We start from the raw sequence: 121,896 nt of genomic DNA, 5'->3' as shown, positions 1-121,896 counted from the left end.
GCAGCACAACCTGCCTGCCCACAGCCCCAGGGCCAGGCACTTGCCCTGTGGCCCTTGCCTGCAATGCTGGGAGCCCCAGGTGGGGTGAGATGCCCAACCGGTACCCATGGACCTGGTGCCCCACTGTGGGGTGGGGGTGGCACCTCCCATCCTGCACTTGGCCCCTGAGAAGAAGCTCATTAGCAATGCTCCCGCCTCCTGCCCTGGTCTCTGGGGAGCGGGCAGCGAGTGAAGGAGGCTCTAATGGCTCCAAGCAGCTCTTGATGGGCCGCGATGGAGGCGGGAGCAGGAGGAGCTGTGGTTTCTGCCTCTGCTGTAGCCAGAGCTGCCTCTGCCCAGGGTCAGCTGGGAAGATGCAGGGTGGGCTCCTGCTCCGGCTGCTCCTTGCCACAGCTCTGTGCCCCGGCCTCCTTGGGACAGGTACAGCCCCGCTCCCACCCCTCCTGTTCCCTGACCCCATTCTCCCCATCCCTGCTGGGCCCTTGTCCCTTGTAGGCTGCTCCCCGACAGCCCATGATGGAGGCTGGGGGGTCTGCGCCGGGAGGCAGCTGTGCACACTTGGGGATGGTGGTCCAGGTGTGGTGGTGTCGGGGTTGGTCCTGCATGTCTGTGGGGTGAGGGTGCTGTCCCTGTGGGGCGGTGGGGAACAGGGAGGGGGTTCGGCACGGCAAGATGGGAGCTGGCCCACTGGCCCAGGGGCTTTCCCCTCCCATCTGCCACCATCACGCTCCTCGCTTGTGTTTGCCCTTGGGGCCGTGGCAAGTGCTGGAGGTCATGGTGCACACCACAGCAGGCACTGCCGTGTGGGGCTATGCTCAGCGGTGCTGCCCACCGGGCTGGAGCCCTGCTGCCACCTGAGCCCACCCCACGGGCTAAGCTGGGGGCTCCTGTGCTGAGGCCCCCTGGGGCCAGCATGCTCGAGCCCAGCCTGTCCCTGCCACAGCTTCGCAGGGCTCTGCTCCGCAGCACAGCATCCCTGCAAGGGCCACCACGCTGGAGCTGGTAGCCTGTCCCCGCGGCACCACACTGGCTGCTGGCCCCCCGGCCCGCCCTGCTGCAGGGGTGAAGCTCACAGACTCTGTGGCACCCTGCCGCAGGGGCTGAGCCCCGGTGCCCGCTGAGCTCTCGCGCCTTGCCGCAGCCTCGGTGCAGAACCTGCACCTCTGCGAGGGCTATGCAGGCCCCGACGGCCGCTACCACCCCGGCTTCTACTGCCCACGGCTGAGTGACCCGGCCGACTACCGCTACTGCTGCCGCCGCAGCCCCCTCACCCTCAAGACCTGCTGCTCCCAGCTGGCCCTGGAGGCCCTCACTGGGGTGAACCTCTCCAGCCTGGCCGGCCCCGGGCTCCTCCGGTGAGCCGCGGTGGCTGGGCTGGGGCTGCTGGTGCCCGGGAGGTGGGAGGGGGCGGCGGGGCTGGCCTGGCGGTGCTGGGGGCTTGCTGTGGCTGCGGGGGGCTGGGGTGTGCGGTGCCACCCTGCAGCCCAGAGCGGGGCTCTCGCCGGCGCAGGGTGCCTTGTGCTGGTGGGGGGCCGTGGCCACCCCTTCCTGAGATGTGTTCCCCCCCAACAGGAACCCGCTGGCCCTGCCCTTCGTGGGGCTCTACGGGCTCCTCATCCTCCTCCTTATGGCCGTCGACCTCTTCCACTTCTACCGGACCCGGCGCTGCCGCCTCGGCCGCCTCCTGCCCTGCGCCCGCTGCCTGCCCTGCGGCCTCCCAGGGGGGCCCCGCTCCCCGCTGCCCCCCAGCCGCGCCTGCTGAGGGGGGGGCCGCGGGCAGGGCAGGGTCCAAGGGGGGGGTCCGGGGCTCCCTGCCCGGGGGTGCGGCGGGGCGGGGGGGCAGGCGGGGACGCACACGGACGGACTGAGGGGCACACGAGGTCGCACGTGGCCGGTGGCGGCACCGCCGGGCCGCGGGGGGGCGCTAGAGGTCCCCGCCCGGCCCGGCCCCCGTCACGTGACACGGGCGGCGGCGTCCGCGTTCCCCGGGCGATCGGCGGTGACGCCACGGGAGCGGCGGGAGACGCGCGATGGGGGAGGCGGTGAGCGGCCGCGGGCCAGGAGCGGCGGGGCCGGGGAGGGCAGGGCAGGGCAGGGCAAGGCAAGGTGGCCGCCATGGCCTGGTTGGGCGGGTGGGCGCCGGGTGGGGCCTGGTGTGCTGGGCCCGGTGCCCAAGGCCCGTCCCGGGACAGCTGTGGCCACCGTGGCCGGGTTGGGCGGGTGGGGGCCCGGTGTGGGCCCGCTGCGCAGGGCCCGGTGGCCAAGGCCCGTCACGGGGCAGCCGGGGGCAGCGGGGTCCTGTCCTGGGCCTGTCCCCGGGGCTGTGGGGGCTCAGGGCCATGCCCGGGCCCCCTGACACGCGTGTCCCAGCCGGTGCCCGTTGGCAGGTGACGGCGGGGCAGCTGCGGGAGCAGGGCAATGAGCTCTTCCAGGCTGGGGACCACGCCGCCGCCCTCGCTGCCTACACCCAGGCACTGGACCTGTGCGACGCTGTGCCGGAGCGAGCCGTGCTGCACCGCAACCGGGCCGCCTGCTACCTGAAGCTGGTGAGTGCCGGGCGGGTGCGTCACCGCGGGCCCTGCAGGAACCTGCCCAGCCGCCCTGGCCTGCTGGGGCTGTGCTGCTGGCAGCTGCCCTGGCCTGGCCCCTTCGCCAGCTGCGCACTGGTGCTGAGAGGCCCTGTCGGTCCTTGGGCAGGGTGCTGTCACTCCTCAGACAGGATGGTGCCTGGTGTTTTCTCTCTGCTCACCTTTTCTCCTGGCCCTGCCTGCTGTGCCACCTCCTGGGTGGGCTGTCAGGGCCTGGGCAGGGCACCCTTGTCCATGCCTGAGCTGTGTGTCTGTGCTGGGGCTGTTTCCCAGGCAGTCACAGCTTCTCTGATCTCCCAGCGTGGAACTCTCTGAGGCAGGGTGGAACACAAGGAACCTAGGGTCTCGAGTAGACCGTGAGCACTTGAAAAGCACTGGGGGCCCTAGGGCTTCTTGGGGACCCAGTGAGGTTTGCATTCTAGGAAGGATGGGATGTCCTGCTATACTGGTTCAGTGTCCTCTGATGCTGTTCCCATCCTCAAACTCCACAGTCCTTTCCCTGCTCTGCTCTAAAGCAGCAGGTCCTGCCTCAGCCTGCAGCAGGCTGGGCTGAGTGAGGCCTGCACAGGCAGCACATCAGGCATTTCCCTCTTGCTTGACTCTTTCCTTCTCTCTGCAGGAGGACTATGCCAAGGCAGAGGCTGATGCATCTAAAGGTACTATCAGTGGTGGCTAGTGGGGGACCAGTCTCTGTGCACTGCCCGTGTGGGTGGACTGAAGCCGTTCAGGGGCTGTGCAATAGATTCCCTACTCATCCACAGCCATTGAAGCCGATGGCCGGGACATGAAGGCGCTGTTCCGCCGCAGCCAGGCACTGCAGAAGCTGGGCCGCCTGGACCAGGCTGTCAATGACCTGCAGCGGTGTGTGAGCCTGGAGCCCAAGAACAAGGCCTTCCAGGAGGCCCTGCGCGCCCTGGGGAGCAGCATGCACGAGAAGGTGAGTGGGGAGGCAGTGTGTGGTTTGAGGGCTCCTGTGCCTCTCTCTGTGGGTGGGTGTGGTGGGCTGATGGAGGCGGTGAGGGCTGAGATGCTCTTTCTGCTCTGTCTCAGATGAAGGCCATGTCCTGCACGGACTCAAAGGTAGAGCAGATGTTCCAGATCTTACTGGATCCTGAAGAGAAGGATGCGGACAAGAAGCAAAAGGTCTGAGCTCGGGGGGGGCGGAGGGCAACGCAGCTTGGCTGGAAGGCGAGGAGGGGAGGAACGGTATTCCCAGGTCAGCACTGCTGTCTGAATGGTGCTGCCTGGGTGAGGCCAGGCTTCCTGACAGTAAAACATGCTCCCCAGAGACTGGGGGTGGAAGGCGGGTGGGTGCCTGTGGCTTTGCTGGCTGCCCAGCCAGCTCCTGCTGCGGAGGTTCCCTGTGCACAGTGGGCTGCATCCTCGTGGGCAGATGACCCAGACACAACTCTCTTTTTTCCCAGGCTGCGCAGAACCTGATTGTGCTGGCACGAGAGGAGGCTGGAGCAGAGAAAATCTTCCAAAGTGATGGTGTGCGGCTGCTGACGCAGCTCCTCGACACAGCCAAGGCTGACCTGATGCTGGCGGCCCTGCGCACCTTGGTTGGACTGTGCTCTGGGCACCGCTCCCGGGTAGGTCCCACCATAGTCCAGGTCTCCTTTGTGGTGGGGCCTGGCCCAGGGGAAATCAATGTTGGGGAGGCTGCGAAGCGTGTCAGGCAGGGGAGCGTCACTAGTGTCTGCCTGCAGCTGGCTGCAGCTCTGCTGAGCAGGGGAGCTTTGAACTGTCACCTGCCAGACCTGAGGCTGTGAGAGCCTTGTTGCAGTGGGGAGCTATCCTGATAAGGTGCTGGGAGGTGCCAAGGCTTCCCCAAAGTCTCTAGCAGATGGCTGTGCTTGTATTTGCAGACCATGGCCATTCTGGCAGAGCTGGGGGCCCCTCGTCTCTCAGCGGTGCTGGGCGTGGAGCACGAGCAGGTTTCCCTGGCTGCCTGCAACCTTCTGCATGTAATGTTCGAGTCTCTGAAGGAGGGGCTGCAGAAGGACTTCCGTGGCAAGGAGGACGCGGTGGTGCTGGGTGAGTGCCTGCCGTGCTGGCTGCCCGGTGGGGGCTGGGGGGAGCACCCTGGGGAGGCACTGAGTTGCAGTGTGTTTTTCTCCCACTGCCCACCTTGTCACTGCTCCCTGCCGCAGCGCCGGGGCTCTGGCCTAGGGTTAATAAAAGGTTGAGCTGGGGGAGAGGAGCCCCTGGTCATGGCAGCATCTCCTGCCAGCCTTACCATGGTGGAGGTGAGGCCTGTGCCCATGGCACTGACTGCCGGGCACCATCTCTTCTGGAAGATTCTTCCAAGGACCTGAAACTGCTGATCAAGCACCTCCTGGAGCTGCTAGTGCTGGAAGGGGCCTCTGCGCACGGCCGTGACAATGCTCTCAACCTGCTCATCAAGGTGGTGCCCAGGAAGTCGCCAAAGAAGACCAATAACAGCATGAGCCTCTGGGTAATCGACCAGGGTGAGTAGAACAGCGTACCCCTCTGCCTTGGGGTGCTGCGTGCCTTGGCTCTGCCTGCCCACCCCATTTTGTCCCTCGCTGGGGTGACTGACCTCATGTTCTCCTAGGCCTGAAGAAGATCCTGGAGGTGGGCAGTACAGTGTGCGGCACCCCGGGCAGCCTGCCTGTGACGGAGAACAGTCGGATGAGTGCCTCAGTTCTGCTGAGCAAACTTTACGATGACCTGAAATGCGATGCTGAGAGGGAAAACTTCCACCACTTGTGCGAGGACTACGTGAGGTGAGCCCGGCATCCCTGGGGGTGGAGAGGGGGTTCGGTCTCATACAGCCAGCAGCCTTCTGGGGAAGTAGCAGCACCCCAGACCTATTTGCTCTTAGTGGTAAAAGCAGATCGCAGAGCTACCTGAGACCTGCTGTGTTGGGGTTCGGCGGGTGGGGCTGCGTGTGGCTGAAGGCAGTGGGGTGGGACCAGCTTTATCCTTCCTGGTGGTCTTCCCCTGCAGGAGCTGGTTCAAGGGGCCTGAGCTGGCTGGGAAGCTGCGGGCCATCCAGACGGTGTCATGCCTGCTGCAGGGCCCCTCAGATGCGGGGAACAGGGTGCTGGAGCTGGAGGGGATCATGGACAGCGTGCTGTCCCTCTGTGCCTCCGTCTGCGAGGCACACCAGCTGGTAGCAGTGGAGGCACTGATCCACGCTGCCGACAAGGCCAAGCGTGCCTCCTTCATCACTGCCAACGGCGTCAGCCTGCTCAAGGAGATCTACAAGCACAGCGAGAGGGACAGCATTCGCATCCGGGCACTGGTGGTGAGTGTGCCAGGAGTGTGGCGGGATGGGAGGAGTGGCTGTGCTGAGCGCTGTCCCCTCGCTGCTGGGGGATCTTGGAGACGCATTGGGGTGACCGTGAGACCGTTCCTGCTCTGAGTCTGCTCCTGGCTGCAGGGGCTCTGCAAGCTGGGATCTGCTGGAGGCACCGACTTCAGCATGAAGCAGTTTGCCGAGGGCTCCACAATGAAATTGGCCAAGCAGTGCCGCAAGTGAGTGCTGCTGGGTGGGGGCATGGTGGGGCAGCTGGGCAGGGTGCCCCGCAGCCTGGGCTCATGGGGCCCCTCTCCCAGGTGGCTCTGCAATGAGACGATCGACGCGGGCACACGGCGCTGGGTGGTGGAGGGCTTGGCCTACCTCACCTTCGATGCGGATGTCAAGGAGGAGTTTGTGGAGGACAAGGCAGCCATGCAGGCCATGTTCCACCTGGCCAAGGTGCGTGCTGAGTGCTGTGATGGAGGGCCCTGGGTGGGGGGCACCCTGGCGCTGTGCAAATGTGCCAGAGGGGGCTGTGGGTCTCACACTATGGGGCTGGGGTGTGGAAGGGCCCCATGGTGCTGGGTGGGCTCGAGCCCTTGTCTTGTCCTCTCCATCGTGGGTGTGATGGGGGCCCCGTTATCGCTGCAGTCAGAGGACAGGAGTGTGCTCTACGCCGTCGCCTCCACACTAGTGAACTGCACCAACAGCTATGATCACGAGGAGCCGGACCCGCAGATGCTGGAGCTGGCCAAGTATGCCAAGCAGCACATTCCGGAGCAGCACCCCAAGGTGAGCAGGGCACGGCTGCTCTGGGGAGCTGCCGGGAGCCCTGGCCCTGTAGGAGGGCGTGTGGGTGTGACCGAGTCCTGAGTCTCGAGTGAGGACAGGGCCTTCAGGGACGAGGGGGAACACCTCACAGCAGATGGCAGCAGGCGGCAGGCTAGTGCCACCGAGCCAAGTGGTGACTCTGCCTCTGGGATAGGACAAGCCAGACTTTGTGAAGCGCCGGGTGCGGAAGCTGCTGACGGCTGGTGTGGTGTCAGCTCTGACCTGCATGGTGAAGAGCGAGAACCCGGCGCTCACCAACTCCTGCCGGGAGCTGATCTCCAGGTATGGACATGCTGGGGATGGCAGGGAGGGAGGCTGCCGGTGTCCTGCCGGCAAGCTTTTGTGCCTGTGGTGAATGCAAGCTCCTAGGAGAACAAATGGGATGTCTGCGAGCCTGGTGCAGCATAGGCCTGCTGCGGGTGTCCGGGTGCTCCGGCTGCTCTCACTTTGTCCTTAGAGTGTTCCTGGCGCTGGTGGAGGAGGCGGAGGACCGGGGTGGTGTGGTTGCGCAAGGAGGAGGCAAGGTGAGGGGACAGGCCCCGCTGTGCTGCTGGCGTGTGCTGTGCAGTGGGGCTCTGGGGGGGTGGCTGTGGTTTAGCAGGGGACCGTACTGGCTCCCTCGTACATGAGACCAGCGGAAGCTGGGGCTGCTGTGACCTGGCTGCAGGACTGATCACTGTGTCTCTGCCTGCAGGCTCTCATCCCGCTGTCCCTGGAGGGCACTGAGGCGGGGCAGGCCAAGGCAGCTCAGGCCCTGGCAAAGATCACCATCACCTCCAACCCAGAGATGGCGTTCCCTGGAGAGCGGGTGAGTGTTGCCGCTGTGGGCTGCGGGGACGCAGCTGACAAGCAGGGGCCCTGCGTGGGCAGTCAGGGCTGCACAGGGGCTCACGTGGGGAGTAGCAGCGGGCACAGTCTTGGCTGTGCCCCACTGTCTATGCCTGGGCTGCTGCAGCCAGGTGTGTGTCGGCTCTGGGGAAGCATTGGGCTGAGCAGCACGAGGAGGGAGGAGGGACTGCCCTGGTCGGAACTGCCCTGGTCCCAGTGTGCAGCATCTGGGATAGGGTGGGCTTCGGCTCCTCCTTACCCACTGGGAACGGACTTGGCAGCCCTGGGGCTAAAGGCCACAGGGCTGGTGATCCGAGGTGGGATCTGCACCACAGGAACTGCTAGCATGGGTTTGCCCTTTCCTGGGGAGCGGGAGATGGCAAGACCTCTGGTGTTCCCCACTAAGGCCCGATGGCCCAGGCCTGACCATGGGAGCAGCTCTGCCTTTAGGCTGGGCTCAGGGCTCCATCCACGGGGTGCAGAGTCCCTGCCCCTCTCTGAGTTCGTGCCCTGCACTGCTGTCTCCACAGATCTACGAGGTAGTCCGGCCCTTGGTGAGCCTTCTGCGTCTTCAGCGCACAGGCCTGGAGAACTTTGAGGGGCTGATGGCATTAACCAACCTGGCTGGCATCAGTGAGAGGCTGCGGTAGGGGCTGGCCTGGGCCAGGGGGGAGGGGAGGGAGTGCGCTGTCCCTGTCTGGCCCAGAGGTGTGCTACCCTGGGCAGGGAGCGCTCACACACGCCCTGTCCCAGGCAGAAGATCCTGAAGGAGAAGGCTGTGCCCATGATTGAGGGGTACATGTTCGAGGAGCACGAGCTGATCCGGCTGGCTGCAACGGAGTGCATGTGCAACATGGCCATGAGCAAGGAGGTGAGGGCTGGGCCAGGGCCCGTGGGGCTTCTGCGCTGGGCTTCTGGCCCCCTGCACCCCCACTCACCCCCCTCCTCCTCCGCAGGTGCAGGAGCTGTTCCTGGCAGAGGGCAACGACCGGCTGAAGCTGATGGTCCTGTACAGCGGGGAGGAGGATGAGAAGCTGCGTCGGGCAGCCTCGGGGACCCTGGCCATGCTGACCGCCTTGCACCCCCCCATCTGCAAGCGGATCCCCCAGGTGGTGAGTGCCCAGCAGTGAAGCAGGGGGCACTCGGGTCCCCCTGGGACAGCACCCCGTGTTCCATGTTCCCTCCCCACAGTGTCCTGGAGCTGCGTCCCAGTGCTGGCCCCAGGAGACTGGCGCAACCTCTCCTGCCCTCAGCCTGACTCCCGGCTGGGGGTGCTGGGGGCCAGCAGGGCTGCGGGGGGGGGGGCAGCACTGAGCGTGGCTCCCCTCTTCCCCGCAGACGGTGCACTGGCTGGAGATCCTGCAGGCGCTGCTGCTGAGCCCCAGCACCGAGCTGCAGCACCGCGGGGCCGTGGTGGTGATGAACATGATGGCAGCCGAGCGGGAGGTGGCCGAGCAGCTCATTGCCAGCGAGATGCTGGAGATCCTCTCGGTGCTCGCCAAGGACAAGGATAAGCCGCGCGTGGCCCACGCGGCCAAGGAGAGCCTGGCACAGGCCGTGGCTTATGGCCTCATCAAACCCAGCGCCGGGCAGGAGTGAGGGCCCGGCTGGGGGCCGCCTGCACACGATGCTCTGCTCAGGGATGGCTGCCCCGGCCGGGGTCCTGCTGCCCGCGGGGGCTGCGCCCGCTGCCCCGGGGTGAGGGGGAGGATGGGGCTCACCGCTGCCACTGCACCGTCTGCCTTAACCGGGAGGGCCGGCCCGGGGTCCTGCACGCCGGGGCCCGGTACGGCGGCGGGCCCGCCCGGTGACACTGCACTAAAGCTGCTCTTGGACCACGGCCCCGCCTCTGTCCCTGCGTCCGCCGGCGCCGCCCCCTCCCGTCGGTACCGGCGCCGGCCCCGCCCCCTCCCGCCGGCCCCGCCCCGCCATGGCGGCCCCGCGCCGCGCCTGGTTCGTCTTCGGCTTCAGCCCGGAGGAGGCGGTGGGGGAGCCGGGCCCGGGCCCCGGCCCCTGGCGGCTGGAGTCGGGCCCCGAGGGGATCCGCCGTGTCTGGCCCGCCTGGAGCTACGTGGTCGTGGAGACCGGTGAGCGCCCCCCGGCCCGCCCGGTGCTGCCCCCGGTGCCCCGGGACAGCGGGTGCCCGCTCCCGCCCTTCCCCGCCGCGCCGCGATAGCCCGTTCGCCCCGGCCCCTGACGCCGGACCCCCGGGAGGGACCTCCCCACGCCCCCCACGGCGCCGGTTCCCTCGGGATGTCACCCGCTCCCGCAGTGCTGGTCCCGCCGGGATGTCCCGGGGACGGAGTCCTCCTCTTCCCCCGGCGGTGCCGCTCCCCCGAGATGCTCCATTCCCCTCCGGATGTCCCAGTGTCCCTCCCCGCTCCATTGGCCCCCGGGATGTCCCTCGTCCCTGCACCGGTCCCCCCAGAATGTCCCCGTCCCCTCAGGGATGCGCCATCCCCCTCCCAGCGCGGGTCCCCCCGGGATGCTGGCGTTCCCCACCGCGGGCTGTCCCCGTGCCGGTCTCCCCGGGGTGCTCCGTTGCCCCCCGGGCTGTCCCTGTCCCCCTCCCTGCGCCGCTCCCCCCGGGATATCCCCGTCCCTCCGGGACGCTCCGTTATCCCCCGGGATGTCTGCTCGTCTCGTCCGCCGCCCCGCGCCGGTCCCCCCGGGGTTGTCCGTCCCCCCCCGCGCCGGTCCCCCCGGGGTGCCCCCGTCCGTGTCCCACCCACCCACCCACCCCCCCCCCTCCCCGCGCCGGTGCCCCCGGTGCGGCGCCCCGCTGACGGCCCGGTGCGGCAGGCGCGGGGCTGGAGGTGCGGAGCGCGGGGCTGCGGCGGCCGCTGCCGGGCTGGGCCGAGGCGCTGCCCTCGGAGACGCACGTGGTGCTGCGGGGCCCGGCGGCGGCCCAGGCCTGGCCGCGGGCGGCGGCGCTGCGGGGCGCGGGGGAGGGCGCACCCGCCTGGAGCCGGGCGCTGCCCCCGGAGCCCCGCTGCCCCCCGCCGCTGCCGCTGCTGCCCGGCGGCTTCGCCACGCCGCGGCCGCCCTTCTTCACCGCGCTGCCCGGTGCGCTGCGGGCCCGCCGGCTGGCGCTGGGCCACGAGCACGTCCTGGTGCTGGGCGCCGCCGGGGAGGCCTACGCCTGGGGTGGGGGCAGGTGAGCGCGGGGGGGGGGGTCACGGGGCTGGGGAGGGGGGTGTGGGGATGTTACGGGGCTGGGGAGGGGGGTCACAGGGCTGGGGAGGGGAGTGTGGGACCGTGGAGGGGGCCATGGTGCTGGGGAGGGGGGTATGAGGCCATAGAGGGGAGCACAGGGCTGGGGAAGGGGGAATGAGGCCATGGGGGTGTTACAGGGCCATAGAGGGGAGGTATGGGAACATGGGGGGGGGCTGCAAGGCCATGGTGGGGGGGGGGGGGGAGGCTATGGGGGTGTTATGGGGATGTGGAGGAAGGTGTGGGGCCGTGGGAGGGGGTACAAGGCTGTGGGGCTGTGGAGGGGAGGTGTGAGGCCATAGGTGGTGGTGCAAGGCTGTGAGGGGAAGGTACGGGGCCGTGGGTGGGGGTAGGGGCCATGGGTGGGACAGCAGTGGGTTCCCGGGCGGCTAGGATGGAAGGCCGGAGGGCTGTGGCAGGTCGGTGTGGGATTAAGGATATGGGGCGGGGGGAGGGGCATGGAAGGCAGGTGATGCAGGGATGGACGCCAGGTGTGCTGGGGGGATGCAGAGGGAATATTGGGGGATGCAACAGGGAGGCTGGGGAGGACGTGGGGGATACAGGAGGGACTGCGCAGGATGCAGGTGAGAGGATGTCAGGGTGGGGGTCCCCTCAGGGTCTGAGCCCCCCGTTAGCTTGCAGGCTTGATGCAAACTGGTTCAGGTTTCCGTAGTGATGATGGATTAGTCAACACAGTAAAATAATCTAATGAAGTGAGTACATGATCAGTAAACTAATTGACTAATAAACACACCACTTATTACTTCATGATACTGTTGTTATTCATGGTGTTGCACATAATTATTGAGCTGCAATTAATAACTCTTAAGTCATTACATACAGCGCTGTTGAGTTACAGCGCCTTCTCCTTTCCCTGTTCAGCTTGCCAGCAGTTGTACTTGGGTGCAGTGAACAGCCAGAGGCATCGCTCAGTTTAATCTCTTAGAGGTGTTTTTGCACATCCTGCCCGGCTGCCACACAGCCAGTAATGCTTTCCCAGACGATGACTGAGGGCACAGCTCCGGGCCGTCCCTCCGTCCCTCCCTTGGATCTTGTGATTCCTACTGCCTGGCCGGGCGAGGGATTCCTGCTTCTCCCTTTGCCCCAAGGCTGAGGTGTGGTTAACACAAGGTGCCAGTTCCTACCTGTGCTGCCATCTGCGGCGCTTGTACACGGCGTTGCAGCCCCTCATCTATGACTGCTCTGGGTTCCTGCCCCATCCAGCCATCGGGTCCGGCACAGGGGGGTAAACCCCTGCCAGGGCCACAGCATGCAGCGGTGCAGCCTCTGGATCTCAGCGCCGCGAAGATCTGCTGGGAGCCATAGGCCACTAAGGCTCCGTTGCTCTAGGGCTTGTTACTGGGTGTAGCTGAGGCATCGCTGGGTCTTGCTGAGCCCCATAAATCCATTGGGTTGCAGCTGTACATCCCCAGTGCCACAGACACACACTGGCACTGGGTCAGGGTGCTGGTGTGCGATCAGTCCTGACGGCAGTAACCGTTAGTTGTTAATACCCGTAGGGTGGAAGGGATCAGTGTTCGTCTTAAACCACCAAAGGCTGTCGGTCGTAGTCAGCAGAGCTGTGTGACCTGGCCCATCACCCTCCCTTGATGTTTCTGATCGGCTCAGGAGTGCCTTGTTCCCCATTCTCTGTTGGCTGGTGGCTCTCATAGCCAATGTAAAACTCAGTTTAAATCAGCAGTTGTTGCATTTGCAGATACCACGTTATCTTATCCTTTGCTTTCCCTTTGGAGGAAAGGTTTCTGCACTTGTCAATGTGTATTTTAGGATTAACTGTTTTGGAAAAACTAAATGCCGTGGTTAAGCTTTGGTTGTTTAACAAGGCTGAGAATCCTCTAACGTGTCCCTGTGCCATGTCCTGCAGTGTTGCCGCTCTGCTGTATAACAGCTAGGTGGTGGCTCCACTCGAGCCTTTGTAGCCCCTTTCTTACTGCAGGCTGTGGTCACCTTCACTTGCTTGGGAGCCCCTTTCCGGCTGCTGCGAACCCTGCCTGTGGGCTGTCGGAGCTGCTGCTCGTGCCTGTGGCTGTGCTTGGGGCCCAGCCCTGCTCTCAGCCTCGCTGGGTGCATCTCTTTGCCCTGGTCTTCTGCTGATACCCCCATGAAGAAAAACGAAACATCTTTCCAACATCATTGCCTCAGCACAGTTTTTGGCATTCTGTTCTGACACTTTGATGATCCCCGGGATGCAACACTAGTTACCTGCTACATGCGCCTGAGCTGTTTATTTTACTTTTATAGCCCTTTGTAACTCCTGCTTTTGCAACAGCTTTCACAATTAAAGCCACTGGTGCTTTATATCCCGCTTGCTCACCACAGGCGTAACTGGGCTGTCAGTCTTGGCCCTGTGCATGGGGTGCCCTGTGCTGGGCTTCGCCCTCTCACCGGCGCTCGGCTTTTCCCTATTTCTGGTGTGAGCTCTTTCCCTCAGTTGTGGTTATTCCTTCAGCAGCTCAGGGTTGGCTGCCTGAACCCAGGCACTGTGTGTACCTCGTCACCTTCGCCTTCTCCCAGGCTGGGGCTGGCACTGCCTGGCCCCCCCTGCACTGGAGCCATTGGTGCTCAGCGCTGCTGTCAGCACCCGTGGAGGCACAGCTCGCCCAGGCAGGGAGGATTTTGCAGACCTCAGCATGTGGGTCCAGCTGGTGCCACCCTCTGGGATGAGCCCAAACTTGTCCCCTCGTGGGATCCCCCTGCTTTCACTTGTAGGCGTGGGGCTGCACTGATTGCTGACCGCACTGTTAATTCCTGGCTCAGCATGGGCCAGACGAGCTCAGCGACCGGTTAGATGATCAATGGACTAACTCGTAAACATGTTCCTCAGTTCAGAGCTGTGTCATTTGCCGCACTGTTGCACGACAACCCAGACTCTTGTCTCATGGCTGTTGTGCAGCTGCTGCTTGAATTACAGCCTTGCATGCCACAGCCTGCCTGCCCAGCCCGCCAGGCACCGGCGCAGCGAGCACCCACCGGCCTCCCACGTGGCTGGGCACAGGGGCACCCTCCTGCCTCCCCATTGGGGCCCAGCAGAGGGGGGTCCTGGGGGTCCGGGGGCTGGGTTGGGGGCAGGGGCAGCAGCAGGCAGGAAGGGGTTCAGTCAGGACTGTGGGCTCATGGTGGGGCAGAGAGGTGCAAGGGCTGGAGGGCAGTGGGGTATGAGAGGTGTCTGTCTGTCTGTGTCTCCCCACAGGCATGGGCAGCTTGGCCACGGGACCCTGGAGTCGGTGAAGGAGCCGCGGCTGGTGGAGGCGTTGGCCGGCGTGCCGATGCAGACTGTGGCAGCCGGCGGGTGGCATTCGGCCAGCGTTAGCGGTGAGGGGGCTGTGTCGGGTGGTCAGGGTGGCTGGTGGCAGCGTACAGCCCTGGCTGGACCTGGTCCCAGGGAGCCTGGTGCACGGTGCTGTGCCATGTGCACTGGGTGCCGGTGACCCTGGAGCAGCCAGCTGCTGCCGCTGAGCTTTGCTCTGGGGCCACCCCTGCTGCACTTCCCACACACAGAGGCAGGAGACCTGTACATGTGGGGCTGGAATGAGTCGGGCCAGCTAGCTCTGCCCTCCAAAGGGCTGGCTGAAGAGCAGGCACAGGATGAGGACACGGGTGCAGGTGAGGGTGCTGCTGGTGGTGGGTGCTGCCAGGTCCTGCAGGGCCACAGGCAGTTTGGTGTGGTTCAAGCCTGCAGATGATGCTGGTGGGGCCTGGTCGCTCCTGGGAACTGAGAGTTGGCTCTTCCCCAGGGAATGCTGAGCTGCCGCCCCGCCAGGAGCAGCCAGCTGCTGAGGGCACCGCGTTCATTTCCATCCAGGCGTTCCCAGCCTTGCTGGATCTGCCGCAGGACCTGGAGGTCAGCAAGGTCAGCTGCGGGTCCCGGCACACGGCTGTTATCACACGTGAGTTCCTGGCTCGGGGTGGCAGGCAGCACTGGAAGCAGGTTGCTGCCTGGGAGCGGGGTGGGGGTGGCTGGTGGGGGCCAGTGGCCCCCCGTGCTGCAGTGTGGGCGCTGGCTGATGGGTGCTGTCCCCTTTGCAGGAGGCGGCGAGCTGTACACCTGGGGCTGGGGTAAGTGATGCCTTTGCTCTGGGACAGCACAGCACCTCCCCAGGGCCAGCTTTTGTTTTCAGCTTCCTTACTGTTGGCCTCTTTTACTTGTATTTTATCTTTATATTTACTTTATATTATATATATTATTTATACATTTTTATATCTATAATGCACATATATATACACACATTGTATTATTTATATATACAAGTATCTTTATATTTACTTGTATTTTATCACTGTGAGGCTCCATAGCAGAACACTTTCATGGGTTCCTGGCTGGAGCTGTTTGTTATGGGGTGCTCTCACCTTCCTTCCCTCACATCATGGCACGCCTGTGGTGTCTGCAGGTAAATATGGGCAGCTGGGACACAGGGACAATGCCAGCTCTGACCAGCCACGCCGCGTCGAGCACCTGGTGGCCGAGGGGCTGCAGGCAGAGGAGGTGGTGTGTGGGCTCTGGACCACCTACGTCTGTGTGCTGGAGCCGGAGCCGTGAGGGCCCTGAAGCCCACCCCCCCCACCACTACAGCTGCCCGCAGTGAGGAAGACAGAGGCAAGCTCCACTCCTGCCAGGACCCTCAGAGCTGAGGCAGGCAGCCCCCCACACCTGGATCGGGCCAGGTTTAGCCCATGGTGAACTGAATTCACATGCCAGAGTCCAGGCTGCAATGGCACGAGTGCTCAAGGCAACTAAACAAAAGGCTGAACATATTTATTGTATCTATTTTTCCATAATGGCTGTGGTGGTACTTTGTGTTGCGTACAAAGGATGTTCCCAGCTTCCTCCAGCCCCCCTGGAGCCAGCCCCAGCTTAAAGCTGTGCCCAGCCCTCCTCCCCGGGGGCACCTTTGGTCACCCCACAGACACACAAACAGCAGCAGCTATATACACATAAAAGTATTATTTCCATTAACATATATACAGAACAGATTACAGAACAAGGGGAACGAACTGGTAGCATAACAGCAAGTGGGGGGGAGTGTAGTGATAACAAGGTGCAAATTAGCCATGACCAGGGACAAATAACATATATACAGAGCTTCTTTAACAAAGGTGCAAACAGGCCCCCCTAAACAGTGCCCAGGGCTGTATTGTACCGCCAATGCACTGGGCTCGCTGACCTCTGCCAGGGCGAAGGGTGAGGGAGGGCAGCGGTGGACGGCACAGAGCAGGTCCTGGGGGTAGGAGAAGCTGCCCCCCCTTCCCGATGGCAGGGAAGAAGATCTTGTCTCACTGTAGCTTGCTTCCTTGGTAGCACTGCTTGCTTTGGCACTCCCTGCTGCAGGCTCTGCCCCTCCACAGGGTACAGGCCATACCCCCCCGTCAGGCTTGCCTCGCCCCAGGTGCCCTGCTGCTGCCCCCCCAGCAGGGGCGAGGCCAGTGCTCTGGGGCCAAACAAAGCCTGCTAAGGGAATGCCAGGTAAAACAAGCCTGCTGTGATGTTGAGAAAGGAAGATGCTACGGAAATATGCAGGGGAAAAAAAGCCTGCAAGGAAAGGCACTGAGGCCAGCTCTGTGAAATGAAATGGGTCCTGTCTGTCCCCGAGCATGCTCAGCAAGGCAGAGGCCCCGCGTCCAAGCACCAATGGCTTCCCCCGGGGGCAGGAGCCAGCACCCACTGCTATGCTACTCTAATACAACATACTTAAATCTTTAATTACAATTTTTTAAAAACAAGTTTTTAAGAAGTCCCCTTTCACACCCTACCCCAGCAATCAGGAACCCCCCTTGCCCTGCCCCACAAAGAGCCCGGCTGGCTGGTTGCGGGGGGAGCTGTGTAACACTCGGCCTCAGCAGCAACTCACTACAGCTAGGAGAAGCTGGAGCGCCGCAGACAGCATCTCAGGAGAAGGCAGTGGTGGAGTTCAGAACGCGGGAGCTGCTGTCACACTTTGAAGCCTTTGAAAGTTCGCGCTGTGGAGACAAGAAGCAGGAGATGGGGATGAGTGGAGGGAGCGTGCGGCAGGGACAGAGCTGTTGCTTCATGGCTTTGTGAGAAAGCAGGGGTGGCTCCAGGCCAGGCTGCTCCTGCTTGTTTGGGGTTCCCCACCCAGCTCTTGCTTCAGAAGAGGGCAGGAAAGCATTGGCAGCCAGCAGCTGAGAAAGAACTCCGAGCCCTCAGCCTCCAGGAAGCAGGAGGAACCCGTAGCCCAAAGAGCTGCGGGCCAGGAACAGCACGGCTCCCTCCGGCACAGGCTGCCCCTCAGCCGGGGGGGAGCAGGGCAGGGACAGCCATGCCCAGCTGCTGGAGGAAGGGAACGCCGAGCAGGAATCCACCTCCGTGCCAAGCCAGCACCCTGTGCCAAGCCCGGGACCACAGCCTGGCTGCAGGGAAACCCTCGGCACACCCCCAGGGGCACGGCACACCAGCTTAGCTGCCACAGGGAAGAAAGGCGCCTGGCTTTCTGGTGTCAGAAGATGCTAAAGCTTGGGCTCAGCCCATCCTCGTGGAAGGGCAGAGGCTGCTGCAGGACCCCCAGACAGCAAAGCCCCGTCCATCAGTAGGGCACCTTCTTCAGCAGCCAGGGCAGCTTCCCAGCCTTGCTCACCCAGCACACCACAGAGAGAAAAGGTGGGACAACTGCTAGGGTCCCTGTGCAGGCTCAGCGCATGGGGGAACAGCGAGCAGGGTCCCACGCAAGCATTTGACAGATGAGTCTGTGCAGGCAGCAGGAAAAGGCTTGCCCCTGCCAGGGCGTCAGGAGACCCTCCCTCCCACCTCCCACTGACAGAGTTAGGGCAGCACCTGAGCTGTGTGCTGCCAGCCGCCCAGGCCACCACGCTGCAGCCCTGGGAGAGGCTGGGGAGCCACCACCCCCAGAAGGCACAGCATCGAGGGACTCGGACCTCAGGGGGGAGACTTTGCCCAAGCAGCTGGAGACATACCCACCTTATGAGAGCGGCTGCATCATTGCACAGGGCTGTTTTCCAGGGGGGCTGTGCTATATAGGGCTTTGCCCCTGCATGGGGCTGGGAGGTGTCCCCCCCAGCATCAGTGTTTTTCTTGTGTTTGTCTATTCCCCACTGGGCTGCTCAGGGCCTTTATGTGACATGAGCAGTAGTCAGCCTCAGCCACCAAACCTCAATGTTAAGTTCTCTGCGTAGAACTGGCAGGCACTGGCAGGAACAGCCATCCTGCGCGGGGACACCAGGTGCTCTAGGATGAGGGAGCACACCCTCAGTGCTGCCCAGTGAGGAGAGGTGGGTTAAAAGAGGTGAATTACCGCAAATTCAGAATAGCTGCTGGCAACAGAATTAACGCTCTGGTTACGCTGGGCAGGGGCTGTAGGGGTGCACCCACCGCTGAGGGTGGTTCCATTCAGGTGGGACATGTTCTCCTTGTTCTGCTCCCTGCGTCCAGGACGGGAAGGCTTCACAAGCATGCGGCTGGGGGTCCGAGCCTGGCCAGTCTACAGGAAGAAGTGACAGTTAGATGGGACACAAAAATCAAGTAGAGCTAAGAGAGCTGAGCTAGCTTCAATGTTGCTCTGCAGTGCCAGAATAGTTTTACACTCCAGGAGCCCTCCAGGGTCTAGGACCCTGTTCTGATCCCAGAAAAATACAGCACTACACCCACATTTGAAGGACCCCCCAAGCTGCAGGCTCAGCACAGAGGTACACTAGAAATCTGGGCTAGAGGAAGACTTCCCTGAACGCTGCTCCTACCCTCCTCCTCCCTCAGGTCCCAGAAACATCCTGCCAGGACCGCAGCAGCCCAGTGCAGTGGGCTACAGACAAAGAGGTGCTTTTGTACCCCAGGAGCTTGTCAGGGGAGTCAGTGAGACACAGCAGGACAGCAGTCGAGCTCACCCATCTCCTGCCCAGCCCACCCTGCCAGGCAGGGACTCCCTGGAAAGTTCCTTACCTTCCCTCCAGAAGGTGGCAACCGTGATGTTGGCGAGTGGTAGACGGCTCCTCCAAAAGCTAAACGGATGGTACTGTTGGGTGTGGCCCTGGAGTGGAAGGTGCTGTTGAGCTGAGGGGAAAAGCAGAGCACATGTCACACGGGGGGAAGCCACCAGGTGCACTGCGCTGGGGAAACTGAGGTGGAATTCCCGGCTGCACAGAGCCTCCTGCCTCCAGCGCATCACAGGGCAACAGGCCCGCTGGTCCCCAGGGAGAACAGAGGTGCCCACGGCCTTGGCCCTTTCCCTGCCTCCCCTACACCCCAAACCCTCCCCCCAGCTCCATGCGGGACCCCAGCCAGCCTAAGACAGGGCAGGGCTCTAGCCCAGTGACAGCGCTCTGCTCCCACCACAGCTACGCTGCTTCACACAGACCGTTTACCTTCCTTACTTTGCCAGGCGTGTGGGGGCCAAGCACTTGCCGCTTGACAGGTGTTCGTGGGGTGCTGCCATACATCATCTCGGTCTCAATCTGGCGGCTTTTCTTCAGGTGCTGTGGGAGAGATCTGCACTTACTAACTGGTGCAGAGCTGTGGAGCGCCAGGGGAAGGGCAGGCTTCTGGCAGCGGGCAATGCCCTGCGGACAGTCTGGCACAGCCAAGCAGCAGCTATTTCAACAGAATAGCAGGCATCCAGAGCCAAGCTGCAGTTGTGGCACAGCTGGGGCCGAGAAAGGGGGTCAATGCACACAGACACCAAAAGCAATGGACACCAGACACACCATCAAAGAGAGGTGACTGCATGCAGAGCCACTTCCAGGCAGAGAATGAGAAGACAGAGCCCCGGGCAGCAGCTGGAGCAGTTTTCCAGCTTGTACAGGCAGGGGACACGGACACGCTGGTATTCAATGCAGCTGAGGCTCCTTCAGGCCAAGAGGCAGCACGCTCAGTTTCACACTCACCCTCTCCTGTTTCTCCTTCTCTTTCTCCAGGTGGTACAGCTGCCACTGCTCCATCACATACTCCAAGAACCGCTGCCCCTTCACCAGGAAAGTCCCCTCATGCTCCTGCTCCCAGGCCTGGACCCTGCTCTCCAGCTCCTCCTGCAACTGATCAAGACACAAGGGCAGTGTCAAGAGACTGCCCTCCTGAACATGGGCATCTCCATGCCCAGAGACACCCCTCGCCGGCTCTCGGTGCTGCCCTTCTCTCCTCAGTCAGCACTACACATGCTTATCTGGGACTACAGATTCTTCTCCAGGGCTGAACCTACCTTGGAAAGTGTCTTCTGCAGCTTCGCTCGCTGCTTCTCTTCTTTCAGCAGATTCCCCCCACGGTTGGTGAAGCGACTGGGGTCAGATGCTTTCTTCTAATACAGAAGGGAGGTCAGGAGACAGCCAAACACACCAACCAGTCCCCCAGCCCACCAAACCCCCCCGTGGGACTGAGGTGCTGAAGAAAGCAAGCCATCCCTGCTGCGCAGCAACCCCCCCCCAGACCATACCAGTGCCCTAGGTACAGCACCCCATCCCCTCACTGACCCACTGTGGTTTCCTAGTGCCTCCCTGGAATACGGGAGCAGAGGCATGCGCTACCCAGTGACCCAGCACCCAGCCAGACAGAGCACATTCCTGCCCAGACAATACCTCCAGTTCCAGGAACAGCTTCCAGTTCTCGTCCCATTTCTGGACAGCCTCAAACAGATCTTTGTGTGTTTCATAGTAGCTCTTCATCTTCTCCACCTCAGCTTCGTGGAGATCAAGCAGGGTCTCTGTATAGTCCTCTGGAGAGAATACAACAGCATGTTCAGGAGGCAACAGGGATTTCCATGCGCCAGCAGGCAGCCCACAGCTCCCACAGGGGAATCGATGAACAGGAAGAGCCAGCACCCACCGTCGTAATAGGGGCTGAAGACTTCCCTCTGCTCCTGACTGTAGAAGCATTTGTCCCAGTAGTCAGCCAGCTCTGCCCGAATTCCTTGAATCACAGATCTAATGTTCTGCAGCTTCAGCTCCTCCAGATGGTCCACTTCCAACTGCAACTGCCAACAAGATGAGAGCACAGACTCAGAGAAGGCAACATGAGAAGAGGAGCAGAACAGGATTTATCTTCTGCATAAGCTGCTTCCTAAGATGAGGTGGTCACCAGCACCAACTCCCAGCTTTTCCACGCATGAGGGCAGGATTTGGCCTGCTCATCTCACACCTGACTGCTGGAAGTGGCTTCTCTACTCTGGCTGAGCAAACAAGTGGAAAACACAGAGCTGCTGCTCCCCAGCCCCAGCCCCTCCAAGAGCACAGAACAGTCCTTACAGCTTTCCTAGTTTTGGCTCTGGATCCAGCCACGTGCACCGCAGAAGACTCTCTCTCCTCCAGAGGAACCTGCAGCCTTTCCCAGAGTGCAACAATTCTGGAGCGCAGCTCTGTGCACACAGCTTCATTCAGGGATCGCTGGGCTTCCAGCTACAGGGGCGAGAGCACGGGGTCAGCACCAGCGCAGCCTGGCCCCGAAGGGCATGAGCAGACCATCTGGTATACTGCACCTAGCGAAGCCACTCACTCAGTTCCCAAAATCTCCTTGCAAAAGCTCCCAAACAATGTTCAAACACACAGGCGTGCTGAAAAGCCAGCACTCACTCTTTACATCGTGATGCCAACCATGCCATCAGCTGCCATGCAGCACTGCCTCAGTGCGCCAACATACCTGCTGCAGCAGATTCTGGAGGGCAGCAATGTTGTCCTCAGACAAACAGAAGGCTTCCTCGTCCTCGGTCACCACATCCCGCTCAAAGCTTGTGTCTGGAGTGTGGTCCAGCTCCTCCATCAGGAGGATGATTTGCCGCTTCCTGCTGACAAACTCTTCCTGCCTTTGCTCCTGGAAGTGATAAGTGGCATTAGAAACCAGCGAGCACCTTGCATGCCACCCACAGTGAGGTCCTCGCTCCCTCTCCGCTTACCTTCACAGCGGTCAGGGAGGCCAAGTGGCGCCTGTAACGATCCAGGTCCTCCAGGCTGGGCACAGCATCACTGTTAATGCAGAACAGGGATGTGCAGAGAATGTCGCACAAATCTCGATCTTGCTCTTGCAAGGTTTTCAGCTCCTGCTTCCTGTCCCTTTTCTGCTTTAACAACACTTCCACATGGGTGCGCAAATTCTTTTCCATCTGCAGAATGGTACTTCCTTCCTCCACCTAGAAGATTCCAGAAATCAGTTCTGCCACAACTCTCACAGACCTGACTTAGATATTTAAGCTTCCCAAATGAAGACCTGGGACACAAGCCCTATTTCTGAGCAAGTAGTTCCCCAGGAAAGTGTAAACACAGCAGCAAGGAACAAAATGAGGTGCTGCAAGACACCTGGGCTCCTCACAACCACCTCCCAGCACCCAGCCTGCGAGGAGCCACAGCACCTTTGGCTCTACCAGGCATCAGGAAAAGTGGTTTCAAACAGGCATTTTCTCTGCGAGCTCTGACCTCGCTGAGACAGCAGGGCAGAGGCCAGGCAGCAGCAGAGCGTGGCCAGCGGGGTTCTAGGAGTGAAAAGCACTACTTCACCTGGATGGGCTCCAGCTGGAGCTCCTTGCAGAGGGCGTCAAGCTCCCTCCGACACATGGCGATGCTCTTCAAGAGCCGCTCCTTCAGGTTCTCCTCCTCTGCCACCATCATGTCTAGGAGGTCCTGTGGCACGGGTGTGGTTAGAGCATGTTGCAGGGACAGAAAGCAAGCGGGGACCGCAGGAGGAGTCTGGCAAGGGCACGGGGCAGGCAGCGCGGGGTGCCCCGCAGGATGGGGCTGCACGGGGCAAGGGTGGCACAGGGATACCCGGGGCTCTCCCAGCCCATACAGGGGGCTCCCACCGGACCTGGCCCATCTGTCCCAGGGACCTCGGCAGAGTGCTTCCCGGGGGCTCACGATGAACGCATCCTCCTCCCCCCCACCTGACCACCGGGGGGGCCCCGCCTCTCACCTTGATGTGCTTCTTAACGACATCGGTACGCTCCAGGCGCTGCTCCTCGGGGATGCCGATCTCCTCCCAGATAGCCCGCAGAGCCGCCATAGCCCGGTTCAGGCACGACACGGCCTCGGCCGCCAGCACCTCACTGAGGGCAATGGGGCCACCGGCCGTCAGCCGCCGGGAGGGGTTCGGGCCCACCGCCCCCGCCCCGGCGCCCGGTCCCCCCCCCCCCGCCATCGCCGCCCCGGCCGTCGTCCCCCCCCCCCCCGCCATCGCCATCGCCGCCCCGGCCGGCCGGCCCGTCCCCGCCCCCCCCCCCCGCCATCGCCGCCCCGGCCGGCCGGCCCGTCGTCGTCCCCCCCCCCCCCCCCCGCCATCGCCGCGCCGGCGTCCCCCCCCGCCCCGTCCCCCCCCGCCATCGCCGCCCACCACTGGCGCCCGGGTCCCTCCGGCGCCCGGGTGTCCACCCCACCATCGCCGCCCACCACTGGCGCCCGGGTCCCCCCGGCGCCTTCGCCACCCACCACTGGCGCTAAGGGTCCCCCCCGCCATCGCCGCCCGGGCGCCCGGGTCCCCCCCCGCCATCGCCGCCCACCCCTGGCGCTGAGGCTCCCCCCCGCCACCCCGGGTCCGTCCTCCCGCCCCAACCAACCCGGTGCCCGGGTCCCGTCCCATCCCCGCCGCTGCCCCGTACCTCTTCCTCATGGCGGCGACACTCTCCGCGCCCGCCGCTGGCCCCGCCGATTCAAACCAACCGCTCCAACGCCCCGGCCGCCAACTGCCGCTGCTCAACCGCCGCTCTACAGCGCGGCCCCGCCCCAAGCCGGCCGCCAGCCAATAGCAGCGAGGAACGGTTGCCGCTTCTAACCAATCAACGAGCGACCCTGGCCCCGCCCTGACGCAGGTAACGGCGCCCCGTGTTTGACAGCGAGCACGTGACCTCGCGCGAGAGCCGCCCCGCGCGGCCACTGCCGGCGCCTGAGCGCCACTGCGCACGCGCCGGGTGTCGCGTGTCCCGCCCCTGTCCCTGTCCCCCGCCCCGGTCTTCGCCACACCGGCACGGCCCACCCGGCCGCAGCGCCAGCCGAGCCGGATCCGTGCCTGCAGAGATGTTTATTGGCGCTGGGGGGCGGAGGGCAGCCAAGCCCCACCCCCCGCGGCCGAGCATCACGCCTTGGCCTCGATCATGGCCTCCATCATCCGGGCGCTGCTGGTGATGGCCGTGGTCAGGAAGATGAACTTGCACCCTGGGGGAGAGGCCCCGGCAATGCCCTGCCAGCCCCCAGGGCTGGGGCATGGCTATACCCCCCTCCCCCAGTGTGTGGGGGACCCACAGACCTCGCCGCCCCCCGCCACAGGGGCTTCAGCCAGTGCCAACACTGAGCACGGCCGCTGCGCCGAGACCCCCAGGAGCCCCTGCCCACCCCCTGCCCCTCAGCAGGCAGCAGCCCCCCCAACTCCTACCTCTCTCCTTCCCCAGGAACCGGAGCGCAGCGATCTCAGAGAAGGTGCAGCCCCCCAGGAAGACAGCGAGGACAATGCGCTGGGACTCCCAGGCCAGATTGTCCTCCACGCTGCTGTCTGGATGGGGCAGAGTGCTGTCAGACCCACCGCCCCCCGCCCACCTGCCCCCAGCCTGGCATTACCTGAGACCGAGAACTCGTTGCCATTGAGCCCGGCATTACCTGAGACCGAGAACTCGTTGCCGTTGAGCAGCCGCACGACCTCCTCCAGGCCCAGCCAGCCCCGGCGCTCCAGCACCTGAGGGATGGCAACGGGGGGCTCAGCGGGGCCGCACCAGCACAGCGGGAGGCACTGACCAGCAACGACCACCACCAGCCCCAGCCCCGGGCAGCAGGCCCCCAGAGAACACCCCAGGAGGAGGCCGGGGCTCAGGGGGACAAGCATGGTGCTCTCCAGGGGCAGGGGGGCTCACCTGCTCGATGATCTTGCAGCTCAGGGGGATGTAGGCCCCGCTGAAAACGTAAGCCATGTCCCGAGGCATCTTCAGGTCATATTCTCCGTCCACCCGGGGAATCTGCAGAGACATGTGGTGCTCTGGGTGCGGGGCCAGCCTTGCTCAGGGTTTCCCTGACCCCGTCTCGGGGGGACAGACGCTCTGAGCAAGCCTCTGCCCCCACCTCCTGCCCTGCCACCCCAGGACCAGCAAACACAAAACCCAGGCAGATTGTGCATTGGAGGGACAGGAATGGAAACGTCACCTCTCCATCACCCCAGGACCCCCCCACTGCCCCAGGACAGAGGCCGCAGAGCCGCCTGCCCTGTGCCAGGCAGCTGCATGCAGTTGGAGCAGGGCCGGAGTGCTCTGCAGGTGAGGCAAGCGTCAGCATGGCTGAAGCACCCAGCTCTTCATCACGCTGGTGAAGCCCAGAGCCAAGGCATGCCAGGAAGCCCACAGTGACCCCCTGCCCAGGGGAGAAGCCCCTCCACTGCCCAGAGAGGTGGCAGCAGCTCTGGCCCCGTGCAGTGCGTGTCTCTGGGGGTGCTGAGCCTGCAGACCCAGGCGAGGGCACAGACTGAGCAGAGCTCCTCTGGCACCAGCGCGGAGGCCAGCAGCCCCACAAGGACATACCAACCCCAGCTTCTTGCTTATGGCTCGAAAATTGCTCCTCCTGGCCAAAGAATTAAACGCATCTGTGATCTTTCCTGGAAAACAAGGAGAAACAGCTCAGAGCCTCTGGCTTAATCACAGCGTGGCTGAGCAGAGGGACGTGCAGAGCTGCTGGCTCTAGAAGAGAGCCGGCAGCGGTGCCCACCAGCCCTGCCACCCCCGCAGGCAGAGCCCACTGCCCCATCTGCAGCACCATCTCTGGGGATGTGCTCTGTGCCAGCAGTGCCCATGTTTGCCCCCTGCTTCCAGCCAGCGCCAAAACAGCAGCTCCCGACAGGGCAGGTACCCGCAGGGCTCCCCACAGCCCAGGCTCCCAGGGGACTTGGAGCTGGCTCTCACCGGCAGCGCGGTCCGTCACCAGCTTGCTGACTCTGCTTTCCACAGCAGTCAGGGTCTCTCCAGCTGACTGCTCGGTCAGCAGCCCGATGCGCTTGAGGTTGTGAAAGGTCAGCAAGTGCTCAGGCCCATAGCTCTGGGGAAGAGGGCAGCCGGATCAGTGCGGAGCCCCCGCTGCACGTGGGGAGGCAGCAGGGTGCCACCTCTGTGGGGAGGTGCAGGCTGCTTAGAGCAGCCCAGCAGGCAAAGGGCAGGGGCAGGCAGAGCTCGGGGCACATGCGGAGCCTGTGCGGGCCAGGGCTGTGCTGCAGAGACAGCCTGAGCATCCCTAGGGAACGCTGCTGCCTGGCACCTCATGGCGAGCAGCAGCCGGGAGGGGAAGCCCGGTCTGATGCAATGCTTTCTCTGCTGTGAGTCCCCAGATACACGCACCTGCAGGTACTGGGTTTTCAGCGAGCGGTAGTCTTTGGGGACAAGACCTGTGAGGACCATCAAGGTGAGCTCTGCACCAAGGCTGGGGGGTCCCAGTGCCACCCCTCCCTGCCCAGCGCAGCCAGACACCTCACCGTTCTCTGTGATGGACAGGAGGCACATCAGGCGCAGGCTCTCGATGGGGGACACCTGTGTGGGAGCAGAGGCTGAGCTGCTGCGGGCCCCGTGTCCCTGCAGCGGCATGGGGCAGCCGGAGAAGCCCGTTCCTCCGGCTCAGCACGGTCTCACCTGCCGGTCAATGTGCTCCTCTATGAAGCTGGTGCTCTCACGGATGTCGAAGCCCTCGAGCAGAGCTGTGGCAGGGCAGGAGGCAGTGTCACTTCACCCACTCCCACTTCACACACCCACCAGCTAAGCAAGCTGGAGTCTGGGCTCAGCCTCCCTCCCCAAGCCCCAGGGAGTGAACGGCGCAGGCTTGCGGTGTTGGGCCTCCTACCCCACCATGCATCAGTCCTCTGAGGACGCGGCTTGACCCTATTTAGGATCTCAAGACCCACCCCAGTACAAACAGTCTGGAAGGACTGTGTGCACACAGGGGGCACCCAGCTGTGAGGCTGCCCAGGCCTGGGGCAGTGGGGCTGTGGGTTGGAGTGGAGGGTGGCAGAGTGAGGATTGGGATGGGGGTAGCAACAGATGTGGGACAGGGAACAGCACTCACAATGTTCAGCCTTGATCATCTCCTGGAAGTCCTGCTTGGTTTTCTTTTTCATGATGGACTCACAAGCACCAATATCTGCATAACCAAGAAAGATAGATGCTTTGGAGGAGTGACGAGCTCTGCATGCAGCTTGTCACCTCAGCCCCAGCCCCACTGTGGACACCTGCACATACTAACAGTCTCTGCTACCCTGCCCACTCCTCAGATAACCCACCCCTGCGGGGACTAGCAGTACCCTTCCACCCCCACTGCTTTCCCTGGGAGCCCAGGCACCCGCTGCAGCAGCCGAGGGCCTCTCCCTGCCCGCTTCCCCAGCCCCAGCTCCTACGCAGGCTCAGCAAGCGATGCTCTTGCTTTAATCCCTTCAGTTCCTGGGAGACAAAGTTCTTCATCTGCTTGATGTCCATGCCGCGGCGCCGCTGTGGAAGAAAGTGTTGGGAGAGGGGTCTGCCAGAGTCAAGAAATTACTCAATAGGAGTTACGCATCTTGCTCAATTTTATTGGCTTCTAACATTTCTTATATAGCCTCAATACACAAGCATGCTCCCAAAGCAAACATATAACTGGTTATTAGCCCCTAAGCACGCGCTGCTCACACACCACTATTTACCATGATTGGTACAAGCATTCTGTCCATGCAGCTATTTGCGTTAGCTATGTTTTAGCCTTGCGGTTTGTTACTCCCTCTATCTACATTCCGTTCTCTATCTCCCTTGGCCTTGCACACGTCTTCCCTAACAGCTGCAGCTTGTTACAGCCATGGCCTGTTAGTACAATAAAGTTACTTGGTCTCAGGATTCAAGAATAGATCAAGGCCACTTTCTTCTAAACTTCAGCACAACAACTTCAGCACAATTCTAATGCCAGGCCTATTCTAATTCCAGGCCTGGATTGTGCAGATCCTTAGGGATTTTGTGGCCACACTTCTGCAGCCATTCTTCTACAAGAAAGAGCATCCAGGGAGGTGACCTGGCTGCAGAGGGATGGCGCCATGGGTGTCCCACACTCCGGGGTGATACTCACGTCATACTGTGCCTGCAGGTTGCGCGACTTCTGGCTAAGGAAGCCGAACACGCTGGAGAAGTGCTCATTCCGAATCTGGCTGAAGACCTGCAGAAAGCACCGCAGCAGTCGGTGCCGTGCACGTGCCCTGTGCTCCCGTGCCAGCACAGGGCCTGGCCAGCCACAGCCCCCAGCACTGCAACACCGGGGGTGACTCTTGCTAGCAGCCTGAACAGCAGCAAGACAAGGTGGTATCCTTGCTGCGGGGGTCAGTGCCCCAAAATACCAATTGTTCGCCATGACACACCCCTGCATGCAGGGACTCTGCCGACTACGGAAGCCAAGCTGTGCTTGTAGACTGTGTCTCTGGTCTCTGTGCCCTGCCCCATCCGAACCTCTGCTCCAAGGCCCTGCAGCACCCAGCCACTCCCTGCTCATCAGGCTTAGGGGAGGAAATGCCCTGCTCGGCACGTGAAAACTCACTTTGTCCTGGGCATTGAGCAGAACCTTAATGCTCTTGTCAGAAGAGGTGACGTCTGGCCCAAAATCCACACTCCCTGCAGGGAAGGATGAGGAGCTGCTTTGCCCCAGTAGTAGTAACATACACACACATGTCGGCCCTGCTGCAAAAGGCAGCAGAGACAGGGGACACCCACCCAACCGCTTGGTCAGACCGAGAGCTGTCCCCATAGATGGCCTCCAGCAGCACCCAAAGTCAGGGCCATCCCTGCCGGGGGCAGTGGGGGCTGCAGCACGCAGACCCTGGCCCGATGATGCCAGGCACAAACCCCACAGACTCTCGCTACGCAGGTGTGGAGCCCTGTGCCGCCCCGTTGCCTTCTCCAGTGACCTACCACACTTGATGCGGAAGGTGTCGTCCACCAGCCCCTCGTACACCACCTGGGAGCACAGCGCTGTCACGTAGTCCGTGTCTGCAATGAGAGCCAGCACCCCGGCTGCCCTCCCGCTCCTCGCCTGCCCGCCACAGCCCTGCCCAGCCTCCACCTCTGCAGGCAGCAGCCCGCGCCTCCCGCTGCTCCCTGCAGCCAGCACAGGCTCTCCCTGCCCCTCCAGGCAAGCTGCCAGCTAAAACTGCTTCTCCTCGGCCAGCCCTTGCCCACTGCCCGTCTCACTCCAACCTACCTCTGTCCATGAGGAAGATGTTGCCAATCTCAGGCCTCCTGCCCTGGCCATCGCCCTCACTCTCCTCCTCCAGGTCCCGCCACAGCTCGTAGCTCATCTGTGAAGAGGCAGAGTGTGCCAGCACCGGGGGGAACAGCCCTAGGCCCCCACCGAGAGCCACAGCCCACCCCAGCACCAGCCCCTCATGCACCATCGCTGTGTGCCAGCCCAGCAGTGTGGGCCATACCTTGGCACACCGGCCAATTCCATAGGCCTTGCTGAAAGGCCCATACAGGGAGTTCAGTAACTGCAGGGCTCGAGCGATGGAGTTGATCCAGCGGTGATCTCCCTCCTGCAAGGATCAGAAGACTTGGGGAGTGAGTCTGGGCAGGCTGGCTGGGAAATGGCTGCCACGTCAGGGGAGCTGGCTAGAGATGGACTGGGGACAGAGCGTGCCCTGGGCTTGGCGCTTCCAGGAAGAACATGCACAGGAATGTTCTGGGATGCCCCAAAGCTACTCGGGAAGGAGCAGAGGAGGGGCCAGCACAGGGGGAGCTGTATGTGGAGGACAGGAGGGATCACAGCCTGACAGAGCAGAGCAGCCACCTCCAGCAAAAGCCACTCCAAGACAGCAGACAAGGCCCTGCTGCAAGCGCTGAGCACACTGAACAGGACATCATGCATCAGCTCTGTGAACAAAGCTCTTCTGTCCTGAGCCCAACAGATGGTCAAGGGAAAGGCAGCATCCCCGCAGCAGCATCCCACTGACCAAGAAGTAGTCGCGAAAGAACTCAGGCAGCTCCATGCTGATGATGTCTTCATCCAGGGGGAGCAGGTAGAAGGACCATTCATCACAGGTGACATCTGAGTTTGGGACAGGGAAAGGCTACAGTTACCCAGCCCTTGGCAGAAGCGGCCCCACAAATGGGTGTGGGGAGCAGAAAGACAGAGCCTTTCCACAGGGATTCACAACAGGACCCTCTCTCCTCCCAGAAGACAGAGGAGAGGCACCGATGCTATGGTGGGCGCACACCTGCCTGCAGGCAGGCAGCCAGGCTCAAGGGAACCTGCACTTCCTGCCCATGCTCCCATCCCTGCCAGCACTGAGAACCCAGTACTGGGATTCAACTGGGATTCTGCAGCATCAGAGCTACTGCAAGCCAGCCCTTGGGGAGGGGAAGGGGCAGGCACCACAGCTCCACTCACCACCAAAGACTCCCTCTTCCTCCAGCACCATCTCACAAGCATAAAACTGGAAGAGAAGGAGAGACCCTCAGGGCCCAGCCAGGCTCCAAGTGTGCAAAAAAGATCTGGTGATGGAAGGGACCAGCTCATTCCCAGGCATCACAATATTTAGTTTTAAGCATTTCTGGATTAGAGAAGTTTTTGGTGTCTGTAAAAGGAGTGGAAGGCACAAAGGCCGGGCATACACAGCACAGTGGGGTAACTGGCAGCAGAGCATGGTCAGACTGACCTTTTGGGGGCTGAAGATAATCTTGTACTTCCTGCTCCTCCCCGACATCTTGTCGGCATTGACAATATCTACAGACAAAAAACACACGGACTCTGCAAAGGCTGCCCACTGCCCTGAACAGACACAATTCCTCTTGTCTGATGAAGCCCAGGGTCCTGCATCTCACAGAACCTGAAATACCTCAGACAGAAAGCAAAACCCCAGGCGTGGGGCCCATCTGCCAAGGCTACAGACTCACCAAAAGCCCTTCTTGTTATAGTTGAAATTGAAATAGCTAGAGTCCGAAATAAATTCACTAAGTATTTATTAAGGCAGGAAAGCAAAAACAGCGCTGGGCAGCCGGGGAGTCGCAGCTCCATCCAGGCTCACAAATTCCGACAAGTAACACAGCCCTTTTATTCTCATCTTCAAGGCCGGTTTAAGCAAACAGTTATGCTCTCAGTCCCATAGCAAGAAGCTGTACGTTACAAACACTATTTTTACACTAAAGTCTAGACGAAGACAAAGTTGTCATAGTAACATGAGATTATGGTTTAACATTGGCCTTGAGGAGGTACATCTCCAACCTCATGGTTAACAGTTAACTCTTTTCTCACTAGACAAAACATTCTCAAATCTGTTACAGCAAGATCATTCCTTTTGTTAAAAACCCCTTTGATCAGCAAATTGCACTTAGTTACTTACGACACTTCTCAAGCCCACTTGACGCTGGTAGCCCAGAGCCACCCACACAGAGCGGGATGCTCCCCACACCTGTGTGTACCACGAGGCAGCTGCAGCCTGAGTCCCAGCGCGGGGCTGAGATGTCACCCAGTGACAGTGGGCAACAGAAAACTGCCCCTCGGCCGCTGACACTCACCGGCAATGTACCTCATCGTCTTGATCCGCGGCCGGACAAGGAAACAGAACCTGCCATCACAGAGGGGAGTGAGAAGCCCCACATACCCAGCTCCGTGTTCCCCAGCCCCTTTCCCTCAGCAGCTCTTCCCTGGGACTGGTCTGGTCCAGTGGAGCAAAACCCTGAGCTGGAAGAGGCGCCTGCCTGCCCCCTCCCCGTCTGTCCCCTGCCTCTTCCCGCCCGCTCCCCAGATCCCTCCAGCCTGGCCCAGCCATGGGGGTGCCGCGGCGGTGCGGGACTCACTGGTCGCTGGTGCTGAGGGCCGGCCGGCTGTCCACCTTGTACAGCTTGTCCACCTCGTGCTGCTGCAGGGAGAGGCTGGGGCGTGAGTGGGCAGAGCCGGCAGCATGGGCAGTGTGGGCAGTGTGGGCAGCACGGGTAGCTGCCCGCCCCGGCCCCGTGGTACCTTTAGGATGGAGACGTTGGCGATGCGGTCCAGAGGGCTCATCAGGTCGGCCTCGATGAACAGGTCCTTCTTCCCGGGGAGCTGAGGGCAGGCCGGGCGTGGAGCCGATGCCACACCGGCTGCCCCTCGGCGCCGGCCCCGGGGCCCAGCCCCCTTCCCGTGCCGGTACCAGGCCCCTCCCGGGTCGACCCCGCTCCCGCCGCCTCCCCAGCGCCGCTCCCGGTGTGCGGGACCCCTCCGGGGCCCGGCCCCGCCTCCCCGCCGGGCCCACCCCGACCCCCGGTAACCTCCCGGAGCGGCCCCGGACCTGCTCCAGCAGGTAGATGAGCTGGTCCCGCGCCAGCCGCTTCAGGATACCGAAGTCGGGCGGCTCGGGCACGTCGCGGCGGCCGGCGAAGGCCATGGCAGGGCGGCGGGGAGCGGCGCGACCCCCGGAACCCCCGAACGCGGCCGCGGCGCCGGCGGAACCCCGCGGCGGAAGTGCCCTGCGCCGTAACATCACAGGAAGGCGGGACAACCAGCTCTGCGCACGTTTATTGGCTGCCGCGGCCCGCCCGCCCTTCCCGGCCCCGGCGGTCACAGGGCCAGGCCGCGCTCCTCGAAGAGCCGCTGCAGCGCCATCTCCAGCGGCGGGCTCGTCCCGCGGAGACCGGCCACCACCCGCGCCGCCCATCGGAAGTACTCCTGCACCCGCTCCGACGACCACCCTGCGGGGACAGACGTGCGTGCGGGGGAGCAGCCCGAGGAGGCTCCGCCGCCGCCCCCCGGGGCCGCCCGGGGACTGTGTGCCAGCAGGGCCCCGGCTGGGCCGCCGCCGCGCCCAGGGCAGGAGGCGGGCCGTGACCGGGCGCTGCCTACGGCACCGAGCGTGCCCCCACCGGACTCGGCTGAGTGGGCCAGGGCATCCGCCGGGGGTCCCGCTCCTCTGGCACGGCCGGCCCTTCCCAGCACTGTGACACCTCTGTCCCCCGCCGCCGGGACAGGCTCGGGAGCGGGGGCTCGGCCATCCCTCAGCGCCGCGCAGGGAGCAGGGACCGGCCCAGGGGCAGAGGGGCACCCCCAGCTCACGGCCCGAGCAGCCCCCCTGTGGTGGGGGCAGCCCCTGGGGTGCCCCGGGCTGGTGCTGGCGGCCAGGCCCTGGTGCGGGCTCGTACCTTCCGGGGTGCAGCGGTTTAGGTCTCGCAGGTTGTAGAGCTTGTCGGCGAGCTTGACCAGCTTGGCCTGGGGGCTGCTGCCTGGCGCGTGCTCGACCTGCAGCCGCTTTCGCTCCATCTTGGGCAGGGTCTTGTCATCAGTCACCTCCTCCACGACACGCCGGACCTCCTCCCCGAACTGCTCCTCGATCTCGGAGAAGGTGGTGTCTGTGTCCTCCACCGTGTCGTGCAGGAGGGCGGCCTGGGGTGAGGAGGGGACAGTTGGGGGTCGAGGGCCAGGCCCCCACCGTGGTGGGGAGTGGGCAGGGGGTTACCTGCAGCACGACAAGGTCTGTCACACCAGCCTCGTGGGCCAAGATCCTGGCTACGCCTGTGATGCAGAGCAGAGAGGTGGGGAGGGGGTGCAGGGGGGCAGCAGGCAGGTCCGGGCCAGGGCAGTGGCTTGCAGGGGTGACAGATGGGCAGCGAGGGGTCCCCTGTGATCCCCCTGGTTGGGCAGTGCCCGGGGCTGGGGGGGTGGGGGGTGCAGACCCCGCTGGCACATCCTGTGGGGTGACAGCCTTGGGCAGGCAGGTCCGGGGGGCTGGCAGCCGCCGGGGGGGGGCTGTGGGGACAGCAGCCTCCATAGGCACTGTCCGCTGGGGGGTGACGGCGTGGGGGGGGGGCCCCATAGCCGAATACGGAGGGGGGGGGCGCTGCAGGAGCTCTGCCGGCAGTCGGATGCGGGATGGTGGAGGGGGCCCGGCTCACTCCAGGGGCCGGGGCGGGGGGTCCCGGGGCCGGGCAGCTCTCTGGGGCAGTGGAAAGGGAATCCCGGGGACTCCCTCCCAGGGTCGGGAGGGGGTCCAGGGGCTCCCCCCCGGCAGGGCTCCGCACCGATGGGGTGGTTGATGTAGGGGGTGCCCTCGGGGTCCTTCCGCCGCTGCGCCTTGTGCTTTCTGGCAGCGAAGTCCGCCGCCGCCAGCAGCCGTGCCGCCTCCGAGCCCATGGCCGGCGCGGCGGAAACGGCGCGGGAGGCGGGTCCCCTCCAGCCGTTTATTGCGCGCCGGGCCCCGGCCCGCCCCGGCCTCGCGGCAGCCGGTACAGCAGCGTCCCGTCGGGGGCGCGCACTTCCGCGCCGGCGGCCGATGGCGGGCCCGGGGCGGCGCTCAGCGCCTTGGCGTCCTGCCGCAGGCGGCGGCGCGGCGGGGGGCAACCCCGGCCCCGCAGCACCCGCCGCACCACGTCGGGGCTGACGCCGAAGCCCTGGGCCAGGCGCTCCAGCGGCCACTCCTCGGGCAGCTCCTGCCGCAGGAACCTGCGGGCACGGGCCCGGTCACCGGGGCCCCCATCACCGGGGCCCCGGTCACCGGAGACGGTCCCGCCGCTCACCGCATCTGCTCCATCGCCTGCCAGGTCAGGGTGCGCTCGGGGGGGCCGCGCTCCCCGCCCAGCTCCCGCCGCAGCCGCTGCAGCCGTGCCGCCACCCGCCGCCGCCGCGCCCTGCGGGGACAGACGTGAGCCCCCGCGTCCCGGGTCCCGTTCCCGTGCCCTGCCCGGCCGCCCCGCACCTCTCGGCCTCCTCCAGCACCGGGTCCGGTGGCTCCGTGTCCCCTGTCCACGCCGCCGCCGTCCGCCGCGGGGTCCCGGCGAGGAGCGCGACCGCTCGCAGCCCGCGCCGCAGCAGCGCCGCCATGGCCGGGACCGGGGCTGGGACCCGGGAACCGGGCGGGGCCGGCGGTGGGGCGGGCCCGGCCCCGAGGGTCCCGGGCAGCCGGGGGGGCCGGGAGTGCCTTTGGCGGGGGGGACGCTCGGCTGCTGCCGGGCAGGGCGGCAGACAGAGGTAAAGCGGCCCGGGACAGGCAGTGGGACCCGTGCTGGCGCCCGGGCCCCGGTTTATGGTCACAGCAACCGGCCCCGGGTCTGGCTGGGGGCAACCGGGCCCGTCCAGCTGCCCTGGTTCTTGGGCAAGCGCCCACGGGGAGGAGGGCCCTGCGTGGGCATCCCCTCCGCTGCGCTACCTGCGCTTGTCAGGCTGCGAGCGTGCGAGGCGCTGGCGTGGCGCGAGGCGCTGGCGTGGCGCGAGGCACACGTGTGCTTCACGCGAGCAGCGGAGATGGGGAGCTCCTGAGCTGCAACGTGGCTGAAGGTGCCGTCGCTTGTGGCCTCCGCAGTGCTGACCGGGGACCCCGGGGGACAGTTGCCTGAGTGGAAGGACAGCTCACCAGCTTCACCTGGAAGAGGACAGGCAGACATGGAGAGGTGGTGGGAGTGTGGGTGCAGCCCTGTAGGCAGGGTCCGACAGGCGGGGCTGTGGGCAACAGGGATCAGCATGGTGAGGTTGGGAAGGGGCGGGGGGCCATGCTGTGTCACTGAGATCTCCTCCTTACTTCCCACAGCTAATGTGCCCCTTCAGATGTCCCATCTGCTGCACTTCTGACCCTACTCTCAAGTACTTCTGGGCTTCTCGCGTTCCCCTCTCCCAACACATCAATCCTTGGTACTGGGAAACAACCCACTTTCTTCCTTGCCCCTGCAAATGGGATACTACCAGCCTCAGTCAGAGACTTCCAGTGTCCACCAGTTCCCAGAGAAGAGTACAGCATCCCCACCTCAGGGTCTGAGCACCCCAGGGATTCTAAGCTCCATCCAGCCCACCCACTCCTCCTATCCTGGCAAGCCCAGGAACATCCCACAGCTCCCATGGCTACCCACAGCCCCGGGCCACCGATTTGATCCCCGCACAATGCAGACAGACTCAAGGGAATGTGATACTTACAGTCTTCTGCCTCGTTTCCAGCACCAGGGAGCCACTGGCCTCTCGCCTGCAGCCCCTTGGGTTCGGTGCGGGGCTGGGTAATTGCTGCTGTCCATCCTGCCTGGCCCCACAGCCAGCCCCTGTCCTGTGCCCACAGGCCCTGCAGTGCATTGTGCTGCTCATGGTAAAGGATGCTCTGGCCTTGAATGCAGAAGGTGCCCGCGGTGGCAGGATCTGAGCCCAGGGCAGCTGGTGGCTGGGCTTTGGCTCTAAATTTGTGTACAAGCTGCTGTCCCAAAGGCCGGACTGCACCTCCCAGGGGCGAGAGCGGGATGAGCATCACTAAGTGGTGAGTGTTCTGGCCTCTGAGGGCATCCAAGAGAAACTGTGGCTGGAAGGAAAGAAAGCAGCCACAGCTTAGCTCCAGAGGCCTTGGGAAGAGACGGGAAGGAAAAGTCTTCTCTAGTCATCTACAGGCACTTGCTAAAGCATTGCCCTGTGCTTTCTCCCCAGGCACACCACGGTCACCCTGCCAGATTCAAATCATCTAAGGGGTCACAGCAGCCGCCTGCCTGATCTGCCTGCAGCCTCATGTCCTCTGCTCATAGCACTGGGCTGAGCTGGAGCAGGGTTTGTGGAAAAATGTGCCAGAGCGGGCTGGGAAGACTCAGTGATGAAGGATCTGACCCACCCCTAGATAATCCTTCACTGCTGAAAGAATTATCCAGACTTTAGGCAGAGTTTGGGTTTGGGGTTCTGTTCTGCTTTGTCTGGTATAGGAAAAGGCAGCTACCATCAGTTCTGACAAATCAAATCCCATCTTAGACTTCTTTTGTTAAATTAAGGGACCACTTCCAATTTCTTGTAAAGTACTAGAAGACTCCTACGTCCTGAATAATTCCTGCAACTCCGGTGCCCTGAGTTTGTCATCATCCTTTTGAGGTGTGTCACCCTTCCAGCTAGGAGCAGGAGGCTTTTCTGGAAGCAGATAGTGTCACTGGAAGAGGCAGTGGACCTTGCAGGGGGTTTCACTAACTACAGGTCCAGAACTAACCCTTCCCCAATACAGCAGGTAACAGCCACCATCAGCATTCCCAAACAATCCTTGTAGCCTAGTGGAGACCACAGACCACAGACTGTGGCCTTCCTCCTCGTCTGGCTTTAGACCAGTAGCCTGGTTTGGGAATCGGTGTGGTCGAAAAGACTCTTGAGACACCCACGCAGATGTCTAGGTCCAAAGCCTGGTTCCCGTGGCACAATCCTCTGGAAGCCCAGCTTTCTTCAGCTGCACACTGTGGCAGTGTGGGACACAGCAGCTCTTGCAGAGCAAGGGTGACTGAAGGGGGAGCCCCAGACCGAGGGCTGAGTCCTACGGGGCTTGGGCACATGCCCTAACTTCGCATTTGAACACGTGCAGTGGACATAATCACCTTCCCTGTGTGGGGAACGGTGTAGTGTAGAAAGCAAGATGTTTAGGGAGAGGCATTGTCTGCAGAATTCACCTGAAGACTTATTTATGGGTTTTTTAGGCATCCCTACACTTCCCTTCAGTCCCTCTTTGCTGTGTGTGCTCCTTTACCACGCCCCTAGCATGTCGGTGCTCCTAGCCTACCCAGGAATTAATTTGATTCAGCTAGGAGAATAACACTGCTGCCCTGAAGCAGCAGCTCACGCTAAGCTGTGTGCTGGGGACAGCGGGATCCAAAAGGCAACATCCCTGTGGTCTGTTCTTTGGAATAGCAAAGAGAGGGATCTTCAAGGGAAAGGTGCTCAGGGGCTCTATGCAGCCAGTTGTCACACTCCCAGTGTGCCCATTTGGAAAGGGACAAAGCTGGTAACTGTATGAAAACCCACAGACCCAGACACTATGTTGGCTCTCATTTGACTGAGCCGCACCAGAGATGCTCAATGCCCATGATTTGTTCCTTGCAATCCCCCCGCAAATGGCTGGCTCGTGTGTTGGCCTTGCAGGATGGATCTGGGCAACCTTCAGTCACCTGGCTCTTGGAGATAATGGTGCAGGACCTCTGGGTGTCAGCTGGTCTGTTGGTTGTGGGGAGCAGCTGGGAGAGCTTATTTATAATGCCCAGGCGTCGGATAAGGTTCTCACGCCGCTGAAGAGCATTGACTCTTTTCTTCTCCTCATATTCCACAATATTCTGGGGTTGCATAGAGTCGTACTGCACACACTGTATCTTAGGAAAGAAGGACCCAAGTTACAGTGAAGTTGAAGCTATCATAATGTGCAAGGGAGATAAAGCCACAGACTGCTCCAAGCCCTAAGGTGAATTACAGACTTTGAGGTGGAGTGGGATAAAGATCCTGATGGAAGCACAACAGGGAAGGGAGAACATGGGTGCTTGCAAGTACCTGCCAGCACAAGCTGTCAACTCTCCGGACTACGGCGAGCCAAACCTCATAGTTCTGTTCCTTCGGAGATACCCACAGCCCAGCACTGTTCCCAGAGCCACGTTTTTGCCTTTGAGAGCCCCACAATGACTGATGAGAGTGAGGTACCTTTCTGTCCCATGCTTTCGTGCTTCTGTAGGTGAGGTGGGTTGTAGGAGCTCTGGTTTTATTATGGATCTGGGATTTGTCCCCAGCTGACTCTCCATGCAGGTCTTCCTTCCTCTTTGTTTTCTTCTTCCTGGTAAGAGCTTCCAACTTTTCTTTTTTCAGGTGGATTTCCTTCAGTTGCTGCCTGCCGTAGAACAGTAGTCTTAGTCACTGGTTCAATAGAAGCCATAATGGCAAAAAGCTATTACAAGGCCTTCAATCCAAGGACATTTTACTGCAGTCAGGAGTTCTCTAATAGACATGATAGAAGCATGCCAAGAAATGGGCCAGGAGTGCTTTTAAGAGAGACTCTCACTGCTGTAAGAAATGCCCTTGAATTAGGCTGTGCCTGCCAGAAGGGTGGAGGATCCTTGTGACATGGTGCCTCAAGAGTCCAAAAGTCAATGGAATATTACATTTGCCTTTCAAGGGTACATGCAAAAGGAAGTTGCTTTGCTTTGGTGACATAGCACATGTGGGCTCTTTCCAGCTCTCACCAGCTTGCTTACACCTGTTAAGCAGCAGAATTGCTCCCAAGAAGGGATCAGAAGCAAGCAGTCGCTATGCCACCCTTGTGAGGAGTGGGTTTTCTGCAGAGCAGCGTACCTGGCACACTCCTCTCGTGCTTTGGATGATGCTGTTTCCTGGAAGAGGGATCTGCTCTGCTTGAAAAATGGCTCATACTTCTCTGTTCCACATGCTGGATAAATGCGCCGGTAACCACCCAAGTGCGAGTTCTCATACTTCTCTGCCTGAGCCAGCCAGGCAGCCTGGTCGCTCTCTAACTCCTCACGTCTGCAAATTGGGAGAAAGCACAGGCAGGGAGCTGCGATATGAGGTTCCAGGTGCTGTACTGGCTGAGGGACAAGGGCCTCGCTAGTGCTTTCTGCCATCTTTCCCCATTTCGGAGCCTGTTTCACACAGGTGCACCGCAGGGAACCAACACAACCTGCACTTCATCTTCTACCTGGAGAATGCTGGTGAAGCATTTCCAGATCTCTCCCCTGCTGCCTTGCTCCTCAGCCTTTTCACCCAACTAACCCAGTTACAAGAGAAGTTTGGTTAAAATGTGCTTATTCAAGGCATATTTGCTGCACTGCATGCTGCTGGGAGCTTTCCTTGCTAGTGGGGAGCTCGGAGCAGCCCAGGCTGCAGGGACAGGTAGAGTCCAGAGCCAACACGCACATGGTCTCCAGCCCAGCGTTATCTCAGGTCTCCTAATTAAAAAGTGAGCTGGAGGGAGTTCCTGCCTCACCCTGCATGGCAGGAAAAGCCTGGGCAGCAGACTTATCTAACATGGCCTCAAGAAAGGACATGCAGACAGAGAAGTGGGGGGAAGCCCCTCAGCCCTGGGAAAGGATCCCTGCTCTGGAGAAGGGCCCTGTGCCCCTGGGTGCTCTTGGTCCCTGAAGCAGTCACCGTGAGCCCAGGGATGCTGGCACTGCCTGTCAGCCACTGAAGGACATGACAAGCAAGCACAGCTCGATGGGGATGACTCTCTATGAGGCCCAGAGCCGCAGGCCTCTTGGATCTCCTAGCGCCCAGAGACAAGCCCAGACTCTTCCTTGCAGGATGCAGATGGCCTCAGAGATGTCTTCTCAGAGGTTCTATAGCACCACAGCCTCTGGGGGGTTAATTTGGAGACAGACAGCCTTGATTTTTTCCTGCTCTGCCATGCCCCATCTTTTCCCACTGAGGACCTGCAGCACTATGAGGAAGAGCAATACCTGGATGTGCGGGGAGTCTGACGGGCCTGGAGGAGCCGTTCCTTTGCCCGCTGTCTGTCTTCCTCCAGCACCTTCCATTTGTTACAGGCATGCACATTTATCAGGCTGATGGTATCACAGAGAAGAGCATCCTTCACCTCACGGTCTAGGCGAGAGTCTGTGTTGAAGCTGGGAGAGTGGTTCACCTGCCAAAACAAGCAGCTAATTTAACCTGGCAACTCCCAGCTCCCAGCAAGTGCTGCCGGCAGCCAGCTTGCTGGCCCCAGCCTGCCCCACTGCACACTTTCCATGTCTGTTCTTCCCTGTCACAGCAACAAAAAGCAGGAGGCTGCATGCAGCAGCTGGTCCTGTCCTGCAGTGTAATGCCCATCTGCACCACAGGTCACTCAGGTCCCACGCCGCAGGACTACAGGAGCAGGGCAGTGATCATAAATTCAGGATGCTGTTACAGATCAAGGAGTCCTAAAGTTCAGGAAACTCCCTGCTGTTAGAGAGCGTGTACAGGGAACAGGCTCTTAGATCCTGCCTAGCTTACAGCAGGTTGCTTGGCTACTTGTCTTCACAGCCCGTATAATTTTGTGAACGAGATGACCGTTTTTAATCAAACGAGTTCTGTTTATCCCATCACCCCTTGTTCCAGAACCTCCCAGAGAGAAGCCAGCCCTCTGCTATCTGCTGCTTCAAGTTGTTTCAACACAGTAGGAGACTCCTTCCTCACCTCTAGCAGCCATGGCTTCAGCTTTCTGTCTAGCAAAATATCAAAACCCAGTATCTCAAAGCAGGCGCAGCCAGTAGTATGGTTTGGAAAGAAGCTTTGGTAATTGTGCTTCACAACAGCGTGAGCTGAAATAAGAGTCTTTATAATAATATCTTCAATATCTTCCCAGAGTTTTGTTGTGTTATAGCTGTTTTCTGTCATCCAGGCATTCAAGGTGGACAGTTTCCTGTGTGGAGGACAGGAGACAGTAAGAGCTGACCTGTGATACCATGTTTGTCCCAAACAAAGATGAAAGTAAACCAGTGTCCCAAATGGAGCTTTCCTGCAGGATGTGCACAGGGCATTGCAGGATCTGGACAAGACAGTACCTCTTACTGCCCATCATGTCATCCTGGACGAAGTTTTCATTGTGTCTGTTGATGGCATAGTTGGTCAAATGCATGCAGATATCATCCTGAGAGAGGAACCACAAGAGACTTTAATTTACTCTTAACCACAAAGTGTAAACAGAAACAGCCCCATTAGCACTAACCTAGCCACCAGCTCTGCCCACTTCTGTCTCCCCTCTGTGGCAGTGACTTTTGGCAAGGAGTTAACTATGCTGGTGATCTGCTCTCTAGCCAGAAGCTAGAGCTAACAGAGCTCTATCCTCTCTGGTGGAAGGCACAGGAGTCAACGCCACAAATGCCATTCCAGCCAAGGCCTCACAGATAAACAAGGGACTCCCGAGGACAGAAGCTGCAGCAAATTTCTGCAGATTCTTCATCTTCCCTTTGTTCACTGAAAGCAGAAGACCTCTCCAAGACATGCACATATTGTGGCGAGGCGGAGTATATACATGCACAGCTCTGGAAGAAGTGGGCAGACAGCCAGAAGCCCAGTATCTCAGGGCAGCCTGTGACCATAGCACAGTAATCCAACACTACAGTCCATCTTCTGTTGGGATTTTATAGGTTAACAGACCCCTGCTTGCAGATGGGCATGGCCATAGTCTGCACCTTGCTTTCCCAGTTCCCCTCCCTGTCTCTCCTAGGCACCAGATAATACCCAGGCCCCTCTTTTCTGCCTGAAGCACAGGCAGACTTGAGAATGGTGCAAACTTGAGAATGCTTGTAAGGGTAAGAAGCAGTAGGAGGGTGGCCCGGAGGCACTGTGGGGTCTCCATCCTTGCAGGTTTTCAACACCTGACTGACTGAAACCCCAAGAATCACAGAATCACAGGAAGAACAAACCCCAAGAATCCAGACCTGAATGTATTGTTGACCCGGTTTTGAGGAGAAGGTTGGACTCAAGACCTTCCAATGTTCCTTCCAAGTGAAAAAAACCCATGATTCTGTGATAATGCCAGTAAAGAGCTCAAATGTGGGGCCTGGGAGTAGATCTACTTCAGACACTCCTGAAATACCTCCTGTGAGGAGGAGGAGGAGGTATAGAGGGATGGGAGAACAGGAAAGAAGAAAGCTGGGTCCCATGAAACCGACCAGTCCCTGCTTCTTCAAGGTCTGGAATGCCCCTAGGAGAAATTAGGCACTAACACATACAGATACTATGCGGGTTTTTTTGAAACTTGCCTTTTTTACCAGGTTTCTGCTGCTGGGATCAATGTACCTCATGGTGGCAAACCGGGCAAGACCCTCCTTGTAGACAAAAATCCTCAGCGGGTCACAAGATGTGACCAGCACATAGATACGCATGTCAAATTTAAAGCCATCAATAAGGAAAGGCTGTCAGAAAAAAAGGCAGGAGCAATCATGAGACAAAGAACTATTGCTAGGTGTGCTGCCGATTCCTTGAGGATGGCTGCTCTGTCTGCACTGCTTGTGCTGCTCCTTGGCAGCTCAGCAGCGAGGAGAAAGGCAAGCTTTCATTGTGCCTCTGCTGTGCTGCAGCCACCCTGGTGCCCCTGGCAGATCCGGGAAGATGGCAGGGCAAAGGACACAAGCAGGATGGGGGATGCTGGAAAAGCGAGGAGGCTGCAGTCCTCCACCCATATTTGGAGACTGTCCCCATTACCTTAGAGATATACTGCTGACAGATCATATGCTCTCCATGCTTGATCTCCTCTAAATTATGTGTTATGAAGACACCTCTCCCTTGGCAGCCGCTCTCTGGCTTGCAGATGAATGTTCTGGTTTTCCTTGTGCATCTGTAGGCCTGGAAATCTCCGTAGCTGCACAAGGAAGGTGTGACTGTTACAAGCTGCAAAAAACCAGCCTCTGAACTCTCTCATACAGTTAAGTACTCAACCTATGGTGCTGCAGGCCAGTACAGACCAAACTTCTGCAGCAGAGGAACACCACACCTGTTCCTGTTTTACATGAGTTACAAATTGGTCCTTGTGTGACCTGACAAAGCTCTCTCGGTTCCACCTTTTACTTGTGCACATCTCCACCTCTACTGGGAAGTTAATAGTGGGTAGTCACCACTGTGGATACAGGACCCAGTAAGATTTTGGCTCTGCTGCTGCAGAGAGAGCAGGACAAAATAAACAAGCCCTATCTACAAAGGGAGGAGGAAGTCACAAGTCTTTACACCCCCTTTTATGCCAGCTCATTAGCAAGCAGGCAGAAGGCTGCAGCTGGAGCATTCTAAGAAGGGTGCAGAGGCTCATGAGCTGAGCACACCTATTGCATTACACGGCTGCTCTTCAGGAGCAGCTCCAGTGGGAGTACAGTGCTTTGAAGAATCAAGCCAATTGGTTATTTTGCTGTAGATGGAGAAGCACGATCTCTCTAGTGGGCACCACATTTAGGGAAAGAGGAAGGAAAGCAGGAAAAATCCCTGACAACAGTGCCCAGAGCAATTAGAGCCCAGGAAATGCAGCCTGGAAAGAAAGATTGAAAAATAGGTCCGTCTTCCGCAGAAACAGGCAGACTGAGAGGCCACATGGCAACAGCCTTCCTGGACATCACACACCATTAGCAAAATGCAGCCAAACCACTGTTCTCCAAGGCCAGTGCAAACAGAAGTACTAAGTTCCAGTATTTCAGCAAAGGTGCTTTAGGTTAGATACTAAGAAAATCATTCTAACCATGGAGGTTGCAGCACAGCTGGGGGTTGGTCTCTTCTCCCAAGTAACAAGCGATAGGACGAGGGGAAACAGCCTCAAGTTGCACCGGGGAGGTCTAGATTGGGTATTAGGAAAAATACCTTCACCAAAAGGGTCATCAAGCCCTGGACCAGGCTGCCCAGGGAAGTGGTGGAGGCCCTGGGGGTATTTAACAGACGTGTAGATGTGGCACTTAGGGACGTGGTTTAGTGGTGGACTTGGTAGTGATGGGCTAACAGTTGGACTTTATGATCTTAGAGGTCTTTTCCAACCTCAACGACTCTTATGATTCTATGAGGAGAGTGCAGTTACAGAACATGTGCCGGGAGCCCTATTTCAAGGTCTGCAGAAAATGGTAAGAATAAAATCTGTTAAGATTAGGTATCTTGTCTCCTTACAACCACACAAACTTTGAGTGCTTTGGTCTCCTTCAGCTACATTTCTATCATTGCTTGCCTGTATATGATCAGAGAAGCCAGGCCTTCTGCCCCGAAGCTCGAGCAATTTGGTGATGGTTTACATCTAACTGTATATGTACTAGCACAGTGACCTGTGCTCTCCCACTATCCTCCACCATCAGTGTGCTCTACTGCAGCGGACAGCAGAGGTGGGGGGCTGTGAGGACAGCCACCACAGCCGTGGGTAGCGGAAGCACCTTGTGCCGCTGTCCTGCACCCTTCCCAGGCAAGCAATGGCTGCTGAACCAGGTGGTGGGGGAAGGCAGCCTGCCACGCTGCGCTGCAGCTGTCGCCCCCCCTTCACCTGGTGCTGCTGCAGAAAGACCTCCCACCAATACACAGATTTACACTTCCCACTCGCTCACTGCCTTCTGGCTTTCTGGGTGGGTCCCTCTCCCCAGGTTTAGTCCTTTGGCATGCAGTCTGCCAGCAGCAAGGTACACCCCGCAGAGGATGCCATTCCACGGGCTAATTTGGTCTAATAGGAATTAAATATGTGCATAACTAGAAAAGTGCCTCAGCACTCTGTTCAGTTCCAGGGAAGGTTACCAAGGCCCAGACTGAGACATGAGGTCTCAGAGAGCCCCCCCCCCATCCCAGCCCTGGCTGTCAAGCATAGAGGCTCCCACTTCCACATTTCATACCCCTGTTCTCAGCTGCATTAATGCACATCACTCACTCAGCTGGCAGGCACCAAGTGCGGGGAAAGATATTGTATTCCTTGGGGAAAAGCCTGAGCATGCGGTTAAGGTTGCGAGCCAACAAGTCCTTACGGCAGATCTCTATCATGCCTGGAAAATGGTTGATTTTCTGAAAGAGGTGCAGACAAAAAACCAGAATCAGCAAAGGAACAGCAGGGATCCCCCTCGAGGAAAGCCTGCATGTGGAGAAACCGGCACGCAGAACAGGAAGCTGGGCCTGCAGTTGCCTTGAACGCCTGCTGAGGGACAAGGTCACGCTGCAGCTGCTTTATCTGAACTTCACCAGTGTGATTTATCTGCTCATTCCATCTCAGCCCTGAAGCTCTCCCTCACTAGAATATAACAGCTTCAGGAAGGGAGCCGTTTGTCATCAAGAACCATTTATTTCATGCTACATTAAAAGGCTTGGCAGCTTTCCATTTCTCACTACTAACTGCCAAAGTGTTGCTGATGGCACTGTACCAGAGACACAACAGAAGTAAAGGCTTGTGAACCTGCGCCCTCTGGAACCGATGCAGAAGTGGGGGCATGGGTACTAGTTTGGATGCTTCTGTTTCATTCTGTAATATGTTGTTACATTAACAACCCCCCATCTCTCCCTCCTTCCTGAGCTCTTCCTGCTGGGCAGCATTTACATGGGGGCATTTACCTGAAAACGCTTCATATCCATGATGCGCTCCAGAGAGACCGAGTAGTCCGTCCAATACACTGTCCACTCCTCATCTTCTCCCACTTCTTTCAGCCCACAGCACTGTGCTGCCCGGCGTACTGTACCAAAGCAAGCAGATGACAAGGGGCCAGGTAGAGGACATAAGTACCAGGGACTGTTGAATCCCCAAAGTAACCAGGGACAGAGCATGGAACAAACCTCTCCAGCCTGCAGTTCCACTCTCAAGAGATGCAGGGTAATTGGTGGGACCCTTCAGAAAGCTAGAAACAGCAGCTTTAACTGGTTAAGTTCACCCCAGCCTCTTGCTGCAGGTGTACTGGGAGCTGTCAGCCCTGTCATTCCACGTGCCTTGGCATCCCAGGGCCCCTCCTCAACTACAGCAGGCTTGAATCTGCCGTGGGTCTGACACCACAGGGGCGGATACAAGCCTTCTGAAGGTATGAGTTTCATCTTTGGAATCAAAAGCTATTTGGCAGCAGAACACATGAGCTCTGGAGCAGAAGCTCGCTGCCAGGATGGTTTGTGTTAGTGCCAGTTCTGAATTTGGCCCCTCACAGGTCTGGGGAGGTAATGAAGGTCAATGCACGGTAGGAACCATTGTGAAATGGTTCTGGCTTCTGTGGTGCTCAGACTGCTGCATCAGCCCTTGCCATGGGTCCCTATCTGCCTCCCATCACTAAACTGCCCAAGCATGGCCCTAGGCGAGGCACCCAGCACCTGTTCCTCTATAAACCCCGTGTTCCTTGTGCAGCTGACCAGCTGTGGCTCTCGACAACACAAATGTGGTTGCACAGCTAGAACAGTCATTAGCAAACTGGCTAATAACATCGACCAAATGCCAGGAGTCTGTTAAGATCAAGCTTGTGGCAGTACAGCACAAGACAGGAGAGGGGACCAGCTCCCTGGAGCACATCACTGGAGATGGAAGGGGGTGGGGGGTGTTGAGGGCTTGCACTGCTGTTGCATGTTTTCTGTCTCTTTAAAGCAGAGCACAGCCCAGCATAAAGTGTGAAAAACTCCGTACTTTTCTTCGCAGGAGTCCCAGTCACTTGCAACCAATACATACATAAATCAAAAGCGACTGTGCAGTGGAAATTTGGTACCAGCACTCCTCCCTGGCTGAACGGGCGGCCAAGGAGCTTGCTGGTGGTGGGCTGACCCAAAGGGACACGGCAGCGTCTCAGACTCACCGCTCTCATACTTGCAGCTGGTCAGATTGATGGAGGGAACACTGGAATTGAAAAGAGATGACAGAACAGACGCTCAGTGAGGAACCGGGGCCCATCCTGGGCACGAGTGGGAGGGATGGAAGGGTGGCAAGAACTGCATTCCTTCACACACATAAGCAGCCTGTGCTCCACAGAGCTACTGGGCAAATCCCATCTGGAGCCCAGGTGGGCTCAGCAAGCCATGAGGTAACACAGCAAAGAGGGGTCCTTCCTCAGATGCGTCACGTTTGGGATTACTGGGGCAATTTAAAGGAAAGAGCTTTTATTTTCCGATTCACAGGTCCCTGGAAAGCCCCTCGAGCTGCGGCCCAGGGGGCCCCTGCTGAGCATCGCCCCGTGGTGGCGGGCAGGCCTGGGCCCTCACTGCCACAGCTCCGGGCCCCGCCGCCGGGCCCCGAGGAGCCAGGCGGTGCGTGGGGCAGGGAGGCGTCTCCGGGGCGGCACGGCCCCCCGGTACCGACAAAGCCCCCGGCGGCCCGGGGGGCTGCGGCCTGCTGGGCCGCCTACCCGCCCGCCTGCCCACCGCACTCGCCTGCTCTTCTTCCGCCTCCTCCGCGGCTCGGGGCCGGGGAGGCCGCTGTGAGCAGCGGAACGGCCCCGCCCGCCCCCGCCGCCAGCCTCCATCGCTCTGGGGCGGACGGCCCCGTTCCCATGGCGACGGGCGGGGCACACACGGGGGCAGCCTCGCTACCGCCCCGCGGGCCATAGAGACCCCGGCTCCGCTGGCTAGAGCGGCCCCGTCGCTGCGCAGCGCCCCCAAGCGAACAGCGCGGAGGTCCGCCGCGCCAGGCCCCGGTGGCGCTCAGCTCGCCAGGAGCCGCGCCAGGTCCTGGCCGAGGCGCAGCAGCTGCGGCTCCGGGAGGAGGTGCTGGCGGATGGCGCACAGGGCCTGCGCCTCGGTGATGTCCTGGTAGAGCGGCGCGGCCGGCAGCGGCAGGTAGCCCGCCAACTCGCACAGCGCCACGTTGAAGGCCGCCCCCGCCTTGGCGCCGAAGCTGGGCTTGCGCGCCCACAGCAGCACCCGCAGCCCCCGCTCGCCGCCCGCCCCCGGCCCCCCCGGGGGATCTCCTCGCGTGGCCAAGACGTTGTAGGCCAGGCCGGTGTCCGTCAGGTGCTCCGCCGCCCGGCAGACGTCCCGGGCCAGCGCCTCCAGGCCGGCGGGGCCGGCGGCATAGAAGAGGAAGGCGGGCGCCGGGACGCCCGGCAGGAGGCTGAGGCCGCCGGGCGGGCCGAGGGGCCGGGCGGGCGCCGACTCCACCAGCAGCGGGCAGCCCAGGTAGAAGGCGTGCAGGTGCAGGTGGTTGACGGAGGCGCAGCCCCCCAGGCCGTTGAAACCGACGCGGAACCCCGGGTGGGCGCTGAGCAGGGCCGCCTCCAGCCCGCCGTGCAGCAGCGGCGCCGTCAGGGCCTGCGGCAGCCCCCGCGCCGGCTCGGGCAGCAGCAGGACGTGGCCCCGCTCCAGCGGGCTAACGTTAATGGCCACCAGGAGCTGGTCGGGGGCCGCGGGGCCGCCCCCCGCCCTGCGCAGCCGGAGCAGCACCTCGCCAGGGCGGATCCGGGTGAAGTTGAAGGCCTGGGGGTCGAAGGGCTGCCGGAGGCTGCGGACGGCCTGCGGCGGGCGACGCTCGGTGCCGCGCTGGACGTTGAGCTGGGCCACCAGACGCATGGGGCCGGGCAAGACGCGGGTGGGCAGCGGCCCCAGCCGGTACCGGAACAAACCGCGCTCCATCCTGTCGTTCCAACCCTCCAGCAGCGCCCGGTCGAAGCGGGACGGCGCGGAGCCCGGCTCGGTGTCCCAGCCAGCAGCCTGCGGGACGAAGTCCTTTTCCCCATAGACAAAGTCCCGGGGGCCGAGTTCGCCCGCTTCCTCCTCGCGCGCCGCCGCCATGCCGGCTACGAGCGCCGGCGGGGGACGCGGCCGCGGCGGGAGGGGGCGTGGCTACAACGCCCCGCCCCGGGGCGCTGCCAAGGGAACGGGTGAGTGACGGGCGGGAGCGGCGCGGCCGCCATGGGGGGCTCGGCCAGCCTGCTGCCGCGGGACGCGCTGGGCGAGTACCAGGTACGGGGGGGGGCCGGCCCGGGGCCGGGCGGAGCCGCCGGGGAGGGGGCTGGTGCTGACCCTGGCTCTCCCCGCAGGAGCTGACGTTCCTGAGCAAGCCGGAGATCCTGCTGTGAGTACGGCGGGGGGGCGGGGACCTGATGGCGGTGCTGGCCCGGGGTCCCGCACACCGCGCGGGCGTTCCCCGGGTCGGGGGGGGCGGGCACGGGCTGCCCGGGAGCTGCCAGGTAGGAGGCGGGAGGTGCAGAGCCCGGGCTGGGCCTTCCCCGCCGGCCGGGCTTCAGGGGGCAACGGTCTGCGGGCCTGACCGGCGCTGGCCGCGGGGTGGCCCCCCTGCCGGTTCTCCCCGGCTCTGAACCCCCAGCCGTCCGGGTGGGCAGGCTCCCGGGCCGGCCCCTCACCCCCACTGCCAGCCCTTGGGGTCCCGGGGGCAGGCACGAAGCCCCTGCCCTTGCGGGGCCACCTTGGCTAGCAGGCTGCGGGCCCGGGCCGGCTTGGGCACAGCTGGCAGGGAGCTGTGGGAACGGGCAGGCCGCCTCTGCACCGGGCTGGGGCGAGCTGCCCGCTGCCCTGCCCACAGGGCTGCCTCCCGCGCCACTCACGCCACAGAGCATCTCTTGTTCTTGCCTCTTCAAGTGCCTACAAGAGGTTCAGTGAACTGCTGCCAAAGGAGGAGAGGGAGAATGCCTGCTCCGCACGGGTTCCCAAGAGCCAGATCCTGACGCTGCCTGAGCTGCGGGTACGGTGCCTGGCAGACAGTGCTGCGCTGCTGCTCCCAGCCCAGGGCGTGTTTGGGCAGGGCCTGGTTCACCCGCCGTGGTGCCAGGGCTCAGCCCTCAACCTGCCGCTCCGTAGCCACCTGGGGAAGCTGTTTGTCAGCCACGCCAGCAAACGGCTTCCTCATCCCTGCTGTGCCATGGAGGATCTGGAGATCCCTGCTGCGTGGGGCTGCTGTCCCGGCCAGGCACGGTTGTGCGGTGTGTGAGGGACTGGCAGCAGAGCAGGGAACCAACTCAAGTCCATGGGGTTGGCACCAGCCCGTGGCCAGTGTCTGCCATCAGGGAGCGGGCCCAGTGCTGCCCTGAGCTGTTTGTTCCTGTGTTGGCAGGCAAACCCCTTCCAGCACCGGATCTGTCGGGTGTTCTCCACCTCAGACAATGAGGATGACAGCATGTCCTTTGAAGACTTCCTCGATATGTTGAGCGTCTTCAGTGACTCCGCTACCTCGGACATCAAATCCCACTATGCCTTCCGCATCTTTGGTACAGCTGGGGGCAGATGCCGTGTCCTGGGGTCCCCACACCTTGGGGAGGGGCGGGGATGGGGGTGGATCAGTGTTCGGGAGAGCTGGCAGTGCCCTCAGAGCGCCCATGGGGACGGCAGCTTTAGGAAGTCCCCGTGGGAACTACTGGTTTGACGTGATGATGTGCACAGAGAGATGCAGCGTGGAGCCTGCTGTGCCCTCAGGCTGCCAGGCCCTTTCCTTGCCAAGCACAGGCGCTCGTGGCTGTCTGGGGTTACTGCAGCTCTGGCAAAATGTTACTTTTGTCTCCCCAAAGACTTTGATGATGATGGGACCCTGGACAGAAAGGACTTGGAGAAACTGGTGAACTGTCTGACGGGCCAAGGTGAGGAGTCGCAGCTGAGCAGCGCGGAGATGGAGCAGCTCATCCAAAATGTGAGGACCGTCAGGTGGGGCACAGGCTGCTGCATGCTCCCAGCCACACAGAGCTCACCACTCGCCTTTCCTTCCCCTCCAGATACTGGAGGAGTCCGACATCGACAAGGATGGCACCATCAACCTCTCCGAGTTCCAGCACGTCGTCTCCCGCTCTCCAGACTTTGCCAGGTACAGTGGTCTCCAGCAGCACAGCTTGCCGCAGGGAGCCTGTCTGGGGGGTTCCCCTGCCGTGATCGCTGTGCTGGCATTGGGGTAGAGCCCTTGGTGGCCGTAAGGCAGGGCTACCCTTACGGGGTCTCCTGTAACACGGAGCGAACTGTCCCGTGCTAGCTCTGCAGAGAGCCTCTCCCGCCCAGGGTAACACTGTGTCCCTGTAGCACCGGGTACTTGCAGACTGTCTGTGATCAAGTGAGGAAGTGCAGAACCTGTCGTGTCTCTTGCAGCTCCTTCAAGATCGTCCTGTGAGAGCAGCTCTCCGGCAGAACTGCTTCTCTGGCTATTGCAACTCTTTGTGGTCTCAGACATTTCCTCTTTCAGTGAGCAGAGCGAGAGAGGCCCCTGCTCCTCACCAGCCCAGCAGTGCCGCACAGTGCCTTAGGCAGGACACCCTCCTGCTCTCCTTCCATGCCTGCTGAAAGGCCATGCCTGCAGAGGTGGGGCCCTGGGAAGCTGCCTTGCCTATAGCCTTGATCCTCTCCCAGGATCAGATTTTAACTCCTTATGCAAAACTGAAGGCAGCTCTGTGGGTGTGGGGAGGCACACAAAGGTGCTTCTGCCTGGGGGCCACACTGCACCGAGCACAGCCCCTTCTCTGCCCTCAGTACCAATTTGTACTTCCCCTAGCGGGCAGGGAGCTGCCTCCCCACGCTGAGCCCCTGCACAGCTCTCCCATATTCCTGGGGGCCTTTCTGCTGCCATGTGGATCCATCGCCCTGAGCAATAACCCAAACGTGGATCCATCGCCCTGAGCAATAACCCAAACGTGGATCCATCGCCCTGAGCAATAACCCAAACGTGGATCCATCGCCCTGAGCAATAACCCACACCGTAGATGTGCCATCCAGGGCTGCACAGGACGCAGGACACCTTCTTCCCTGGACCAGCAAGGCACAGCCCCATGGGCAGCACAGCCAGGCTCACCCCTTGGCACTGACCGTGCTGGGGGCCTGCTCTCTCTGTTTTTTCCTCTTCTCCTTTCTCCCCCCTCCTCTGGCTCAAGCTCAGCAGCTGCTTTGCCCGCCCTGGCCTCTTCCTCCCTCAGCTCCTGCGAGGACAAATAAAGGGCTCTGGTTTCACCCTCTCCTCTGTGCCGCCTTTGTCTGGCCGTGGGGACGGCGGAGGGGGCTGCTCTGGCAGTGCTGCGGGACCAGTGCCATGAGGGGTGCTGGGGACACAGCCTCCTGCCAGGCCCCTCTGCCTGCGCGCCAGCCGCAGCTCCAGGGGACAGGTCCCACGTCCTGCTCTGTGACAGCCCCTTCCGCGGGCTGCCTCCCTCCTCCAAGCCCTGGGATTGTTCTCAGCAGCACAAAGAGCTCGGCTCTCCAGCAAGAGGCACAAAGGGAAATCCAGGGCAGGCGAGCAGCTACCTTTGCTGCGGGCAGCGCCGGAGCCCTTTGTGTCTGTTCATCCATCAGGCTTTGCCCTGGCCTGCTGCCAGTCGTGGGCAACGGCTTTGCCTGCAGCGAGCCCCGGCCACTGCCAGTGCTCCCACTGCACCAGCAAGCCTCGCCGGAGCTACTCTGCAAAGCCACATCAGGCTGCGGCACCAGGTGCCAGGGCTGGTGCCTGGGCTGGGGTCCGGCTCACCCCGCGGCAGCACCGGCGCCGGGGTGGAGCGGCCGACGGCTGTCTCGGGGTGCTGGCGCGGCTGTTTCTCACGTACCGGCTGCTCGCTCCCAGGGGTGCTGGCCCTTCCAGCTCAGTGCCCTCTGGTGCTGATGGTATCTGCGCGCCATGGCGTGCACCCCTGCGGCCCCAGGGGCCACGTCTGCTGGCAGGGCACCAGCCAATGCCTCCGGTGGCTTTTTTGATATCCCAGAACAGGCTGGGCAGGAAGTTTGGTGTGCTGGTCCAGCTGGGAGTGAGGCAGTGTTGGTCCCTGGGGGGGGAGCCTGCCTCAACAGGCCAGCTCGGTGTGGAGCTCACTGCTTCCCTCAGCGCTTCCCAGGCACGAAGGCACACGAGGGCTCACAAGCAGCACCGCAGGTCCTGGCCATCGGCCGTCACCAAGCCAGGTCCTGCTGGCAAAGCAGCAGGGGTCTCCTGGCAGCTGTGCAGGATGGGGACAAGAACCTGCCTGCTCCCTGGGCTGGTGGCAGGGGTCCCACATGCCACACAACACTGTGGTCCTTGGGAAGGGGGCTGCCCTGCTCTCCCAGCCCCAGGCACCCATTTTTCTGCCACCTGGTCACCTCTGCCTTCCTCTGCTTCTCGTGGTGCTGGGACAGCATCACCCCATCACTCTGGAGTTCCCCCCATGGCTCTGCCCCCACCAGAATGCCTGTTGCAGCATGCAGCTCTGAAACAGCAGAGTGCTGCCCGAGCTCATTGACATGGGTGCACAACAAACACCCTGACAGCAGGGTCACAGGGACCCCCTGGCAGCGCTGTGAGGGTGCATGGCCACCTTCCTGCGGGCCCCGTGCACTCCAGCCCAAGTGCACTGCTTGGCCAAGCACACCAGGACTGCGGGCAATCCAACTGCCAGCACAACCCTCCAGCCCCATCCGTCCATCCCTGCCCAGGCGAGGAGCAGCCAGCCATGGGCAGGTTTTCCCACTGACGGCAGCGAGAGCCAGACATAGTTCCTCTCCACAGGGCCACCACAATGGTTCTGGCCACTGTCGGCCACGGGAAGATGCCCAGCCCTGCCACAGCTGCACATGTGTCCAAAGGAGACACCTGGACTTTATATAAAAACCACAAACATTTCTGCACACGCACACGGGGACGCGGGGGCGAGTCGCTGCCCAGCCCAATGCGGGCCGAGCGTCCCATCCCGCTCCCTCCCCGGGGACACAATTCACATTTTCAACATACCAAAAACGAACCAAGCACAGACACACAGCACATGCTGCGGGGTCGCTGCGCCGGCACCGCCTGGCTGCACACGGGGCTCCGGGTCCTGCAGCGGGACATCACAGTGAATCGGGGCGCAGGGGGGCTGTGGCTGCCCCCTTCTACCCTCTGCATAGAGGGGGGCCGGGGCCCCGCGGAGCCAGCAGAGCCAGGGCCACACCAGCAGCCAGAGCCAGGCACTGTGTCCATCTCTGCAGCAGGGACGCTGGGCTGGGGGACAAGTCCCACGCGTCCCTGGAAGGCACGCAGCACCCCTAGAGCCTCCAGTACCGTCCTGAGGAGCGGGGCCAGAGTGGCCGAGGTGATGCCCAGGGAGCTCCCGGGGAAGCCGAGCCCCGCTGGCTGGGTGGGTGCCACAGCAGCGCGCGGGCTCTGGGCATGCACACACAGACAACACGGAGCCCAGCTGTGGTGCCGCGGGCCGGCGAGGCTCAGCAGAGCAGAAGTGGTCGTGGGCGAGGGCTCGGCTCTCATCCCCGTCACACCACCGAGTCCTGGATCTCGGAGCCCAGGCGCACCCGGGGTCTTTGGCAGGCGGGAGACACCTCCACGAAGCTGTCCCGGACATGGAGGGGCCTCTTCTCCGACTCGGAGAAGGCGCGTGGGGGGCCCGGGGGCTCATGCACGGGGGTGCTGACGATGTAGTTGTCCTGCAAGGCCTGGTAGCCCTTGTGTTCGGGTGCCGTGCTGGGCAGGCTGCTGCCGTTCAGGGGCAGGCTCTCCACCGGCTTGCGGGGCGGCTTCTGGTGCCGGCTGGGGTCACCAGGCTCCAGCAAGGCTTTCATGCCATCACGGTGCCGATGCAGAAGGAAAAGGGCCAGCACAAGGACGGCTGCCGCGAAGAGCACACACATCACCAAGAACTCGGTCCAGTAGGTCTTGCCATCCAGCCGGGCTGCGGTGCTGCCCACCGCTGAGGTGCTCCGGGATGTGCTGACTGTCTCCAGGGCATCCCGGCCGGTGGCCACCTTCCTGCCAGGGTTCAGTGGCCCGTGGGCCAGCTCCTGCACACTCACACAGTAGCTGGCCATCAGCTTGCGGAAGCCCTCTTCCAGCGACCAGCACTCGTAGGTGCCCGCCCGCTCGGGGCTGCCCACCAGGATGAGGGCCCCGTCGGGCAGCACCAGGTAGGAGGCGTTGATGGGCACCCCGTCGTGCAGCCAGCGCCGCGAGGCCAGGTTGGAGAGCAGCTGGCACGGCAGCGGCCGCACCGCATTGGGCAGCAGCTGGATCCGCTGGCACGGGGTGCCTGAGGCTGCGGAAAGACAAGGCATGGGGATGTCAGTGAGGCCATGAGGACCCAGCTATGGGCAGGGGGGGTGATGAGGGGTGCTGAGAGGGAGCCTGGGACACATGGGAGGCCCTGGGACAGCGGTCCCAGCCCCACAGCAGCACCCACAAGAGCTCACCTGGGGGCAGGAGAATGCGGGGACGGGGCTGGGACGCATTGGCCAGCTGGCAGAGCCGCTCCGTGTCAGCGTCCTCGATGTCCTGCGCCCAGAGCCTAGGGACAGAGAGGGGTCAGGGCAGGGAGTGGGTGCCTCAGGGCGCAGGGGGATGGAGAGGGGGTACAGCACTTACTGGGGGTGCGCTGGGGGGTGCAGGGTGGCCCTGCGGCAGGCACCCCGGCTCCAGGCGCAGAAGGGATCCCGCGCCAGCACACACTCCCCACAGCTGCGGTACAGGCTGCAGTTGGCGAAGGGCACCTGAGCCACTGCCGTGTAGGTGGCTGCATAGACCAGGCCCTGTAGGAGGGGGGAACAGGGGGGTCAGCAGGTAGCCCTGGCCCTGGAGCCAGGCAGCCGGGTTGGCTCCTGCACACCCCTACCCTCCCAGGCTCCCTGGCCCCCCAGTCCACAAACAGGACCTGGTCCACGCAGTGCAAACCCACAGCATCCCCCCCCTGCCCCAGCCCCCCCAGCCCGGCTCCTGCCTGGTCCTGGTCCAGCAGCAGCTGGAGAACGGGCTGGCCAGCGGGGAAGAGGCGGATCTCCTCGATGATGTGCACCCCGTGGTTCACACGCACAGCCTTGTGCAACCGGCCATCATCTGCAAACACACGCACCGTGCTGAGCAGGGCCAGGGGCACACAGCGCGCCGGCACCCACCCCATCGGCAGCCCGCAGCTGCACCCACCTGTGCCCAGGAAAAGGACATCGTAGGTGCTGTGGAGGCCCTGTGCGCGGTGGACGCCGATCTGCTGGTAGCGCAGGCGGCTCTGCAGCAGCAGCGGCTGGCTGCGCACGGGGCTGTCCATCAGGAAGTGGTCCTTGATGAAGTTCAGCACCCGGTCCGGCATCTGGAGGGACGAGTTGATCTTCAGGTGCCGCGTGTGGCTGGTGATGCACTGGGGAGAGAGGAAGGGGCTTGGCTGGGGTAGGTGGGCAGCTGTGCCATGGAAGCTGCCAGGACAAAGGGAGTGCAGAGGACTGCTCTACATCCTGCACTCGTGCAGGGTCTGAGGAGGCACCTACCGTGCCCGGCCGGGGCTCTGGCACAGGGCCGGTGTCCGTGTACCACTGCTGCGTCTCACGGTTCACCTCCTTGTAGAGCCCGCTGAAGGCTCGCTGCACACTGCGCATGGGGAAGGCGCACACGGCTGAGCTGCCCAGGCCACCCTTGTTCCTGGCAGGGGAGAGGCAAAGCCCACACGAGATCAGGCATGGCAGCTCCACTGAGCCCCCTGCACCACCCCGGGAACCTGAGCACGGCTGGAGCCATCCCACATCTCCGAGTGCCTCGCGGTGCTGCAGGCAGTGGCCCCAGATCCCCTGCCCACTGCTCACCACTGCGAGGTGAAGACTCCGTAGAAGAGCGTCTCCCTCCAGTGCAGCTCCCCCGGGGTGAGCACAAAGATATCTTGCACCACGTTGAAGGGAAAGCCGTCCTCGGGGTGTGAGCAAAGCAGCTGTGCCTTCAGGAAGGTCGTCCACCGCCGCTGCAGCACGCGCTCCCCACCCTGGTCCCCCTGCATGGCACAGTGGGTCAGGGCGCAAAGTCACGGCCGCCTGGCAGCGGGGAACGGAGCAGGAGTCCGTCTGTCCGTGCAGCAGTGCCAAGGCCCCAGCAGAGCAGCCCCGGTGTTGGGGAGGCACAAGTGAAGCAGCATCCAAGGCACTCAGGGGAAGGGAAGAGTGACCCAAGAGGACTCTGGCAAGGGGGCGGAGGAGATGGGGAAGGGTCGCTGCCACCAGCGGGGCTGGCTGGAGCAGTGAGCCCAAGCTGCAGCCCTGGGCTGAGCACTTTGGAGCTGTAACTGCCCCAAAGAGGTCTCCCACAGATGTTGGTCCCCTCCTGGGGTGCCCAGGAACTGGGGGACAGATGGGCAGGGTGGTCCCACATCCCCCCAACCCCAGCAGTGAGTGGCATCCTGGGCACGGCCCTCTGTGCACATCCCGCTTCCCTGTGCCCACCTTGCACACACGTGCAATGCGTGAGACGATGGTGTTCTCGAAGTAGTCAAACTCCTTGCCGGTCTCACTGAAGAAGAAGTAGACCTTGTCGTCATCGCCCTCAGGGTTGCCGGCAGGGAGGCTCTCCCGCAGGTAGGCTGAGCCCACGAAGACCGGGTCTGGGGACACAGGCACCCTCAGCATTGCCCCACCGCTGGGGCTGGCCCTTGTCCCCACGCCTCCCCCATCCCGGGGGTTGGAGACCCCGACCCACCGTGCCAGCCCCGGCTCTCACCCTGCAGCCAGTTGAGGGAGTTCTCTGTCTTGAGGGCAATGCGGCTCTCCTGGCTGCGGTAGATGGTCGGCTCGTTGCCCTGGAAGTTGCTGACAGTCCCGGCGTAGAGCTCGCCGTCTGCCAGAGAGACAGTCCCGCTGGGACCCAGCACACACCACCCGGCACAGCCCCGCTCCCCTGCTGGGGTCCCAGCTGGCCTGGCCCCAGTTCAGCCCAGCTGAGCAGCTGGGGCGCTGCAGAGAGGGCGAGGGTGCCACGGCAGCGTGCCTTACCGACCATGACGGCTGTGGACCGGTACTCAGGGTCAAAGGGGCAGCGTCCCTTCCCATCCTCCAGCAGCACCTTCCCTGATGCGTCCCGCTCCAGGCTGAAGTGCTGGACATTCTGCAACAGAACCAGGCTGTCACCCCTAGCACCTGGGACCCCCGCTGCAGGGCCCTGATAGCAGAGAGGAATCTGCATCCCCAGTGGGACCCCCTGGCCCCGCTCCCTGTGCTCACGATGTAGGCGCAGGCAGGACTGAAGGCGCAGGTCCCACAGGTGTAGAGGTGGGTGCTGTTCAGCTGCAGCAGCATCTTGATGTAGTTGTGGCAATCTCTCTGCAGGAGTGAGAGGACCCCAGCTCAGCCCTCCTGCCCACACGCACCCCGGCACAGGGCACAGCACTCCTGTCACAGCCCCCAAACACCCACCAACAGTGGGGCTCACCTGGGGGTCCTTGCCCTTGAACACGCACTGCTTCTTCTTCTCCTCATCTGCACTCCACAGCAGCTGTGGAGAGGGGACAGTCACTGAGAGCCCTCTGTCATGAGCTGGTCCCCACACAACCTCTCCTCAGGCTGGCAGAGCTCACCCCAGCGTCAGTGTCCTCCCCACCTCCATCATGCTGGCAAGGCAGCTGCTGGCTGGGGCCAAGCACCCCACCCCCTGGGGCATCTGCCTCCTATCTGTCCTGAGCAGCTCCTGAACGCGTGGTGGCTTGCACAGACCCCAAATTCTGCCAGGGAGCGTGGGGCAGGGGACTTGGTGGCTTGGTGCTGGTTTGGTGCCCCCTTCCATCCCTGACGGCAGCCCAGCCCCAGGGGGTCCACAGTCCCGTGCTGGGTTTGGCCCCCAATCCGTGGGCTCACCCTGCGAGCCGGTGCTCCGGGCTGGAAGTGGCTGGTGTTGATGGCGACAAGCAGCTCGCGCGCTCCCAGGTACAGGGTGCCGCCGTCCGGGCTCAGCAGCAGGGCCGTGTAGTTGGACACGCCAGGCACCTCGAACCGCTGCACAACCCGCTCGGCCGAGTCTGGGGACCAAAAGCAATGGGCATCAGCCTTGCACAGCCCATGTGGGCCAGCACCCGACCCCTCAGGACCCCTGCACCATGGCTCACTCCTGGCCCCTCTGCACGGAGCTGCCAGGGCCGGATCCGGCTCTCTCCACGTGGTCAGATACACGCAGCACTGCACCACAGTGAGCCGTGCGTGGCCACGATGGTGCTCAAGGGCAGCCTCCTCGCTGCCGCCAGCATGAGCCACTGCCGTCCCTGCGGCCGCGACAAGCACCGGGGCACGCTGCAGCAGCCCTGCCGGCACTGGGCACCACAGCCAGGTCTGCACTCGCTGGCCACGCACAACCCCGGGGCTTCGGCATCCCAGCCTGGCCCCACAGGGACCCCAAGCTTGCAGTGGGGAGAGGTGGGTGCCGGGACCAGCTGCCCACCCCGTGCTGGACACTGGGGCAGAGGCTGCTGGCTGAGTCACGGAGCACCCGTGCGCCCTTCCCGCGTGGGTGGCCTGGCCCCGGAAGCCTTTCCTCTCCCGCAGCCACTCTGAATCAGATGGGCCCGGCTGTGTCAGCGGGACACGTCGGGCTGACTCACGCTACCAACTCCCTCACCCCTGACAGCCCAGGGACACCCTGACCTTCCCCGACCCCCTGCCCGCTCCCAGATCCCTGCTGGGGCAGCCCCGGGGCTCCCGCAAGCCCCTGCTTGGTGCAAGCCAGTAGGAGGCTCAAGGTGCTGCGGTATCAGCAGTGCTGCGGGGTAGGACCCTGCTCCTCTCCCCGTCCCCGGTCACTCCACGAGCCCTGGCTACCGCTGGACAGGCCGGCATCTCCCCCGTCCCCAGGGGCTCAGCACCAGCTCCAGCTCTGCAGCAGCACAGAGGGAGGGATGCTGACCCACCCAGGGCATCCTCCCCCAGGAGTCCTGCACCCCAGTGCTGGGGCAATGCCACAGCAGGCATGGCCCACTGCAGGCAGCGGAGGGGCAGCGGGGGCCCCTGTACCCCGCAAAGCTGTGCTGGCCTGGGGAGCTGTGGGAGCCTGTGCTGGCTGCCAGGGGACCTGTTAGGACAAGACCTGCTTCTTCCAGACAAACCTGCTGGAGGCACATCCAGCGCTTCCAGGGGAGCAGCTCGCCAGCTCCTCCCTCCCACCAACCACAAGCCCCACCAGCCGTGCTCCCCAGGAGCCACCACCGGGTGTACCCTGCCGGCTGGCCCGTGCCCCCCACCCAGCTCCCACCGACAGCCCTGGGGGTCCAGGTCGGGACCCCTGTGTACTGCACATGAGCTGCAGCCCCTGCAACCAAAGCAGCCTCTGCAGCTGGGCAGAGCTGGGCCAGAACCGGTTGGTGCAGGCAGGGCCGGGCAGTGCGGCTCGACATGGTGTGGTACCGCATGGCACGACGCCGAGCTGAGCCGTCCTGCTGGCTGCTGGGCCTCCTGTCCAGCTCAGCGGGTCCCAGATCTGCTGGTGCCACCACAACCATGGCCAGCGGTCATGGGAGCACGTGGTGGGGCCATGTCCACGCCGACGAACCGCAGTGTGCTGAGCCAGGGAGCACTCCCAGCTGCCCGCGCCGGCCCGGCCCAAACCACTGCACCCTCCCAGGCTGCCCCGCCAGCAGCCAGCACGGGACAGGCTCCGCTGGCCGGCAGCAGCTGGATTTGGCCACCTTCTGCTGGCAGCACAGCCAGCCCGGACACACGTGGGCGGCCCCTACCACACCACAGCCCCAGCGCCGGACGATGGAGCTGGGCCCAGCAGCTGCCTGTGGAGCGTGCCCTGCTGCTCACCCACCACACGCCAGCTGCTGGGGGGCTCTCTGCATAGCGAGAGAGGTCTGCAGATCAGGCCCCCCACTTGCCAGGGGCTCTGCCTGGCCCAGTAGCCTCCCGGCTATGTTCCTTCTGGCCCTTGCCCCAGTGCAGCCCTGAGCCCTGATAGGACCATGATGCTGACGGGGGCTGCGGTGGGTCCTGGAGCAGCCCGGGGCCAGGCACAGTATAGCAAGGGGCTGTGCAGAGCCCTGGGGAAACAGCCGAGAGAAGAGGGGGCCCACAGGCACCCAGCTGCCCAAACGAGGATGAAACAGCACAGCAGAGCGGGCAGGCAGAGCCCCCCCGGGCTGGTTCACCCCATCCCACACTCACACTGAAGGCGGCTGCCACCACTGCCCTGCGTGCAGGGACACGAGCACCCCCGGGTGTCCCAGACGCACTCCCCCCCTCAGTGCGCGTCCCGATCCAGGGAAGCATGCCTCTTTGCCCCTGCCCGCCATGCACGCAGCCCCACCACAGCCGCGGGGCTCTGCCCTGTTCGAGCAGCCCAGCCCCAGCAACCCACTGCCCGGGGGAGCCCCGCTGCCCTGAGCCCCAGCCCCACGGCAGGACACGAGCCCCGGCTTGCCAGGCAGGCTGGCAGCATGTTGTGCAGCCTCAGCACCGACGGCTGTCACAAGGCGTTTCCACGCCGGGCGTGGGGAACCCCGCGGGGGGTGGGGGGTGGCCGGGATGCTCAGCCGTCCAGGGAGAGGGGGGCACGGGGGGGACCCGCCGGAGCCCCGTGGGTGGACACTCACCGTGGGCAGCGGACACTCACCGTAGGGCAGGCTGACCCGCGGGACGCGCTCCTGCGCCGCAGAGAGCAGCAGGGCCGCCAGCACCGAGTGCGCCACGACGGGCAGCGCCGGCCGCGCCGCCATCCCGGGCCGGGCCGAGCCGGCCGGGCCTCCGCCGCCTCCCGCGAAGCCGCCCGGGCGCTGCAGACCTGCGGGGAGAGAGGGGCTCAGCGGCTCGGCACGGCACGGCACGGCACGGCTCGGCTCGGCCCCGCCGCCCGCCCGGCGCCGCCCCCGTCCGCCCCGGCCCCGGGGCTGCCCGCCCGCCCGCTCGGGCACCGGGGCGGGACCGCGCAGAGCCCGGCCCAGCCGTACCGAGCCAAGCCGGGCTGCACCGAGCCGTGCCGGTGCCCCGGGCGGGGCGGGCAGCTCGGAAGAGGAGGCGGCCGGTTTCCCGTCGGGACCGCCCCCGCCCCGCCCCGTCGGGACCCGCTCCCGGGACACCGCGGCCCCCGTGTGCACCCGGTGCTGCGAGCTTCCCCGCGGGGCACTGCCGCTGCCCACCGGTCCTTCCCGGGCAGCCCCGGCGGGCAGCAGCTTGGTCACGGTCCACAGGGGCCGGTGCTTTGTCCCACGCACTAAGGGCAGCCGCGGGGCTGCCCCGCACCCGCATCCCGGCAGCAGGGAGAACCGGCTGGGCAGGGAGTCCAGGGATGCCTGGCCCGGGAAAGGCTGGCCTGGGGGTGTCTGTCCCTGGGATGCCTGGCCTGGGGGTGTCTGTCCCTGGGATGCCTGGCCTGGGGGTGTCTGTCCCTGGGATGCCTGGCCTGGGGACAGCTCAGCCTCAAGGCTGCTGCCAGAGCCCGTGCGGGGAGTGCTGTGGCTCCCACAGCCCCCCAGCTCATGCTTCCCACCATCTCCGCTCCTTGCAAAGGCTCTTCCCAGCTGGCTGGCATGCTGCGGTCCCTGCTGGGGGGCTGCGGTCCCTGCTGGGGGCTGTGGCCTCTGCCCCAGCACAGCCCAGCACTCCCTGCCCTCCCTCCAGAAACTATGGGCTGCCACGGGGCACAGCACGGCTGGGCAGTGGGATGCCTGTGCCAGCCCCGCCCCCCATGGGGCAAAGCTGGCCAGCACCGCTGCCCGCACAGGGCAGCACCCAGGCAGACAGGATGCATCCCTGCCAGCCCCAGCGCCCTGTCCCTGGAGGCTCCGGGGTGAGCAGGGTCCTGGCAGGGCCGCAGCATGGGCCGGCTGGCGTGGGCATGCTGTGGGGTGGGCAGCGCTGGGCAGCACCCTCCAGCTGGGCGCACAGTGGGCTCTGCACCCCAGCCAGGGTGCGGGGAGAGCTTGCAGCCCCCGGCAGAAGAACATGCAGACCCCAGGGAACTGCCCGCTCGTCCAGTGGTTGCCATGGCAATGTGCTATTAATGACAGCTGCTTATTTTGCCATGGCAACGGGGGGAAAGGGTCTCTGCTCACAGCAGGCAGCTCTCCTGGGGCTGGGGCCACCCCACCACTGCCCTCCCCACACAGGGCAGAGCTCCACACCACCCTGCTTAGACAGCCCTGGCCCCACAGCCCTGGGCTATCGACACCCCACTGGTGGGGTCCCTGCAAGCCCCCGCTTAGGAGAAGTGCTCCCCACACTGCTCCATGCTCTCCCCACTCAGCACTGCCGGATGGCACCCGCTCCCCAGGCCATACCTGGCTCCCCAGGGCTGGGGCTGCCGGCAGTGTCCCTGCCTCCCTCCTCCGCTTGGCTCCCTTCCTGCTCCCACTGCACTCGCCAAAGCCCAACAGCCCTTCCCGGGCTGGGGACAGCCCCACTGCCTCCACCACACCTGCCTTATCAGCACCCTTTGCCCGACAAGTGCCACAGACGGGACAGGGCTCTGCGTCACTGAGCCGGGAACGTCACCTTGAGTGGAGCAGAAGCAGACGCTCACCCCTGCAGCCACAGCCCCCCCGCACCCCACAGCACCCCGAAGGTCCCTGGGGGGCTCTAGGGACCTGACCACTGCCTGTGCGTGGCTGTGGGAGCACAGTGCCAACACCATGGTGTGATGGCATGCGGTGACGGGACCCCCCCCCGCGGGGAGGCCAGCTGCTGTCGGGCAGGCAGGGAGAGCAGGCAGGGAGGGCAGGCTGGGCAGCGAGCAGGCAGCAGAGCGAGGCCAGAGCCTGTGCCTTTAAGCGCGGGCCGCGAGGCACTCCCCACCACTGCTGGCAGCCAGGCCTGTTTACGACAAACTCCCATTTATCTCCTCCGCCTGCCCACGCAGCCTGCCAGCGTGGGGCAGCGCCAGGGGCACCCTGCAGCACCCTGCCCTGCCTGCCCACCTGCGCAGGCGCAGCGCCCGGCCGGGCCGGCGTGTGCGTGCCCTGCGCCGTCGGGCAGGTACCTGCACGCAGCATCCGCGCCACCACCCCAGCCCACCCTCCCGCCCACAACAGTGGCTGGCGGTGGGGAAGCTGCTTGGGGTGCCAGGCCCGGGCACCACCAAAACCTATGGCCTGGGGTCACCAGGCCGGTGGGGTGGTGGTTTCAGCATCAAATTCCCACGCCAGCGCCCTCCACCCGGTTCCCGCAGGCGGCGGGTGCCTGGGAAGGCGGCTGCAGAGCTGGGTGCTGCTGCCTGCCAGGAGCAGAGCTGGGGCTGCATGCGCCCTGCTGCTGCTGCTGCTGCTGCTGCCTGCTCATGCCTTCCTTCAGCCTGCCCCAGCACAGGCAGCAGCGCAGGCACATCCCCTGCTCAGAGCCCCGCAGCCGGCTCACACGCAGCCTACGCACCCGGGTTCTTCCTCCCGACCCACATCTGGGGCTCGCACGCCCGCCCCCGGCTCGGCTCTCTCCAGAAGGCTGCCAGACACCACCAGGCAGCTCCCCCTGGTGCTCCCCCACCCACGGCCTCTGCTCGGCCGTGCACACGCGCAGAGTGTGAGCGCGCTTGCACGCACACCTGCAGCCGCGCAGGCTCCCAGGCAGTGCTGATTCACGCACAGATGCTCCCAGACCCAGCTGCGCAGTGCCAGCAGCCCCGAGAACGTGTCCCGCTGGAGCTGGGCTGCCTCGGCAGGGAGGAGGCACACCGCCTCTGCTTCGCTGCACCCCAGCAGCCCCGGCAGAGAGGCCTCGCTCGGACGAGGGGAATGGGCAGGAGCCGCTGCAGCCTCCAGCCTGTGGCACAGGAGTGCAAAGCCTGGTGCTGGACCTGGTGCTGAGCCCACGGGGTATGGCCAGCCAGGCAGAGCATCCACAGAGCATCCTCCCCGTCCCACGGGCACCAGCCATGCCACCCTGCCCAAGCCAAGGGCCCTGCTCTCTGCCCCTTCACAGCCACACAAAGCCTGGCTGTCCCTTGTGCCCCCAGCTGGCTCTGACCCCACTGGCAGGACCTCCCGGCCAGGACCTCCCGGCCAGGACACTGGGGTTTGTCCGATGGCAGCACGCAGCCAGCCCCACGCTGCCCCACAGCATCCCCTTTACGCGGTGCAGGGTGCACTGCAGGGGTCCCTGGACCCAGCCCACTGGGCACCACACAAAACACACCCATACCGTCACTCCCATCACTTCCCTGCCCTGCGGTCCTGTATGGCATCAGGCTCAGCTCTGAGGCCTGTGGGGTATCCCCATGATGCAGCTCTCCCCTCGGTGCCAGCACCCGCCTGCACCCGCACGCTGCCTGCCTGGAGGCTGCAGGACACTCGGGGTGCTACCCTGGGCACCCACTGCCTGTGGGGCACCCCTGGCACAGGGCAAAACAGGCAGCGAGCCCCCCTTGGAGGGCAGGGACATGGCAGGCTCAGAGCACAGGCCCTTCTGCAATTGAGGGTGCAGGAACAGGGGGGTCCGGGCTCAGGGATGTGTGACCCCTTCACAGCCATCCCCAGCCTCACAGAGCCCCAACCAGCGTTGGGCTCTTCAGCCCCGCTCACCCTCAGCCTGGTGGCACCCCCACTGTGGTGCTGCCTCGGGGGGAGCGGGTGCCGGACCCCAAAAGTAGCCACAGTAGCAGCTGGAGCAGACACCGGGTACCAGCGGGGAGACTGTATGGCCTGTGTGGCCACAACTGTCCCCGCGGCCCCAAGCCCAAGGGCTACCTTGGTACCTAACAGCATCATCAGGTGCAGTGGCCACATGCCTGGCACACACAGCACGTGTGCAGCCTGCAGGTGTCCAGCACACATACACACATGTGGGACATGCCACACACACATGCCCCATACCTGACACTGAGCGTGCACACACGGCAACCCATAACCCAGGTCCAGAGCACTCCCAAGCACTTCCGTACCCTCAGCCAAGCACCGTGCGTAATGCACACCTGACACATGTAAACACACGCAGGGAGGCTTACAGGCTGTACACACCCCAGATGGGAAACACACACCTGGAAACACCCCTGCGGGAACAGCCCCACGCTGCAGGGCAGGCTGCCAGCCCCACAGCCACCCCGAGCACGCCTGCCCCCTGCACGCGCACACACACGCGCACACACACGCACACATGCATATGCACACACACATGCACGCTTGCACACTTACACTCGCACACATGCATCCCCAGGCCTTCCCCCCTCCCCCTCACACACGTCCCTCGGGGAGCCCCATGCACGGACACGCACAGCCCTTGCACAGCCCCTGTGCACGCACACACGCCCCCGCATGCTGCACGGGTGTACGCAGACCCTCGCACGAACCGTGCACACGCACACACAGCCCCCCTCGCACGCAGCCGCCCGTGCGCACCCCCTTGCACACGCACGCACACACATACTCGCACATACGCCCCGCACGCCCCCGTGCCCGGTGCCCCCCGCCCGCCCGCTGCTCACCGGCTCGGCGGCGGGTGCGGCGGGACCCGCCGGCAGCGGGGGCGGCTCCGGGGTCCCCGCCCGTGGCGGGGCGCGGGGCGGCTCCGGGCGGCTCCGGCGGCTCCGCCCGCCGCTCGCAACAAAGGGCCGCCCCGCCCGGCCGCCCCCACCGCCGCTCCCGCCGCCGGCCGCCACCGGCACCGCTACCGCCACCGCTACCGGCACCGGCACCGCTCCCGCTGTCCCGCCCGCCGGGGGGGCCGGGACCGGGGAGGGGGGGTGGGCGGTCCCAGTTCTGGGGTGCGGGAGGTGAGGGGGGCTCTGGCTCAGCGGCAGGGCAGGGGGAGCCGCGGAGGGGGGCCGGCTGGGGTGTCCCCTGCCCCCCCGGGGGTGACGCTGGCCCACCCGGTGCCCCGTCACCCTCAACGCAGCGAGGGGCCCAGCAGCGCCGTGGGGCCGGTGCAGAGAGTGGCTTTGGGGGGCGGCAGTGTGGGGGAGAGCCCGTAGGGAGAGGGATGCTGGGGGGGGGTGCAGCCCTGGGAGCAGAGGTGTTGGTGCTGTGCAGCAGCTGCAGGGTTGGTTGCCCAGTGTGTGGCATTGCTGGGGGGGTCCTGGGGGTGACATTGCCTGGGCATGCAGGCATCGCTGGGGGGTCCTGGGGGTGACAGCCGGCTGCTGGCGCTTCAGGGTAACTCCTGGCTCCAGGCATCTCACGGCGATCCTCAGTTCTACATGGTTTGGGGTAGCCGGTGGCTCCAGGTGTCCCTGTGGTGACACACTGGGAGTTGGATGCTGCTGCTGGGTGGGCATTCTGCTGTCCCAGGGTGTGAGGAGCCAGGCAGCAGAAACCGATGGCCTTGGCAGGGGCTGGCCCGTGCTCTGTCACAGAGTGGGGGGCAGCCATGCCCTGGGTACAGAGGGGTAAGCAGGGCAGGGGGCTGTGTCATGGATCTGAGCTGGGTAGGGGACATAGCTATGCTCCAGCAGGCAGGGCCCCCCCCCCCCCAGCCCCAGAGCAGAGCTGCCAGCCCAGCTGCAGCAGCAGTGACAGCCCTCCCCCAGAGCCAGTGTCATGGCCACCAACCTGCCAGTGGGCACTGGGCCAGGTGGGGTCCCAGGCAGGGGTCCCAGGGTCAGCCAGCCACGGCCCTGCATCCCCCTGCCCGTGTGTCCTTCCAGTGCGGCCACGCAGTGTGCAGTTTACATCCCTTCTCCCGTTCCTGAGAGCTGCCATCTGCCCGCTTGGACCACCAAGCCCCTCGGCAGCCCAGCTGCTCCGCCTGACGTTGCACCGTGTCCCCAGAGCAGCTGTGCCACCTTGGCTCGTGCGGCACGGGCAGCACTTGGCCGTGCCACTGGCACACACACAGCGGCTCTGCTGCAGGCAGCTGCCTGCTCTGTGCACCCCTGGGCCTGGGGGGGGGGGAGGCGTGGGGACAGGGTGTGGGGTTGCTGGTTGGACTCCACAGCCTGTGTCATCCCTGGCCCACGTCACAGCCCCCCAGCCCGCAGGCCAGCAGCTCCCAGCAGTGCCAGTGAGGGAGGCCCACGTCTGGGGGCCGTGCACTGCCCCACTGGGCACGCAGCTCCCTTCAGCCCCCCTGGTGCCCCCCTCCCGGGGCAGACGTGGGGCTGCCTGCAGGCAGCGGTGCACGCTTGGACAGACACCACCACCCCCCTCCAGGTCCTTGCTCATTCTCGGGCAGGGGTCTTGGTGTCCCTCCCAACCTGCTGGACACGTCACTCCCCAGAGGCCCCAGCTGTCCACAGCCAGCCCCTAGGGACCCTCCTGGGGCCAGCCGCGCTCGGGGGAAGCTGGTTTGGCAGCAGCCTGGGGCGTGTGGATTGGGCTCCGGCCAGGGATGGACTTCTTTGTTTGAAGGCAGCCCTTCCCTGGGACAGTGCCACATGGCCGCTCTCATCAGCGCCAGCAGAGCCTGTGCTCCGTGGGGGGACAGCCGCCGCGCTGGCGTGACCTCGTCCCTGCAAGAGCCGCGGTCACTGGGTGGCTCTGACCGCGGGGCCGGGCTGAGGGCAGCTGGGGGGCCAGCGCTGCGGGCCGAGCACAGCTGGGCAGCCCCCCCCGGGGCACTGTGCTGAGGGGGCAACTCCACCCACTGCCCGGCTGTGGGGCAGCCCCAGCTGTGCTGGCCATGCGGCTGCAGGGCTGCTGGCAGGACTGGGCGCCACAGGGAGGGCAGTAGGAGCGGGGATGCCCAGGACCCCAGCACTGCTGGGGAGCAGTGGGTGTCAGCCCCCCCTTACTGCTGGCAGCCCCGCAGGCTTCTGCTCTGGTTAATGTTAAAGCCAGGCAGACGTCAGCCTGCCCAGCCCTGCCTCCCCCAGCCCCTCTGCCTGGGCCCGCAGCTCCAGCAGGACTGTTTTTCCTCCCAGAGCGGGATCTGCCCGTCCCCTGTGGCTAAAAAAAGCCATCGGCTTGGCCCACGCAGAGGGACAGCAAACCTCCTGGGCTCAGCAGCTGCCTGGCTCCTGGGCACGTTCTTGGGGTGCCCCTGGGTGGCATCACCCCCCTCCTCCCCATGCTGGGGTCAGGCGAGGAGAAGGTCTGCCAGGGAAATGGCAGCAGCTGCATTTCCCCACAGCCACCCGTCCCGGGGGGTCCCGCGGGGTCCAGCTGCCCTGAGTCACGCGCTGGCAACGTGCAGGATCACTCGCTTCTATGTAGGGAAAGCCTGAGCTGGGTCCAAGGCCTGGCCTCAGCGGGCAGCGTGTCCCCGACCCTGAGGTGCTGGGGGGGGCGATGTCCCTTTGCTCTTTGCTCCTTTCCTAGGAACAGGGACAACCGCAGACCCTCCCGCTCCTCACACCCCACGCCGAGGAGAACCCGGGGGGAGGGGGATGCACGCGGGGGCGGGGGACACGACCTTGCGTGCCCGCCCGACGCCTGCTCCCAGGACCCCGGTGAAAGCTGATTCCGGGCTCGCCGGTCACCTTGTGCTTTGGCACCGGCTGCACCCAGCAAGTGGCATCTCCCCCCCGCCCCCACCCACCCGCGGAACAGGGGGGCACCCTTCCGCCTCGCGACCTCTCGGAGAGCATCACCCCCGTGGGTGTTTTGCGGATGGGGTGCGCTGCGTGATGGGGGGGTGGGGGGGAAGCCGAGGCCCGGGATCCCCACGGGGGGCCCTGCGCAGGGCCCCACGGGGGGGGGCCGGGGCACGCACCGCCCCGGGGCGGAGCGAACCGCGTCCCCGCTCCGCCGCCCCCGGCGCGTCCGCCCCGTCGCGCCCCGCCATGGCCGCCCGCTACCTCCGCGCCGCCCCGGCGCTGAGCCGCCTGGCCCGCTGCCCCCTCCCCGCCGCCTCCGTGGGGCAGCGCCGGCACTGTGAGTGGGGGGTGACCTTGGGGGGGTGGCGGGGGGGGCTCGTGCCCTTGGGGACGGAGAGGGCGGCCGCTCCCGCCCCGAGTGGGGCTTGCACCAGTCCCGGCCCCACCGAGGGGTCTGCACGCTGGGACCGCTCGGGTTTCTGTTTTTTTTTTTTTTCGGGGGGGACGACGGGATTTTGCACCTGGATCCGGCCCCCGGCTTAGAGCCCGTCCCGGGGAGTGGGGGGCTTTGCTCCCGGTGACGGAGGCGCGCGGGGCTTTGCTCCCGGTCCTGGCTCCACGTGGGGGTTTGCAGCCCGACCCTCTGCCGGGTTTAGCCCCCAGGAGGGGGTTTGCTCCCGGTGCCGGTTCCACGTGGGATTTTGCGCCGCGGCTCGCACTGGCTTTGACCCTGGACGAGCTTGTTCCTGGTCCCGGTCTCACGTGAGGTTTTGCCACCCAGCTTGGCACTCAGAAGGGTTTGCTCCTCGTCCCGGTCCCACGTAGAGTTTTGCAGCCTAACTGCACCCAGGTCCCACCCTGGGGGGGGGTTGCCTCTGGTCCAGGTCCCACATGGCATTTTGCAGCCCGACCCACGGCCAGGCTTGGCACCCAGAGGGGTTTGCTCCTGGTCCAGGTCCCGTACAGGGATTTGCAGCCCAGCCTGCATCCAGGTCCAGTGCTGAGAGGCGTTTGCTCCTGGTCCCAGTCCCGGGCTGGGTCTGGCCCAGGAGGGGTTTGCATGCAGTCCTCGTCCGGGTCTCACGTGGGGCTTTGCACCCGGGTCTGCCCTGAGAAGGGTGTGCAGTCCACTGCCACATGAGGGGAGCACCTTGTGTGCACCCTGACCTGCACCCAAGCCCTGCCCCACGCAGGGTTGGCATCATGAACTGGCCTAAATCCCAGAGGGGTTTGCACCCCGACTTGCACCCATTCCTGCACGGGTGGCACCTGACCCCTGCCCAGCGGGGCCTCGTGGTCCCCACGGGACATCTCCTGGCCCCACGCCAGGGTGCAGAGCTGTGGGGCTGGCTGTGCGCCCCTAACGCCATGCCACCACTCCCCAGATGCCGACAAGCGGATCAAGGTGGCCAACCCGGTGGTGGAGATGGACGGAGATGAGATGACACGGATCATCTGGGCCTTCATCAAGGAGAAGGTAACGGGGGTCCCGCCTGGCGCACAGGCGGCTGGCGCACCAGTGGAGCTGGCGGGTGTTGTAGAGGGGAACAGGTGGCTGTTGTACAGGGGAAGGGCAGTCCCTGTGCGCTGCCCTCCCTGTCCCTCCATCCGTCCTCTGTCTGCCCGTCCGTCCTCTGTCCGCCCGTCCGTCCTCTGTCAGTCAGGAAGCAGGTGGCGAAGTCAGCACAGCTTCCGGCAGGACCTGGAAGTGGGGAGGTCCCAGGCAGGGGGGACTGTCCTGAGCAGGGGGGACCGTCCCGAGCAGGCAGCCGTGGCTGGGCTCAGGGCTGGGGCTGTTCCCTGGGCACCCCACACTGTCCCCCTGCTCTGATGCTTTCCCGGGACCCCCCAGCTCATCCTGCCCAACGTGGACGTCCAGCTGAAGTATTTTGACCTGGGTCTGCCACACCGGGACAAGACAGACGATCAGGTCACCATCGACTCGGCGCTGGCCACCCAGAAGTACAGCGTGGCTGTGAAGTGTGCCACCATCACGCCGGATGAAGCCAGGGTGGAAGGTGGGCAGGGGGTGAGGGGCCACGGTGGGGGTGGTGCTGGCAGCCCCGTGGGGTGCTGAGCCCCCCGTGTGTGCCCAGCCTTGCCGGGTCAGCAGTGCCTCCCCCCCAGCTGGCTCAGGTTTCTGGTGCATCAGGGGCTGCACTGCTGCCTGGGCTGGGGGCCCCCTCACCACCCTGGGGTGCTCGGGGTGCTGTGGGGACCCCACAGGTGCAGGGCTGGGGACAGACTGGCCTCTGCCCAGTGCCAGTCACGAGCCCGTGGTGGCTGCCCCTTTCCTTGGCTGGCCGGGCAGTGGCACTCTGGCAGCAGCCCATGGCACGGAGGAGCGGAGGCGGGCAAGCAGGGGCTGGGGTGACTGCTGGGGCTGTGCCTGGCCGGGGGGTGTCCCTCGGGGGCCTCACCTCTGTGTGCTACAGAGTTTAAGCTGAAGAAGATGTGGAAGAGCCCCAATGGCACCATCCGAAACATCCTGGGGGGGACGGTTTTCCGGGAGCCCATCATCTGCAAGAACATCCCCCGCCTGGTGCCTGGCTGGACCAAGCCCATCACCATCGGCAGGCATGCCCATGGCGACCAGGTGAGCCCCCTGCAGCGGCTGCCTGCGGCGTGGGGGTGTCTGGCAGCTCCTGTCAGACCCTGCCCAACCCTCTGCCCTGCCCCTTGCAGTACAAAGCCACCGACTTTGTGGTGGGCAAGTCCGGCACGTTCAAGATGGTCTTCACACCGAAGGATGGCAGCGGGGTGAAGGAGTGGGAGGTGTACAACTTCCCCGGCGGCGGCGTGGGCATGGGCATGTACAACACGGATGAGGTAACAGGGTGGGCTGGGGGCAGCAGGAGAGGTGGAGCAGCATGACCTGCCATCTATGGTGGACCTGGCCAGGCTGGTGGGACAGGGGTCCCACAGGGGTCTGTGCATTTCCCTTGCAGTCCATCTCGGGCTTTGCTCACAGCTGCTTCCAGTACGCCATTCAGAAGAAGTGGCCTCTCTACATGAGCACCAAGAACACCATCCTCAAAGCCTACGATGGGCGCTTCAAAGACATCTTCCAGGAGATCTTCGATAAGTATGGACTTGGCGGAGCTCAGGCTGGGGCAGAGATGCCTGGGCGAGGCTGGCTGCCCCTCCTGGGCGGGGCATTGCCCAGGGGTGACACTGGGACTCGGCCAGGTACGGCTGACGCTCCCCTCCCTGGGCTCCCAGGCACTACAAGACAGAGTTTGACAAGCTGAAGATCTGGTACGAGCACCGGCTCATCGATGACATGGTGGCCCAGGTGCTGAAGTCCTCTGGCGGCTTTGTCTGGGCATGCAAGAACTATGATGGGGACGTCCAGTCAGACATCCTGGCCCAAGGTGGGGTGGTGGGAGAGTGTGGTGTGGGGCAGGTTAGGGTGGGCTGCATGCACCCCCCCTCCCAGGGCCACCCTGACCTCGTCCTGCCACAGGCTTTGGCTCCCTGGGGCTGATGACCTCTGTCCTGGTGTGTCCGGACGGGAAGACCATCGAGGCTGAGGCAGCCCACGGTACCGTCACCCGCCACTACCGGGAGCATCAGAAGGTGGGTGCCCTATGTTGGCGGTGAGCTGCCCGCGTGCTGCCCGCCCCAGGCACTGAGCGCTCTCTCCATTCAGGGACGACCCACCAGCACGAACCCCATCGCCAGCATCTTCGCCTGGACGCGTGGCCTGGAGCACCGGGGCAAGCTGGACAGTAACCCGGAGCTCATCAAGTGAGCAGGGTTTGGGTACCCCAGGGTGGGGGGTGTTGCCAGCAGCCACCCCTGGTGCCAACCACCCCGGCCGCAGCAGTGCCGGGGTCCACAGCACAGGGTGCCGGTGAGGTGCTGGCTTTGCTAGAGCCGTGTGCTGTCCTGCTGTCCCCAGGTTTGCTCAGACGCTGGAGAAGGTCTGCATAGAAACGGTGGAGAGCGGGACAATGACGAAGGACCTCGCTGGCTGCATCCATGGTCTCGCCAAGTACGTGTGGCTCCCGGGGCGGAGCAGTGAGGGGGAGCCGCTTGCCACGATGGCAGGCTGGCCATGCAGGGTGGCCGCTGGCCTCCAGACTGTCCCTGGGGACTTGGGGTGTCTATTTACAGCTCGTGGGGTCGGGCTGTGCCTGTGGCTGGGCAGGGGCCACGTCCCGCGCCCAGGGCAGTGCTGCCAGCCCCAGCTCTGCCCTGCAGCCAGGCTGGCTGCTGCCTGTGGTGGGAGTGGGCAGGGTACCCCCCTCCAAGGCTGTGGGACCCCTCCAGCCCCTCTCTGTCCTCCCCCTGCAGTGTGAAGCTGAATGAGCACTTTGTGAACACCACTGACTTCCTCGACGCCATCAAGAACAACTTGGACAAGGCCCTGGGCAAACAGTAGTGGGACGGCAGGGCGGGGGGCACCCATCCCTGGTGTCACCCAGATGGATGGGGACCCGCCCCCACTGCTGGCTCACCGACACGGCTCAGGAACAGTTGGAATAATTTTTATAAGCAGTTTTCTTACGAGTGTTTTTAAAGCCTTTCTAGCAGGGTTGTGTAGGAACTGGGGAGGGGGGGGAACTGGGGTGGGGGGCTGTTCCACACCGATCCATGTACCCTCCCACCTCGTGGTGCCAGCAGCCATTAAACACCTCACCGGCCAGCGGCATGTGGTGGTGGCACGGCTCTCGTGGCGTGGGCATGGGGGGGAGGTGGGGGGGCAGCCACAGGAGGCAGCCAGCAGCTAAAGAATATGCATTTATTAGAATTATTGCTAAACAACTCTTCAAACCAAGGAGATAAAAAAAAAACCAACCAAAACACAGTAGGGCTTTGCACAAGGGGTGGCTGAATGCTCTGTGTATGCGGGGGGGGGGGGGGGGGCATGCCAGCATGAGGGGCTGCTGGCACGAGACCCCCCACCTCCCCACCTCATCCCACAGGGCAAAGCCTGGTACCACAGCTGCCTCCTGGCAGTGGTGAAGGTCCCCTGGGCTCGGCCTCGCCTGGCATGGAGGGGGGGGACATGCGTCGCAGCTTTTTGGTAACGGGACTGAGGTAGCGTGTGTGGGGGCTGTGGGGAGGGGGCAGCACTGCCGCAGGGCAGGAGGGGGCCTGGGCTGGCACACTGCAGCCAGCTCCATCCTGCCCCGAGGCTAGAGGAAAGGGAAGTTGGTGCTGGGGGCACGGAGGGCTGAGTGGTGCCACCCCCCCAGAGCCAGCCTGGGGCTTTTGGGGATGGGGTAGATGTGCCCTGCCCTGGGGAGCATGGTAGGACCTGCGCTGTCCCAGACCCTGTGCCAGTGGACCCCAGGTCCTGGGCTTGCTGCAGCCTCCCAGGGGGTACTGGTGCCCGCCTGGCACCGGGCACGTGTGGGGAGTGATGCTGTGGGAGCTGCCCACCCCCTGCCCCACAGCAGGGAGGGAGGAGAGCCAGGGTGGTGGTCCCAGACCCACTGCTGCCCCAGCTACTTTCTCCCCCCCAGCACAGCACCCTGGGAGCAGAGGGTGCAAACCCACATCACTGCCTGCCAAAGCCTTTTCCTGAGCCCCAAAGCAGCCGGGGGGTGGGGGGGTGGGGGGACGTCAAGGAGGGGGCACTGGCAGCACAGAGAGTGGCTGTGGTTCGTTAGTGCTTGGCTGCCCCACGGGTGGTGGGACCCTGCTCTGGTCCTCAACCCCTTCCCCCCCGCACAGCATCACCGCTCCCTGGGCACAGACCACACACGTTACACAGGTTTACAAAGCACATTGGTTGAAGGAAATAACTCGGTGAAAAGATAAATCCAACCACGCGGCACATCTGAAAAAAATAAATTACTTTCAAAATACCATCATTTGCTCAAGTTGAGCAGGGTTTGCCTTCCTTTAAATACACAGCTCGCTACAGTTGCTCTATACCCAGAGCTGCTGCTTCCTCTGAGCTTTGCCATTAGTTTGTAAGAAAATATTCTGTTTTGTATGTGCCCCGTGGCCTCGCGCAGGCTGCCACAGCTTCGCCCGTGCCAGCTTGCAGCCAGTGCCAGAGCAAGCGGGACAGCTCTCGCCTGCCCGGGAGACTGGGAAGGGCAAGAAACACAAACCCACCTCCTCCCGCGGGCTGAGGGGCTTCTGCCCCACGGGGCGCTTGGGGGGAGCAGGGGGCTGGCCGGGCTGCAGCCCCAGCACAGCCGTGGGGGAGGACCCAGGAGGTAGAATAATTAGTAATGCTCATCATCTTCTGGGACGTGCCTTCCCCTGCCTGCAGCTTCAAGTGCCCCGGACACTGAAGTGCAGGCGAGGGCGAAGACAGGGGCAAGGTCCTGACGTGCCACCGCGTGGTGGGGCAGGCGGGGCGGGTGGGCAGGAGTGGAGCCAGGGGAGCTCAGTGCCGGGCAGGAGAGCTGCAGGCAGCCGGTGCATAGCTCCGCGCTCCCTCTCCAGGGGTGGTGGAAGGGGTCCAGAGGGAAGGACCCCAGCGATGGCGAGAGCTCCACTGAGGCTCTGCAAGGGTCTGGCAGCGGCCTGGAGCCCAGCATGCCCATGGCAGGCAGCGACGGCTCCTCTGTGCCACCTCCAGCTTCTGCTCCCGCCTTCACCCCAGCAAAGGTTTCTGGACATCCCTCTTTTCTCCTTCACCAAGCTTAGCTGGAGCCCCCCCTCCTCTCCGGGGGCGGTGCTGCAGGTCTGGCTGGGTGCCGCAGCCCCCCGGCAGCAGCTCCTCTTACCACACAAAGTTCACGCAGGCCCCCACCAGCTTCCTCCAGCCTCGGCTACAACATGTTGTAGTATGCCATCTCCTTCATGGCCTGCTCAGTCAGGGCATGCTCATCCGGAGGGTTGCCCACCCCCCCGTAGCCATAAGAGTTCTCCTCTTCGAAGTCATCCATCTCCTGCTGCCCATCCAGCTCGGCGTGGTCAGCCCCGGCCAGGTCCATCATGGGATCTAGGATTCAGCACAGGGACAACCAATGAAGGTCCAGGTCCAACAGCACCTCTGTCACTCCACAGGCAGCTCCCATGTGGAGCCCAAAGCTCCCCAGGAGCTCCAGCTCTGCTGGAGCCACCTACCTTGGCTGTCCAGGCTGATGTCCATCACCCCGTGCTTGACCTTCATGTGCCGGCTCAGGTTGCCCTTCAGGTTGAACTTGCTGGAGCAGTAGGGACACTTGAAGGGCTTGCTCCCCGCATGCAGGTGCATGTGGCCCAGCAGGTTGTACATGCGGTTGAAGGACTTCCCGCAGACCTGTGGGCAGCGTTCCTGGGGTCAGTGAGGGCTCTCCCGCGGCCGCCCCCGGCAAAGGGAATCAGCCGGTGCAGCTGTAGGGCTTTTCAGAGCAGACCTTCCCCCGGGGTCCCCCCCACTGCTCCCAGCAACTTCCAAGGGTATGGGGGCTGCCTCCCTCCTCCCCCTCTGCAGTGGGAGGCCTCAGGGATGCTGTGCTGGTGTCACTGGAAGCTCCAGCACTGATCAGAGAGAACCGTCCTTCCCTACTAGCGGCGCCCATGCCCTGCCCGCAGCAGCTGCTCCCCGCTGCGCAGCTCTGAGCAATGCATCCGGACCAGCTGTTTGCCTGAGCGAACAGAGGGAGGCATCACAAAACTGCTTTCCTGTGACCGAGGACTCAACCCAGCCTGGCCAGGTTTCTGCGGGAGCACAGGGCACCAGGACCTGTGCTAACCCCTATCCCAGATCTGCCAAATCCCCCCCCCCCCCCCGCATCCCTGACGGTACCTTGCATTTGAACGGCTTCACCGGTGAGTGCACAATCATGTGGGTCTTGAGCGTCTGCTTCTGCACAAACGTCTTGAAGCAGATGTGACACTGGTAGGGACGGACGCTGGTGTGGATCAGCATGTGCCGCTTCATGTTGGCTTGCAGGGTAAACTCCCGCCCGCACACCTCGCACTTGAACTCCTTCACACCCTGCAAGGCGTCAGGACAGCCGTGGGCAGAGGGCAGAGCAGCAGCAGGCAGGGCTCTGCCTGCAGCGGCGGGGGCCAGCACACAGCGCTCAGGGCCTCCCAACAGACCTGGCAGGAGCAGTGCTGGGCACAGTGCAGCGCAGGGACCTGCGCCCCTCAAGGGGCATGGGTGAACTGAGCTGAACCCTTCCTGCTCCCCGCTCCTTCTGTGAGCACAGAGTGGGCACTACCAAGAGCCTGGGGCCATCCCTGCGCTGCCCGGGGGGTGTGTGTGTGGTAATTACCCCTGCCGGGTCCCGCAGCGGGCAGGATCCTGCCTCACCCCCAGACACCATCTTCTCACCCACCCTGGAAATGCATTTACACTTGGAAAAACTGGTATCGGGTCAGTGCCACTGGAGCGAGAGCAGCTCCACAAAGCAATGCCCATGGGTAGGAGCTGGCTGGGGAGCACGGCTGCCGGACGGCAGCAGACTTGGCGTGGGGTATGTTCGAGAGCCCTGCCCGAGCCCAGCAGCGTGTGGGAGGTGGGCTGCAGGGAGCGTGGCCAGACCCGCTCTAAGCAGAGCTGTGAGACCCGGCTCCGCTCTCCTGCTCAGGCCAACTGCTCCCCCTTGAAAGAACGCCCTGAGAAAGGGCAAACCCCTCTTTCACAGCCCGCCGGGAGGGGCCGTGGCAGCATGTGGCCAGGGTCCCCCAAGTCATCCTGCTGCAGCAGCAGGTCTGAGGACCCCCTCCCTGAGGGTGGCAACCTCCAGGAAGAAAGGAGGCTGGACAGCCTTGGGGACCCTGCCCGTAACGATGCATTTTCACTGCTAATTAATGACCCCTAGCAAATGCCAACCACCTCTGCCCACCCGCACCACCCGTCTCCCAGGGCTGGTCAGGACTCTGGGGCACCAGGACACCCCTCTCGCCCAACACCCACATCCAGAGCTGGCACATCTCCTCCAAGCATGGCAAGGGCAGCATCCCATGGATGCCCCGGCCCCTACCTTGTGCGTGAGGGAGTGCTGCTTGAGGTGGTGGATCTGGCTGAACTCCATCCCACACTCGGTGCAGACGAAAGGCCGGACGTTCTGGTGCTTCAGCATGTGGTTCTGCAGCTGGCTGCGGTAGTGGAAGGACTTGCTGCACTCCAAGCACTGGTACAGCGTGGGGCCCTGGTGCGTGGAGAGGTGCCGCTTCAGCTGGGTGAGCGTGGAGAAGTCCAGCCCGCACTCCACACAGACGTGGCAGCGGCCGCTCTCATGCTTCACCTCGTGTGCCTTCAGCTCGCTGGGGTAGGCGAAGCCCCGGCCGCAGAAGCGGCAGCTGTAGGGCTTGATGTCGGTGTGCAGCAGCATGTGCCGCTTCAGGTGGCTGGTCTGGGTGAAAGCCTTGCTGCACACCTCACACTTGTGGGGCCGTGTGCCCTGGTGGGTCAGCAGGTGGGTCTGCAGGTGACTGGGCTGCTTGAAGAGCTTGTTGCAGTGGGGGCAGGAGTGGGGCTTGATGCCGTTGTGGCCCAGGATGTGGGTCACCAGGTTGTACTTGGAGGTGTAGGACTTCTCACACATGCGGCACTGCCAGCGCTTCTGGCGGTCCCCAGCTTCCACCAGGTAGGAGTCATCGATCTGCACGTTGATGTCCAGTCGGTCCAGCTGTGCCTTCTTGTTGCGCTCGCTGGTGGCACCAGTCGCCTCCGCCTCCAGCTCCCCTGGCTCCTGCCAGGCGAAGCCCTGCTCGCTCTTCACCTGCTCGGGGGATGCTGGTGCAGGGGCTTCTGCCTCGCTGGGGGATGGGGCGCCTGCCTCAAAGGCGCACTCAGTCCGCAGGTCCCCCGCGGTGGCACCATCTGCTGCACCAGTGCTCCTGAGGTGACGCTCTGTGCCCTCCAGCTCCTGGTGTGCATGCCGGCGCAGGTGCCGCAGGCGCCGGGGTTTCCTGCCAAAGGTGCCGAGGTCGATCATCTTCACGGCGCTGCTCTGCACCGTCTGCTCCTGGCTGGGGTCCTGGAGGTCGGACTGGTGGCTGCGCTGCTGCTCGCCCTCTTCGTCCCCAGGGATGGACACTTCATACAGCACGTCATCCTCCACCTCTGCCTTCTCACACTTGACCTTGGGCACCAGCCTCACCGGAGGCCTCTTTCTCCTCCGGGCATGCTTCTCCAGGGAAGACTCTGCCTCCAAGGCATCCTCGTCCTGCCCATCCCCTGGCACCTGCCCCTCACCCTCCAGCCGGCACTCACCCTCCGGCTCCCCAGGCTCCACCGCAGCAGTGTCCGGCAGCTCCCCTCCCAGCCCCGGGAAGAAGCCCGAGGGGCTGACTGTGGCCCCAAGCAGCTCATTCTCAGACACCAAGCCCAGAACCGCAGCCTGCGCCAGGGACAGCACCACCACCGCGTCCGTCTGGGTCCCGCACTCAGTGAAGCGATCCATCTCTCGCCGCCTGCCTACGCTGTCATGGCTGGGGAGGGAGAGAGAGAGATGGCTGTTACCCCCCCTGGCACCCCTGCCACCACACAGCTGCTGGGGACACCACTCCACAAAGGACTCGTTCAGCTGTCACCCATTTCCTTATCACCATCCCCAGTGACCCCCAGACCAACACAGGTGTTGCCAGCATGGGTCGCCAGCACCCCAGGGTGTGGAGCAGCGTGGCCATGGTGATCTCAGTTGCTGGTGGATCAGGGAGCCAGGATGAAGGGGGGGATGGCTCTGCATCCGCTATCAACATTTCTGTCTGCACTATTGAACCCCGAGACTGAGGTCTGGCTCCTCGCATGCCCCAGAGCTCCGTGGCAGTGACTCCCAGGGACAGGCACCCATGCAGTTTGCAGGACCAGTCAAGAAAGCTGAACATGCCACTCTGTGCTCCTTGGGGGAGGGAGAAGCAGCAGCAAAGGGCACAGGGAGCTCGAGGAACCAAACCTCAAACCTTTCTCATTGGGAGCACGTAGAAAAGTGGTCAAGCTGCCATGCTCACAAGCCCAAGCGAGGCACATGTTAGAGGCTCCGCTTGGCTCGGCCGGTGGCTCACCTGCGGGGGTCCAAGCATCACCGCAGCGTGGGAGGCAGGTCGGGTCTGGGTGCGCTGGCCCGAGGCAGACAGCACTGGTGCCCTGCGAACCCCCTTGCTGCTCTGACCCACCCAGCCCTGTGACAGCCAGGCTCCAGCTTCACCTTCCCTGCCTGGCCCACCCCTCTGGTCTCACAGCCCCCTCATTGCCATGGCAAGCGCCTCCTCTCCCCTTTGCTTTTATTAACGCCTTTCAGCAGCGCCCTTTTGTCCCAGCAATAAGCACGCCAGGCTCCAGCAGTATTTCGTCAGGTTTTATAAGTGGCTTGTTTCCCTTTTTCCTGCCTCCCTCCCCCTGCAGCACTACTGACCAGCACAGCCTGCTCAGGGTTACGAAGTCACTTTTCAGAAGGGGGCTACGGAGTCAGTTAAAATCCCTGCAAAAGCCACAGTCCTCCTAGTGCAAACAGAGCAGCAGCCAATGCCCCCTAAAGCTGAGAAAGTCTGAGTCTTCTCCCATGCACCACCGCCCCCCCGCCCAAGGTGCCCCACGAGCATCTGTGCCCGTGCCAGCACACGGTGCCCAAGTTACACAGGGAAGAGGTGCAGGACATGGGCAGGTCAGAGCAGGATGACCCAACACTAATGCCACCCTGGGGCACATGACAAATGGACCACAACCGATTTATCCCCACTCAGACACTTGGGACCCAGAGACATATCCCCACCACCCTCTGGGAGAGCTCCTGACAGGATCCTGCAGGACTCCAGTCCCAACCTCGTGCTATTTAACTATCCCATCCCATTTCAGGAAGGAAGTCAGATCACTGCTCGGGGATGACACACAGAGCGATGCTCACTTGCGTGGGGAGGAGTGTACTGCCACACTGCGTGCTGGCACCACAAGATCCCCCGAGCAAATAAACCTGACAGACATGAAGGGAGACCACAAGGAGAAGGACGAGAGCACAGATGAGGTCACAGAGGTGGCTGCAGGGCGCAAGGCAGCCGCCCGGACCTGCAAACGATGCAGAACCTCCAGCAACTGAGGTGGGTGGCTGGCAGAGGCGTGCCAGAGCCGACCAGAGAGGCAGCACAAGGAGCCACTCCAGTGCTGCTGTTCACTGCATCTGATGCTGGTTACTGTGGAGCTCATGTGGGAGCAACACACTGTGCCGGCCAGGCTGGGAAGTACAGACCTGGAAGGTCACGTAGGCACACCCAGCTTTGACTGGAAGGACAAGCTGCCTGCAGTGGAGAAGCGAGGAGAGTATGTCTGCCTAGGGCAGTGCACCAGGAGATAGCAGCAACGCCAGCAATATCACCTGTGGGACCACAGCAAACGCACAGGGGCTACAGTTTCAGTGGCAAAAGTCAAACAAGCAGAAAACTCGACGCTCACATCGTGCCTACAAGCGGTCACCGCTGGCCTCACCCAGCAGCTCCTGGGCCACGGGTGCTGGGTCTGCAGCAGCACCAGGTGTGGGGCACCCTGGGGATGGCAGTCCTGCTCTTGAGCCTGGGACAAACTCGTGCCAGACCCACAAGCTCCCTGTGTCCTGGCGGTCTCCAGGGACCCACCAGCCTGGAGAGCGGGGCACAGTTCCATGAGCCCTTCTGAAGTCAGTGTTCCACACCGGGCAGACGGAGCCTGCACCCGTCCCACCAGCACCAGCCCTGTCTGGAGAGCCCAGGGGCGGCAGGCCAGCAATCTGAGGAATTGCTGCCATAAACAACCTGGGAATCTGGGATAGCAAAACAACAGAGAAGCTGCTGCACAGAGGAGCGTGGGGCAGGCACCACCATGCCTCGGGAATGCTGTTTTGTCACCCATACCCAGATCCCTCCGGTCAGCGTCTGCAGGTTCCTTGGCTATTCAGGCTGGGAAACAGGGAGAGAAGACCAGCAGACAAAGCAAAACAGTGACAGAGAGATGCAATGGCGCAGGCAGGCACCCACTGGTGAACTGGGGAAAGACGCACAGGCTGCCAAAACACTCCCTTCAGCTGGAGGGTAGTTTATCTGTTTAGTTTTGTAAGGATTAGAAAACACTTTAGGAACATGCTCATGTTCAGCTCGCTTGTGCCCAGGGGCCCCGACAGCCCTGTACCCACCCCAGAGAGGCTGGGGCAGGGTCCTGGAGGGATGCAGAGCCTGGAGCAGCGGTGCCCGACACTCCCAGGCTGAGCCAACCCAGGACCCCCGTCGACAGGGTGCAGCATCGGGCCCCCAGCAGCCTCCCCCACAGCCCTGGGGCGGCCGGCGAGGATGGGCAGGGAGGCGCTTGGAGAGCCGCCACCAGATGAAAGCGAGGAGGCCGCCGCTTCCTCCTGCGGTGAGGAATGTTCTCCTAAATATAATTATTTCTGCAGATACAACAAAGAGAAATCCTATGGGGGAGGTAAAACAGGAATAAACTCTAAACCAGATTATGTTGCGGTCCCGGGAGCACCTGCACGGCGTGAGAAGCCATCCTGGGCTAAATAACCGCTCTCTCCAAGCAGAAAACCCCTGCTTTATCAGGTTATCGTCCCCATGGTTCTCACTGTGGCACCCACATGGCTTCCATGCTGTGTCCCACCAGCCAGGCCAGGTACAGGCTGCAGGGACAAGTGCTGGCCGGAGCACATCAGCCTCTCCACTGCAGGCAAAGCCACAGGCAGCTGCCTCCTCCTGCTGGTTCCTGTACAGTCCCCGTGAGTGTGGCCTGCACGTCCTCTCACACCGCCTCTGTGCTCACCAAAGCACCGGGCCACAGTGCACACATCCCTCTGGGGAAGGGGAAGTGATGGGGAAGGGGAGAAGAACTGGCATGAAAAGAGGAAGGGCCGGAGAAGGGGAGAGACACTGACTACGCGGGATCTGCTGCCTGCAGGATCAGCACCCGGGGTTCAGGTCCTTCCTTTGCATCCCCCCCGTGTGCTGCTGGATCCAGCCCCAGGGTCAGGGTCACCCACCCCACAGCTCAGCACGTGGCGTGCCAGAGCAGAGGGGATGCTCAGGGTTGGGAGATGGGCAGTGGGCTCTGGTACCCACGGTGATGCCACTGTCCCCAAGCTCCAGCACCCTCCGGCCACGGCCCTTGCCTGAGCAGGAGGAAGGTCCCAGCCGAGCATCCCTGCCTGCCTGGGCATCCCTTCCCAGGGAGCGCCAGGAGGGAGACAGGCTGTGCAGAGCCAGCAGCCAGAGACTGGGCCTGGGGGGGGGGCAGCCAGAAATGGAGGCGAGACAAGGGGGTCGGCTTCTGGACCTTGCACCCCCAGCCCCCGGCGCAGAACGGGTAGAGAGGAGATGGAGGAGGATGGGGGGGGGAGAAGGAAGAGGATGGGGGGGGGGGGGGAGGAGGAGGAAGAGGATGGGGAGGAGAGGTGGGAAGGGGAGTGCGGAGGCAGCGAAACAAAGCGAGGAGCGGGGGAGGGCGGCGGCGGGAGGAGGAGGAGGAGGAGGAGGGGTGGGAGGAAGGATGGGGAGAAAGCAGCAGAGGAAGAGGGAGCAGGCAGGGAGGCAGCTGCTGGCACGCACAGCCCAGTCCCGCGGCCACCCCTGGCCAGCCAGGACCCCCTTCCCGGGGAGGCCCCCGGGGGGCTCAGGCTGACCGATCCCGCAGCCCATCGCCCGGGCAGCCGTGGTGCAAGGGCAGATTGCCATCCTCCTCCTCCTGTGCCCCCAACCCGGGCTCAGCCACCGCTGCCCCGTGGAGCATCCCTGCGGGGAGCAGAGCTGCCAGGGAAAACAACCCAACACAACGCACCCCCGCACCACCATCCCTGCCAGCCTGCAAGGGCTGGAGAGAATTCCCACTTCCCAGCTCCCGCTTCCCCAGCCGGCAGCGTGCCCACCCTGCCCTGCCAGCCCCCATGGGTGCCCGCCGGGGGCTCAGATGACAGGCAGTGCAGAGCCGGGGCTCTGGGGTGGCCAAGGTGAGCAGCACTGCTGCCTTTGGGGGTCTGCAAATGGAATCCTTGCTGGAACTGAGGAAGCTGAAACCAAGAGCCTGCTCCCTGGGGTCTCAGCCTGGAGAGGGGAGCTGGGGTGCCTTCACTCTGCCCTGGCGAGAGGAGCTGGAGGAGGCTGGGAAGCAGGGAAGGCCACCTGACTTGGGTTTGGATTTTGCTTTCCTCCTTGGTTTGGGGCACAGTTTCTATTTCCACATGCACTGCATGTTTCTTCCAGTCAAGATCTCGCTTTTCCCAAGGATTTCTCTGCAGCCGCCTACACAGGATAAGAAACACCCAGATGCCCGCAGTGGCGGGTTGTTACCCCAGCTCCTGGGGCAGGGGGGGCACCGCCGGATCCTGCTCCTCATGGCATGTGCCACTAAGTGCCATGCAAGGGCAAAGCAAGGGCAACACAGACCTGGACAGCCCCGCAGCCAGCTGGCAGCCTCAGGGACAGGAGAGGGGAGAAGGGACAGGAGATGGGACCCAACTATTCCCTCTAAGCCTTCAGCGCTACAGAGGGGTCAGCCGAACTCCCCAGCACAGCTCGAGGCCTCTGTCCCCAAGTACGAGCACCACAAGACACAGAAGCTGAAAGAATCATACACTCACATATCCTCCCAAGACCAGCACTGATGTTTTAAGAACAACCACCCTAAACCAGAGGCTTTTAGAAGAAAGCAAATTGTGCGTTCCTACTCCGAGGCACTCTGAGAAAGGGGACGAACTCTGCTCCTCTGGGCCCTCAGCATGAAAATAAGAGCCTTGTGTTACACAAATCACTCTTTGCACTTCTCTCTATCGAATGAGTGAGCCCTGGTACATGAGAAACGAAGCTTTGCTATTCAAGAGAGCGAGGCCACAACAGCTCGCAGAGCTGCAGCTGCACAAACACTGCAGGGAGAGAAGTGGGGAACAGGACAGATGCTTTTGTTTCACTTCTCACTCTCACTTCCCTGTTCACCCTTCTCGGGTCTTGCAGAGTGGGCTGGAAACGCTGTTTCCCAACACTCTGGGAAGTACGGTTAGGTCATGTATTTCAACTCCCCCAGGAAACACCCTGACACCCCTGAGGGTGCAAAGCGCTGCCCAAACCTCTGCTCTCCAGGGAGCCGCTTGTAATCTTGATCAAGAAGCCAAAGCAGTGGCCCCAGGGGGCCTCAGGTCCAGTGCCAGACCGAGCACAGACCTGCCACAGCCAGTCCCATGTGAGGCAATCGCTCCCAGGTGAAGCAAGGTGATGCAAGCCTGGGGCCGAAGCACAGAGCATCCAGGCACTGGGCAGAGGCTCACGCAGCGCCTGCATGCCTGAATCCAAACCCCAGCCAGAGATCTCAGCCCCCTGAGAAGTCCCAGAGAGATCCCCATGCAGGAGCCTTCCACAGCCCTGACAGGGCAGTGACCAGGCTGCTGGGAGAGCTGAGGGCTGGGGACCGCTGCCCCTGCTTTCACCCTCCCAGGCACATGACCAGGGCAGCGCAGCGGAGGGAACTCGCCCCAGCAGCACCCGCTCAGCCCTGACCCACCTCAGCTGCACAAGAAGGGGCAGCGGGAAGGAAAACAAACATTAATGCACTGTCCCTCCTGGTACTGATAAAATGCCACCAGCTGAGCCCTTACAAAGACATCCCTCCAGGGCTGGGCATTTGGGAGCTGCAGCACCGGGCACACCGGGAAGACTGGCAGGCAGGACGACACAGACAGGATTCTGGCAGCCCATCCTGGCAAGGCAACAGTCCCAGTGTTGCTCCAGCACCAGGAGCTGTAGGGATGCTTTAACAAGTAAACTCCATCCCTCTGTGGAAAAGGAGACTATTAACTAGCTCTACAAAGGGCTGCACTGCCTTGATAGTGCCGCTAATAAATAAGCAAACCCTGGCCAGAGAGCATGACATGCTGGCTCCTCTGCCCGAGGGGGAGGTGGGCTTTGGGCATGCCACCCAAGAGGCAAGATGGCAGGTTGAGGGTAAGAGGAGGAGCCAGGCAAATCCCACTTTCCCCCATGATCCACCCCATGAAGAGTGAACGATGCCAAGCTGAACATTAAACCAATCCCCCCACCGCTTCCCACCTCGGTCCTTGAAACACCTCTTCTCCTGCCTTCATGCCCACCGCTCCACATGCTCCTTCACTAGCCTCTCTTTCTGCAATTGAGTTTCTCACACAATCCAAGATCTGCCTTTCTTTTCCATACGCACAAATTGAACGAACTTTTCAGTAGCTACTAATCATTCCACAGCTGGATTTGGTGGAAAGCTCTGTGCCACACTGGCTGGCAGCGTCCTGCTCCCCTTGGATGGTGGAAGACACTTGTGCAGGAGCTATGTTGCAGACTTCTCGTTGTGACCCTGTTATTTCTCCCTCCCATCATGTGGCTCTGTACCAGGTGTGAGCCGCTTGCCTTTTAAGCCTTTTCCCATTCCATCTCTCCTTGCTTGCCAACAAACAACTGCACCAGCAATGACAAATTTCATCACCCCATTTTTCAACAAATTCACAACTTTTCAGGGAAAAAAAAATTCTATGCAGAAGTCTGCTACTACACTGATTTCTCCAAATTTCTTTTCTGAGCACACCCGTGCCTTGCCAATACCCAGCAGCAATGGAGCAGCTCTGGCAAGGCACTTCCGTCTGTGCTCACCCCATCCTGCCCTTCAGTTGTCCCTTCTCTGGGAGCAAAGTCCATATTTCTTTCGCTACACACAGTGCCGAGATCCATTTTTGAGGAAGAGTTGCGAGTATCGCTGTAAAAAGGCACAAGCATGGTAGTGCTGCGGGCTGGAGTCCCAGCTCTGCTGCGGGTACCAATTTTTTTAAATACTCCTGGTTTTGTGGTATCACAATTTCTGCAGCTTCCCTGGCTCCCTGTCCCCAGCCTGAGGGGACAGGCCCTTCTGCCAGGTGCCATGCCAGACACTGCTGGGGAGCGGGTCTGTTCTCCCACAGCTCTGCTCTGTCTGTACCTTTACACCTCTTCACACCTGGCTTTCCTAATCCCCTTTGCCAACTACTGCGTTGGGTGTTCAGCTCATCCCTCTGTCCCACCACTCAGATCAGAAAAAGAGAAAATAAATCAAACTTATCTTAATATTGTTCTCAGTAGGAACACAAGAGCAACTTGCCTTCCTCCCCAGATCCCAACCATGGCTGTACCTCACCGGTTTTCGCTCAGACTCTGCCATCCCTGCCCGCACACCGTAGCTGGGAACTGAACCCTCCTCTGGGCTCAGAGCAAACCCCTTGGTCGAGGTTTAGGTGCTCTCCAGCTTGTTTGCCGATGGAGACACTCGCCCACCTGCCCCCCTCCCGCACATGGAGTTACACAAACGCACTCGTTGGCATCCCCTCCGACAGCCGCATGTGCCGTGCTCCTGGTCCCCCTCATCCGTGTCCCCCGGCCACCGCTGGGGTCCCTGCTCCGGTGCTCGTGGGAAGGTCGCACCCAGGGCCGGCAGCAGTGGCTCCTGTCCCTGCTCCTCTGGGGGTTGTGAAATTCGGGTTTCTTTCAGCATTTCTCCTCCCACTCCTGGGAGGTTTTTGTCTCGCTGCAATCTCTCTTCTTCTCCTGTCTTTTTCAACACAGCTGGGAAGAGTCAGGCTCTGCCCCGGCATATCCCTGCGGCTCCTGCCCGCCCCAGCCCCGGCCACCTCCTCCACACTCACCTCCTGGTCTTTAAGCACTTAAAATAGTTGGATTTTCTAAAAAAATAGAAGTAAAATTCACATAAGGAAGTGAAAGCTATTTACCTCTCTTCCTTCATCTTTAACCCCTCATCTCTCACATGGGGCCTCTTACAGCAGACAGGTCCCCTCCTGTAGCCCAACAGCCTCTTCATCCACCACTGCATTTCTAGCTGGATTCCAGATTTCCCAGCCACTGCACTAGACTAAGAACCATCCATCTCTGGACACATTTCTCTTTCCTTTGCTGTTTTAACTCCCTTGGTTTCACCCAGCCGCTCCCAAGCGGCTCCCCTGTCTCACACCACCATCCCCTCCACCAGTGCCTGGTGCAGCTGAGCCACAACAGACGCCGATGCAGCAGCTCTGAAAATGAGACTCTTGGTAATCCTGAGCCTAAAAAAAAAAATAAAATTATGTCTGGTTCATGAAAACCTCACCTGTGCACACAAACAAGGTTTGCCTGCAATATCCTAGGTCCAACAGGAGCAAGCAGAGTAAAAGGACCAGCCGCTCCCACAAGGCGCCATCGTGGCTGAAGTCCCACCAAAAGTGCGCAGCAAGGGTCCACAGCTCCTGACTCACGCAGTGCTTGTACCCCCTGCTGAGGGGTCAGCTATGGCAAAGCCCCTTGTTTTCCATCGGGCTCCTCCTCAATCACCCCTCTCTCCCATTCCTTTACATCAGCCCCAGAGGCAGCAGGGTGAGTAGTGCAACCACCAACCTTCACCCAACCCTTCCTGCAGGAAAGGGAGTCAAGGGCAAACCAAAAATGTTTGAGATTTACCTTTCGCAGCCTTTCTGAGGAACAGTGACCCTTCCTTGCCCAGAACACAACACCCCTCCTTGCTACCAGCCACTGCCCCATGTTATCTCTGCTCCATCAGAGAGTAAGTGCCGACACATGAGCGGGTGCCAGGGCCCAGCTGGTACCAGCAGCAGCTTATCTCATCTAACTCACCTTCGCACCTGTATTTGGCATTACAGGCTGTGTGACAAACCCAGCAGCAATCCAGGAGGGCCTCTAGGACTTGTTCCCAGCAGAAAGAAACTCAGTGGTGCAACCTGAGCAATGCAATCGAGAGCAGTTGCCCTAAATAAGCTCCTCAGCTTTAAACCTGTGCAGCGGCAAGTGCCTGGGGCTGTAGGAGCTGCACCCTATACACCTAACTGGTGGGCTCCCACCCTGCAAGAGGTGCTGTCAGGGCTGGGAGGGTGCGGGACCCCCATTGCAGAACCCTTTGTGTGATCCCCCCCAGCCGCCCTGCCCTGCTGCAGGCTGCCCTGCAGACAGTGCGGCAGAGGTGCTGTGCAAAGCCCCAGGAGTGCTGGAGTCAAGTCTGAGCATAAATTGGGGCTAAAAATGACCTGGTGAAGTTGGGCACATGGGAGTGATCTTATCGGAGTGGAGATCCGATAAGGTGGGGGGAGGAGGTGTTAAAGCTTTTCAATACTTTTAAACAGGCTGATCAACAGTTCTGTAATATTTGTGAGAATACCTTTGATTTTATTTTTCTTCCTTTCTTAAAAGAAGCTTTCATTTAAATTTAATAAAGGAAAAAATCAGTCTTTCATCTTTCTCGTGGGTTTCACATAAAGCTACTCAAAGCACCAACAAAAATTCTAAACAGAAAAATATTTTTTTTCCTGAAAATCACCACTAAAATTATTCATAAAACTGATCCAGAGCATCTGTCCTGCACCAACCCTGAGGATTTACAAGTTCATCTTGGTTTCACTAAACACTGAGCTGGGGCTGGGCAAGGGAAGGATGAAGCCACAGCTTCCCTGCACAGGACAGTGCATCCGACACAGCAGCTGGGCTCAAACATCTGTCTGGCTGCACAAGCTCCTGTCACCGGGGCTGGTCAAGGCCAGGAGCTGTGGGACATGGGGGGCACACACCAACCCTGGCTCTGTGCTGGCAGCAGCAGAACCAAAAAAACATCATTTCTTGCCCCACAGCCGACATCCAACGCAGATAAACTGGGCTGCAAATAATGAGCCAAAGTTCTGAGGAACGGGAAAGAGGATGCGTGGTGCTGGGTTGTTGCTACCAAATAAATTCTGCGTTTTGAAAGGAATCAAAACAATTCTTAAATGCATTGTGTCTCCACAGTAGATCCTATCTAACTCCACTCTTTAAGGAAAACTTTTGTTAATGACTACTCTAGAAAAAAGGAAAAACCTCCTACTTATAATAAGTTGATTAGAAAGCAGAACTGCTCCCGTCAGCCTTGGATATACTTTCCGACACGGAAGAAGTGCATGACATCACGTGTATCACGTGAAGTGGTTCTGGGTGGAGGAATTTCTCTCTTTGGGGGGTTTGATTAAAAAAAAAAAGACACAACCTACAATTTGCAGCATGATATAGATAACATTTTTTAGTAAGATTAGGTGGAAAAACAAGTTAGGGAAAATGACAACTTCTGGTCTGTACAATAGACAACGTGTTGGGAAAGGAGCAGCACCCGCTTTGTCAGGTCACGTTAAACCTTCCCTTGACTGCTCTGTTGATATTTCTTCTAACGATTCTTACCCCAACCATTGTGTTCATTGGTGGGAAGTAAATGTTCACCTCTTTGAAGCCACGAGGTTATTGGCAAACTCTGACTGGAAGGGGAAAAGGAATGTTTTATCAATAACTGGAGATGACTGTTTCTGCAGAATAAGTGTGTACGGAGCATGAAGCTGCCTGGTTCCCCTCTCCCCATTGCCAGCCCAGGGATGCAGGAGCAGCCGGTGCCGTTGGGACCTTCCCAGGACTAGCCAAAGCTGAAGCTGAGCACAAAACTGCCTCTGGGCTTTAAAGCGACATCTGCAGTGCCTTGCTTTCAAGCACATCGTCTCTTTTCCTGGCCCGCCTCTGGCTGCGGGAGCTGCCTGCAACTGCAATGAAGGACACCAGGATTTATCCCAACCTGGCACGTGATTTCCATGGGGGAACCTTTGCTCCATGGGACAGGAATCGGGCACCACTCTGCTCGGTGAGGAGGGTGGCAGCGCTGGGAACCACCATCCTGCTGCTGGCGAGGTAGGGGGATGCTCGGCTGTCCCTGCCCACTGAGCACCAGCCCAGCCCAGTGCAGGCACACGTGGCAGCTGGGCTGGCACTCCTCGCTGGCACAGCACAGCATGGCATGGCACGGCACAGCACTTAGTGCCCGTCCTCCCCGTTGGAGGTTGCTGCTCTGCCCTCTTGGCCTCACCATCACACACTACCTTTTTTATCTTTGAAATGCAGCAACTGCATCTGGAAGTGGAATATAAATATCGAGGCCAAGCACGGGCAAGGGCGCTCCCTCCCGGGTCGGACCCTCTCCCAGCTCCCTCCAGCCCTCCAGAAGAAGATCCACGTGCTGAACTAGGTATGGGCACAGTGTGACATCCTGTTTCTGAGGAAAGCCACCCTGCCGTGGGCAAGAAATGTTTCAGCTGATGGAAACTCAGGGTGAGAGGGGTCAGTCTGTGAGCAGCAGCAGATGCTGCAGCCGTTCACCACAGAGGGATGGAGCCACGATCCCAAATGCTCTCGTGGCTTCCCAGCAGACAGGCACCCACGCTGACCCGGGACGTCCCGCTCCTGCTTCCCTTTCTGCTGAGAATACACTTTCCTCCTCCACCCGAGACCGAGCCTCCATCCCTCCGTTGCTCCCCGCCCCCAGCATCCTCCGCTCCTCCATCCCTCTGTCGCTCCCTCATTCTTCCCGTTTCCCTGGCAACGCCCATCTCGCGCTGGAGATCTGTCCCCTCTCTCCCTCTTATCTTTCTCCTTTCTCTTTCATCTATCTCCTAATCTCCCTCTCTATTCCAAACCTCTGTCCTTTGCTTCCTTTCTTTCTCTCTCCCTTTTCATCTCCTCCAATGTCTTCTCTATCTCAGGGTTACAATTATTTGAATCTCGCTTTTAAAAAATAATCTACTTCATTAACCGCCGTGCCACCGGCTCCACTCCCACTCCTGCAGCCCACCCGCACGGCTCAGGACCCCTGCCCATGCCTGACCTGTCATGTGCCCCTGGCCAGAGGATGATAAAGTCCCCGTGCTTCGGCAAGGCCCTTCCATCCTTCCTCCAAAGCCCTTCAAACAAAGGGGAGGCAGAATTCTCCTCTCACACCGCAAGACCCTCAGGATCAGGCAGCAGATCCCCCTCCAGAGCTGCCTGCTGGGCTCACCGGCCGGCACCTTGCCATCGGGGCTGCAGTGCGAGGAGTCCCTGCTCTGCTGGATTTTCCCCGTGCACACCATTCACCCAGAACCGCTGTTCTAGCAGAAGAGGAGCAGCCCGGGTACACTCCTGCGCTCCCTGCCGCGCTTTCCATAGCGGGACCCGGCGGCCCCGTCCTCCAGCCCCTCTGACACACCCAACGTGAAAGCTGGTGGCTCCAGTCCAGTGCCTGTTCGTGTGTTCCAGATCAGCCCCCAACTTCACTTCAAAGCAACTAAGGGAGACTAAAATTAACAGGCAAAAGATGCTTCCTGAAAATCAGAGTCCTAACTGCATCACTTTGGCCATGGGGGTGAAGGAAGGATTAGAGCCACCCAGGCTCCTCCGGGGTCTGGGGGATGAATGGAAGGAGCCGGGGGGGGGGCCTGGGTCTGATTTTTGGCAGCACAGGGTCACTGCCAGGGGACCCCCGTTATGTGGTAGCAGCACTGTGAGGTGCCCATCAGAGCAGGTTTGTTACGCGAGTGCTTTCCCTGCACTGAGCCAAAGGAAATGCTGGAGCCAGCGCTCCGCTTCTGCCAAGGGATTGTGAAACCTTTGGTCCTGGAGCAGCCAAAGCCGCACCGCAGCCTGCTGAGGGTTAATGCCTGCGCCAGCGCTCGGGCTGGGAGCGCTCAGGGAGGGGGACTCTCACTGCTCCCCCCCCCCAGCTGCCCTCCTTGAAGATCTCCTCCTGTGCCACGTGGCACAACGTCTCTTCTTTCGAAGACCAAACAGATCAATCTTGAAGCCTGATTTATCAGCCCTTCTGCCTAGAAGCTCTTCTCGAAGCAAGACAACAGAGCTGCTAGCAGAGCTCTGATGGCACCTGGGGAGCAGCGGCTGGGGGACCAGGCTCCTCCTGCCGAGCCAGGGCATCTCCCTTAGACCCGACTGGAACCACTGTGGCCTTGTGGATGTGTCCAAGACCCTTCCTGCTCTTCTGCCACAGAAGGGCCCAAACCCACGGAACTCCGGCACCCCAAATCCCCAAGTCTATCAGACCTGAGCACAGTGACTCTCCTTGGCCAGTGGACACCCCGTCCCTGGGGACCTGGCCCCTCTCTCACGTTGTCCCATGGGCTGCTCGTGCAAGCGCAATGTTCCCCCTTCAAAATGACGCAGACATGGCCCCTCCATCCCACCCCACCTGCCTCCTCCCCAGCACCGTGCAGGGACACACGCCACAGCACAGAGCTCTTGGGATCTTGCTTTCAGAGCTTATTGTCACATCATGTCTTAAAATGCTGCCGTTCACTTGCACAGGACCACCAGCACCAGCGATTACATACAAGTAACTGGTGTGCGAAGGTGTGGGGCAAGCGGTGGCTGGGGGTGAGCTGGGATGGAGCCCAGGGAGAGGGGCTGCTCCTGCCTGGCCCCCTCCTCACCCACAGCCCAGCTGAAAGAGCACTGACCCACCGACCTCCCCATCCTCTGTGGGGCTCTGGGTGTTTGTCAGCAGTTTGGGACCAAGGGTGTTTGTGGTGTGGCGAGGAGCAGGGAGAAATCCCACCCTGGCCAGCCCTGCTGCCGTCCCAGCCTTGCTTCAAAGGCTCCGCACAGAAACCTCGCTCTCCCTTGGAAAACAATTTTTGCTTTTGAGTGAAATAAACAAGGAAAGAAAGACTTTCAAGTTCCTCCTTGCTGCAACGACTTCTCTTCGACATACTCCCTTTCCTCTCCGAAAATAGAAGAGCTATTCAGAAAAGATGCGAGAAGAAAAAAGGAACTGAATAGAGGAAAAAGGAAAGAAAAAATGGAGCCCCAAGGGGGTGGAGAAAAACAGAATGAAAAGACAGCAAAAGTAAAGAAAAGGGGTGAAAAATAAAGGAGGGGGAAGAGAGAGACAGACAGAGAAGCTTTGAAAAGAAAGAATGCTCCCAGCCTGAATACAGTGTGCATGAAAAAAAGAGCGCTTGAAAAGAAACAGCCAGATGAAATGACCTCTCATTCACAGCCTGTGCCAATCACCACCACAATGTAAATCCTTTCTTCTTTTCTGCATTCTCTCTCTTTCCAGCGGGGGCAGAGGGAAGAGGAAGAAAGGGGAGTTAATTCTCAGCATAGCAGAAAATAAATCTGCTCTTTGCTAACTCCCTGAAAGAGACGCCGAGCTACTTTTAAAAATACCTCTCCCAGTAATCACACATGCAGATATGTAAAAAAGTAAATTAAATTCTGCACTGAGTGGCTCTGGGAAGGACTGTCCTCACCATCGGGTCTCCCAGATGAAAAGCCACCACGCCGTCCCTAGGAAAAGCCATGGAGCAAATACACAGAGAAAACAAATCTGTAGAAACAAGTGTTGCCATGAAAAGCAACCGGCACCAGAGATTTAGGTCAAAACCCAAACCCTGCAAAGAAAGATGAGGGATGGCTGTGACAGATACAAACCTGAGGGCTCGATTCTGGGCCAGGCGCTACGGGGAGCAGAGAGGATGAAGGGTGGGCCAGTGCCCACTGCAGCCCCCTTCGCCCTGCAACCCCCAAACCCCTCAGCAGACAGAAGCAACAGCAGACACCCTGCCAGGAGCAGCCTGACAGGGATTTTACCGTGGATCTGCAGCCCCAGTACCGTCCCATGTTGTTCAGCATCTTCAGCAGAGGTGGGGGTTAAACAGACCCTCAGACACGAAGATGACCCAAAACTGTAAGGAGGGAGGCATTGTAACATGGGACAAAGAGGGAGTAAAAATGCAGTGAGAAGAAAATACTGAAGATAGAGCCCACCAGGACAGTGGGGTCCCCTGGGGACAGAGGGAAACGGAGCAAGAGGCAGCAGGCATGCCGTGCTCCCACAGGCAGCAAGCTGGACCGGGAATTGCAAGGCTGGCTGACAGCGAAGCAGCCCAGGCTGCAGGTGAGAGTCTGCAGCAGACAGAAGACGACCTCCCTGCGTGTAAGCCTGTACCACAGCTGCTCAGCATTGCTCCTGCTCAGCATCCTCCGGTGCCAGGGGTTAATCATAAACTGCGGGAACCTCAAAGCAGGGCAATAAAAGTGGCTGGGGGTCAGAGGAACTGACAGGCAACTAGGAGCTCAAGTACCCCTTGTAGGTATAACCCGCCTGGCTGGTTGTAAAAGGGGAAAACCAACCACAATGTTAGAAATGTGGGATGTGTGTCATCCCAGAGGGAGCAGAGTTACTCGATGGGTTCTGAAACAGCCTCTCGGGGTGTGAGGACTGAGGGAAGACACCCCCCCCCCAGCAGGAAGACACTCGCGCTTTCAACAGTATTGCTGCTCTTATTCTTGGGAACAATTGTAATGTATTTTTTATATTCCCGTGTCTGGAGCTTGCCCATGCGCAGGCAGCGTTGCCCGCAGGATGGCTGCTGTTGGGTCTGGCTGCCCCCTTCCCCCCCGGGCTTCATCCTGTGCTGGGCTGCAGGAATGGAGAAATGGGGACACTGGGACTGCCCAGATCCATTCACAGCAGCCAGAAATTTCCAGTCAGAGAGTTAAAGGCTGGGAGGAAGGTGAACTCTCTGGACTGCACGTGATTTTGCTGACAAGTTCAGTCTTCCCATGTGCTGAGCAATGGCCAGCTGGGAAACGCTCCCCCCGTGCCCCGTGCCCAGGCAGACGGTACCCCTCTCACTGCGGGGCAGGGGGAGAGGGTGACCGATGGCACTGGGGCGAGCACGGACACAACCACAGCACAACCTCCAGTACGGACACACAAACCTCTCTGCTTCTCAACCAGCCACTCCTGGGGCTGCAGACATGGGGGTCCCGGAGCCCTGCCAGGGCTGGACCTCCTCCCACAGGGATGCTGTGCCCATGGTGGCCGGGCATCGGCTGAGCTCTGCTGCCGGTGCCACACCACCGCGCAGCACCAGGACAGACGCTGGATGGGGCAGCAGTGCCAGCGGCTGCACCACGTGCCCGGCCAGCTGGGGCTGCTTCGTACCGCAATGCTCACCGCATCTGCTGTCACCTCTGCTGGGTCGAGTAATATGATCATCATAGTCAAGGGGATCTAATTTAAGTGTGTTAATTAATACTTGACCAGATAATCTTTCACATACAAAACTCATCAGAGGCTCTGAAACTCACTATTTTTGATAAGCAGAGCTGGCACAGAGGCTCCTTGAGGGAGAGGGTGAGGAGTTGCCGGGTGAGGGGATATTTCACTCTTTGTCTCCTCCATGAACTTCAGGCTTTCAGGCTGTTCTGCTTTGGAGAAAACTGCTGCCAACCCCACTGGCCCCTGCGAGCTGTCGGGACTTCCCTGAGCACAGCACCACTGACTGCGGTTTGCTCCTAGTGAAGGGAAAAAGATCCCCGGGAAGCCTTTGCGAGAAGTACAGCCAAACCAGCACTGAGGAACACAGGGTCTCCTAGCAAAATGCCTCAAGGAATTACCCCCAACACACACAATCTCCCCGGCAGAACTCACAGGCGACACCAGCCGTGGGGGTAGAAATTTGAATAACAAACACATCGAGTGCCATTTCCTATAGCCTGCAGGTGAGAGGAGGCGGCAGAGGTATGGGTAGGGGCAAGTGCTGGGGGGCTTCTGGACCCCCTCCCACCTGTGCCAGGCCCTATGCTGGCCCCTCAGAGCATCCCACTTCTGATTTCTCCGATAACAACGCTATTGGACATGTTACACCATTTTAGGAGCAAACCTGACTGCTCAGCTGCAAATGCCACATTACTTGCAGGCTGACAAGGTGGAAAATGTTTCAGATCCTTTTCTGAGCAGCTGAGCCATTCAGAAAGACTAGTGCTTGGAAAGCGTGGTTCAGGGCGGATGGAGCAGGAGGTACCAGACGGAGGGTCCCCGTTGGTAGCAGTTTATGAAATCCCAGCTCGTGGCTGACCCAAGGAATCAATTGTGCTAAGGCAGATACGGAAAATACAGCATCCCCGGCAGTGCTGGCCAGGTGGGGTGAATGACGGCTGCAGGCATCCGGGGGGAAATCTGCCGATGGGGCACACACAATGAAGTCAGATTTGTGGGACAGGGGAACAGCCACACCACCCAGGACACATGGGCTGCTCTGCCCAGCTTTGTGGCATTCCCTGCTCTGCCCCGTATTGCTGCCCTTCTCCTCGTATTGCTGCCCTTCTCCTCGGGAGAGGCCCTGGCGCGGGCAGCAAGCGTGCAGGCAGCCGTCCCTGCTCTGGCGTTGTGTGAGCATCCACCCCTCCAGCCACGGGTGCCTCATCTTCCCCAGGTTTTAGGGGACAGACCAAAGCCAGCTGCTGTCCTCCCACGGTCATAGAATCATTTAGGTTGGAAAAAACTTTTAAGATCATCAAGTCCAACCGTTAACCCAGCACTGCCATGTCCCGAGGCTCTCCAGCAGCCATGGAGACCCAGAGCCGTGGCTGGGGCTGCGCAGGCTGCGGGTGCTGCTGCCCCTGCCCTGTCCCAGGATGCCTCTCTGGATCACCCAGTCCTCCTCCGAATTGCGCTTTAGGGTGCAAACCCATGGGGGGCCAGAGGAGAGTCAGCGAAATAAAGCCCCCCCCCAAAGTGCCCCTCCGCCCTGAGCCCTGCTGGCCCCAGCAGCTGTGGCTCTGGGCACCCTCACCACAGAGGGTCTCCAGTGACTCCCAAACAGGGGACACCGGGTGAGAGGTGGGGCAGGAGTCAGACAGCCATCCACAGCACTGGGGCTGAGATCCTTGCCCAGCCCTGGGGCATCCAGCTCCATCCCCACCACCACGGCCTGCTGCCACATGCCCACCATGGGGGACAGCAAGCACACAGTGACAACCAACAGCCACAGCGTCACGGGTGCCGAGGGCTGCTGTAGCAGAAACCTTGTCCTGGCCCAACAGGGCCACTGCAGCCGATGGTGCTGACCCACTCTGTCCCACTGGTACCCAGCAGCATCCAGGTGCCCACCTGCATCCCTGGCCATACCGAGGATGTTTCTGCTTCTAACCACGGCTGTGCGCATTAGAGATTCAGGCTGGTACCCAGCAGCATCCAGGTGTCTACCTGCATCCCTGGCCATACCAAGGATGCTTCTGCTTCTAACCATGGCTGTGCACATTAGAGGTTCAGTTGGGCATGTGCCTGATGCCCCGCATTGCTTTCATTTTCTCAAAGCTCAGCAAACAGGTTTCCAAGCACCGCTGCATGCACACCGGCCCCATCCACCACCTGCCCTCCACACACCATGCCTGGGGCCAGGGACAGTGGTTTGTCCCAAATCCCCCAGCCCCGAGCAGCAGCACCACCAGCACACAGAGAGTCTGTTTCAAAATACCAAACTTTGTCATTAAAGGGAAAAATAAAAAATCCTCCAGCACGGAACCTAACCTGACACAGATGAAAAGTCTGAAACAGTGACAGGTAAAATTCAAGCCAGTGAAGTCAGAGTGACTGATATGGAAAACACGTCTTCAAGCCAAGAGGCACTGCGTGTGCCCTAACGAAGGATAATGAATGTACGGCAGATACAGGACATGTGCTTCAGAAAATAAAGGCTGTATATGTAATTTCAGACTATTTGAGAATCTATGAGAGAGTGAAATTTGGGGATTATTTTTTTTTTCCTTTAAGCTGAGCTACTTTTTCATTCCACTTCAGACACATCAGTGAGGAACCTACAGGAGTGATCTCTGCAGAAAGGCTCCCTGCACAAAAGACTCCACAACCAACGTCCCTCACGTTCCTGGTGACTTCAGGGGAGCAGAAATTTAGATTTTGAAATCTGAGTCCTGGAACACATCAGATGAGAGCAGCCGCGACTGGAGGGAAGAGCAGTCCCCAGTGACACCTCTGCTCTCCCGCAGCTCCAGGGGATGATGCATCCAGCAGTGTGGTCCTGGGGCGCTGGGTGCAGGGGTCTGCATGTTCTCACCAAGGGTGGGGTGTGTAGCCCAAGAGATTGGATTGAGGTGCTTGCCACCAGCCGCCTACAAATCGTGAAAGCATTGGGTTTTCTGCATGGCAGACGGCTTTTAAAACCATGGCTTTTCTTGTGGGAGAAGGCAAAGGTTCTTGCCGGTTTGGAGAACGTTGCACTAACTGCATACTTCTGTTGGGTTTACACGGCCAAGTTAAAAAGAAATGTCCGCTTATTGCACGTATGTTTTTGTCTACATTATCATGTGGTGAGGGTTCACCCAGCAGTCCTAACTCCAAGTGGAGGCTGAAATTTCACACAAGAGCTGCCTGGTTTTATTTATTGGTTTTTTAAATGGAGTTCAAAGGACAGAGTTTGGCACCGCTGTCTGGAGCGTGTCACACTGGCTGGACTGTCGGGCACGGACACAGGCTGACATGCCTGGAGCTGGCCCCGCGTGATGCCCTGCAGCCGTTTTGCTCCTGAAGCTGGAGCAGATGCCAGGCAAACCTGGGCAGGGAGGTGGGCACTGGGGGGAACGAAATGCCCACCTGGTGTGATGTGCTCGGAAAGAGCTCACCAGCTGATACGAGGGAAAATGCAGTGGACAAGCACTGGCTGTGACTGAGGAGGGTGGGAACTTTTTTGTACTTTTTACTCATCTTAATAAATATTTTATAATGTATCTACAAGGCTGGCTTTGTCTATAGGCGTTTTGCCATTGCTTTGGCAGCACCAAGGGCGGGCTCGCACTTGGGTCTGCTTGAACCACCCCAGTCCCCATTTTCATCACAATCTGCATAATTGCTGTACTTTGCACTCTTTCTTCTTACTACAAGAAAGTCCTGTAAGTATACAGAATATTCAGCTGTTGAAATAATTTGCTTATATGTGTCCCTTGTTGATAATCGTAAAATGAAACCAAACCACTCAAGCCCCCACAAATCAAGGCTTGCTCTCTGCAGACGAGTTCTGCAATTACCCTGATGGGCTTCACAGGCGCGTGCTGAATGGCCACGGCGTAAAATGGGGAAGGACAAGAAGAAATTCAGCAAAGAGGCTTGGCACCACCGATGGGAAAGGCTCTTTCAGTTCTGCCCACAGTTCTGTCTTCTGGAAAGTCATTTTTGTCTGGAGGCACGCATGCCTACACAGCCAGGCGGGGGGTCTGCACCCCTCTGAATGGTGGCAGAAGCCTACAATGATCTGGTCTGCAGCCACGGGGACTCATGAGCAAGGGCCGAAGGGTGAGCCTCTCCCATGGCAAGCAAAAAACAGCCACCAGGAATATACATCGACATCTCTGGAGCAAAGCCAAGGAGCAAAGCAAGGAGGGCAGGTCAATCAGTGCCTGAAAATGGTAACTTTCAGATGGCTACAAAAAAAAAATATATTGCAATTGGCACGGAGTAGGGAGATATTTAAGGTCATTTAAGTTCAGATTTTATGGTGCCCTCATTTCAGCTGGCTGAGGGGTCAGTACACGAGAGCAGAAAGTCTTCTGCGAGGATGAAGAGTCTCACAATCCCAGTCCTGGGTGGGAACAGGAGCCAGCTCCTGTGATACCCATCCTTACAACAACAACTAACATCTCCCAAAAGCAGCCACTGGCCGGGGCAGTTGTGGATGTCTCCAACCTACCCCAGAACGCTCAGCATCTCCCCAGCCAAGTCCAGGATGAGCCCGCTGGGCTGCCCATGGGCAGTCAAAATCTACGCTCAGACTGTCCCTAGCATTAACACTGGAGCCGTGGTGGGTGCTGGGGGAGCAGCTGGGGTGGGGGCATGATGCCAGCGTGCTGGCAAGGTGCAGTGGGAGAGAGAAACTCAGCGAGGGGAGAAAGTGCTGAAGTGGTGGCAGTTCGGAGGGCTGCACCCGCTGCCTCTCTCTGGGAGGGAGAGCACCGCAGCAAGTGTCAAAGGCCTCCCCAAGGGAAAACAGCCCAACACCATACTCCGGCTTGCACCTTTATGTCCAGCCCTGGCAGTGCTGAGCCACAGGCACTGAGACACGTTCCAACAGGGGGCTGCTCTGGAGCTGGCACAAGGAGGCACAGGGGTGTGAGAACAGACCCACGGTGAAGGAAAGGAAAACCAACCAGGGAGCACTTAAAGAATTTAAAAAATTGAAAGAAAAAGCAGGGAAAGAACAGAGAGCTTATTAAACCCGGGATAATACAGGTGAGTGATGGGCTGTCAGGTTTCTCCTGGCAGAGAGGGGAGAAATGACCCAGCACCACAGAGCATGGACATGAGACAACGCTGCTGCCAAGAAGCAGGAAAGATAAATTTAGAGGTGACCAGCAAGCGCTCTCCTTCCTTGCAGCTCTCCCTGTCCTTCGTCCTGCTCCTCTCCCTTGCTGGGTCACCCGTGACCCCTGGCAGGACATGTGCTGGCTGCAGGCACGCTGGTGGGAAACTGCAACACCTTGTAGGGAAGGATGGTAAAGACAGCCAGTTCTAAACATTTAATTTCTGCACTGTTTGTGGCCTCAGCCTGCAATCCCCACAAAATTCCCCTTTTTAACTACAGCGGCTCCCACACTGCCCAGCAAAGTGCCTCTGGGTATACAATGCTGATGCAGAAACAGGGTTTCACATACACAAGACATGGAAGTAAAACAATGAACACGTCTACGTACTGCTTCCTAGTTAAAGTACATTCTTCCTCAAACTGACGTGCTGAGATAAAGCCTTTAAAGGACTGACTGATATTTCCTTCTTAGTCAAAACCAGTTTGTGTCTGTCATTTGCTGGCTGCCCTGTGGATACCCATGGTTTTGCACGCAAGAGGGAAGCATGCTGTTTGTCAGGGCGCAGGGGCCCACAGACCATGCTGAAGAGCAAGGGGAACCAGATGAAGAGCAGAGTCTTCATTTTAACTAAATTCACTCATTTCAATCACTCTGCATCACAGCATCCATTTAAAACACGCTTGCACTGGAAGCCGCTTTTCTCGTGGCAGTACTGGTCTCCAGTCCCAGTGCCTGGCTGGGTACAGACCCACCAGGCACCGCGGCAGTGCCAGCACCACCAAGACCCCTGGCCCATGGGCGCTTCCAAGTTCACACAAGCATGCAGCACCGGGAACTGCTGAGCAGTCGTTTTTTGGCCATTTCTGGGCCAGAGCCATGCCGTGTGTTTGGCATCAATAACCGGGTTTTGGTCCTTTCCAGCCTCCTGCTCTGAGGGTGAGTTTCGGTGCTACCTCCACCTTCTCCCTGCAGCCCTGGGCAGGCACCCCCAACCCTCCCCACCCCTCTGCCTGCCCTCTCCAGCCTTGGCTGGGGGGTCCTCAACCCACCAGGGCCACCTCCAAGTGCTGAAAGCCCAGCCTCATGCCACAGCTCCGCTCTGGCAGCTCAGACCTTAGGCAGGGCTCCTTCTGAGGCAGTGGATCAAACCTGCTCCAGTCATTGCTCCCGCTCCACCATCCACCCAGCTGCTTCAACTGCCGCTCTCCAAAAGCCATAAGGATTCTTGTTATTGAATGCTCTCCACCAAAATTAGTCTGCTTGCACATCTGTTCTCACCAGCGTTTTTCATAGCTCATGCATAATGCCCCCAGTACATCAGGATTTTCATTACTGTGACCCCAAGTTGCTGACACCTCTGGGGTGGGTTTGTCAGACCCTTCCTCGCTACTCATGCCATGACTACCTCTGCACCAGCCTCTGCCTGAAAACTTTGTGGCATTTCCAGTAGCACCACCCCTCCTGCTTTATTTAGGGAGCAGCATCCCATCCATCAGCACTTCTAGTTGTACCTGCATCCCAAAGCTCCCCATCTGAGCTGCTGATAGCAATGCTCAGGTCTGATTCATGGTTGATTCTGTTAATTTATAACCTTGTAAAGCAAAGAACAGCTACAGATTTTCCTCCTTTGTAGGTTACTACTCAGCTACCTATGCAAAATGTCACCGTCACCGTACTCCGCACCATGCTGCCCCTTCCCTCCTCTGAGATACTCCTGGAAAGCAAGTATTGCTTTTTGGGGTAAACCAGGATTTCACTGATGTCCCACTTATCCCTTCCCGCATGAGCTGTGCATCGCTGAACAGCGCAAGGTGCAGTGCGAAACCCCAGTGCTTCTGCTCCTCACCGTGCCGTGCCACGCAGGCAGCCAGCCACCCCTCGCCGAGCGCTCCCCCCGGCCGCTGCTCCAGGACATCCTCAGGTCCTCAGCAGCCTCAGCAAACAATGCCCCGATCCTCCTTCATCCACTACCACACCAACAAATCGCACAAATCTCATGCTTGAGGGAGGCTGTGTGGCATGTTGGCTGGATCCTGCCAGCTCAGGACCCCCCAGGTGACACAGGAGTGGGTCTGAACCTGGCACACTGGTCCCTCCAACCCACCAGCATGAGACACCTGGCTCCCGGTCCCGTCTCACTCCCACAGACGTGCACAAACGCAGCCTAACATTTTCGGTCCCCCAGCCTTCAGGAGGGCATTTTGTCTCTTTCACTTTAAATAGAACAGCTCTTGTTTTTTTTTTAAAATCCATTTGTACAACACTGATGCCCCTCAAGACTCCTGGATAGACCCCAGGGCTGCAGGATGTGCCTCCTTCTCATTTAGCATCCTGCCTCTGCACAGCCTCTGGTGTTCCCCCCACCCAATTATCTCTTTTTTTTATCTCAGGAACAAGTCTTGTGAAGTTTCATATGAACTTTTTGCAAGTTTTTCCTTGCCCTGCACAAAAGAGCAATCCGGACACTGCCTGTCTCCCTTGTTTTCTCTGCTGTGAAATCAGAGGTGGCCTGAGAAGGAAGGAAGGAAGGAAGGAAGGGTGGGAGATGAGGCTTTTCTTCCCACTTGAGAATGCTCCCAGCGATCCAGGAGACCTGGCATCTGGAAAACAAGAAGCCTCCGCCCCACTGGTCACTTCTTTCCTACAAACCCTGATACTTTGGGGAGAACATTGTATGATGGACTGTTCAGGCAAACGGGAGGATGGTGATAGCACAAGGGCATCGGGGAAGCAACATGCTTTACAAAGAGATTTTTATGCAGGATGCTTACCTGTTGTTTCTGTTTATTTTCATTAGAAATACTTTACTATCGCTCAAATGATGGACAGACAGTGGCCAGTAAAGACCAGCAAAATTTAAAACCATTAATTTAAAATTTGGGAAACAAACTGCATTACGTGTTTGTTGCCTCAGTGGGAGAGAACCCCACTCCTCTGTGGAAACCAGGGCAAAGAAGAGTGGGAGCCTCCTGGGGTTTCAAACACAGAACCCCCTCTACAGCTCGCTCCAGCAAGATCACGCTTCCCGACCGACTTCAGGCATTTCACTCCATGGCACCACAGTTTTGGACAGAAATTGGTTTTTTAGGGAAAGCCATGCCTGGACACGGGTGGGCTGCGCTGGGTCCCTCTCCCAACACAAATGCCACCGCAACGCACTGCTGATGGAGAGAGGGGCTGAGGGAGGAGGAGAGCTGTGCACGAGGCTGGAGGAGGAAAATGTGGGACAGCAGGACAAAGGGAAAACGCTCCTCACCAGATCACAGTCCTCCGTCCCCAAGGTCAAGCCCTGCGGGAAGGGCTTGGGGACCTCAGCAGGGAGTGTGACTCATCCCAAGGGCTCCCAGGGCACAAAGGATAGGGATGGCGGCACTCCCAGCACATCTCAGTCATACAGCAACGCTCTTCCAGTCAAGCTGCACCGCCTCCACGGCCAGCACACCCTGAGCAGGTATTTGGGACATTTCACGTGCTGCTCTCGGTGCTGGGGTTCCCGCACCCAGGCAGGCTGGGTTCTGCAGGCAGAGGACAGGAGTTGTGGGTCAAGGGAAGCCAAAACCCGCTGTGGGCAGCAGGGCAACATCAATAGAACCGGCAGGAGCCCCCCAGCTCCCGGCCCGTTGGGGACAGCAACCAGCTCCCCCCTTGCCTCTGCTCTGGCGGAACACCAAGGACACAACCCGCTTGGCTGGTATTAAGGAGACTGTGCTCCAGCAGATGCTGAACTGGAGCCTACTTTTCAACAACGAATAAAAGTAAAATAAATGTAAGGAGCGTAGGCAACACTCTCACTCACAGGATTTTATGTCGGCATGTTCTTCGCGGTACAAACCCACCGTTTTGCCTATTCCTTAACATTTCCAGCTGTACAGCAGAGCAGGACAGCGTCTGTGCTCCTCCCCCTCTACATTGCATTTCCTGAACTAGTTTATCAGTGCAAAACCTTCTTTGCATTGTGGTCCACTAACATCGACTAAAAACACTTTCTCAGATATTAAACCAAACCTGTCAACAGGAACGAGAGGAGACAGGCTACTTGGGCACAGTGGGAGATGCTCCCACTCCCTCTGCTGCAGGTATCCACATCCAGTCCTCCAAGTCCCCTCCCAAGTTTAGGTTGGGAACATTTCCAGGTGTGTAGCAGAGCTCAGGTTACTGTGATCTGATTTACCATTTTAGAGGGATAGAACGTGATTGCTGTTCAAACAGAACATTAATGGAAGCCTACTGGCAGACGAGGAGCCCTGCCTGGCCAGGCTGTGATCAGGGCTCTGCCCGTGCTGGCTCTCACCGAGGATATGCCTGGCTCCTGCAGCTGCTCCCACGGGTGGGAATGCTGTCACCCAGGGGTGGGAGTGGAGGGCACTGTCACAGGGCGGGGAGAACAGACCACAGCCCTGCGTCCTGCTGCTGAAACGCAGCTTGCTGCCACTGCTGCTGCTCCCCAACTGTCAGGAGTCAGTTATCCCCCAGGGCTCCGAAGGGGATGCCAAGGAGTCTCCCCAGGAAAGCCGTGGTTCAGGGCCACCCTCCACCCCAAGAAGCATTTGTTAAAATGCTGTGGCCAGCCCAGACTACCTGCACGGATTGGACTGACACTGTGCTTGATGGAACCGCTTGAATTTACAGCGTCGTGGGGCTGGGTTACATCAGTGACACCAGAAGGCACCCGGCCCACATCGGGAGCGCAGCATGGAGGGCTGCCGGAGTTCGCTGCGATGCCGGGTCCGGACCCGGCGGGAGGGCAGGCTTCCACTGCCATCACTCCCCTTCCTCTGCCCACACAGGCTGCTTACAAAGAAACTCCTAATGATTGACTAATTAATTAATTATAACTAATTCAACCACCGCATCCTGTTGATTAACAGGGAGCTATCAAAGGGTTGGCACAGAGTTCCCTGACCAGCCGCTGTCCCTAGCAGGGAAGCGGAGGACAAAGCGGTCCCCGGCCCGGCCGGGATGCGGTGCCCCTGGAGCGAGACTCTGCCACGGAGCCGGGGGGGGGGGGGGGGGGGCTCTCACAGCGGGAAATCTCAGGGTGCCTCCGTGACGGGGTGCACAAGTGGGATCTGACCGGTGCAGGACAGAGTGGCCTGGGCCCCCATAGGGTCACCCACCCATTTCGTTTCACACCCACCCACCCACCCCCGTGGCACTTTCCCTCTGTGGCTGTAGATACGGGGCGGGGAGGGGGGGGCACAGCCGGGGCGCCTACCGCCGGTCCAGTCCCCCGCGCCTGGGAACTGTCCCCAAACTTTGGGCGCACACGGGACCCCCCTTGGCTTTTGATCCCGCTGCTAGCCCGGCCCCCCCGCGGCAAACTGAACCCGCCGGCTCCGTGGGAGGGTCTCGCCCCCTCTCGTGGGTGGGTCGGGGCACCCCAGGGTGCTGCTCCCCCCGCCCGCAGCCCCCGCCAAGCCACGCTCGGTGCGGCACAGCCCGACCCGGTACCGCCGGCGGGGGGGGGGGGGGGGGGCGGGGGTGTGTGTGCTCCCTCCCTCAACAGGTACCGACCCCGCGGCCGGGCCGCCTGCCCCGCAACTTTCTCAGCCCCGCGATCGCGGAGAAACTTTGCGAGCGGCCACGGGGAAACTTGTCGGGGGTGGAGGGGGGCGGCGGCCCACGTGCGGAGCGGCCCCCCCGCCCCGTCCCTCCCGCCGCCATCGCTCCCGTCTCCGTCGCGGGGGAAAGCGAAAGAGAAGGCGGCGACACCGCGGTGGCCCCGGCTCTGCGGAGCGCCGGGGTGTGCGTGTCCGTGTCCCCCACCTCGGTGGTGGCGGGGAGCTGGGGGGGGGGGCACAGCCCGGCGGCGGGGACTCACCGTGCGCTCCCGCGGCGGCTCCGCAGGGCGCGGGGCGGCGGCGGCGGCGGCTCCGGGCCCGGCGCTGGGTGCGCAGGAAGGAAGAAGGAGGGAATGAGGCAGGGCTGACGTGAAGGGATGCAAAACAGCTCCTCCTAACTCGGCCGCCGGCGGCCGCCCTTTATCTCCCCGCCGTGCCCCCTCGTCCCCCCCACCAAGTTTGCCTAGCACCGCGACCCTCCTCTGCCGCTCCGGCCTCTCCGGTCCCGTTCATCCTCCCCCCCCAAAGCTGGCTGCGCCCTCGGTACCGGTTGCGGGGAACAAAGCTGCGGGGCGCGGCTCGTCTGATGGTAACGGGGATGGGGGTGTCTGATGGACCCCCCCTCGTATGCTGTGTGGGGACGGGGCAGGCGCGGGGTCGGGCTGGCCAGCGTGACCCTGCACCCGCCCCATCCCCACACAGCATCTCCTTCATGGTGACCACCCAGGACCCCCCAACCCCAGGGGTTATTGTACCCTGGGGATGAGCATCCCTTGGTTTTGGGGGGGCTTATCACCCTGTAGAGGGATGCTTGGGTGGAGGGATGTGTGTTACATGCTGCCGGAGGGACGCAGCTTTCCCAGTTGGCCACTGGGCATTGCTCTCCTCCATGGGGATGGCATGTGGGAAAGATCCTCCATGCCCCAGGAACCTTGCAGGGGTCATGTTAGACCAGGTGGTGGCAAGCCCCTCCCCCCCCCAAAAAAAGAAAGGGATGAGCAGAATTCGGGGTGTTCCAGAAATCTTGGGGGGGAGGGAGGGGAGGCTGCTTACCCCCACCCCAGGGAGGCCAACGGTGGGGGGAGAGGCTGAGGTCCACCACGGTGGGATGCAGGATGGGGTGGTGCTGGTGGGAGGTGGCGGGTCCCCACAGGGAGGGACGGAGGCCGTAACGCGGTGCAGGGAGCGGTGTCTTACAGCTGCGGGCAGGAGCTCTGGCTCCCATCGCGAGGAGGATGAGGGTCTCCTCCTCACAGAAGAAAGTGTACGTGAAGGCAGCTGGGATTTGGCTGGTGCGTCGGGAGATGGAGATTCTCATCTCCATGGAAGCAGGTGGAGCCGGACAGACTAATCACAGCAAAGAGTTTGTCTAAAAACGCAGTCCTTTGTCTGGCAGATGCACTTCTCATTTCCAGTGTTTTTTGTTTTTTTTTGTAGTCTTGGGTGAAAATTGATCTCGCCGAACTGTGCAAGCTGTCAGTGCCCGTGCCTACAGCTGCTGACATCTACTACATGTGTTGGCAGGGTGGCCAAGCAACTCGCCACAGCACCGCTGCTGCCCCAGCAGCCCAGGACGGAGTGCTTCCAGAGGCCAGACCCGGCAGGTGTCAACGTTCACCTCACCTGCTGTCTCCCTCCTTGTGGTTGCCATCCCGCCTCGCCCCGCAGCTCTGCGAGGGGCCCTTTGCCTGTACAAATATTTGCAAATATTTGGGTGAACGAGGCTGAGGGAGATCGGCCCGTCCCAGCCCTCGCGGATGCCCCAGCTGTGGCGTGCCCCGAGCGCACCCAGCACCCCTGGGACCCACACTGGGAGCACTGGGCGCTGGCGTGGGGCAGCTGGGGGGGCAGGCGGGGGACTGGCCTCACGGCACCATGGCGGCCTGCAGCTGCCTCAGCCAATCGGCACAGGGAGACACCGGGATGGCACCACCTCAGCCAATCAGGATGTGGAGAAGTGCGGCTGCAGCCGTCTCAGCCAATTGGAATGTAGAGAAATGAGGCTGCAGATGTCTCAACCAATGAGAATGGAGAGACATGAGGCTGCAGCCACCTTAGCCAATCTGAATTTGGAGACATGTGCTTCAGCTGCCTCAGCCAATCAGGATGTGGAAACATGAGGCTGCAGCCACCTCAACCAATCAGAATATGGAGAAATGAGGCTGCAGATGCCTCAGCCAATCAGAAAGTGAAGACATGAGGCTGCGGCTGCCTCGACCTCTCTACTGAACCTCAGCCCATAGCCTTGCATGGTGCCTTTAACTGGCCGAGAAGGTTGGGAGTGCAGAGCTCACCCTGCCCCACACCTTGGGCGCCTCCAGCCTGATGCCATCTGCTGGTCTGGTGACACCATGCTCTGCTGCTGCTCTACACGGGCTCCACCAGGCCAGCCCCGGTGGCAGTGCCCTCTGCCATGGCCACCGTCAATCAGCACATCCTGCCACCCGCTGCTTATGGGGTGCAGCCAAGCCACCGCCGGGTGCTCCTGCGTGGGGCATGGCTCGTTAAATATGCTGACGAGGACCTTGCATGGAGGGGTGTTGGGAGCCTTGGTGGGATCAAGGCATGCGGCATTACTGCTCCCCTGTCGGAGGAAGGGCTCCGCTGCGCTGCTGTCATCGTCACAGACCGTTTCTTATCACCATCCCACCCCCTGGGGCACGGTGCGGTGATGGGCTGGTGCTGCGTTTGGCATCGCCCCAGGAGTAGGCGGCAGGACAGCAGCACGGCACTGGGGAGAATTCCCCTCCACCTTCTAAAAATGGGTGCTGAGGCCACCCTTCTCCAAAGCTTGTACCCGTCAATGTCGTTTCCCCAGCTGTCCTCCGTCTTGCCCTGTGCTCCTTCTCCCTTTGTGATTGCTAGATCCCTGTTCACAAACAGCCTTGTTGTATGAAGGCCGGAGCAACGAGGGTTCCTCTGTGTCCTTGATTCTTTTCCTCCCTTTCCCCATCATGGATCTCCATTTCTGCCTGTCTCCACCTTCCTTCCAGTGCTTCCCTACAGCACATCAAATCGTTTTCTTGTTGCCCTTGATGTCTTGCCACTCATAACCCAGCCATGCCATGGTCTTTACGTTGTGCCCCAGCTGCTTGTGCCATTTCTTTATGTTGCTCTGGCACCGTCTGCCCTTTGCCATTTGCTTTTTGATTTCCTGGTTCTTAAAAACCACCAGGTGCCACCGCCGCTGTGGCCTGCGATTCTTTCTCCCTTTCCTCTTCAAAATTGTGAGCAGATTTATTCAGATACCTGATGGCTGGTAGCGTGCAGGTGGTGCCCAGGCAAGTGGCAGTGTTCCTGGGGGGCTCGTAGGCTGTGCCCCCCAATGCCACCACTCCAGGCTGTGGCTCGGGGCAGCCCCATGCTGGTAGCCCAGTAAATAACACTGGGAGATAAGCCCGAGGGCTTGGCCCGGCTTAAGGGCAGCACGGCGGGAGTGAGACCCCCTGGGAGCCCCCCAGGCCGGGAGCAGGCCACACAGCACCGTGGCTGGCACTGGGCCTAGGGGCGCGGGGGCAGCGCAGGGATGGTGGGCAGCCAGGCGGCCGCCTGTAAGGCCCCCGATATTCCCCCGCTGCAGGCCTGGGGGGGAACTCTCCCCTCCCAGTACCTCCTGCCGGGGACCAGGCAGGAGCTGAGCCCGGGGAGCCGCGGGCCGGGACAGGCCAGGGTGTGCTGCGGCCGCTAGGCCCCCGGTGACCTCTGACCCCACCGGTAACCCCGCCCACTGGTGCTCCATGCAGATAAGGGCGCTGGCGCTTTAGAAAGGGGTGTGGTCTGCTGCCGAGCCCCGCCCCCTGCACGACCTCCCGCTCGCTCTGCCGCGGCGTGGCACCGCGCGGCTCCCGTCGCTTTGGCGCCGCTGCGCCCCCTGGTGGCGCAGGCCGGGACCCGGGCCGGGCTCCGGTAGCGCGTTCCCGGCGCTGGCGGCGGCGGAGCTGCCCCGCTGCGGACCGGCCGGCGCCTCCCCGGTCTGCCCCGGTGGCTGTCGCGGAGACCCACCCCCCCCCGGCCTCAGCAGCGGGAGAGCGGCTGCGTGTCCCCTTCGCCCGGTTCCACCGGCACCGGCCGTCCCCTGAGCCCTGGGCCGTCCCCGCGTGTTAGGCCGAGGCCGCTCTCCGGGGACTGCGGGTCCCCGCGGGGCCGCCCGGGCTCGGCCTACCGAGCCGCAGCGTTCCCGGGGCGGGCGAGGGGCTTCCTGCGGGCAGGCCCCGGTTCTGCTCCCGGCCCGGCCCGGCGCCGCCATGATCAACGCCATCCTGGTGTTCAACAACCACGGCAAGCCGCGGCTCGTCCGCTTCTACCAGCACCTGGTGCGGGGCCGGGGCTGCCCGCGGGCTGGTGGCAGCCGGGGCTTGAGCCCGGTGTGGGGCTGGGGGTATCAGAGGGGAGCCTGGGACGGGGGGTGGGGGTGTCCAGGGTTGTGGGGTGATGGCTGGGGGGCTGGGGAACCTGCCTGTCCCCCAGTCCCTGACCCGGTTCCACGGCAGCCCCCGTGGCTGCTTCTCTGGTGCCAGGGCTGGCGGGGAGCCGGAATGCTCCCGGTGACCGGCATCCCTGGGGCACCGGGGGAGAGCCCCCGGGGGTGTGGGTCTTCGAGGCCGTGCACCTATGGGTGCTTGTCCTCACCCCCCTGCAGGCAGAGGAGGTCCAGCAGCAGATTGTCCGAGAGGTTTTCCACCTGGTGCTGAAGCGGGATGACCACATCTGCAACTTCCTCGAGTGCGGCAGGTAACCCTCTGCCTCCCCTGCACCGGGGGGCCGCGTGGGGCTGCCCCCTGGGCTGGGGGAGCGCCTGGGCTGCGTGTACCCCCCGACACACCCCGAAGTCCTTCCCCTCTCCTTGTGTCTCCCCAGCCTGTTTGGTGGCTCAGACTACAAGCTGATCTACCGCCACTATGCCACACTGTACTTCGTCTTCTGCGTGGACTCCTCGGAGAGTGAGCTGGGCATCCTGGACCTCATCCAGGTCGGTCTCTCTGCAGTGAGGGTGGCTGCCGGAGGGCAGCCGGTGGGTACCTTCCCCCGCAGCACAGCCCTGGCTGGGTGACCTGGGCCCTGACACCTTCCTGTTGCACTTTGTGGCATCTTGGCGCCAGCCCTTCTGGAAGTTACTGGGAAGGGGGCTTGGATGGGGAGCTGCCGGCCGCACAGCTCCTCCACCTGGAAGCAGCAGGGGAAGTCAATCTGGATGGTTTTCCTTAAAAAATAGCATCATAGAATCATTTATCTTACCAATGTCTACAAGTATCTTATGGGCAAGTGCCAAGAGAACAGGGCCAGGCTCTTCTCAGTGGTGCCCAGGGACAGGACAAGGGACAACAGGCACAAACTGCAAGACAAGAAGCTCCATCTGAATATGAGGAAAACTTTATTTGCTCCAAGCCTGATGGAGCCCTGGAGCAGGCTGCCCAGAGAATTTGTGGAGTCTCCATTTCCAGAGACATTCAAAACCTGCCTGGTCATGACTCTGCAACCTGCTCTAGGAGAACCTGCTGTACCAGGGTGTTGGACTAGATGATCTCCAGAGGCCCCTTCCAACCCTGACCAGTGTGATTCAGGTTGGAAAAGACCCTCAAGATCATCGAGTCCAGCTGCTAAACGTAGAATCCCAGGTTGGAAGAGACCACAAGGATCATCTGGTCCAGTCTTTCTTGGCAAAAGCATGATCTAGTGAAGATGGCCCAGCACCCTGTCCAGCTAAATCTCAAGAGCGTCTGATGTTGGGGAACCCACCACTTCCCTGGGGAGATTATTCAGATGGCTGAATGTTCTCACTGTGAAATATTTTCCTCTTGTGTTCAGTCGGAATCTCCCCAGGAGTAACTTGTACCTGTTACCCTTCATCTTTTCCATGTGACTCCTTGTAAAAAGGGAGTCTCCATCTTTACAGCCACGCTTTAAGTACTGGAACATGGTGATAAGGTCTCCTTTCAACCTTCTTTTCTCAAGGCTGAACAAACCCAGTTCTCTCAGCCTTTCCTCATATGGCAGGCTTCCCAGTCCTTGGATCATCTTTGTGGCCCTTCTCTGGGCCCTCTCCAGTCTGTCCACATTTTTTTTTGTGTAGCAGGGACCAAAACTGAACATGGCATTCCAGGCGTGGCCTGACAAGTGCTGAATAGAGTGGGATAATGACGTCTTTTTGTTTGCTGGTGATGCCCTTGCTGATACAACCCAGCATCCTGTTGGCTTTCTTTGCTGCAGCAGCAGCACACTGTCTGCTCATGCTGAGCTTGTTGTCCCGCAGGTCCCTTTCCACAGAGCTGCTCCCCAGCTGGGTAGATCCCAGCCTGTGCTGCACTCCTGGATTATGTTTTCTCCAGTGTAAGACCTTACTCTTGTCCTTGCTGAACTTTGTAAGGATCTTGTTAGCCCACTCTTCCAGCCTATCCAGGTCTTCCTACAGGGTGGCTCTCCCTCCCAAAGTGTCCACTTCCCCACTTGGTTTGGGATCATTGGGAAGCACAAAAAGTGTTAACCAAACGCTGCCAATTCCACCACTAAACCACATCCCTAAGTGCCAAGGCTACACGACTTTTAAATGCCCCCAGGGATGGTGACTCCACCCCTTCCCTGGGCAGCCTGGTCCAGGGTTTGACAACCCTTTCGGGAAGAAGAAATTTTTCCTAATATCCAAACTAAACCTCCCCTGGTGCAGCTTGAGGTCATTTCCTCTTGTCCTATTGATTGCTAACTGGGAAAAGAGGCCAAGCCCCACCTCGCTATAAACTTTCAGGCAGGTGGTTGTAGAGAGCGATAAGGTCTCCCCTGGGCCTTCTTTTCTCCAGGCCAAACAACCCCAGTTCCCTCACCTGCTCCTCACAGGACTTGTGCTTCTAGGCCCTTCACCAACTCCATTGTCCTTCTTTGGAAGCGCTCCAGCACCTCTCTTGCTTGTACTGAGGGGCCCAAAACCACAAGTGCATTTTTTAAATTGTGTTCAAACAGTGCGTGGACTTGTGCAGGGACCTTTGCTAAATCCGGCTGATGGCAGGCATGAGCTGTCTGCCCTGCCCAGGTCACCTGCCCTGTGATCATGCAGTTCCCGTAATTCAGCCCCTTTCAGGCTGTTCTGGTGGGCTGCAGCCCTGCCTCGAACGCAGCCGCCAGTGGTCCCAGCACTGCAGCAGATCAGGCCATTGACACCCGGGGTGTTTCCCCCTGGACAGCCAAGTCCCGTGCTTTGGTGCCCTTGACCTTGTGCTGGGCCCCTCGGTGGGGTTCCGGGTGTGCGGGCAGCACCTGAAGACAACAGTGAGTGGGTGGGCACGGCTGCGGTGAGGGAGCCCATCTGGGGCCAGAGGAGCCCGGGATGGACCTGCTGTGCCCTTCCTCCACAGCTGGCCCAGCCAGGGCCAGGCTCTTCCAGCTGCGACCCCTTGCCAAGACGAGCTCTCTCCTCGAGCAGGTCTGAGCTGTTCCAGCTGATTCCTGCAGTGTACCGAGGACTGGCACTGGTGCCTGTGTGGCAGTCCCCCGACCCCACGCTGCTGCTGCAGTGCTGGGGGTCCTGGGCAGCCCCTGGGCTAGGCTTGCCCATGTTTGCCCTGGGAACAGGCACTGTCCTACCATCCAGTGGAGACGGGGTTGTTGAGAAGGTTTTGTCCCTGCTCAGGGTGACGCCCTGGGGTGCAACAAGTTTCTGTTAGGGGCCGCAGCTTTTTTGCCTGTAGACCCTGGGGCTGTGCGTAGGAAGCATCTTGGAGTGGTCTTCTGTACTGACCTTCCCTTCCTGCCACTTCAGGTGTTTGTGGAGACGCTGGACAAGTGCTTTGAGAATGTCTGCGAGCTGGACCTCATCTTCCACATGGACAAGGTGGGTTGTAGGCTTTGTGTGATCCTCTGGGCCAGTGCTATTGATCCCCCCAGCGCCTGGCTGCTCCAGAGCCCTGCCCTCCCTAGAGCCTGCACTCCCCTGGACAGGAGCTGGCCCAGCCTGGAGCTCTGGAGCCACTTGGGAGAGGCTGTTGCTATGTTAGGGGTCACTTTTTAGGAAGAGATTGAGAGTCGTCAGCCTGGGGTTCTCATAAACTTGCTCACATTGTGTCCTCCTGATGAGATCCGAGTTGCTGGGCTCTGTTCCGAGCCCATGGATACAGTGACTTGCGGCACTTGGTGCTCACCCCATGGCACTGCTGCTGCAGGGCTGCACTCTCTGCTGCAGCACAGCGGTGGGGGCTGTGCTGCTGATGGCCACCGACACTGGGGAACGGTGTGGGCAAGTGACGGGGATCTGCGCTGAGGCTTTGCTCCTGGTCTTCTGCACAGGCCTGTGCTGGTGGAGCTGGGCAGGCTCTGATGTTGAACACGGGTGTTCCGCCTTGTCTCGCCATGCTGGGAGACCTGTTAGCGGTCTTGTTAACATTTTACTACAGCTGCAGGAAAAAAAGGGAAGGAACAATAGGAGTGTTTGGAATACAAAGTGTTTGGTAAACTTTGACTTGAGCCACAGCCTTTCATGCTTTCCCTTTAGCTGGACTGAGTTTCTGGGTGGAAACCTATCCTCTTCGACTATCTCACAGATGGGGCTGAAGATAGCCAGGACTATGCTTAGAGAAAGGAGAGATTTAGCTGACGTGTGCTGGACTTGTGTTGCTGTTGATAAAGGTTTTCGTGCTTTGCTGAAGACGGAACATGCCAACAAAAAAAAGAGGAGTGGAAAAAAAATCGATAAGGCTGTACAATGTCGCCTTTCTGTTGGTGATTCAAACTTCTGAACTCTGGCAGAAAAATTGAGTTAGCAGATCTTAGAAGGCAATCTGGATCTGCTGTGTGTACTAGCAGCTAGTGAAGTAAGACTTTAGATTTCGTAATTTGCCAGGCTGTAAACATTTAGAATGCTGATTATCTTGTCAGCAAAAGTGTTGCTATCAAAGCAAACAAAAGGACAGGAAGGAGGAAGTCAGAAGGAAGGAGGAGTACCTGCGGGAGAAGTGATGGCAGTTGCCCAGATCACCTCTGGCCACATCTGGGGGAGGATGTGCTCTCAGTTACTTATTTTGTGGCCTGATCAAGACCCGGCAGCTTTACACTCAATCCGCAGCCTACAGGCAGAAGAGATTATCCTGTTGCTTGTCTGTTTTTCCAGGAGTAGCAGGGATTGCCCTTTGTTTGAACTCTCCTGTCAGGCAAAAGGTTCAAAGGAGACAGGAGTCAGGACAGTTTCTGGTAGGGGAGACCCTGGGCTTGGTCACCCTGAGGCTGTCCTGCCGCTGCTTCCCAGCCTTGACTTCAGTCCTTAGCACTATCGGTTGGTCATCTCGTCTCTCATTTGGCATGTATTTATTTCTCAGATGTGTTCATGTTGAGTGCCTGCACTCCCAAGAGCTTGGTTGCAGATGGGTGGCGTTAGGGGTGCTGGGAATATGCAGCTATGTCCTGCTGGTCCCTGGTCTTGCCCCTCAGGTGCCCGGGGAGGGCTTTCTGTGGCTGTGATGCTGCCCCAGCGCTGCCACCGAGCCCTGCCACCGGGACTTCACTTTGGCAAGAGCCGTGCAGGGCACAGCGCTGTCCTCTGCTCTGGCAGACGGGTTCCAGAGTTTGTCAGTTCCCAACTAGAACAGCAGAAAAGAGGCCAACGTCAACGTGCTGGTTTGTTGAGCAGAGACTTTGGCTGTGAACATCCCCAGCCCACTGGTTGTGGCTGGGATTTGGCTGGAGCTTTGTCTGGGTCCTTTATGCAGCACAGGGTCTGTGAGCTGCTCTGTGTTTCACGTCCCTGCTTTTGCAGCAGGCAGCTGGATGGGGCCTTCAGGTATGTGGTTCCCAGGCACTAGTGATGCTCAGTGCTTTCAGGCAGTCAGCTTTGGGAGCAGCATCTCAGAGCTGCAAGGATTCCTCTTTTGCAAGGGGAGGCTGGAGTCACGAAGCTGTGGGGAGGCTCGAGAGGAGGAGGCTGGAGGCTGTTGCCCAGCTCGTGGTTGTGATTCATACCTTGAAAGGAACGTGAGTTTCACTAAGCAGCTGCAGGGTCCCAGAGAGGACATGGTTTGTTCAGGAAGCGCTGTGTTTCGGTTTGGAAAACAAAGCTTGCTTGGGATTTTTGCCCTGTTGGTTTTGATCCAGCTTGGGCTTAAGCCAGATCTTGAAGGAACAACATTTCCTGCAGCCCAGATGCTCTCCTGTTGTGGGGAGCTGTGAGCACCATCCGGTGCAGTGTTTGCTGGGGCTGTGCTGAGCTGAGGCTGTGCTGCAGGATGGCGGTTCCAGTGCTGTGGGTGTCCCAGGAAGGTGCTGTATCACCTGTGGCTCACCCTGTGCAGTGCTGATCCTGCACACCATGCTGTCAGAGCAGGATGGGACCCATGGGAAGCCCTGTGAGGGTATCAGGCTCGCTGTTTGCACAAAGCTGGGTTTCCCCTTTCTAGCAGGTTCTCTAGCCTGCTTTAGTTTTCACAGCATTGCCTTGGCAGTATTTGCCATACAGTTTACAAGTGCAGCCTGCCCTTATGAAGCTATAAAACAATATAATAACTTAACCATCTTTCAGTAATAGCCTGTTTCATGGAAATAACCAGACACCCATAAATTCATCATCTGTGCTGAGTGGCTGCTGGGAGCTGCTGACTGAGCAAGGAAAGCTGAGCCGTGGGGGTGGTGGAGCTGAAGGTGCATCACAGCCACCCGGCATGGCTGGGCTGCCGTCCTGGGGCTTTTTGTGTTTTCTTGGATTGCAGACCACCATGGGCCCTTCCTCCTGCTGTGGCTGTGGGTATTGCCAGCCCTCCCCAGTGGGGGCTGGCAGGAGGGAGCAGCTCGCTGTCTTGAGACTGCTCTGTTTCATCCTTGGATGCCTGTGAACCCTGGGAAAGGGAGCAGGCTCTCTTAGCAGTTTTGTGCTTTTTCTGTGCGTGTGTCATGTCTTTCCTAAGAGAAAGCAAAGGAGCTGGGCTCTGGCCTGGCTTTCTGGGTAGAAGAAACTGGTCCTTGGAAGAGGTGTCCAGCTTGGTGGCTCCAGGAGGCCCTGGGGTCTCCACTGCCCTGTGGAATTCCCTCCAGCATGCTTTCTAGACACGGTGTCAACTGGGTGCTAGCCCAGGGAGGGATCAGACTTCAGTTGTGGTGTCAGAGATGGCGCAGCCAGGGAATGCCAGCCACCTGGCTTGGACCTAGCCTCTCTGGGGATTGCCTGGTGCCTGGTGGTCCAGTGAACAATGTTTGCTCTGGCCTCTGTGGTAGGTGTCCTCTGGAGCAGAGGTACAAGCAGTTAATGGGATTGTGGGACTCCCCCTGTGGCGAGGACCCTCTTGCTCTCTAGGCAGCCAGCACTCCGGGGCCGTGTGGGCTGAGAGGAGGGCAGGGCTCGATTGGCATCTCTTGGGGAAATGCCGGTGCCTGGCACACTTTCGCACCAGCCTGCAGGCACTGCAGCCACTGCCGGTCCGTGAACTGGGCTGGGTTCACAGCCTTCCCTTCCCTTCTTTTCCCTTCCCTTGCAGGTTCACCACATCCTGCAGGAGATGGTGATAGGCGGCATGGTGCTGGAGACCAACATGAACGAGATCGTGGCGCAGGTGGAGGCCCAGAGCAAGCTGGAGAAGGCAGAGGTGAGTGCCGATGCTGCGCCTCTCTGCTGCGGGGAGCTGGAGTATGCTCCAGGCTGGGCAGGGGGCAACCTGCGGGGTCTGGAGCTGGTGCAGATGGGGTATCCCCAGTATCCCCAGTCTCTGCTTGCCTGAGTCCCCAAGGAGAGGGCTGGGGGCACCCCTCCGCAGCCGTGTTCCATGCTGTTTAGGAGTGTAGGGAGCAGCCCAAGCATGGACAAATAGCTGTTCCCATTAAGGTTAATAACCTGAGATAATGAAAAGTTTATTGCCCCTGTTTGCACTGTCATTGTGAAGATGCAGCTGCGGGGCTGAGGGGCTGGCGGTCACTGGTCTCTCCTGTTGGCAGGGAGGCCTCTCAGCCGCTCCTTCCCGTGCGGTCTCGGCTGTGAAGAACATCAACCTACCAGAGATCCCGCGCAACATCAACATTGGAGACATCAACATCAAAGTGCCCAACCTGTCGCAGTTCATGTGAGCGTGCCGTGGCGAGGAGGGCTGCCCACGCACGTTGGTTGTGGCCTGGGCTGGCTGGGGAGAGGAGCTGGGCTTTGCTGGGCTCCCCCTGCCCCTTTTGGGTCTCTGCCCACACAGCACATGGTGGGGGGCCCAGTGTGCTGCCGGGGTGCCTGGGCTGGGTGGCAGAGGGTAGGGAGTAGTGATGGGTCTCGGTGAGAATGGGGTGGTGCAGTCACCTTGGACATGGGCTCAGTTCTGCTCTCTGGTCTCCCAAGAACAAGGGCAGCCTTTCTTCTCCTCCCTCCCTGTGGATGCACAGCCTCTCTCCTCGCTGTGGGGGGAAGAGCTGGGTCCTGCCTCTCCCAGCACTTCTTGGGATTCCCAGTTGTAAAAATGTACCTGTAGGTGATGGCTCCTGCACATTGTTGCCTCCTCCATCCTCCCCCAGGTGGGCCATCCCCTGCCTGGCATCCCCATGCCCACCCTGGTCCTGCTCACTGGGTCTGGCACCCTGGGCTGGGGTTGGGGCCAGCCTGGGTGGGTTTGCTCGTGGGAGCTGCCACGAGCTCTGGAGCTGGGGCCAGCGTGGGTGGTACCTGCTGCACGGGGGGATGCCAGCAGGGAGAGGGGAAGGTTAGGGCAAGCCTGCACTGAAAGCTGCTGGGAGAAGAGAGCCAGCTTGCAGGGTCGGGGCCAGGCTGGGGCCTCCTTCAGCAGCATGTCCCAGTGTCCTAATAAACCACCGTGTGAACCTGTCTGTGACTGCTGTGGGTGCTGCTGGCCCAGTGCTGGGGTGAGCACCCAGAGGGGCCTGGGGGGGCTGGAGGCTGCTACGTAGCTCTCGTGGGACAACTGCAGCCCAGACTGCTGCATGGGGGTGGGAAATGGGGCCCTGGACCCCACCTGAGGGAGAGCTGGGGCTGCTGCGGGGTGGGCTCCAGGGCAGGCTCCCTGGCTGCACCCTGCCCTGCTCTCTGGAGCAGGCAGGGGGAATGCGATGGCCCCCCTTGGGCTGTGACAGCGGCATCCCTGGCTTTGGGGCTTTGGAGGCAGGGTCACCAGCCTGCAGCCTGCCAGCGCCTGCTGGCCTCCCACCAGCTTCCCTGCCTTCTTTGCCACAGAGCATCCCTGGTCCATACTTGTACAGCGAGCCCTGTACAGCTCAGTGGGGCACGAGGGGGCTGTGGGTCTGGGACTAGTGTCCCCCCCAAGGCCTGGGGGAGCAGGGCTGGTCCTGGGGGTCAGAGTGAACGGGCCAGGCAGCGAGGTCCTTGAGCAGTGGGGCTTCTCAAGCTGGGTGCCCCGTGCCCCTGGGTCTGCCACAGCTCCATCTGGCCACCAGCCTCCGGGCTGGCTCAGGGCCCCTTTCCTTTGCTTCCCCTCCAGCGGTGGGGCCAGCTGCGCTCCAGTGGGCTCTGCCTCCACTTCCCCTGGCAGGGAAACCGTGACTCTGCCTGGAAGGAATTTTCTTGCCGTCTTCCCTCCCTGCGGCTTAACCCTTCCCCAGCTGGCCACGGGCCCACTGCTAGCGGCTCGGCTCACGGAGGGCAAGGAGCTGGCAACCTGCTTCTGCCTCCTCCTCTTCCTGTCGGCTGCGGGAGCAGCGTGGTGGTGGGAGCAGGTGAGTGGTGCTCCGGCCCATGTCCTGGGACTGGGACACAGGGTCTGGCAGGCGCAGGGACAGTTGCAGGGGGAAACTCCAGCGTGCTGTGTGGCGAGGAACTCAGCGTGGTGCCTGCGTCCCTTTCTGCTCCAGGCCTGGGATGCAGGGGTGCCCGGGGTCCCTGGCTGCGATGGGCCATGCCTGTGCCAGCCCAGTGCTGTGGCACAGCAGTTCCCGCTGCAGGATGTGTCTGGCCACACGTGCTTCCTCTGCGTGGAGGAGATGTTTGTGAGCAGCCACCTCCGGTAATGGCTCCGGCCTTGCTGCCCATTCCCACGTCCTTCCAGAGCCTCAGAGCCTCGGCCACACAGTGAGTCTGCTGCTCCTGGCTGCTCCCTTTCCCTTGCCTGTGTGGAGGAGGGCAGAGATGATGGGATGGTTCATCCTGCGATGAGCCAGGCCAAACCCCCAGACCCCCATTTCCCTACCCAGGAGGGCTTCAACCCTGACCGCAGTGGCCCCGGGATTGTGCGGGAGCAGCCCCAGCCTGGCTGGGGCAGAGGTGGCCCTGCAAGCCCTGGCTGCTGGGGGCTGGTGTCCTGGGTGCCCAAGGGCCTGTCCTGCCCAGGGACAGGAGCTCTGAGTGACCTGGCAGGGCAGGGCAGAGCGAGGAGGCTGTGCTGAAGGCGAGATGTGGCACCTGCTGCAGCCAGCAGCATTCCTGCCCAGGGCAGAGCTGTGAGTCACCCGCTGCTGGCAATGACCCTGTGTGCCCAAAGGGGCTGTGTCCAGGTCACCAAACCCCTGTCACACCCCGAGGTGAGCTGGAGGGGCACAGCACTTTGCAGGGACATGGAGGGAAGGGGCTGCCCTGGGGGCTTGGTGCTCTCCTGCCTGAGCTGCCTGCATGGTCTGGAGATGGGAGATGGGGCTGGCTCCTGGTGCCTGGCCCTAGCCAGGCTGTGCTTTGGCACTGCTGGATTTTGTTTAGCTCTGCCAGGATCTGCTCGCTGGAGCGTGACCCCCGGGCTCCAGGCCCCCTCCCTGGCAGCGAGGTGAAGTGGATCAGGTGTTGGAGCCTGGCACCGGGCTCCTCCACAGGTACCCGCTGTACAGTAGACAAGAGTTTGCCCTCGCTCTGCCAAGCACCAGGCGAGGCCACATCTCGGCCCTGTGCCCAGACTGTGCGGGGTCACTCCCTGAGCAGGGACACCCTGGGGTCTGGCTGCTTTGGGGTGCTGCACGAGGCAAACCCACCCGTGGCCCCACCACAGCCCTGCAGGTTGCCCATAAGGACCAGGACATCTCTGAAGCCACCGCTGCCGGAGCAGGGGGTGCCAGGTGACGCTGGGGCACAGGGTACTGAGTGGGGGGCACCCCCCAAGTGGTGACACCATTCCTGGTGTGCCTGGGTGCTGCAGGGAGGGGGCACAGCCCAGCTTGGGTGCTGCTGGGTGATGGTTTGTCCCTTTTCCTGCCACCCCCCTGGGATGAGTGTGCCGGCCAAGGCTGATGTGAGGGAGGGACCCCCCCCAGCAGGACCCCGGGAGGTGGGGGGGGTCGGGGGGTAGGAGCTGGGTGAGCAGGGGTGCTTTGTCCGCAGCAGCGGGACACCTGGGTCCCCAGGCTTCATGTGGCTGGCAGGCAGCGCCCGGCGGCATCCCCAGCTGTCGCCTCCCAGCTTGGGGCGAGGAGGGTCCCGCAGCCCCGGGGGTCCCGCTCTGGGGGGTTCCCGCCCTGCCCGGGGCTGGAGGTGCCTTTCCCCAGCGGAGACGCCTCGTCCCGTCCCGGTGCCGGCGGGCGGGACCCCGTGTGCGGCCGGGAGCCCCCGCTGGTCCCCACTGCCCCGGCCCCCCGCCCCGGCCAGCAGCCCAGGGGTTAAGGGGGCGAGGAGGTTCGGGTTACTTCCCCTGGAGCTTTAGGAGGAAACTTTTCCTCTCGCCAGCGGCTGAGCTAGCGGAGCTGAGACGCCCGAGAGCCGCGCGCAGGCAGGGCGCAGGCAGGGCGCAGGCAGGGCGCAGCCCCGGGTGCCTCCATGGGGATGCTCCCGCAGCCCCTCGCTCCCCGCCGCTGAGCTCAGGAAGGTGAGTGGAGGGCGATGTCGCTGCCCAGACCGCCCCGTGGGGTGAGAGGGGGTGTCCAGGGGCTGACTCAGAGCAGGGGATCTTG

At 61.3% G+C, this 121,896-nt stretch overlaps 13 protein-coding genes across 22 annotated transcripts; 6 read left to right on the top strand and 7 right to left on the bottom strand.

Annotated features, from left to right (window-relative positions):
- Positions 1-353: 353 nt before the first annotated feature.
- Positions 354-1,774, top strand: LOC130153003 (protein shisa-like-1a). The gene is made up of 3 exons (XM_056347394.1): positions 354-420; positions 1,142-1,355; positions 1,573-1,774. Exons 1-3 carry the CDS (start codon positions 354-356, stop codon positions 1,760-1,762), a joined length of 471 nt encoding a protein of 156 aa, XP_056203369.1. The 3' UTR covers positions 1,763-1,774.
- Positions 1,775-1,912: 138 nt separating this feature from the next.
- On the top strand, positions 1,913-9,121 carry UNC45A (unc-45 myosin chaperone A). Its single transcript, XM_056345021.1, has 20 exons — positions 1,913-2,042; positions 2,388-2,546; positions 3,208-3,244; positions 3,350-3,525; positions 3,639-3,731; positions 4,013-4,180; positions 4,457-4,625; positions 4,889-5,059; positions 5,167-5,338; positions 5,562-5,862; positions 5,998-6,092; positions 6,174-6,315; positions 6,508-6,648; positions 6,842-6,969; positions 7,145-7,211; positions 7,382-7,495; positions 8,046-8,161; positions 8,269-8,386; positions 8,472-8,627; positions 8,854-9,121. Exons 1-20 carry the CDS (start codon positions 2,031-2,033, stop codon positions 9,112-9,114), a joined length of 2,796 nt encoding a protein of 931 aa, XP_056200996.1. The 5' UTR covers positions 1,913-2,030; the 3' UTR covers positions 9,115-9,121.
- Positions 9,122-9,223: 102 nt separating this feature from the next.
- On the top strand, positions 9,224-15,501 carry RCCD1 (RCC1 domain containing 1). Of its 3 annotated transcripts, none has more exons than XM_056345031.1 (7): positions 9,358-9,602; positions 10,318-10,672; positions 13,940-14,061; positions 14,248-14,352; positions 14,552-14,636; positions 14,776-14,805; positions 15,138-15,275. In XM_056345031.1, exons 1-7 carry the CDS (start codon positions 9,446-9,448, stop codon positions 15,139-15,141), a joined length of 858 nt encoding a protein of 285 aa, XP_056201006.1. In that variant the 5' UTR covers positions 9,358-9,445; the 3' UTR covers positions 15,142-15,275. The 3 variants fall into 3 exon arrangements, with proteins under 3 accessions (XP_056201005.1, XP_056201006.1, XP_056201004.1); XM_056345029.1 differs by having other exon boundaries at positions 9,375-9,602; positions 14,484-14,636; positions 15,138-15,501; XM_056345030.1 differs by lacking the exon at positions 10,318-10,672 and having other exon boundaries at positions 9,224-9,602; positions 14,484-14,636; positions 15,138-15,501.
- A 171-nt stretch (positions 15,502-15,672) lies between these two features.
- PRC1 (protein regulator of cytokinesis 1) lies at positions 15,673-23,543 on the bottom strand. Of its 3 annotated transcripts, none has more exons than XM_056345024.1 (14): positions 23,283-23,543; positions 22,601-22,733; positions 22,189-22,311; positions 21,591-21,824; positions 21,338-21,508; positions 20,947-21,096; positions 20,528-20,675; positions 20,281-20,417; positions 19,908-20,003; positions 19,597-19,743; positions 19,078-19,188; positions 18,656-18,766; positions 18,015-18,200; positions 15,673-16,704 (listed from the first exon to the last, which is right to left on the bottom strand). In XM_056345024.1, exons 1-14 carry the CDS (start codon positions 23,291-23,293, stop codon positions 16,633-16,635), a joined length of 1,830 nt encoding a protein of 609 aa, XP_056200999.1. In that variant the 5' UTR covers positions 23,294-23,543; the 3' UTR covers positions 15,673-16,632. The 3 variants fall into 3 exon arrangements, with proteins under 3 accessions (XP_056200999.1, XP_056201001.1, XP_056201000.1); XM_056345026.1 differs by having other exon boundaries at positions 18,092-18,200; XM_056345025.1 differs by having other exon boundaries at positions 19,087-19,188.
- A 143-nt stretch (positions 23,544-23,686) lies between these two features.
- VPS33B (VPS33B late endosome and lysosome associated) lies at positions 23,687-32,903 on the bottom strand. Of its 2 annotated transcripts, none has more exons than XM_056345022.1 (24): positions 32,763-32,903; positions 31,916-32,315; positions 31,609-31,689; positions 31,446-31,507; positions 31,164-31,213; positions 30,305-30,372; positions 30,037-30,082; positions 29,600-29,694; positions 29,078-29,182; positions 28,852-28,948; positions 28,563-28,640; positions 28,192-28,265; positions 27,730-27,816; positions 27,035-27,125; positions 26,707-26,781; positions 26,277-26,341; positions 26,123-26,177; positions 25,989-26,035; positions 25,560-25,692; positions 25,182-25,255; positions 24,525-24,626; positions 24,235-24,349; positions 24,053-24,169; positions 23,687-23,835 (listed from the first exon to the last, which is right to left on the bottom strand). In XM_056345022.1, the coding sequence occupies exons 2-24, from the start codon at positions 32,279-32,281 to the stop codon at positions 23,756-23,758; spliced, it is 2,163 nt and encodes a 720-aa protein (XP_056200997.1). In that variant the 5' UTR covers positions 32,282-32,315; positions 32,763-32,903; the 3' UTR covers positions 23,687-23,755. The 2 variants fall into 2 exon arrangements, with proteins under 2 accessions (XP_056200997.1, XP_056200998.1); XM_056345023.1 differs by having other exon boundaries at positions 24,274-24,349.
- HDDC3 (HD domain containing 3) lies at positions 32,463-33,750 on the bottom strand. The gene is made up of 4 exons (XM_056347393.1): positions 33,639-33,750; positions 33,077-33,132; positions 32,763-33,003; positions 32,463-32,617 (listed from the first exon to the last, which is right to left on the bottom strand). Exons 1-4 carry the CDS (start codon positions 33,748-33,750, stop codon positions 32,463-32,465), a joined length of 564 nt encoding a protein of 187 aa, XP_056203368.1.
- On the bottom strand, positions 33,139-46,585 carry TTLL13 (tubulin tyrosine ligase like 13). The gene is made up of 16 exons (XM_056347392.1): positions 46,569-46,585; positions 45,358-45,476; positions 44,687-44,817; positions 42,514-42,670; positions 42,072-42,224; positions 40,869-40,954; positions 40,501-40,726; positions 39,783-39,967; positions 38,662-38,850; positions 38,017-38,200; positions 37,497-37,694; positions 35,142-35,890; positions 34,763-35,052; positions 34,313-34,559; positions 34,134-34,244; positions 33,139-34,059 (listed from the first exon to the last, which is right to left on the bottom strand). The coding sequence occupies exons 2-16, from the start codon at positions 45,376-45,378 to the stop codon at positions 33,798-33,800; spliced, it is 3,189 nt and encodes a 1,062-aa protein (XP_056203367.1). The 5' UTR covers positions 45,379-45,476; positions 46,569-46,585; the 3' UTR covers positions 33,139-33,797.
- A 626-nt stretch (positions 46,586-47,211) lies between these two features.
- Positions 47,212-48,583, bottom strand: GDPGP1 (GDP-D-glucose phosphorylase 1). The gene has a single exon (XM_056345028.1). It carries the CDS (start codon positions 48,493-48,495, stop codon positions 47,410-47,412), a length of 1,086 nt encoding a protein of 361 aa, XP_056201003.1. The 5' UTR covers positions 48,496-48,583; the 3' UTR covers positions 47,212-47,409.
- Positions 48,558-51,647, top strand: CIB1 (calcium and integrin binding 1). Its single transcript, XM_056345032.1, has 7 exons — positions 48,558-48,666; positions 48,744-48,778; positions 49,303-49,405; positions 49,775-49,928; positions 50,226-50,344; positions 50,427-50,515; positions 50,791-51,647. Exons 1-7 carry the CDS (start codon positions 48,616-48,618, stop codon positions 50,810-50,812), a joined length of 573 nt encoding a protein of 190 aa, XP_056201007.1. The 5' UTR covers positions 48,558-48,615; the 3' UTR covers positions 50,813-51,647.
- A 1,587-nt stretch (positions 51,648-53,234) lies between these two features.
- Positions 53,235-65,894, bottom strand: SEMA4B (semaphorin 4B). 2 transcript variants are annotated; one of them, XM_056347495.1, is made up of 15 exons: positions 65,780-65,894; positions 60,986-61,153; positions 58,243-58,403; positions 57,821-57,883; positions 57,613-57,711; positions 57,385-57,496; positions 57,113-57,229; positions 56,839-56,996; positions 56,212-56,393; positions 55,900-56,050; positions 55,562-55,772; positions 55,359-55,474; positions 55,007-55,170; positions 54,835-54,929; positions 53,235-54,680 (listed from the first exon to the last, which is right to left on the bottom strand). In XM_056347495.1, the coding sequence occupies exons 2-15, from the start codon at positions 61,086-61,088 to the stop codon at positions 53,905-53,907; spliced, it is 2,508 nt and encodes an 835-aa protein (XP_056203470.1). In that variant the 5' UTR covers positions 61,089-61,153; positions 65,780-65,894; the 3' UTR covers positions 53,235-53,904. The 2 variants fall into 2 exon arrangements, with proteins under 2 accessions (XP_056203470.1, XP_056203469.1); XM_056347494.1 differs by lacking the exon at positions 65,780-65,894 and adding an exon at positions 63,736-63,843.
- A 3,051-nt stretch (positions 65,895-68,945) lies between these two features.
- On the top strand, positions 68,946-73,273 carry IDH2 (isocitrate dehydrogenase (NADP(+)) 2). The gene is made up of 11 exons (XM_056346047.1): positions 68,946-69,104; positions 70,153-70,244; positions 70,620-70,785; positions 71,203-71,363; positions 71,453-71,596; positions 71,716-71,852; positions 71,990-72,141; positions 72,234-72,346; positions 72,420-72,517; positions 72,672-72,764; positions 73,067-73,273. Exons 1-11 carry the CDS (start codon positions 69,014-69,016, stop codon positions 73,152-73,154), a joined length of 1,335 nt encoding a protein of 444 aa, XP_056202022.1. The 5' UTR covers positions 68,946-69,013; the 3' UTR covers positions 73,155-73,273.
- A 227-nt stretch (positions 73,274-73,500) lies between these two features.
- Positions 73,501-106,537, bottom strand: ZNF710 (zinc finger protein 710). Of its 4 annotated transcripts, none has more exons than XM_056346044.1 (5): positions 106,380-106,537; positions 77,656-79,108; positions 76,470-76,661; positions 75,806-75,980; positions 73,501-75,680 (listed from the first exon to the last, which is right to left on the bottom strand). In XM_056346044.1, the coding sequence occupies exons 2-5, from the start codon at positions 79,078-79,080 to the stop codon at positions 75,508-75,510; spliced, it is 1,965 nt and encodes a 654-aa protein (XP_056202019.1). In that variant the 5' UTR covers positions 79,081-79,108; positions 106,380-106,537; the 3' UTR covers positions 73,501-75,507. The 4 variants fall into 4 exon arrangements, with proteins under 4 accessions (XP_056202019.1, XP_056202020.1, XP_056202018.1 ...); XM_056346045.1 differs by lacking the exon at positions 106,380-106,537 and adding an exon at positions 88,241-88,343; XM_056346043.1 differs by lacking the exon at positions 106,380-106,537 and adding an exon at positions 86,931-87,248.
- Positions 106,538-109,986: 3,449 nt separating this feature from the next.
- Positions 109,987-118,879, top strand: AP3S2 (adaptor related protein complex 3 subunit sigma 2). The gene is made up of 6 exons (XM_056347269.1): positions 109,987-110,432; positions 110,759-110,850; positions 110,977-111,088; positions 113,867-113,938; positions 117,561-117,668; positions 118,015-118,879. Exons 1-6 carry the CDS (start codon positions 110,364-110,366, stop codon positions 118,141-118,143), a joined length of 582 nt encoding a protein of 193 aa, XP_056203244.1. The 5' UTR covers positions 109,987-110,363; the 3' UTR covers positions 118,144-118,879.
- Positions 118,880-121,896: the final 3,017 nt, after the last annotated feature.

Source organism: Falco biarmicus, chromosome 7 (genome assembly GCF_023638135.1).
Source record: "Falco biarmicus isolate bFalBia1 chromosome 7, bFalBia1.pri, whole genome shotgun sequence".
Lineage (NCBI taxonomy): Eukaryota > Metazoa > Chordata > Aves > Falconiformes > Falconidae > Falco > Falco biarmicus.
This window is presented reverse-complemented; position numbering and strand designations above follow the sequence as displayed.

Coding starts and splice junctions, on each gene's coding strand:
- LOC130153003 (XM_056347394.1), top strand. CDS start 354: ATGCAGGGTGGGCTCCTGCTCCGGCTGCTCCTTGCCACAGCTCTGTGC. Junction 421..1,141: donor CCCCGGCCTCCTTGGGACAG/GTACAGCCCCGC, acceptor GCCTTGCCGCAG/CCTCGGTGCAGAACCTGCAC. Junction 1,356..1,572: donor GCCGGCCCCGGGCTCCTCCG/GTGAGCCGCGGT, acceptor CCCCCCCAACAG/GAACCCGCTGGCCCTGCCCT.
- UNC45A (XM_056345021.1), top strand. Junction 5,060..5,166: donor CCTCTGGGTAATCGACCAGG/GTGAGTAGAACA, acceptor ATGTTCTCCTAG/GCCTGAAGAAGATCCTGGAG. Junction 7,496..8,045: donor TGGCGTTCCCTGGAGAGCGG/GTGAGTGTTGCC, acceptor CTGTCTCCACAG/ATCTACGAGGTAGTCCGGCC.
- RCCD1 (XM_056345029.1), top strand. CDS start 9,446: ATGGCGGCCCCGCGCCGCGCCTGGTTCGTCTTCGGCTTCAGCCCGGAG. Junction 9,603..10,317: donor CTACGTGGTCGTGGAGACCG/GTGAGCGCCCCC, acceptor CCGGTGCGGCAG/GCGCGGGGCTGGAGGTGCGG. Junction 14,062..14,247: donor GCATTCGGCCAGCGTTAGCG/GTGAGGGGGCTG, acceptor TCCCACACACAG/AGGCAGGAGACCTGTACATG.
- PRC1 (XM_056345024.1), bottom strand. Junction 20,418..20,527: donor CTTCAGCCCCTATTACGACG/GTGGGTGCTGGC, acceptor TATTCTCTCCAG/AGGACTATACAGAGACCCTG. Junction 16,705..18,014: donor GCAGCTATTCTGAATTTGCG/GTAATTCACCTC, acceptor TTGTCTCCACAG/CGCGAACTTTCAAAGGCTTC.
- VPS33B (XM_056345022.1), bottom strand. CDS start 32,281: ATGGGCGGCGCGGGTGGTGGCCGGTCTCCGCGGGACGAGCCCGCCGCT. Junction 26,782..27,034: donor GCATCGCTTGCTGAGCCTGC/GTAGGAGCTGGG, acceptor TTGGTTATGCAG/ATATTGGTGCTTGTGAGTCC. Junction 26,178..26,276: donor AGGAGCACATTGACCGGCAG/GTGAGACCGTGC, acceptor GCTCCCACACAG/GTGTCCCCCATCGAGAGCCT.
- HDDC3 (XM_056347393.1), bottom strand. CDS start 33,750: ATGGGCTCGGAGGCGGCACGGCTGCTGGCGGCGGCGGACTTCGCTGCC. Junction 33,133..33,638: donor CTACATCAACCACCCCATCG/GTGCGGAGCCCT, acceptor TCTGCATCACAG/GCGTAGCCAGGATCTTGGCC. Junction 33,004..33,076: donor CAGACCTTGTCGTGCTGCAG/GTAACCCCCTGC, acceptor TCCTCACCCCAG/GCCGCCCTCCTGCACGACAC.
- TTLL13 (XM_056347392.1), bottom strand. CDS start 45,378: ATGGATATGAAGCGTTTTCAG. Junction 42,671..44,686: donor ACTTGGTGCCTGCCAGCTGA/GTGAGTGATGTG, acceptor TTCCTTGTGCAG/CTACGGAGATTTCCAGGCCT. Junction 38,201..38,661: donor GCACGAGAGGAGTGTGCCAG/GTACGCTGCTCT, acceptor GTTCTACGGCAG/GCAGCAACTGAAGGAAATCC.
- GDPGP1 (XM_056345028.1), bottom strand. CDS start 48,495: ATGGCGGCGGCGCGCGAGGAGGAAGCGGGCGAACTCGGCCCCCGGGAC.
- CIB1 (XM_056345032.1), top strand. CDS start 48,616: ATGGGGGGCTCGGCCAGCCTGCTGCCGCGGGACGCGCTGGGCGAGTAC. Junction 48,779..49,302: donor AGCAAGCCGGAGATCCTGCT/GTGAGTACGGCG, acceptor TGCCTCTTCAAG/TGCCTACAAGAGGTTCAGTG. Junction 49,406..49,774: donor TGACGCTGCCTGAGCTGCGG/GTACGGTGCCTG, acceptor CTGTGTTGGCAG/GCAAACCCCTTCCAGCACCG.
- SEMA4B (XM_056347494.1), bottom strand. CDS start 63,760: ATGTGGGTCGGGAGGAAGAACCCGG. Junction 57,712..57,820: donor TCAAGGGCAAGGACCCCCAG/GTGAGCCCCACT, acceptor TCACTCCTGCAG/AGAGATTGCCACAACTACAT. Junction 56,394..56,838: donor GCATTGCACGTGTGTGCAAG/GTGGGCACAGGG, acceptor TGTGCCATGCAG/GGGGACCAGGGTGGGGAGCG.
- IDH2 (XM_056346047.1), top strand. CDS start 69,014: ATGGCCGCCCGCTACCTCCGCGCCGCCCCGGCGCTGAGCCGCCTGGCC. Junction 71,853..71,989: donor TTCCAGGAGATCTTCGATAA/GTATGGACTTGG, acceptor CTGGGCTCCCAG/GCACTACAAGACAGAGTTTG. Junction 72,347..72,419: donor ACTACCGGGAGCATCAGAAG/GTGGGTGCCCTA, acceptor CTCTCCATTCAG/GGACGACCCACCAGCACGAA.
- ZNF710 (XM_056346043.1), bottom strand. CDS start 86,983: ATGAGGGGGACCAGGAGCACGGCACATGCGGCTGTCGGAGGGGATGCC. Junction 76,662..77,655: donor AGCACTCCCTCACGCACAAG/GTAGGGGCCGGG, acceptor GACGCCTTGCAG/GGTGTGAAGGAGTTCAAGTG. Junction 75,681..75,805: donor CATCAGCCTGGACAGCCAAG/GTAGGTGGCTCC, acceptor GCTGAATCCTAG/ATCCCATGATGGACCTGGCC.
- AP3S2 (XM_056347269.1), top strand. CDS start 110,364: ATGATCAACGCCATCCTGGTGTTCAACAACCACGGCAAGCCGCGGCTC. Junction 110,433..110,758: donor TCCGCTTCTACCAGCACCTG/GTGCGGGGCCGG, acceptor ACCCCCCTGCAG/GCAGAGGAGGTCCAGCAGCA. Junction 111,089..113,866: donor GCATCCTGGACCTCATCCAG/GTCGGTCTCTCT, acceptor CTGCCACTTCAG/GTGTTTGTGGAGACGCTGGA.